The 104,451-nt window shown below is 40.1% G+C and overlaps 1 protein-coding gene across 1 annotated transcript; it reads left to right on the top strand.

Moving 5' to 3' along the window:
* The first annotated feature begins 1,007 nt into the window (after nucleotides 1-1,007).
* On the top strand, nucleotides 1,008-98,017 carry arid2 (AT-rich interactive domain 2). Its single transcript, XM_067999409.1, has 21 exons — nucleotides 1,008-1,739; nucleotides 1,856-1,949; nucleotides 2,603-2,700; nucleotides 38,212-38,345; nucleotides 46,741-46,959; nucleotides 54,677-54,744; nucleotides 59,275-59,344; nucleotides 59,738-59,988; nucleotides 62,459-62,555; nucleotides 62,639-62,848; nucleotides 69,352-69,522; nucleotides 72,997-73,069; nucleotides 78,077-78,211; nucleotides 78,848-79,029; nucleotides 83,023-85,826; nucleotides 90,816-90,964; nucleotides 92,573-92,711; nucleotides 92,815-92,903; nucleotides 95,294-95,417; nucleotides 95,539-95,630; nucleotides 96,529-98,017. The coding sequence occupies exons 1-21, from the start codon at nucleotides 1,636-1,638 to the stop codon at nucleotides 96,659-96,661; spliced, it is 5,436 nt and encodes a 1,811-aa protein (XP_067855510.1). The 5' UTR covers nucleotides 1,008-1,635; the 3' UTR covers nucleotides 96,662-98,017.
* Nucleotides 98,018-104,451: the final 6,434 nt, after the last annotated feature.

Below are 104,451 nucleotides of genomic sequence, written 5' to 3'. Positions count from 1 at the left end.
CTGCCTTCAGCTGCCTAGGTCCTAAGCCCTGGAATTCTCTCTCCTCCTTTAAGACACTCTTTAAAACCTACCTCTTTCACCTGTCCTAGTATTGCCTTGTGTGTCAAATTTTGTTTCATATTGCTCCTGTAAAGTGCCTTGGGACGTTTTACTACGTTAAATCTCCGTTAATTGTATGGAATGAGTAATCAACCCGCTCAAAAATGAAAGTGAATACACCCCACAAAACTATAGAATATTTGCGGACTTCAATTAGGAAAAAAACATAATCTTATATGATAGTAGAAACTGGAGCATCCCGAAGCACAACGATGCAGGTCGTTGCTATTTCAGATCTGTTAACGGTGACAATTACTCATTTTGTCTTAAATATTCAACTATCGATCTATACATAATAAATAAAATCCATTGGAGCTGGGATACCCGTTTGTCAGCAGCATCGACTGGTGATGACAACTGCCTGGGATTCCCTTTCTAGCTCTCAGTTTAGTCACTCGACGCGAACGCAGCGACTAAACTTATCGGAAAGTTTCAACAACTCCTTCTTGCTCACACTTCAAAGCTGTTTTTTTCCCCCACTCTAAACCGAACGATTGAAGAAGGAAAACTGTCTCTTCCACACATAACAAACATACACAGTGTCTCCATCAGGCGTTTCAACCATCTCTGCGTGGCCACCTTTTATATATAAAAAGAATATTCATAAAAAGAATCACAACGCTGCTGCGCGCCTTCCCCAGGCGGGAGCCCGTGTCCTTAAAATAAAATCCCAGGTGGATTAATTTAAAAAGAAGTCGCTCGTCTTCTTGGCCGTCCGATGATGTTTATATTTCGTGAAAACTGAAAGGAGTAAAACCCCTGCAATAACCAAGCTGCAGGATCCTGAGCGCCGCCATTTTGTGTGAGGAGAGTTCGGGTTCGGTTCGGTTCGGCTCGGGCTCGGCTGCCGAGAGGGGGGAGGGGTGTCGTGTAATGGTTGAATAGGGGCACCCCCTCCCGGGGCCCAGGCTGTGGTGGCCGGTTTTGTTGAGACGAGGCGCTATTGTTTCGCTTCTCGGAGGGAGGCTCGAGCCGCTGCTGTTTGGTGCCTCGGCTGCCGCCAGCACCAGCACCGCCGCGCCGCTGGGTTTTTTTTTCCTCTTTCTTTTTCTCTCTCTATTACCCTCTCGCTGCTGTCTCTTGTGGGTTTTTCTAAAAAAAAAATTCCTCCTCCTTTCTGTGTGAGTGTTCACGTTAAGCCGAGTGTCTTGTATGACTGCATGGAGCCGCTTACAACACTGCAGCCTGTGTAACACCGTCAAAAAAACAGCAGCAACACCGATATCACACCAAAATATATACATATAGCGTATTTAAAACCACAACAAAAACATACAATAGAAAACAAGATGTAAGTTTTGTATTTTTTATTATTTTTTTTCTCATTTCGTTAAAGGGAGATCGAAAGAGTGCAGTGAGTGGGGGAAGACCTAAACGAGTCGTTACTCTTTCTTTTTTTCTTCTTCTCCTGCTTAAACTTTCGCACTCGCTTCATCAATGACTGAGCCGCGGCGGAATGGGACACCGGGTCTCTCTTAGATATTGAATAAGTTTGAGAGGTTTATTTTTCTTTTCGTTTTAAAAACAACAACAACAATGAAAAAGATGGCAAATTCGACGGGGAAAATGCAGCCTTCGGACCCGCAGAGAAAAAGACAGGCGTTCTTGGAGGAGCTGCGGCAGTTTCATCAGAACAGAGGGTAAGAAAAGGGGGAATTTAAATCTGAAAGGAGGGGGGGGGGAAGAGGAAAAAACTTTGTCAAGGAAAGCGATGGCACTTTTCCTTGTGTCTTAATTGTTCTCTTTTTCTTTTCAGGACGCCTTTAAAAAAGATCCCAATAGTAAGTGGAAAGGAGCTGGATCTTCACGCTCTCTACACCAGAGTCACCAGTCTAGGTGGATTCGCCAAGGTGAATATTTGGGATATTTTCTCGGTGCAAGAAGTGTCGATCTTCACTCTTTAGAAAACCTGTTGGGAGGGCTGTTGTTTTTCCGAAGAGAAGGGGTCGTGTTGTGTGTGGCAGAGAGATGTAAATGGCAGTTGTTGGATCTATATATATATGTGTGTGTGTGTGTGCGCGGCTGGCCTGGTGTTGTGCTGAGTGGGGCTGAGCTGCTGCTTCACTGCGTGCACTTCAGCGAAGTCAAAATTAGCGGGCATGTTTACCATCGATAATCGTGAGTGTGCCTGGGGTAGGAAATGCTCTTCAGGGGACCGGCTCGCACCATTTGTTTGCCTTTTTACTCGTCGGATCGGGTGAAACGGACTGTCGTCGTCTTTGCTGTGTCAGGCTTCGTGGTTCAGGGGAAAATTGTAGGCCTCATATAGGCCCATAGGAAGGTTAGGACGGAGAAAATATGTAAAATTTTCATCGTTTTGTAGTCCGATGAAACCAGGAAAGTACTGAAGTTTTTTTTATTTCGGTTTAGGAGCTCGCTGGTGTTGCTGGTTTATTTAAAACAGCGCAGATCGTGCTATTTAAAGTGGGTAAATGAACAGATGGTATATTCTGTTATCTGATATGTGTGTGCATATTAATCAGGATTATTGTTTTTGCTGCAGGTAACGGACAAGAACAAATGGTCACAGATAACAGAAGAGTTTAACTTTCCAAAAGGTTGTCCTAATGCAGCGTTTGCCTTAAAACAGTATTACTTACGGTAAGATATATTTATATATTCGTTAAATTTAGTTCTACTATATCTGTTAAGAGTTGGGGCAAGGAACCCAAGAGCTGAAAATATTACTACAATTGCAAACTTTCCTCGTTATTTTGCTCTTAAAAATTACAGTAATTTTTTTTAAAATGACGATGTACCAGTGCTGTTTAGGATTTTGAAATTGTGTGTTGCCTAAGCTGTGGCTTCGCTTTGGTTTTTGTTCAAGTATTTTGGCGAGTTAGTAACATTTATTGAACGTGCAGTTCACATTACTATACAGGTGTGTGACCCACATTTATGATAACAGTTTGCAGTTGAGGCGTTCTACAGCATTTACAGCCAGTACAGAAACGACCTGGAAGGAAGTAGGTAGCATAATTGTTCACATGAAAAATCGCAGGTGTTTTGTGTTGGTCAATTTTGGTGACAAAACTGAATTTTATAAAGTGTCCATGTGATATTACAGCACTGTACTTAAATTATTTTTTTTCATCAAAATAAACTTTTTCAGAAAAGGATTTCCACAACGATGCTTGGTGTAGTAACGCAGTGTGTGGCTTATTAGTTTTTGCTAATTGCAAATTTTACTTTTTAAACTTATTCAAAATAGTGTAGTCAGGGCTTTCTTTGTCCCAATATTTTTATTTCCCTCTTGTATGACCAAGGGGCTATATTGATTGTTTTGTTTTTCAAAATTATAGAAGTGAAATAATTCAACAATAGATACACTGATCTGTCATTGTTTTATGGCCAAATATCTTGGAGATTTTTCATTGGGCATTGATTGGCAGTTTGTGGATGACAATGGAGAAAAGAAGGGAAGTTCTATTTAAGACGCAAGAGGACGATTCATAGGTGTACTTTGGAAGTACTCAGATTCTGATGTAGTCAGATTTGTACACTTCTGGACAGCTTTCATTTAAATATTAGTTCCAGTCAACAGTGCCATACACATTTGCTGGTGCTAAATAAAACTTGGCATTGAGATGTTTTAGACAAGCTGTGCAAAAGATTTTGTGGTGATTGTGCAAGTTACAATGTTTAAAATCACCAGGTTAAGGTACAGTTAAATTATTTTAGTTCATTTATAAGATATTTTATTAAGGCTCTAGCAAAGGTGTATCTGTTGCATTTAAGAAATTAAGTTTGCTTCAACTGGATTTATCTGGCTACTTTTGGGTAACTTGGTATGATAATACTTGTGCCTAATTTTGTAATATTTGAGTAATGCAGCCGGGACTATCATTAAAAGTGAATTTGCGAGCATTCACAATGCAGAAATAATCATTATTAAAATTAAAGATGTGGTGATCATCTGTTGAAGTGCTGTGTTTTTCTATGAATGTGCAGAACATTAGGGCTATGATTTTCTTGTGTATTTAAGCTATGTTTTAAGTCTTGTTCCCAGCTGTTTGGCCTTATTGTAATACTATCTCCAGATGAATTAGGAAGAATGTGTTAAATTAGGTATGCCACTTTTTTCTTGCAGTGGTTACTGCAATATTTTCCTCATTCATATTTTAGTATTTGTGATATTCTATAGGAACATTTTATATTTCGTGCTAAATATTTTTCAACTAAGTGTGTTGTGTTGTGTACTTTATCACACAGTTTATCACATTTAATTTGTAAACTTGGTAGGTGTTCACCATAGACAAGCATTCTTTTAAGAGTACCTGAAAGATACTAAATACTTTACTGTAGATTGGTGAACAGTGTTGCAAAATTGTAATATTTAATCAAAACCTCTTTGCTGGAAGGTCACATTATAAAAAAAAATACAGGTTACACCTATATATGTTTGAGTTACAAATAGAAATATTAATGCTTTTGTTGCAGTGTCAACTTTTATTTCTTGGATGAGGAGTGTGACTTAAAATTGATGGAAAAGGCCAATAAAAATTAGAATGCTGTAGGTTTACAGCAAATGCAAGCAGTAGTGATTAACAATAAACATAATGTGTGCTTAACACAATAAAAGAAGATTGGAACACATTGGTACAATATTAAATCACCCTATTTAATTAAATTTTCACATGACAATCCCATTTACAGTAGTGAGAGAAATCTTAAATACAATCTTTTGTTTGTACTGTCTATATTTCTTTTAGTAAGCAAGGTCTTTTCTCTTATTTTAAAACTGCAGGATGGCTTTTTACCTGACATGAATTGTAATTATCACACTCAAAAGATGCTTAAGCAACATATCTTTTTTTCCTCCTGGTTAAAAGAAGTGCATTTTTACAGAGCTTTTTTTTTTGTAAAGTAAATCTTAACCTTGCAGAGAAAGATGCCAAATATCCCACTATTTATAAAAAAAAATATTTCTGTCACTTAAGACTAACATTTATACAGAATCTAGCATTTGAGAAAGTGAAGTGTATGCTTAGTATGTTTTTCATCACTCTAAAAGCAGCATAAAAGGATGGTAAGGTTTTAAACCAGTTTCTGACAACTACATTTGATGGGAGAATATTAGTAGCTCTTACAGTCTCAGATTTGCATAGTTTATGTTTGGTTTAAACTGTCTTACCCTAGCAAGTGCCTGTGTTTCTGACAAATGTGCTATCTCCTGAACAGTTTGATGGCAGTGATAATATTTCTTTTGCCAAAATGTTACAAAAATATTTCAAATCCTGTCTATATATATATATATATTTTGTAAATACAGTCCCTAGAAAATTAACAAAAATATAGTACAATTGTAGACTTTGTAGCTAATTTTGTTGCACAGTTGGTGTGTTGCATTAACAGCAGCTTTTGGACATTGACAGCCCTTCACCATGTCTCCAGACAGGTGTGTGACAACTCATGAGCAGGGATATTCAAATAGGCGTTGATCCTAATCTAGGGCAGTATGTCGTGCATAACTAATTTCCAAATTGCTCGTATTGGGGTCCCTTACCATACTCTAGCGTTGTAAAGTCACGTGGACGTCATAAAATCAGCACAATATTTATTTTGGGTGTATGCTGCAAACAATGTTAATACTAACAATTTTGCATTTCAGAACTAGAATTGAGCATTGCAAAAAAGTGTTCCAGGATGGGAAGTTTCCAGATCAAAGCAGTTAATTGACCTGCATCAGATGTTGTACACTGGATTATATAATTGTCGCCAAGTATATAATTATCTAAATTTGTCCGACGAGAGGGGGGGGGGTGTGTGTACACGCACACGCACACTCACGCACATACGACCAAAGTTATTTTTTTAGTCAGTTAAGGAGAAAGTATAGTTTTCCGTTGTTTACTATAAATTACAATAAAAACACATAATGTGAAGCACAATGTTTGATGATCTCATGCCCCAAAGGAACGCATTTCAGTCTCTGGTCATGTGCATTGTGTTTTTTCAGGCTCTTGGCTATTACATACATGCCTTGTATATATAAAAATGCATGACTATCATCTGTTATGATTTTTGCAATTTCATCATAAATCTTTTATAAAAAAATATTTATTTACTCATGGTCCTTCCACTGAATTGGTCAGAGTGTAAGATGTTTAGATCATCAGTTGGTTATGACTGAAGAAAGTAGCCATAAACTGACAAATGGTCACTGAAAAAGGTTATTGCAAGTTAGCTGCAACACTTTCCATATTAGAGATTTCATACAAAGACTGACAAAACACTGATTCATACAGCAGTTACTGTTCCAATGAATTTGTAAAGAGGATCAAGTTATGTTTTAGTAATTTTTTTGATGTGTTGGATGAAAATGTGTGGAATGTTGTGATCACTATTGCATTGCCTAAGAATGGAAGCATGCTGTAAAGCTTTAAAAATTATATGCAACAATTGAACTTTGTTTGACATTTTAGGCAATCTTTCAGTGTCAGTGTTGCATGCTGCTTAATATCATAATTTATATGGTGGTTTGACTTTGGTAGGTTATCACTGCAGGTAATTCATAGCTGCAGTATATGCAAATATTCTGCAATTCCATGGTATTGGTATTCAACTTTTGTGTAGTAATTGTTAGAAATTGGAGAATAATACAGATGCACACAGTTAACTGAAACATAGTGAATAATGCTGTGTAAAATTTGACAACACTCTTCCTTCATAAATATTAGAATTGTTTCAGTGAGAAAATGAATGAATGAAAGGATATAGCAGAAAATCCAACTTGTACCTTTGGTCATGGTCAGTTCTTCAGTGTTTACAATAAGCAGTGCAGTGGAGTTATTTATATTCATAGGAACATGGGAACATTCAAAAGGACATGCTCAGATAAAGATAGCTAACTATGGCAAAGAAGCAGCCAATTGAATATATCTACATTTCTAATGAGCCTAAAAGGCTGCAGTGTCCCTGTCAATTTATAGCTAATACTGATTACATCCATAATAATTCACCTACATGCATGAAATTTAATGGATTGTTACAAGAATACAAATCAGAACTTTGAATTTAAAAAAAATGTTTTACACATATATGCAAATAGCAGTTTTCAAATTTGTCATTCACTTATACAAGGTAAATAGGCGGGATAAGCAGTATAATAGGATAACAAATCTAACCTGATATTGATTGCTCTGTACAAGGGAGTGGCTTACCAATACATCCACTTAGCAAAATCCTTCATTATGGTTGGGTGTTCAATTTGTTGTTGTTTGGGGCGGACTTTTAATTTTTCAAATCCTGTGCCACTTACTTCAGATTGATTGGTGTGGGAATTGATCGAGTGATTTGGGCCAACACTGTTTATCCCCGAAAAACCAACTTGCCAGACAGCATTGTAAAGTTGTATCCTCACTGAAAGCAGCCTTAATTATAATCATAATGTTGGTGATCATTTGAGCTTGACAACATTCTCAACAAATTGTTTAGGTGGAACAATTTTCTTGGGTGTTGGAAAAACTGATGGACGAAGTCATTTCATGGAGGTCGACCTCCTATGGCCTAATCATGAAACCCCATTGATGGCAACTGAATAAGTTAATTGCTTAGATTTGTCCCACTGTTTCACCTGAAGGCAGGGACAATGGGAACCAAGTGGATTTGAGAAATTTAAACTGGTTAGGAGGCTCTGAAGCAGCTCGGAATGTGTTAGATTCTAATTTCACGCAGATTTTCTATTGCATTTAACAGAATCAAATCCAAGGGATGCGTAGTATTTATAATAAGGTACTAAAAGAGGTAAGAGATGAGATTTTGCAGGTGTGCCAGTCATTATGATGGAATTATGAAAACAAGGGATGTCTTGCTAGATTAGAAACGGCCTAACATGGTGGCCGTTTCAAAAAGGTCAACAAAACAGACCCTGGCAACTACTGATCTGTAAGCCTTACATTAGTAGTGGGTAAAATAATGGAATCAATTCATATCACTTTTTTTATTCGTTCATGGGATGTGGGCGTCGCTGGCAAGGCCAGCATTTATTGCCCATCCCTAATTACCCTTGAGAAGGTGGTGGTGAACCGCTGCAGTCCGTGTGGTGAAGGTTCTCCCACGGTGCTGTTAGGCAGGGAGTTCCAGGATTTTGACCCAGTGATGATGAAGGAACGGCGATATATTTCCAAGACTGGATGGGATGTGACTTGGAGGGAAACGTGCAGGTGGTGTTGTTCCCATGTGCCTGCTGCCCTTGTCCTTCTAGGTGGTGGAGGTCGTGGGTTTGGGAGGTGCTGTCGAAGAAGCCTTGGCGAGTTGCTGCAGTGCATCCTGTGGATGGTACACACTGCAGCCACTGTGCGCCGATGGTGAAGGGAGTGAATGTTTGTTTAGGGTAGTGGATGGAGTGCCAATCAAGCGGGCTGCTTTGTCCTGGATGGTGTCGAGCTTCTTGAATATTGTTGGAGCTGCACTCATCCAAGCAAGTGGAGAGTATTCCATCACACTCCTGACTTGTGCCTTGTAGATGGTGGAAAGGCTTTGGGGAACGAGGAGGTGAGTCACCGCAGAATACCCAGCCTCTGACCTGCTCTTGTAGCCACAGTATTTATGTGGCTGGTCCAGTTAAGTTTCTGGTCAATGGTGACCCCCAGGATGTTGATGGGGGATTCGGCGATGGTAATGCCATTGAATGTCAAGTGGAGGTGGTTAGATTCTCTCTTGTTAGAGATGGTCATTGCCTGGCACTTATCTGGCGTGACTGTTACTTGCCACTTATCAGCCCAAGCCTGGATGTTGTCCAGATCTTGCTGCATGCGGGCACGGACTGCTTCATTATCTGAGGAATTGCGAATGGAACTGAACACTGTTCAATCATCAGCGAACATCCCCGTTTCTGACCTTATGATGGAGGGAAGGTCATTGATGAAGCAGCTGAAGATGGTTGGGCCTAGGACACTGCCCTGAGGAACTCCTGCAGCAATGTCCTGGGGCTGAGATGATTGGCCTCCAACAACCACTAACATCTTTGTGCTAGGTATGACTCCAGCCACTGGAGAGTTTTCCCCCTGATTCCCATTGACTTCAATTTTACTAGGGCTCTTTGGTACCACACTCAGTCAAATGCTGCCTTGATGTCAAGGGCAGTCACTCTCACCTCACCTCTGGAATTCAGCTGTTTTGTCCATGTTTGGACCCAGGCTGTAATGAGGTCTGGAATTGAGTGGTCCTGGCAGATCCCAAACTGAGCTTCGGTGAGCAGGTTATTGGTGAGTAAGTGCCACTTGATACCACTGTTGACGACACCTTCCATCACTTTGCTGATTGAGAGTAGGCTGATGGGGCGGTAGTTGGCCAGATTGGATTTGTCCCGCTTTTTGTGGCCAGGACTACCTGGGCAATTTTCCACATTATCGAGTATATGCCAGTTGTAGCTGTACCTGGAACAGTTTGGCTAGAGGCGCAGCTAGTTCTGGAGCATAAGTCTTCAGCACTACAACTGGGATGTTGTCGGGGCCCATAGCCTTTGCTGTATCCAGTGCACTCAGCCGTTTCTTGATATCACGTGGAGTGAATCGAATTGGCTGAAGATTGGCTTCTGTGATGGTGGGGATATCGGGAGGAGGCCAAGATGGATCATCTACTCGGCACTTCTGGCTGAAGATGGTTGCAAACGCTTCAGCCTTGTCTTTTGCACTCATTGCTGGACTCAGCCATCATTGAAGATGGGGATGTTTGCAGAGCCTCCTCCTCCCGTTAGTTGCTTAACTGTCCACCACCATTCACGACTGGATGTGGCAGGACTGCAGAGCTTTGATCTGATCCGTTGGTTGTGGAATCGCTTAGCTCTGTCTAGCATTTTGCATCCGTTGTTTAGCATGTATGTAGTCCTGTGTTGTAGCTTCACCAGGTTGGCACCTCATTTTTAGCTGCACCTGGTTCTGCTCCTGGCATGCTCTTCTACACTCCTCATTGAACCAGGGTCAATCCCCTGGATTGTTGGTAATGGTAGAGTGAGGAATATGCCGGGCCATGAGGTTAAAGATTGTGCTGGAATACAAATCTGTTGCTGCTGATGGCCCACTGTGCCTCATGGATGCCCAGTTTTGAGCTGCTGAATCTGTTCTGAATCTATCCTATTTAGCTCGGTGGTAGTGCCACACAACATGTTGGATGGTGTCCTTAGTGCGAAGACGGGACTTCGTCTCCACGAGGTGGTCACTTCTACCAATACTGTCCTGGACAGATGCATCTGCGATAGGTAGATTGGTGAGGACGAGGTCAAGTGGGTTTTTCCCTTGTGTTGGTTCGCTCACCACCTGCCGCAGGCCCAGTCTGGTAGCTATGTCCTTCAGGACTCGGCCAGCTCAGTCAGTTGTCGTGCTACTGAGCCACTCCTGGTGATGGATGTTGAAGTCCCCCACCCGGAGTACATTCAGTGCCCTTGCTACCCTCAGTGCTTCTTCCAAGTGGTGCTCAACATGGAGGAGGACTGACAGCTGAGGGAGTGTGGTAGGTGGTAATCAGCAGGAGGTTTCCTTGCCTATGTTTGACCTGATGCCATGAGATTTCATGGGGTCCGGAGTCAATGTTGAGGACTCCCAGGGCCACTCCCTCCTGACTGTATATCACTGTACTGCCACCTCTGGTGGGTCTGTCCTGCCGGTGGGACAGGACCTACCCAGGAATGGTGATGGAAGAGTCTGGGACTTGTGTGATATTAATCTAGTAAATAATCGCCAAGAGGGGAAGATCATGTCTTGGGCGTTTTTAAGGGAGTGACATCCCAAGTGGACTGTGGAAAGCCTGCCAGTGTGTGTACTTCAACCTCTAAAAAGCCTTTGACAAAGGTCTACATTAAAGGCTATTACTTGAGCTTAAAGTGGTGGGGACTCGAGGCAAAATCTGGGAATGGATAAGAAATTAACTGAAGGGTTGGAAGCAGCAGGTAGTAGTTGAGGGAATAATGTGGTGGGAGAATGCTGAGTGAATGCCCTAGTGTTTTGGTCTTGAGACCCTTACTGTTTCTAATTTTACTTTAATAACTTGGGTTCCAAAGATCCGTGTAAACTTGCCAAATTTGACAAAATAGGATTTAGGAACAGGAGTAGGCCATTCAGCCCCTCAAGCCACCTCTGCCTTTCAACTAGATCACGGCTGATCTGTACCTCAACTCCATTTACCTGCTGTAGCTCCATATTACTTGATACCCTTACCTAACAAAGATCTATCGATCTCCGTCTTACACGCTCCAATTGTCCCAGCATCCACAGCCTTTTTGGGGAGAGAATTCCAGATTTCTACTACCTTTTGTGTGAAAAAGTACTTCCTGATTTTCCTCCTAAATTGCCTGGCTCTAATTTTAAGATGATGTCCCTTCGTTCTTGATTCCCCCACCAGAGGAAATTGTTTCTATGTATCTATCTTATTGAATCCTTTTAACATTTTAAACACCTCGATCAGATTACCCCTCAATCTTCTTTACTCAAGAATACAAGCCAAGTTTATGCAACCTGTCCTCAATTTAGCCCTTTAAGCCCCAGTATCATTCTGATGAATCTACTCTGCACTTGCTCCAAGGCCAATATATCCTTCTTGAGGTGCGGTGCCCAAAACTGAGCACAGTGCTCCTGCTCTGTACTGACTAACATTCTATGCAAGTAGCTATCCAAGTGTTTGAGAAAATTAAATAAAATTAAGGATTGATAATTATAAATGCATTGTGTTTTGCTTTATGTGAAGATCCATTTAAAATGTTACTTTTCCTATTATTACAATGAATCTTCACATAATGCTAATCACACTGCAAATTGTTGAATGCCATCAATTATACAGGAATCAAAGGCATGACACAGATAGTTACAATAGCTTACATCATCCATAAGTGGTTCGGTCAGGAATATGTGTTGCATATCTGTCCGTGACACTTACCTTAAAACTCTTCCCACCTTGCTTTCTTGGTGGGAACAACTCTGTATTTCTGGCACATGCTAGTTTTTATGTTTTAGTCTGGTTAATATTAGGTAATTTATCAATCTTACCATTGCATACAATATCAATTTGCTACTCTTTTTAAGGGTTACATTCAAAAAGGATTAAGTAATCTTGAATGATAAAATTCCCTCAGTCTTGGTCTACGGGTGCTGGTACACCACATTTTTGTTAATGGTCACCATTCAAGATTCTGGTACAGTATGAAAGCTATTGTAAAGAGATTATTTTAAATATTTAGCTTTGTGGTTGCATTTCATTTGAGATTATATTTCCGCATTATGAACGGTATCTATTGACATTGCATAGCAAGCAGAAATGACCAAAAATTGGCAAATTACTGTAAAATATTTCTGAATACATGAAAGAGAAATTATAGCCTGGAGCAGGAAAAGAAATCAGTGCTTTGTTTAGCCTTAATGTATAATCAGACATATTCCAATGCATGAGAAACCTACAGTTGACCATTTGACCTAATAGGGTGCATTATGGAATTTTGAAAAGGTACAATTTTTAAAACACATTGCAAGTAAACAGCAGGAAAGAAAAGTTTTCTGAAATATTTGAGTCAACTAAAACCTGTTTTTCTGTTTGAAGAATGTAAGCCTAAGCTTTGACCTTGAAAGTTATGTATCTTGATTTGCTTGGTTTTCTGACAATTTGTAATTTGTAGATAAAATACCAGGGATAGGGAAACAAGAATATATTTTTTAAATGCTAAAATTCAAGAAGCTACAGAAAATAGCTTTTTTTTCCCCCCTCTTACCTTTCCTGTTACCTCATGAGGGTACTGATTCATGCTGGGGTAAGATTCTGCGGTGTTAGTAGTCTTACGCAGTTTGTTCCATGGCCTTGCTCCGCATTACCTCTGAACTTCCTACTCTAGTCTACTGCATGTCTGTTTTCCCTTTCCCTCTGCTCCACCATCAGTGGTGGAGTGTTAAGCTATCACGCATCCACACTCTGGAATTCTCTTCATACATCCCTCTGCTTTACTGCATCTCTCTCCACCAAAAGACTGCTTAAAATTTGCTTACTGCACCTTCACCATCTCAGCCCTTCAATGTGAAGGGAGGGTGAAATTGAGGTTCAGGACTGAACATAAGAAATAGGAGTAGGCCATATGGCCCCTCGAGCCTGTTCTGCTATTCAATAAGATAATGGCTGATCTTCGACCTCAACTCCACTTTCCCGCCCAATCCCCATATTACGGTAATCTTTTTAGTGGTTGGTTCAAGACTGTTGTCTGTTTGCCCTTTCGGCTGGCATGATATGGATAGATATTAAGGTGGAGAAAGATCAAAGAATAAATATTTAATTTTTTGCACCCATTGTGTTGCCCTCGGGGCATACAAGTCAGCTGTAACACAAGATAAAGTTCCCACTGCAATTCCCAAAAATGCATCCCAGCTCCAGCTGAAGAAGAGCTATAAAAACGTGGTTTAAATTGAATTGGATAGGTCACATGACTTTTTTTGCAATTGACACATTCCCCACGTCGGAGGCTGTCATGTTCTGTTCACTTATCCATTGAGCACTGTGCAAAAAACAGCCCATAACTGCTGGAGAGTGGAGTGTATTATTGAATGAAACACTAAACGGTTAGTTTACTTTCAACATGAGTTCCACTCTAAATGCGCTTTTATTTAAAATTGCAGTTGTAAATGGTTAAATTACTTCAAATTAAAGTATTGCTGGAAACAAAGGATTTTATGACTTTTAAAATGAATTTGTGTTTCAAGTGCCGCTAAGCGGCGTGCATGTTGTTGATTGTATAGTAACCAGCTGGTATTGCATTCAGCTCATGTGCTCTGCCCATTATCACTTCAATTAAGCATTTAGAAGTCAAATGTTAAAGGAGTCTGTTTAAAATGCTGGTGAGTAGTTGCTAACTTAGCTCTCGGGATGCGGGCGACACTGGCAAGGCTGCATTTACTGTCCATCCTTAATTGCATTCAACAATATATTCTGCTCACCTGTACTTCAAAATATAAATCAATTTAAAAGTCTGACAAGTCCTTTGTTTCTAGCAGCAATTTAGTTAAGGCACTTGTAAATTGTGGTGCAGTTTTTGGGGAGAGCAAGTGCTACACACCGGCTTCTCATCGCCACTGTCTCCTTTAACGTGATGTGGAGATGCCGGTGATGGACTGGGGTTGACAATTGTAAACAATTTTACAACACCAAGTTATAGTCCAACAATTTTATTTTTAATCCCACAAGCTTTCGGGGGTTTTCCCCTTCCTCAGGCGGTATCACACCACTGCCTGAGGAAGGGGAAAGCCCCCGAAAGCTTGTGGGATTAAAAATAAAATTGTTGGACTATAACTTGGTGTTGTAAAATTGTTTACAATTCCTTTAACGTGGTCATCAGATGCAATTCTCCATCAGGTACCAGGAAGAAATTTAACCAGCAAATCTGGTGAATGCTCATGAGACCCAGGAGAAATGGGTCTCTGCTGCTGCCAGAGTATGGAATGTTGGACAGTTGATGCATTTAAATGCAGCCAATGGTGAGAAAACGGCTCTTGGCTGCAGTTTGAAACGTAAAAGCACCTTTAGGCCTATCCGCAGAAGTTATACAGCAAACGGATTAGTCATTATGCCACTAACCGATTAGTTGTCTGCATCTCTAGTCACAGCTCATTTGTGAAATTCGTTTTCCTGTGCAGAGCAATAGATTATGATTAGAGGTATAGTACTGCCAATCTGATCAACACAAACAAAATCTATTGATTTATAGGTTGCTTTTAGGTTTTAAATTTGTCGCCAATGGCAAACGAGTAGCTGTCTCGCCATTAGCTGCAATTAGAAATGTAAACTGTCAACCTCCCTTGTTCTAGCTGTTTCTGGATTTCCTTGTGCTTAACAAGAATGATACTGGGTGCATATGTAGATGAGGACCAGCGATACCAATTGGCTAGTAGAGTGCCACCCTCCTGAAATAGGCAACACAATATAAAAATGCCCATAAATGAATGCAATCATACTTATGGGTTGTGTTTTTTTAGCTCTCGGGATGTGGGCGACACTGGCAAGGCTGTATTTACTGTACATCCCTTAACGCCCTGAGAAGGTGGTGGTTGGCCTTCTTGCTTCGTTGTGATCGTTTTTACAACTGACTAAATTGTTTGGCTACTTCAGAAGGCATTAGGTGTTAAACCACATAGTGTGCAACTGGAGTTATATAGGCAGGCCAGACCAGCTTGGTGTGACAGCTTTCCTTCCCTAAAGGACGATAACGAACCAGTTCGATTTTTATCAGTCTGGTAGCTTATGTGGTTATTTTTCAAGTGCTAAATTTAATAAATTCGATTTCACACGGTGGGATTTGAACTTGTGACCTTTAGGGTGCTAGTCCAGTACCATGACCACTACACTACCATGCCTGGACTTTTACCTGAGAATCTTTCAAAATTAATTTCAATTATGAAAAATGAACTCTTAATTAGGATGAGGAAAGATTTGCTTGTATGCTGTTGCATACACGCTTGCTCTGTGGTTGGCAAGTTGTTTCTAACTTGATTTGCCTCTCTACTAAAAATGTAACATTTAATTTAAAATATGAAACTTGACCTGAAAATTCATTCTGCATATTGTTTCCAAATAATTAGGACCGAACTCCAGAGTGTTAATGTTGATTGTGCATCATCCTTAAAAGTACATTTTGAGAAACCTGTTGGATGGATATGTAGTAAATTTCTTGTAATAATTTCTTTACTCGGCTTTTGTAAGGTGGGGTGCTTTGTCAAAGTGACTAGTTGAGGCAGAGACTATTGCATCTTTTTAAGGGAGAATTGGATAAATATTTGAAACAGAAGATGATACAAGGCCATAAGGAAAAAGCAGAGTAGTGGGATTGGTATTGAATTGCAATAGCAAAGATCCAACATGAATATGATCAGCTCAATGACACTCTCTGTTGTAAACTTTCATGGTTCTATGATTCTAAATATCAAAATATGCAGAAGATAGCAAAATATTTGGAACTGGGCTCAAAGAGTACTGTTACAATTATTGATCCACGGTTTGCTGCCGAATCACCTGTACTTTGTGAAATGGCATGAAGGACTTCAATTTTTAATTGGTGGATCAATTATTTGTGGCGAGAGTGATTTACATCCTATCTCAAGTAAGACCCTGAAAAAAGGAAAAACTTTTTTTGCTCACCAAGATGAAATATGTTGGGGAGTGGACCCCTTCCTATTTCAGGTACCCAGTGCCATCATTAAGCACAGCCAGGTACAGAATAACGTTCTCTCAACCCTAACCTCGGAAGAACCCCACTTTGCTGCACCTGTGTGCTGTTTTTTAACATGAATCATCCAATAGCCTTTGAGTGAGATTTCCAATTAATGCTAAATTAAGGACTGTTATGTGCAATGGCCATTAGGAACTGGGTTGTTACTACCGAAACTCCTCTCCCATAGAACCCTGAGAAATATATGATGTATGACTTCTTGGTTCTTTTTCCAGGTAAACATAAATATTTAATAAGTTGTAGGTACTTGTGGTGAATTCTTATCAAAGAAAACATTTTGAAAAATGTATCCAGTGGAAAAATCTAATGAATCACAGAATTTGTCTCATTACTGTTCTGTGTCAAAAGAAGAAATGTAATTATTTGCCATCTGTAAAAAGAAAAAAATATGGTGTCGCAATCATTAAATGGTTAGGTAAAAACTGATCTATATAAGATTGTGGTTGAAGTTTCTAAATGACTAGCAGAGTTTATACCTTGATATGTTGACTAAAGGTTGCTCTGCATTTGTCTAAGAAGTGTTTACATTAATTGTCTTGAAAATAAATTGAGCGTGCATTTGTGATGTGCTTGATCTACAATTGAGCGAGAGCACATTATGTAGTATGATAATTGAAGCCATTTGCATTGGGTCACCAGAGAGCAAATACAGTATTCAATTCCAATCTCCTGACAACTGCAGAAAGTGGTTTTCCATTATCAACTTCTACCATAATGTGAAGATTTGGTGCATAAGGATATGTTTCCTTATTATCTAAAAATAAAAATCAGTTTTTTTGTGGGAATAATAAGGACCATTTTGTGGCCAAAACATCAGGTTGTGAAATTCACTGCTCTATTCAGGACTCTGCTACTGGTTTTCTGCTGATAAATTGTTCTATAAACTGCATGTTCCAGTAATATCTAGTGGCAGAACTTGGGTATTGCAGCACTGCATTGTATTGTATAATAGAAATTGGCTTGTCTTGACGTTTATATTTATAGTCATCAATGTTACACACACTGAGAGTCAAGACCAAGGGCACTATTCAGGCCAAACAGATTTGAGAGTGGAGGGGATAACTGGACCAGGGAATGGGGAGGGGGGGGAAAAGAGGATGAGGTCATGAGATGGGGGAAAAGTAGGTGGAGGATGGGAACAAGAGGGTGGGGAAGGAGAATGTAATGGGAAGGGGGTGAAATGCATACCAGCTGTAGGGGCGGCTAATGTGCATAGAGAGAGGCAGATAGGGGCCACAGCAGGATGCACAATCTGTGGGGACAAAAAAGACAGGAGGACCTGAGATATCGATGGGCACAATGGAAGCCAATGGGGTGGGGGGAAGGGAGTGGTGGCTGCCTCAGGAAGGGGAGGGTTGGGACCAAGATATCGCAACAGGAGAATGAACCAAGAAGTCATACATTATTTAAAAAGTATTTCTTCGTGTCGTATGGAGAGGAGTTTAGGGCAGTATTAAACCAGTTCCTAGTGGTCATTGGCCTACAGCACAAAACTGGCCTTAATTTAGCACTAATTTGAACTCTCACTCAAAGGCCATAGGAGAGAGGGAGAGTGCAGACTGGGACAGCTTAAGCAGGGAGCAACGGCTGCAACGAAAGGCAGTGAGCAGGGCAAGAGCTGCAGGTAATCTGTTGGGCGGCAATATGTTTAAAAATAGATTTAAATTTTCGTGTAATAGTTGCATAGAGTTACATAGAAATTATAACATGGAAACATGGCCCAATCAGTCTGTGTTCATTTATCCTCCACAGGAGCTGTAGCCTTTATCCCTTGTGCCTTCTCTGTTTCCATATCCCTTTATTCTCCTTTCCTTCAACCATCTGTCTAACCTATTCTCAAATGTTACTCTTTCTACTTCAATCACTAACTAGTGCATTCTACAGCCTCTCAACTCTGTTCAAGAAAGCTTCTCCTACTGACTTGTCCTAAATCTCTTGCATTTAGTCTTCTGTACAGCCCCCACCACTTAAAACACCCACATTTATAACAGGCAGTCGCTTATATCAGCCAAAAAGCGATAACTATTAGCTATTTGCATTAACGTCAGTTTCAAAGTTGCTGGTTATAGCGTCTTAAGTGCTTCGTTTATTTCAGGCAGAAACAGCTGTATTTACTGTGATATTGTATGACTGAAGTACGCATTAAAATATTTATATCAATTTCCTCTTTTTATGTATACATAAAAGTCAGGGAGCTACATAGAGGGTAAACACTATGCTTCCTTTGCAGCACCCTATCTGTAATATGCTGGAAAATTAAATAGTGCAATATAAAAAATATTTACTAAAGCTCTGGTTTCTAATCTGACGCCATGCCCGTTGATGATGTAAATCAGTTCGCCTGCCTTGGTGAAGGACCTGTCTGTCACTATTCAGATTATGGAGCATCGCTGTTTAGTATTTGTTGCTATTTAGTACATGCATAGAATTTACAGCACAGAAACGGGTCATTTGGCTCAACGGTTCTATGGCAGTGTTTATGCTCCACACGAGCCTCCTCCCTCTCTACTTCATCTAACCCTATCTGCATATCTTTCTATTTCTTAAATAAAAACAGAAAATGCTGGAAATACTCAACAAGTCAGGCAGCATCTGTGGAGAAAGAAACAGAGTTAACGTTTTAGGTCGATGACCCTTCTATTTCTTTCTCCCTAATGCACTTCCCCTTAAATGCTCCATGCGGTAGCAAGTTCCACATTCCAACCACTCTCTCTGGGTAAAGAAGTTTCTTCTAAATTCCTTATTTGATTTATTAGTGACTATCTTATATTTATGACCCCTAGTTGTGGACTTCCCCACAAATGGAAACATCTTTTCTACGTCTATCCTATCAAATCCCTTCATAATTTTAAAGACCTTTTTTAGGTCACCTCTTTTCTAGAGAAAAGAGCCCCAGCCGGTTCAATCTTTCCTGATAGTTATAACCCCTCAGTTCTGGTATCATCCTTGTAAATCTTTTTTTCACTTTCTCCAGTGCCTTTATATCCTTTTTGTAGTATGGAGACCAGAACTCTGCACAGTACTCCAGGTGTGGTCTAACCAAGGTTCTATATAAGTTTAACATAACTTCTCCACTTTTCAATTCTATTCCTGTAGAAATGAACCCAAGTGCTTTGTTTGCATTTTTTATGGCCTTGTTAACCTGCGTTGCTACTTTTAATGATGTGTAAATGTGTAACCCTAGATCCCTTTGCTGTTCTACCCCATTTAGACCCTTATTTTCCAAGGAGTATGTGACCCCCTTAATCCTCCCACCAAAATGCACCACCTCACTATGAGCTATGCTACCCATGTGAGTCAACAAAAGGATAGTGAAAAGGCAGCCTTAGTCTGATTTTTGTTTGGGGCATTACAGGGACTGAGCGCTGGCAAGTGACAACTCCAGAGAAGAAGGGAGAAAGCTGTAAAGGACTGAAATAAGTAAGTGCTTGGTCAGGTCTAGGGTCCAGCAGTAAGGAGGTCTGTTCAGATAGCTGTGGATCCTGATGTACGGTGACAATGTATGTATAGCGCTACCATGTTATACCGGCCATCGTGTATAATGTGCAGATCGTGTTTGCACAAACGCACCAGCTATAAGTGGTGGGGACTGTATATGTCCCTTTGTTCCTGTTTATCTCCTTCACTTACCTATACCAACCTGGCTAATGGCTTATGCTGTGGAGGCTGTGTCTTGTGCTACTCCATAGCAACACTCTGTGGCCAGAGCCTGTATCTGCATGCAAATTCAACTTTTTTTTAAACCGTAAAGCCTAGACTGTAGCAACTACTGTTTTAACAGTTATGTGACATTTAACATACAAAATCCCAATCACAGTACCAAATACAAGTATAAAGGTACTACAACAACAGCTTGCATTTATATAGTGCCTTTAATGTAGTGAAACGTCCCAAGGCCTTTCACCGGAGCATTATCAAACAAAATTTGACACAGCCATATAAGGAGATATTAGGACAGATGACAAAAAGCTGGGCCAAAGAGGTAAATTTTAAGGAGCGTCTTAAAGAAGGAGAGAGGTTTAGGGAGGGAATTCCAGAGCTTAGTGCATAGGCACCTGAAAGTAAAAGTTGGCATTGTTAAGATGGTTGTTCCCATTGATAAAGCCTAGCATAGAAGGTTTTAATGTATTTTGAAATGGTATGTGACAAACTACTCAGCACTTTTAGTATATAATTAGTGTATTTCCTGTGGCATTGCTCATGGTGAGTCAGAAGTTGGATAAGAATAAGAGTGTTTTGCAAAGTAGTATTTCTGGGGACACTGACTTATCGACATTGGGAGTGGGCCTTCGATCTGATTGGGATGGGGTCTTGAGGCCTAGCATTACTTTGAGGTTGGCTCCCAAAGTCCAAGAAGACTGGTCGGAGGCACCCCAGGTTTCAAGAGCACTGGAAAAGGAGATTCTAAGAACATTTGGCCAGGATCTGGTATTAATAGACAAGTGATCTTGGGGCCTAGGGTATTAGGGAGGAGGAGGGGTTTCAAGGTCCGGGAGCAATGGAGGTGGGTTATGGGATTAGGGAGCACTGGGATTGTAGTCGAGTAATGAGGTGGGGGGGGTGGGGGGTGTCACATGATCTAGTTGTGGTGGGGGAGGAATTCCAAGGAGGGAGATTCTGAGACCCAGTAGGACTTGGAAGGGAGTTTTGGAGCATTGGGGATTGCTGGGATCTGGCGGTATTGGTTGGAGAAAGGGGCTATTGGGCCTTTTCAAATTATCAGGACTGCAGCCCATGTGTTTCCACAAGTCAGGTACCCCCATCACCACTTTTTCCATTGTCAGCTGGTACTCGTCTTTGTTATTTCCTTCAAGCATTTAGGCATATGCTTTGTGCTTATCAGAAAATGTGGGGTAGGGGTATGTGGTTTGTTGATGGTGCATTCCTGGTGCACACCAGGATTGCATATTATTGAGTTGGCCTACTTACATGTTTTTTATTAAGCATAAATACCTGCAAACAAAATTACCACATAAAACACTGTAGAGTTTCCAAAAAGATTAAGCATCAAAAATGGTTCAGAAGAGATTTTTTAACTGAACATATACAACCAAAACTGATTGACATAAAAAAAAATCAGTTTTCTATAAATGATTTGTTTTCTTTCGTCAATCATAAAAGAAAAATCAGAACCATCTGTTGTTCCTACTGTTGTCACTCACATGACAACTTTTTCTTCACACGTGCAGCTTTTGATTTTCTGTGAGGAGTTCATAATAGAAAAGCACAATTGTAATATCTGAATTCATCACTTGCCTGAAATAAAAGCTTTGAAGAGTCAATCTCTTGTTTTCTTTTCATGGTAACCTGATGGCCAGATTGCACAATCTCAGGTAATATACTCTTAACTATAAAATAGCAGCTATTATTTGACATCTTTAACATTGAGAGTACCTATCACAGTGCCACCAACAGGGGTAATGGGTACTTATGAGTTTTCAATGAAACGTACCCCATGTACCGAATTTAATATATAGTAGATAGAGATATATTTTGCTGCTTAAGACATCAGATAATTTGTACTTTGGGACCATGGGGATTTTCAACATCTAAAAAGAAAATTTTAATTGAAGTGCCCGTAAGAGGGAATTCTTAACTTATCTCATTTAGATTTTATAGCTGAATGTACACATCCGATTGTCATTTTTGGTAACTGATAATTAGAAGCTGGTTAATAACTGGGCTAAACTGTACCAAGGAACTCAAGACATTTTGGGCAATGCAGTATCATAATCTTACAGCATAGAAGGAGGCCATTTGGCCCAACGTGCCTGTGCCGGCTCTCTGAAAGAGCTACCAATTAGTTCCACTGCCTTGCTCTTTTCCCAGAGCCCTGCAAATGTTTCTTTTTTAAATAGAGATCTAATTCCCTTTTGAAGTTACTATTGAATCTGCTTCCACCACCCATTTAGGCATTGCATTCCAGATCATAACTCGCTGAGTAAAAAAAATTCTCCTCATCTCCCCCTGGCTTTTTTGCCAATTATTTTTAATCTGTGTCCTCTGGTTACCCTTCTGCCAGTGGGAACAGTTTCTCTCTATCTACTCTCGTAATTTGCTTTACATTCATGGTTTTCAGTGTCAACTGAATAGGTTACTTTGAAACATGTTATAATTGTGTTTGGAAATCAAAAATAATACCTAATTTGTGAGCAACCTCAGCAAATTCTGAATAACCTGAAGGGATTAGAATATTCACCTGCAAGCAAAACTGTCATCTGTTGCGCCTATTTATTTTTCCCAATTGTGAAATGTAAATATTTGTTGCAGCAGCTAAAGGAAAGAATGGTTGAATTTAAAAGAATATCTTCCCTCTTTCTCTCCCTTCAGCCAATGGGATGCACCATTCTCTCCAAAGCAGTGGAGTTACAAAATGCTTTTGGGTTTGAGTTTTTTTTCTTCCAGCAGACTATGCATGATATGCATAATTGGACTCTTTCCAGTTTTTAAAAACTTCCTCAGTGAGGTGAATAACCAAAAGTATAACTTCACAAAAGCTTTTGCGAAAAAAAACCTGCAACTCAATTTTTAATGACTTTTTGTTCATTTCACTGAGGTCTGATATTGCAGGGCAAGGTATAGAGTAAAGTCAGCTTTGTTCTGTCCAGCCATGCGCTTTAAATTCAACATCAGAAGAGCACCCTATCTATCTGCACTAATATGACTTTTCCCTCTTGCGCCCCTCCCCCCCCCCCCCCCCACACCGCACACAACATACTACTTTATAGTTGCTGAGTGAGACTGGCAAATTGTGGGTAACTTTGTGCTGTGTGTCTATGATGAATTTGGTTAAGACTGCCCAAAAGCACCATGTAGAAAAGATCCTTAATGGTTGGCAAGGATGATTTGATAAGCCGAAACACAATGTAATGCTATCTGTTTTGCAAGACATTCTAACACTATTAATAAATGTACATTTTGTGTTAAAAGTAGTAGGCAAATCTATTATATACAAAACCCAGTGAGGGGTCATTACATTCTAATGGAATTGCATCCTATGTGACCTATTTAATAAAGTGGAGCTCCCCCTGATATAGAACAGGCTACTGTATCATCCCTCACTCCTCCAGATATTTGCAAGTGCCATTTATCTTGTTGATTCAGAAGAAACCTTCCTGGAATGACCTCTCAAAATCTCCCCTTAGCTTAAAATTCATCCATCTGACAAAAAAATGGAACTTCTTGATATCCTCAAAAAAAAAATGTTACTTCAAAAACAGCCATTGCAATCGCCAAGAGCTTCCAGCTGCAGACCCACTCTGAAATGACCCCAAGGTGACCCGCATTTAATTGCAAGCGGATTGTTGTGTTCCTGCAGCAGCTTATAAAATATCTTGATCATGTTTCCATTTTCTCAATCTGTACCCCCCAACACCCACCCCAGCCTGAAAAAATTTCTACCCCTTCCCTGTAGAATTGTGTCAAAAGGGAGAATCCTAATGTGAATATATGATGAGGTTTTTTTTTTAAAAAGTCTCTTTCCTTTGCACAATGTCCACCCATCGAAGTGGCCTTTCACCTAAGTATTAAGATTGAAGTAGTCATATATAAACCACCCCCCCTCCATCCAATCAGTTACGTTCTGCATCATGTCATAATCGGAGTCTCCATATAGACATCCATATGAATAGATTTGAGTGGTGCTGCCCCAGTTATATTCGTGACTGTATGTTGTAATAATTGCTGGGGAAATGCATCAACTCTGTGGGATACCTATTTATGGGTAGAATATAATTTATCAACAAAAAGTTTGCAATGTTTTCACAAGATGACATCTGAATTTACTATAAATTCCTAACTTTAGCAATGATCAGTTTCTAAAATGTATACAGTTATGATTGACAAAAGTTTGGATCATTTTTGGAAAAGTACATGAGCTTTGTGTTTTAGTGACTTTTTTAATGTACACATCAAGTTCTGTTCCATTCAATTTTTATTCAAGAAGGTTTTCTTTTATAACTGGGTCAGTTGCAAGAGGTTGATGTGAAATATTTTGTTTGCACCCAAGATAAAACATTCTCTGTAGCAGATGTATTTACAGAAAGGAATAATCCTAAAACTTGATTGTCAAAAATTCGCTAAAAGCTTGTAGCTGTAGCAGTTGTTCAGTTTACTGACTCACGACTCAAGGCCTGACACTTCAAAATGTATTTGAATTCCAGCTTTTCAGATTTAAAATAATTGCATAAGTTGCTCCATATGCGCTACTAATCATATGATAACTATTTTCCTTTCCCCCTTTGATTAAAATACGGTATAAAAACAACTTCTTACCTCTCCTGCCTTCAATCCCCATGACACAGTAAATATATAGTTCACCCCAAGCCAATGATTGTTCTGTGCAACTTATATATGCAAGTGTCTTTTCCTTCCTTGTTTTGTGAAAAATAACTGGTATTATACCAGTATAGTGTTTTGGTAAAGAAGAACAATTGCACGTGATAGCTGAGGTGCATGATCTTAGATGTTTGGTTTCAGTTTGTGTTACATGTTTGGTGTCAATCTGTGCAGTCGTTAGCAAATGAGGAAAGAATGAGCTAATTAAATCAGGAGCTGCTGGCAGGAGAATTTACAGAGTTGTGTCTGCAAACCGCTGATGTTCTTCAAAGGGTCCAGGACTACCAGTCCAATGAGGTGCCAACAAAACTCAGAAGATACTTGGATAAATGGGACCTTGCAACGGAAATCAGAAGGGTTTTGACAACCGAAGACTTTGGGTGAAGATCCTTCGACTTTGGCATGAGGGCACGGTTCCTGTCGCTGGTTGAGTTTGAGCCCCTCTTCTGCAATAAGCCTTTGTTTCTGAGCCTTCATTATGACACCTTCCGTTCCCTAGCCCAATATTTGTCGCCGAATGATTAGGTAGTGTTTCCAGTTTGTTTTTGAAGAGGTTCACATGTATCAGTGTAACGCAGGGTTGTTCAGTGTGCAGGATCCCGTGGCTATCGACAGAGGGATAGAGGAGGTGTTCCAGTTTTCCTCCTTTTGGTGCGCTTCCTTTTTGGTCCAGCTCCATTGCAGAGGCTAGAGAGATGGTCAGTATCTTCAGTGTACCTGACTGCTCTTGTACAAGGTGTACGGTAGCATAATGGTTATGTTACTGGACTAGTAATCCAGAGGCCTGGACTAATAATCCAGAGTCATGAGTTCAAATCCTGCCACGGCAGCTGGGGAATTTAAATTCAATTAATTAAATAAAATCTGGAATTAAAATACTAGTATCAGTAATGGTGGCCATGAAACTACCGGATTGTCGTAAAAACCCATCTGGTTCACTAATGTCCTTTAGGGAAGAAAACCTGCCGTCCTTACCTGGTCTGGCCTATATGTGACTCCAGACCCATATGTGGTTGATTCTTAATTGCCCTCTGAAATGGCCTAGCAAGCCACTCAGTTGTAAAATCTTGCTAAAGAAAGTCATAATAAGAATAAAACCAGACGGACCCCTATGCACCGGACACAACAAAGGCAAACCAAGCCCAGTCGACCCTGCAAAGTCTCCCTCACTAACATCTGGGGACTTGTGCCAAAATTGGGAGAGCTGTCCCACAGACTAATCAAGCAACAGCCTGACATAGCCATACTCACAGAATCATACCTTTTCAGCCAACGTCCCAGACTGTTCCATCACCATCCCTGGGTATGTCCTGTCCCACCGGCAGGACAGACCGACCAGAGGTGGCGGTACAATGATATACAGTCAGGAGGGAGTGGCACTGGGAGTCCTCAACATTGACTCTGGACTCCAAGAAATCTCATGGCATCAGGTCAAACATGGACAAGGAAACCTCCTGCTGATTACCACCTACCGCCCTCCCTCAGCTGATGAATCAGTCCTCCTCCATGTTGAGCACCACTTGGAGGAAGCACTGAGGGTACCAAGGGCACAGAATGTACTCTGGGTGGGGGACTTCAATGTCCATCACCAAGAGTGGCTCGGTAGCACCACTACTGACTGAGCTGGCCGAGTCCTGAAGGACATAGCTACCAGACTGGGCCTGCGGAGGTGGTGAGCGAACCAACACGAGTGGAAAAACTTACTTGACCTCGTCCTCACCAATCTACCTGTCACAAATGCATCTGTCCATGACAGTATTGGTAGGAGTGACCACCGCACAGTCCTCATGGAGACGCAGTCCCGACTTCGCACTGAGGATACCATCCAACGTGTTGTGTGGCACTACCACCGTACTAAATGGGGATAGGTTCAGAACAGATCTAGCAGCTCAAAACTGGGTAACCATGAGGCACTGTGGGCCATCAGCAGCAGCAGCAGAATTGTATTCCAGCACAATCTGTAACCTCATGGCCTGGCATATTCCTCACTCTACCATTACCATTACCAACAAGCCAGAGGATCAACCCTGGTTCAATGAGGATTGTAGAAGAGCATGCCAGGAGCAGCACCAGGCATACCTTAAAAAAAAAGCAGGACAAATCCAATCCGGCCAATTACCGCCCCATCAGTCTACTCTCAATCATCAGCAAAGTGATGGAAGGTGTCGTCAACAGTGCTATCAAGCGGCACTTACTCACTAATAACCTGCTCACCGATGCTCAGTTTGGGTTCCGCCAGGACCACTTTGCTCCAAACCTCATTACAGCCTTGGTCCAAACATGGACAAAAGAGCTGAATTCCTGAGGTGAGAGTGACCGCCCTTGACATCAAGGCAGCATTTGACCGAGTGTGGCACCAAGGAGCCCTAGTAAAATTGAAGTCAATGGGAATCGGGGAAAACTCTCCAGTGGCTGGAGTCATACCTAGCACAAAGGAAGATGTTAGTGGTTGTTAGAGGCCAATCATCTCGGCCCCAGGACATTGCTGCAGGAGTTCCTCAGGGCAGTGTCCTAGGCCCAACCATCTTCAGCTGCTTCATCAATGACCTTCCCTCCATCATAAGGTCAGAAATGGGGATGTTCGCTGATGATTGCACAGTGTTCAGTTCCATTCTCGACCCCTCAAATAATGAAGCAGTCTGAGCCCGCATGCCGCACGACCTGGACAACATCCAGGCTTGGGCTGATATGTGGCAAATAACATTCACGCCAGACAAGTGCCAGGCAATGACCATCTCCAACAAGAGAGAGGCTAATCACCTCCCCTTGACATTCAACGGCATTACCATCGCCGAATCCCCCACAATCAACATCTGGGGGTCACCATTGACCAGAAACTTAACTGGACCAGCTATATAAATACTGTGGCTACAAGAGCAGGTCAGAGGCTGGGTATTCTGCAGCGAGTGATTCACCTCCTGACTCCCCAAAGCCTTTCCACCATCTACAAGGCACAAGTCAGGAGTGTGATGGAATACTCTCCACTTGCTTAGATGAGTGCAGCTCCAACAACACTCAAGAAGCTCGACACCATCCAGGACAAAGCAGCCTCCTTGATTGGCACCCCATCCACCACCCTAAACATTCACTCCCTTCACCACCGGTGCACAGTGGCTGCAGTGTGTACCATCCACAGGATGCACTGCAGCAACTCGCCAAGGCTTCTTCGACAGCACCTCCCAAACCCGCGACCTCTACCACCTAGAAGGACAAGAGCAGCAGGCACATGGGAACAACACCACCTGCACGTTCCCCCCCCCCCAAGTCACACACCATCCCGACTTGGAAATATATCGCCGTTCCTTCATTGTCGCTGGGTCAAAATCCTGGAACTCCCTTCCTAACAGCACTGTGGGAGAACCTTCACCACACGGACTGCAGCGGTTCAAGAAGGCTGCTCACCACCACCTTCTCAAGGGCAATTAGGGATGGGCAATAAATGCTGGCCTCGCCAGCGACGCCCACATCCCATGAACGAATATTTTTTAAAAAGCTGTCCAATCTGTCTGGCAGTTTGCAGCAGGAGGACAAGAAAGCTGGCACGGTGATTGGCAACCAAGCCGGCACAACTAGGCTCCGAGAAAATCCTGACAAAGGTTTGACGGAAACTGTAGCAAGGATCAGGTAGAAATCCGGTGGGGCTGTGGAAACGGGAAGCTGCTGATTCCTCATCAATTCATGGAGTGCCGAGTGTGAAATCAGGCTCCTTTACGAAGATGACACAATCACTGCAACAGCAGAAAAAAATGCTGACATTTATTGACCTTCGAACTGCCATCAAACCCCCCTCCCAGGCTGCAGTATGTTGGATTGTGAAATGGGTTTACAACAGCACACTGCGATTTTCACAAGAGGTAGATGGATTCTCCGACAGGCAGCCTCTTGGTGTGACCTTGGCTTGTGCCAGATTGATGCCAGTGTTATTTGAAGGTCAGCATTTGGCCATTTAACCAAAGCTTCGGCCACTGGTTTGTTCCACCACAAGCGGCCAGGGCTGCAAGCAGCAAATTTAAAATAGTTCACACTACTTCCAGACGGCAACCCCCAACCTATTTCCTCTCGCCCCTTGGCACAGCACGGGTATTCATTGGGGGAGGAGGTCAAGGGAGACATGCTCACCCAGAAAACCTTTAGAATCTAATATCAAAAGTGGTTAATTTCAGAACAGTTTTACTTCATTTGTAAGTAAAAAAAAAACAATAAGGCCATGGTCAATTTCTGAGGTTGGTGACTGCAGTAGCTGAAGTGAGGCCATCCAGGATAAATGGACAGAGAACATTTATTCTGGGAATTCATCATTTTTCACTGTCAGAGTTTCCAGGGTGGCGACATCTCATTTTGTTGGAGCAAAATCCTGAAGGCCTGAAGAAAAAAATCTGTTTTGTCTTTCTATTTTCCTCGCTCACAACCCACATCATCGTGGACAAGAAACGGAAGCAGTGCCAATAGATCTCAAAACTTCCCAACCAAGATAAACATTCTCGGCCTCTCGCACCCTGCAACTAAGGATATGGGTACTGGGGAGTCTGGGGGCGAAACAGTCTTTCTCCTCCATCCCATCTGTGTGTCTCTACTTTGTCTTTTGCTGTCTATCTCCCTGCTCCTTCCCTTCTGTGTGTCTTTCCCACTTCTGTATTTCCCTCATCACCTCATCTGTGTGTGTCTTTTTCCCCTTCTCATCATCTCCTTCCCCTCGTTGTCTCTTTTGCCATCCATTTTTTATCTCTATTGGCTCCTTTCCTTGTGTGACTCTTCCTTCTGTCTCTGTCTACTCTATCCTAATTGTCTGTCTGTCTCTACTCATTTCCTTCTGTCTGTCCTGCCCTGTCTATTTCTCTCAACTATTTCTCTTTTAAGAGAAAGGGGGGAGAAGGGAGGTAAGGAAGTATTTAGTCATGATGCTCCAACTATCACGGTGCGGGGCAGACTTGATGGACCAGCTGATGTTTTCCTGCCCGTCAATTTCATATGTTCGTAGATACAGAATTACAAGGAAAAATCTACACATTATACGTATGGAATAACGTGTCATCAAGTGACTTTCACCAATCCAGTCCCAACTGTTCATTGCTTTGGTTAATGGATAATGATGTGCAGATGTTACAGGTACAACTGTACCTTGCATGTCTGATGCTGAGGATGGTAAATTGTAGTTTTTGAGAAATGCAGTTGAATAAAGAAACTTGTATAACTCAGTAATTCAGTTTATTGAAAATTAATTTCGAATTCCTTTATCTTAAATAGTGTTTACAAGGAGCCCTGGTTGACGTAGCATATACACCAAATACTGTTGAAATATTAATGTTACAAAAATGGGCATAAATTACAGTCATAAAAGGGTCTTTTTAAAAAAAAAAATGAATTTGCATGTATATGATAGCTGTTCAAATATTTAGGTAAAGAGTGCAGATTGAGTCTGATTTTCAAAAGTGAGCATGCTATACTTTGAGCTCAGGCTAGGGAGTTCAGCAGACTGATACTGAAGGAAAATGTGAATATTTTTCTGAATTGCTCTTCATCTGCATGTATACATTTTTCTTCTGTTATTACCTGAAAACCATTTGGTTTAGTTGTAATATGAAAGGCTACAATAGTGAAGCCTATGGTACACCTTGGCCCCTTTACTGATTTAAAGAAAACTGTTGTTTCAAACAAATTGGACTCCTGATGACAATCTACATATATATTACATTGCCAACCATTTTTTTGCTGCTTCTGGTTTTGAGCAAAATGTAGAAGACGTGCATGTAGACTGTATATAACTCGAGTTATATTATCAAACTATAAAATAGGCATCTGTAAGACAAAAAATAAAATAAAAACAGTGTGTACTAATGCTTAAACTCAACTAGCCAGTGAAATGGTTGAGGAATTAAGTTAGTATTTATTACACAAGTAGAATTTTGAAGGGTCAGGTGCATGAGAAACAGTTCAGGTAAAATCTGACCTATGGAATTAATTTAAAATGCCCACTTCTGTTTAATGCAACTAGAAGATCAGGGTGTTCATTCTTAATTGATATGAGGTCACAAGATAGTTATAGAAGAGAAAGGCCAATCAGTCCATCTTGGCTCACACATTCAGGAAAAACACTGCAGATCCCTCATCACTCCATCTAACTACTTCTTCATCAGTATTAAATTTGTCTTTTACTTGTTTGAAGTTATGTTCCCATAGCCTTTCATAGTGTAAGTAGTGTTCTTGATGTACCATTTCTAAACTGCTTATTATCTTAGTGTCAGATTGGCTCAGTTGAGTCAGAAAGTTGTGGGTTCAAGCCCCGCCTGGAACTTAAGCCTATAATGTAGGCAGATGCTTCAGTGTAGTATTGAGGGAGTGCTGCATTTTCACAGGTGCGATCTTTTGGTTGGGACATTGAACCTAGGCCCTAACTGCCTGTTCAGATGGATGTAAAGGATCCCATAGGACTATTCAGACAACGAGAAGGATTTTTCCTAGTGTCCTAGTCAACATTCCTCCCTAAACCAGTGCAACCAACAAATAGATTATTTGGTCATTCATTCATTTGCTGTGTGTGCTACCCTACTTTGTGCAAAATTGGTGCTGCATTGGCCTACATATTAACAGTAACTTTACTTCAAAATGTAATTCATTGATTGTAAAGTGTTTGGGGATTCCTACAAGCATGATGAGCTTTTATATGAATTCTTTTTGCTTTTCTCTTTGATTCATTTTATCTCAATCAAATTGCCTTTTGGTGATCTTTTAAGGTGGAAAAATCCAAGTTTCTACATTATTCCCTGATAACTCAGTCTCTTTGCTCTTCTCTGAGCTGCCTCCAGGGCTTGAATGTCTCCTTGTGTCTTGGTGACTGGCCATTGTACTCAAGTTGCATTACCAGATTACTGTATGATTTGAATCTGACTTCTGCTGTTCTGGCTATATAGCTGAACATTCTTTTTGCTTTGATTGCTGGGCATGTTGAGCTCATTAAGTTGTAGGATGTTAGTTTGAGAGAGTAAATCTCAGCATCAAAAGCTTCAAGGTTAGGTAAAGCATGCTTAGATGCAGAATAAAACTCTCACCCTGTTTTGCCACAACAGTGCGGCAGAGCTCGAACCAGAGAAGTTGCATCAGTGTGACATTTGTTTCCATTTTCAATACCAGCTGCCCTGTTAACTATTTAGTACAATTAGTGGTGACTTAATAGTTTCGTGCTCTGGACCAGAAAATTTCAAATTTTTCTGTGTGGGATCCCTTGTAAATATTGACACATGAATTCTTTCCTAACTTCCTAACAAGAGACTATCCCGCACTAAGTCCCACTCACCTATCACCCCTGTGCTTTCTGACCTACGTTGGCTATCAGCCCTTCAACATCTCTCCCCTTCATGGCCTTACCCCTCCCTATCTCTATAATCTTCTCCAGCTCAACAACCTTCTGAGAACTCAGCCTCCAACTCTGGCCTCCTGTGCATTTCCCCCCACCGCCTCACCCTTGTAGGTAGTGCCTTTAGCCATCTAGGTCCTAAGCTTTGGAATTCCATCCCTAAACTTCACCTCTCCACCTCCCTCTCCTCCTTTAAGCCCCTCCATAAAACTCACCTCTTGGCTTTTAGTCACCCCTCCTAATATCTCTGTCTTTGGCTTGGTGGTGTTTTTTTTTATCCCATCATGTTTCTGTGAAGTGCCATGAAATGTTTTCTCTGTTAAGGGTGCTATATAAATGCAAGCTTTTGTTATTTACTTAAGGAGACACATTCAAAATGTGTTTTAATGATTGCAATTGTCACAGTAGTATATAATCAATTTCTTTACTAGCATACCTTATATTTAGTCATCGACTTACCTGTGATGTGATGGATATCTGTGAAGCGAGATTACTGTTGTGACCCACGTTATCCCAAGTGTATACTATCTGAAGGATTGGTCATGCATAAAATGCATAGACTCCTAAAGGTGGACTTCACCTCATAGTAGCCTGAGAGAGTAAATACATAACCAGGGTTGCTGGAGCATGAAACAATAAACAGAAAATGCTGGGAACACTCAGCAGGTCAGCCAGCATCTGTGGAGAGCATGTATCATTATGCTATAGGAAATTTGAGATTGTTTCTTCAGTAGGCATCCAAATACAATTGGAGTTTTTCTGTGCGCCCAGCAACCACTAAGGTCAAATTTGTGAGACCCATATTCTTGTTACAGTTGCATCTATTTTACCCTACGTTACCACCTAAAATACATCCCCTTGACCCTGAGTTTAAACTGCCTAAAAACGTGAGTAGATGTTAATATCTGTGCTCAATTCACTTGACACTGCTATCTGTCTACTTTCATAAACATTTAATCCAAGCTTAAAAAAGGTACACATTTTCAGCATTATTCTTTGAAAATACTTCTGCCAAATCCAGTAAACATTAAAGGACTGAGACAAGTAGATCTTATGATCTTTTAAAAATAACAACGGTAGTATTAAAGACTTAAGATGGTTCCAGTTCGAAACTAGAATTAAATGATAAATTTGCATTTAAATAGAATGAATAAATGAGTTTGTTTCATAAAAGATGCTGCATCACCTTTGCTCTCTTGTCTCCCCACTCCCAAGCCAAAGCATAAAAAAGTGGTTAGCTTCAGTGCCCCATAGCACATGTTTTGGTACATCATTGTCAACACCTTTTAAGAATACTCTTACATTTCTATTCTTAAGCTTATAAAACCAACCTTGGAGTCCTAAATTTGGAATGCTGAAGTGTCTCTTCTGCACAATCTGTTCTTCCTCTTGCCATTGCATTTTTTTCTGCCAAGAGAGGCAGCATGTCATCATGCAGTCAAGAGTCAGATATGAAAAATGATGAGCAGAAGATAGTAGCACAGGAACAGAAGAATTACTTCACTGCAGAACTCCATAAGTGGCACTGCAGTACATATAGTGCACAGTGGTAGCATTTTGCATGAATGGAAAATTTTACTCACAGAATTGTTGCAACCAGGTGGTCTCCATACCAAAGAAAAGCATGAATAATAAAAAAAAAAATCAGCTGTTACCTGTCCATGATTTTTTTTAAACAGTATTTAAACAAATTTTTAAAAAAGCTGCATGAAGCCAATATTCTTTTATTTATTAAGAATATTTAACAATGGTGTCCTGAGTTTCCTTAATATATTTTGCAGAGTCCAGGGAATGGCATTATAAAAAACATGAATATATATTATATATGCAGAGTTATTACACATTAACTAATTCAACTGGTGTCATTCTTCCTTATTCGTTAATCTTGACTTTTGCTTAACAGAAAGACGAAGCACTACAAACATCAAAAAGCTAACTCTCTTCACAGAGGCAGAGTGCAATTGTAACATCCTGAGGGAATCTGGATTTTAGGCAAAACCTTCAGATCTGGTCTTCTCTAAATACCAAATGAATTAAGGTAGATTAAACACCAAAATATAACTGTAGCTTACTTGGCATACAATGATGAGTCATTAATGTGGTTAATGTAAGATCACACACATCCCTGGTTTAAATGGGTCAGATATGAGCTTATGAAGAACAAGACGTAGGTCCCTGTCAGCTTTAATGGGCAGGTGAGAGGTTTAAACATCCAGATGTTTCTCAAAGCCTGGATAACATTGAATGTTCCCCCACTGAACTTCTCACAAAGGGAGTGTGGTAAGTTTGAAGGAATTTATCATTGAGCTAAAAAATATGCATTTACATTCAGTGTTGTATGCTTTATCATTTTGTATATTAAGTGGCACAGCAGCAGGGTGCAGCTGTAGGCAACTAAAAAGAATCGATGTTTTAGAGAAAAAGACCCTGATGGCTGCTTGGAGAGTTGGAGAAATTTGTACTGGGGCACTAATATTGAAAGCCTAATCCATAAAATAGCTAACTCTACATTTTAACTTCTACACACAATGACCCTATCTGGGAGACAGTTCCACAGATAGGAGAAACTGTACATGAATCAAGATTAAATATCATAACTTCAGATAAGATCATGAATGTACAAAGTATGGAAATAGTTTATTTTTAACACTTTATTAGATTTTCCTACTCGTGTATATAATAGAAATAGAATAGAAAGGTAGGGGGAAGCAAATGTGTAATTAACAGGAAAAGTCTGATCAGGTAGTGGGGACATTGGTGTTCACAGATTTTGCCAGATCCTGTTCCCACCTGTTTGCATCTGATGTTTAGCCAATTATGCTGACTCTGTTAACAGTTTTAAGTTTGAGTGTGCACAACAATGTAGTAATGGTGTGTATATCACATAGAATGTACAATCTAGAAGATGGTGCTCTTTTTAAATGAGGCCTTTAAACATAAAAGCCCTGCCTTTTGTGAAGGGCAAGGGTAGAGAGAGGAAGATGGAGACTTGCATACGAACAGTGACAGACAGGATAACTGGTCCACCCAGCCTGTTCCACACAACTGTGACACCTTGTGCAGCCACCTAGCTTATTCAGTATATACAATCTCCATCATTTAGATCCATTCACAACTCCTCCAATAACGACACAGCCATTCCCAGCCTACCGTAGGACCTAGATAATGTGGGCTGACAAGTGTCAGGTAATGTTCTGAACACGAGGGCAGGCAATGACTGTTTCCAACGAGGAAAATCCTACCCCTGACCTTCAGCAATAGCACAATCACCGAGTCCCCCATCATCAACATCTTGGGAGTCATTACTGACCAGAAGCGTAACCAAGCCAGCCATATCAACAATGTGGCTACAATAGTAGAGCAAAGGCTGGGTATTCTGCAATGAGTGGTTTACCTCCAGACTCCTCAAAAGCCTTTCCACCACTTAGAGGTCAAGTCAGAAGTGTGATGGAATATTCACCACTCACCTGGATAGGTGCAATCACAACAACACTCGAAGCTCAAACCATCCAGAACAGAGCCATTATTTGATCATCGCCCCTGCCACTGGACTCGATATCTATCCACTCAATCATTGGTGCACTGTGGCTGCAGTATGTACTGTCTAAGGGTGCACTGTAGCAACCCCTAAGTTTACTTCAGTAGCACCTCCCATCCTTGCAACCTCTATTGCTGAGAAGGACTGAATAGCAATGTCGTGGGAACACCATCGCCTCCCAGTTCTCCTCAAAGTCACACACACTCCTAATTTGGACTTATATCACCATTCCTTCAAGTCACTGGGTCAGTATCCTCAAATTCCCTACTTAATACTATTGTGGGAGCATCATCTTCTTCATCAGGACTACAGTGGTTCAAGAATGCGGTCCAGCATCACCACCTTGGGTTAAATCTGGATGAGCAGTAAATGTGCCCTTTCCAGTGTCACCCACGTCCTGTGAACTAGTAAAAATAAGTATATTGTAGTAAATATTTTAAAACAAATTGTTGATAATTTCATATAGTCTCTTAATCTGAATTAAGCAACTTTAAATTATTTGATTTTTTTTGCACTAAATACCCACTTTGTATTTATATTACTTATTTCAAATTACTGGATAATTAATTTTGTTTAACACAAAGCAGCATTGAATTATCAGGAGTAGACTATTATATGTTGTAAGGAACTCCGCATACTGAACAACAGTTGAAATTGAAGTATGACTGTAAAACATGTTGGTAATGGGCAAGATTTAAAGCTGCACTTGAAGTTTTTAGAGCAACAAACGTAAAATGGATACTTTTTTTAAACTCCTTTCCCACCCCACAAAAAAACCTACACTGAGTTGTAGAAACAGTTTGAGGTTCAGGGCCAAGAATCTCCTACCTGTTGACCTGTAATATATGATTCCAAACAGATGGGAACAATGTTGCCTGTGAGTAGGTCAGCTACACTTTTTTCATTGAAACAGTGCAACAAAGTCCACTTAAGGGAATAGCTTTGGAACAGAATGTTTAGAATACCTTAAGAAGAATGATCCCCTGTACCTGAGAAAATATTTAAAATAAACTTTGTAACTATCTAGTACAGAAACTAAATATAAAGTCCTGGAAGATATCCATTGTCGGCAGGGATGAACACACATCTTCCTTTCCAAATGCTTAACAACCAAATGCACCTGCACTGATTTTTTTTTCCAAGGCCAGCTTCAGCCATGATAGCAAAGGTTTGCAGGTGGGATGAGAGTACTGAGGTTATTGAGAATAAGAAAGGAGCTTAATTGATTCTTTACTTTAATCCTCTCCATAGGACTTGGAAAATTGCCAAGAAACGCTGAGGTTTCCTCACACAAGGAGAGCCCAGAGAAATTGCAACCCTCATCCCCAAGCCAAAATTGGGAATCAGATGCAAGCATCCCTTACCCCACTGATCTGTGGCATAAAGAATGCTACTAAGCACAGGAAAGCACTGTGTCCTGTGCTTAGTAGCATCCTTTATGCCACAGATCAGTGGGGTAAGGGATGCTTGCATCTGATTCCCAATTTTGGCTTGGGGATGTGGGTTGCAATTTCTCTGGGCTCTCCTTGTGTGAGGAAACCTCAGCATTTTTTGGCAATTTTCCAAGTCCTGTGGAGAGGATTAAAATAAAGAATCAATTAAGCTCCTTTCTTATTCTCAATCAGTCACGATGAAGTCCCTTCCTTACATCACAGTAAATAATGCAATTGATTCATTAGGTTTGACTGATTCTCTTACAGCCTATTGGAATGTATTTGATTTTTTGTTTTGATTGTGATAACCAGATTGATTCTCCTGATCAGTTATTCCCTTAAACTTCCTACTTTTAACATGTAGGATTGTGTTGAATTAAAATGACAACTATCATTTAAGAAGGACATTAAGGAAAGAATCCAACAATTGTGTATGGGGTTAAATAGAATCACTACTGTATGGAACCATTCTAAAATATGAGATGCCAAGTCCTTGCTTGATTTACAATGTCACTTTTATTAAGTGCATGAAAGGAATGGATGTATTCTGTTTATACTCTTCATCTTGGTTGTAGCTGTGAAAACTAATTATGATCTTCACACATCAATGACCACTTACAGAAAATGATTGTTAACTTTTTTTTAAAAGGGACATTTAACTGCTTAACTTCATAGGTAATAGATATGTTGAGATTTAAAAGTACAAATATAGTGAACTTTGTTTCCTCTCCCTCCTTCCATATTCTAGGCTATTGCTTAAAACATAAATATAAGGTTTTCAAATATACTTCACAAATAATTCACCACCTCCTCATAAATATTATGGTCTAATGTTTCTTGAGCAATTTATTTTGAAAGCTAAACATCTACAGTAACAGTTTTTCTGAGCTTTTTATAATGCTGTTATTTTCAGGCACTGATGAACTTTTAGAACAAGAGACTTATGATGCCAGTTCTGCTGAGAATCACATCATACTTTTGCTGTATGTTTTACTGAGCAATTATAAAACATGTTATTCTGTTGGCTCAACACCAAAGGAGAATAATTTGTAGTAAATGATGAGGTACTTGTTCACTATATGTTTGTTATTCAGATTAATTTAAAGGTGCAATCTTTACAGCAAAAGATAACATTGATTTTGTTCAGTTTTTATAGCTGGGAAATGTATTACTTAGTCTTGAATTGGAAGCTCAATATCCTTCATTGCTGATAACCATGTTGTTTGCTGCTGCTGATTGATAATACCTTGATTTATTCCAGTTACCTTGAAGCTTATGAAAAGGTACATCACTTTGGGGAGGATGATGACGAGCTTAGTTCAGGTGGTCAACGGGGACCAGTTCCTGTTGGTGGGGTACCTTCGTCATACAGTTACCAGCAACACATATTGTCAGGTAAATGATCATTAAATCATATGACTGATCTAGTGGTTCTGTACCAAAATCAGTAATGTACTAGCCTTGCAGCTTTTATTAATTATTCTGTGGCATTCTATGTTCCAATTTATAACACCCAACATTAGAAATTTTCAGAACATCATTTTTGCGGAAGTGTGAAAAGATGGGCATTTTGAAAGTTGTTACTTCCAGTACTTAAAGGATTATAATAAAGGCAAAGAAAATGCAGGCTATATGGAATATTTCAGATCAAACTTAATGAAATTAATTTGTCCTTTTGTGGAGTTCAGCATATAAGTTACGAAATGTCAAGAATATATGTTTAAGCAGCAACAACAAAATGTTTTTATGAACCCAAACTTTATCTTCTAAATGAAGGAAAGTGCTGGAATAAATCTTTGTGTGGCAAATGATGTATTCATTACTTTGTGCATCATTATTTTGAGATCCACTGCTCTCACTCTAGACCATAAAGGTTTGGAGAAGCAACGAGAAAATGTAACTGTATTATCTGCCTTACTGAGCAGTTGTTTTGCTGTATAATTAACCTAAATACTTCATAAGGAAGTTTGACCCAATACACTTTTTTAAAAAAAAAATAATTGCGGTAGGAAAGATATCTGAATATGCAGCGGTGCATCTTCCATGTTATGGGTGGAATGGCACTTATGGTGGTTTTTCAGTTGATTCTGAGGAAATGATTTGCCTGCCATGATACACCAAATCAGCAACCACAATGACTCAGCAATTTCCTTTGGAGGATTAGACTTCCAAGTGGTATAATAACACCAGTAATTACAATTAAGTATCATAGCAAACATGCAATTAAGGCTTTGTTCCTATATATATATATATATATATATATATATATAAAAAGTGCAGAAATTCTCCACCAATGATCTTGTAGGAAAATTGTTAAACAATCACCAAACCATGCAAAAATCCAAGTTTTCAGAAAAGGAGTTGGAATTGGGTGAGAAAGTGATGGCCAGAAATATTTGGCGCCAGCAGAGTGCCTCTGAATTCAAGGTTTAGAAAGGTCATGTGGTGCCTATTGCCTGGCAATTAAGCATTAAGTTTTACCCCTAAAAAGCTGTAAATGGTTCAGTAATATTAAATGGGTAGATGAGCACAGGTTGGGCTTCAACAAATGAATCATAAGTAGAACTGATGGAAGCATTATAGAATATTATAGCATAGAAACAGGCCATTTGGCACAACAAATCTATATTGGTGTTTCTCTCCTAAGCAACTTAGTCTAATTTCACTCTCCTGCTTGCTTCCCATACTCTTTCATATTCCTCTTTTCAAGCAGCCATCTATTCCCTTTAAAAAAATAAATGGACTCTGCTTCAATAATGGCTTGTGACACAAAATTCCACTTTCTAACTTCTACTTTAATCCTTTTTATGATTGTTTTAAATTTTTGCTGAACAGTGGAAATAATCTGTTGTTTACCTTATCTTGGCTTTCAGCTCCAGTGGAAAAAGTTCTAACTTTTTGACTCTTCATAAGTGTAACCCCTCATCCCTGATAACATCCTAGTGAATCTATACTGCACCGTTTCCATTGCTTTTATATCCTCCTTGTACAGTATTGGGCACCCAGTTACATCATTTTCCATATGTGGCTTAACTAAGGCTTTGTGGAAGTTTAATGATACTTCCTTGCTTTTGTATTCTGTGCTTCTAGATATAAAATAAAGGATTTCATTTGCCATTTCTATGGCTTTATCTGCTTTTGCTGCCACTTTTAGCGATCTATATATCTGCACACCAAGGTCCCTTTGCTCTTCTAGTGAATATGAAAACCTTGCGTTTTAGATTTTTTTTTGTATTCACTTCTAAAATTAATTACTTCGGACTTTCGACATTGAACTGCATCTTCCACCTATCGGCCCATCCTGTGGCCTTCTGCATTTTTTCAGTTCTTCTCACAAATAGGATATAATCACAAATTACAATGTTGTTTTCTAAGTGCAGGTCATACATATATATCAAATAGTGGTCCAAATATAGAGCCATGTGGAATACAAGAAACTTCTTTTTATTCCTTATCTTTCCATTCTGCCATCCAACCATCTCTCTATCCATGTGGTCCTATACAACCAAATTAAATGCATATACATTCACTTAATATTTTTTTTTATTCATTCATGGGATGTGGGCGTCGCTAGTGAGGCCGACATTTATTGCCCATCCCTAATTGCCCTTGAGAAGGTGGTGGTCAGCTGCCTTCTTGAACCGCTGCAGTCCGTGTGGTGACAGTTCCACCACAGTGCTGTTAGGAAGGGAGTTCCAGGATTTTGACCCAGCGACGATGAAGGAATGGCGATATATTTCCAAGTCGGGATGGTGTGTGACTTGGAGGGGAACGTGCAGGTGGCGTTGTTCCCATGTGCCTGCTGCTCTTGTCCTTCTAGGTGGTAGAGGTCGCGGGTTTGGGAGGTGCTGTCGAAGAAGCCTTGGCGAGTTGCTGCAGTGCATCCTGTGGATGGTACACACTGCAGCCACAGTGCGCCGGTGGTGAAGGGAGTGAATGTTTAGGGTGGTGGATGGGGTGCCAATCAAGCGGGCTGCTTTGTCCTGGATGGTGTCGAGCTTCTTGAGTGTTGTTGGAGCTGCATTCATCCAGGCAAATGGAGAGTATTCCATCACACTCCTGACTTGTGCCTTGTAGATGGTGGAAAGGCTTTGGGGAGTCAGGAGGTGAGTCACTCGCCGCAGAATACCCAGTCTCTGACCTGCTCTTGTAGCCACGGTATTTATATGGCTGGTCCAGTTAAGTTTCTGGTCAATGGTGACCCCCAGGATGTTGATGGTGGGAGATTCGGTGATGGTAATGCCATTGAATGTCAAGGGGAGGTGGTTAGACACACTCTTTTTTGTTGGAGATGGTCATTGCCTGGCACTTGTCTGGCACAAATGTTACTTGCCACTTATGAGCCCAAGCCTGGATGTTATCCAGGTCTTGCTGCATGCGGGCTGCCTCTTTATTTGAGGGGTTGCGAATGGAACTGAACACTGTGTAATCATCAGCGAACATCCCCATTTCTGACCTTATAATGGAGGGAAGGTCATTGATGAAGCAGCTGAAGATGGTTGGGCCTAGGACACTGCCCTGAGGAACTCCTGCAGCAGTGTCCTGGGGCTGAGATGATTGGCCTCCAACAACCACTGCCATCTTCCTTTGTGCTAGGTATGACTTCAGCCACTGGAGAGTTTTCCCCATGATTACCATTGACTTTAATTTTACTCGGGCTTCTTGGTGCCACACTCGGTCAAATGCTGCCCTGATGTCAAGGGCAGTCACTCTCACCTCAACTCTGGAATTCAGCTCTTTGTCCATGTTTGGACCAAGGCTGTAATGAGGTCTGGAGTCGAGTGGTCCTGGCGGAACCCAAACTGAGCATCGGTGAGCAGGTTATTGGTGAGTAAGTGCCGGTTGATAGCACTGTCGACAACACCTTCCATCACTTTGCTGATGATTGAGAGTAGACTGATGGGGCGGTAATTGGCCGGATTGGATTTGTCCTGCTTTTTGTGGACAGGACATACCTGGGCAATTTTCCACATTGTCGGGTAGATGTCAGTGTTGTAGCTGTACTGGAACAGCTTGGCTAGAGGCGCAGCTAGTTCTGAAGCACAAGTCTTCAGCACTACAGCCGGGATGTTGTCGGGACCCATAGCCTTTGCTGTATCCAGTGCACTCAGCCGTTTCTTGATATCACGTGGAGTGAATCGAATTGGCTGAAGGCTGGCTTCTGTGATGGTGGGGATATCGGGAGGAGGCCGAGATGGATCATCTACTCGGCACTTCTGGCTGAAGATGGTTGCAAACGCTTCAGCCTTGTCTTTTGCACTCACGTGCTGGACTCCGCCATCATTGAGGGTGGGGATGTTTGCAGAGCCTCCTCCTCCCGTTAGTTGTTTAATTGTCCACCACCATTCACGACTGGATGTGGCAGGCCTGCAGAGCTTTGATCTGATCCGTTGGTTGTGGAATCGCTTAGCTCTGTCTGTGGCATGTTGCTTCCCATTCAGGAGTTCATAATTGTGATTATCTGTGAAGAAGACAGATTCTGAAGGAAGAGTTATTTCATTATTTTCATTTCTCCACAACTGCAAGTTGACCTATGGTTCAACTAAAATTCAGCAGTTTCTTCAGCAACATCTGCCATTTACAACTCTTAAATGCATTCACCAGCATATTTGCTATTTCATCTACTTTACAAACATTGGTTAATCTACACATGAACATATTAGTGGTCCAGGGAAAATTAGCAGTTAAGGCGATCAGTTAGTTGGACTAGTGGTTCTCAAATTTCCCAGACAAATCCCACCAAAAAAATTCTCATAACTTCTTGTGCCCCATTTAAAGGTGGATTTAGAAACTTCTGAAGGAGGTGAGTGTGTCGAAGATGTATGATTCAACTTCAAGGGGGTGGGGGTTTCAGGAGACCTAAAATTTGGATTTTTTTTCATCTCACATTTTATATTGTACTTTTATAGTATTTTCATGTACATTTTGTAGATTAGATGCTTAAATATTTTATTACTGTTCCTGTGATATTTGTTCATTTCTCTCCCACCTGTTTGCCCAATCTTCACCAATTATCCTTTGCCTTTTCTCTTTCGTTGTTTCCAGCCCCATCAGGTCATCCTATTATGCATGTGAGTTTAATTCACACAGGATATATATGTGATGCAACCTAAAGAATTAATTTTGGTGACAAGAAGAGTAAACAGGCATGTTTGTGGACTGGAAAGAAAGGCCACGCAACGATATTGAACTGATAAGTACAAAGCAGAGCTTTAAGCAACACCTGACATTGTAACTCACGACCGATGGTTCATTCTCTATACCATTGCAGCTGAAAAACTACAGGATTATTTTATTAGGATCCTCTAAGCCGATTCTATTTATTTGACCATCCTGCAATTTGGAGGATTCCTATGTAAAAAGTGCAGTTCTGTCAGGGCTGAAATGCAACATTGTTAATTACAGTGCAGGCTGTTGCTTATAGCTCTGATATTTGCTTCTCTAATCCTTCCCATATAGAATCATAGAAAGGTTACAGCACGGAAGGAGGCCATTCGGCCCATCGAATCCGCGCTGGCTCTATGCAAGAGCAATCCAGCTAGTCCCGTAGCCCTGCAATTTTTTTTTCCTTTCATGTACTTATCCAGTTCCCTTTTGAAGGCCGTGATTGAATCTGCCTCCACCACCCCCGCAGGCAGTGCATTCCAGATCCTAACCACTTGCTGTGTAAAAAAGTTTTTCCTCATGTCACCTTTGGTTCTTTTGCCAATCACCGTAAATCTAAGCCCCCTGGTTCTTGACCAAGCAGAGCAGAGCTGATTATTATTTGATCTGTTGCTAGTCTGAACTTTTTTTTTCTTGTAAAAGTTTTAAAATCAATTTGGAACTGAATTTAAATTCTGGACTCAACACATTTATCAGTGTATGATTACAAGATTTTGATAGGTACAGTATTTGGATTTTGTTTCCCTTTCCACTGAAGATTTATTGTGCCATACCTGGACAATGTTATTGTTCAGTTTGAGAATCACTGGGATATACCAATTACAGATCACAGACATCACAAATACATTACCAACTAGGAGAATGTAAAATTGCATGTTGGGCAGGCCTACAAAGCAAGAGTATTAGAGCATCAACAGGATATTTACCAGACAGTGGACTAGTTGTACAAATCCACAGAACCAAGATGGGAAGAAATTTAAGGACTTCTTTTAAATCCAAATGTACTGCAATATTCAAAAAGGGGTATGATACAGGCAGTTATGGTGAATAATGCAAACCATCATATTGGAAACAATGGAATTCACTATGACCATTCTCTAATCTCCACTTTGGAAGTGACATGGGGCATGATTTTAGCCCCAGGATTGGGTGGGGGGAGGGAGGGGCAGAGAAAATTGATGTTTTTGAGAGCAGGCAGGCACCCTGCCTTCTACCCAACCATTTTTGGGTTTAACCCGGGCAGATCTGTGTGCGTGTGCACAGCAGTCACCAAGAAGTCCCACCACCACTTAAATCTGGCGGGCCGATACTTAAAGTGGCAATGTATCTCATTGAGATACATACGGTGCTTTATATTTTGTGTTTTGGACATTTTAAATGATTTTAACCGTAGCTGTTTGGGTTTCCCATCGCTTCCGATTCACACCAGGTGAAAGCAGGTGGGAAGGGCTGGATCCATGAGGTCAGTGCCTTTATTGCACTGCTTGTGGGCCCGGAGGAGCAGGAGTGCTTCGTCCAGGCCCAACAACCTAACTGGTATGATTGGACCCCCGCGTATGTCCGAGCCCAAATGTCCACCAACGCTCCGCCATCCACCAACGCTCCGCCGTCCACCTTCCCGATTTGCAGTTCTTTTCACTGCCGAGAGGCAGCCAGCCTTTCAATCTGGCTGCCTGTCCTGTGGGAAACCCGGAAGCCACATTAAGGGCCTCCAGTTAAGTCGTGATCGTGTGGAGAGAGGCAAGAATTTTTTCCTCTGGTTTCCCACGTGCCCATTGACCTCCCCCAGGAAATGAGATCCCACCGCTACCCATGATGTCAATTAAGGGAAGAGCTGACCTACCCAATGCATTCAGTTATTAGGGTAGGTTTCTTAGATTCTAGGATGGCACGCAGATGGGATTCAAACTGGAACAAATCGTCGGACAGGAGAGAGAGGATGGTGGCACTAAAGCCATTATTTGACTTTGATGTCTAGCTCAATCGGTTATTATTGCATCAGTTTTAGGCCTATAAAACGGGCACGACAGTGTTAAATGTAGACCTAATTAACTCTGCTTTTAGTTGACTAGGATCAATTCATTTAGCCTGTAGAGGGCAACATCCATCCATAAAAGGCAGCTCTGCAAAATAGCGTGGTATAACATTTTTTGTTCAGTTTTTCTGTCATAAAATAGTTCTCTTTTCTGGCTTTTAATTATTTGAAAAGGGTGGAAATTTTGATATTTTCCCTGGATTTCTAATCTACCATTATCAGCTTTCCCAAGCTTCAATGACTCTTGTGCTTGCTCACGTCATATACATAGAATTTCCTTTTAGTTTTCAGGTGATGGGCGACACTTGCAATGCCGCATTTGTTGCCCGTCCCTAGTTGGCTTGTTAGGCCACTTCAGATGGCATTAAGAGTCAATCACGTAATGTGGATTAGAGTAACCCCGTAGGAGTGGCAGGTTCCTTACTGTGAAGAATATATTAAAATGGGATCACTTTTTTTTTCTGGTGTTGCTCCATAGATCACCAGATTTATTGAATTATGCTTCACAACTTGTCATGGTGGGATTTAAGCTCACGACCTTTGGGTCATACTGTTACACTACCAGTTGTTGTTCTGACTTCATCCTTCCAAACCTTGTGAAGTAAGGACTCTGGCATGGAGCTGGCCATCCTTATCCATCCACTGGTCTATATATGGGTTTTCCCTGCAAGCTGCCATACAGGACAGGATATGGACAGTGCATACAACAATGAAACCTGCTTCAATTTTAAGTCGCCCATTAAGTTCACACCCCGTAAAATGCTGCATGGTTGATTAAAGTGCAGCCTTTTATTCTCAATGGACAAATGTGCGACTGGTCAGAGTACAGTACTGGTTTGCTGGTTCAGTGTATGGTTGAGTTCTTTTGCATTTGAACTGACAATAGCCCATACTTATGAATTACAGTGATGTGATGTTACATGTGATGTTCCAAGCTCCCAGTTTTGCACACAATCTGAAAATGTATTTTCATTAAATATAACACTCTTTGACAGAATTATCTGTTGCTGCATCTCTGTTGGAAAGTATTTGAAAAACTAACAAGTCTCTGCTAAACAATTAAATGTTAAGAAATTATAGAAGTAATGTACTTTCATCTCATAGCAAGTGTAGAGCACTTATATGTTGTGTAAAGATTACAGAGTACTGTTTACATCAGCATTTTTAATGTTAAAAGAAATAGTAATCACTAAGGTCAGCAAATGTTTTTTGTTTGGCTCTTCCCTCAATCCTCTTTTTAATGTCATAAAGCTCTGTAGAAGTACAGAAATGGTGGTGCAGAGTAGAATTTACTTGTGCATATAGCAGTTGGAATGGTAATTACTAACCTAAATATGTTGCTAATTGAAAATTTTGCCAGCAATTTCTTCACAAACCATTGCATGTAGTTCAGGAGAAAGTTTCCATTGCTTTTTTCCCTCTCCAGTGTAAAATTCATGGAAGGAATTTATTTAAAAAGGGTTTTAACATATCAATTTATTTGTGTTGAGAAAATAATATCGAACTTTTAAAATCCGTTCATTCTAAATTTTGCTCTGATAACTTTAAACTTAATGTGTATTTGTGTTAAATCACTTCTTTTTCTTTTAGAATATATTCGACAAAGCTATGGACTTAATACAGAGTTTGTCACACTTAGTGACTACAATAAACTGGTGCTTTCCCTTATGTCTGGACTCCCTAATGAAGTGGATTTTGCAATTAATGTTTGCACTCTTCTCTCAAATGAGAGTAAGCATGTCATGCAACTTGAAAAGGACCCCAGAATCACGACTATACTGCTCGCACATGCTGGAGTTTTTGATGACAGTAAGTTATACTACTTAATGCTAACGTGTGTTGACAATATTTGCAATGTTACTGGTTGTTTCACTTCCAAATACGGAATTGTTAAATGTTAGGAATATGAGTGAAATGTTTTTAATGACTTTCTAAAAAAAAATCTGAGCTCAATATGTAAATTCAACATTTGTTCAACTTCGATATGCAGCTGAATTAGTTATCATCCAAATGAAAAAGATCAGCAGAAACATTCATAACCATGGTATTTAAACAGTCTTAATGTTCTATCTTTATTATCATATCTATTTCTAAAGTTTTGACACAATTTGGGCTGTTTTTATTTATTTTTTAAACATGTTTTCCAACTTCGCAAAGCTTTCGGTTTCTGTTCCCAGAACTCATTTTCTTTCTGGATTCCAACTCACTTGTTTGAGGCTTGCATCGTTATAGTTGATGCTGGCACAAAGCTTCAAGATCTACAATATCGGCTGTGCCATATTTGGCAGCTGGGCATGTCACGATTGGAAAATATGGTGCAAACGAATGATCTAGTCTGATGGTTTCCTTGGTCAGTGAGTTCTAGTTTGGAGGATAGTAGCTACAGATTGATAATATGTATGAGATTGTTCTAAGGAAGGGGCAAAATCACTGGTTAAATCTCAATCCACCTCTTGTCAGAAGGCTGGAAGGAGACGTTGGAATCTTCCAATGTTTTCACATGCCGAATTGGCTTAAGCCATTTTCAGCCTCTGAAATTTAGAGCACCATTTAAGGTTGCTGAAGTGCTAAAGTTGGTGCAGTCTGCCTTAGTGGGACCATCATCTGATGCTTATACAAAATTAGTTTTGATGACGGCAATGGCACTGAATGCTACTGGTATCAGTGTAGCATTAACCATTAAACTGCCACAGATGAACTCCAAACCGGAAGTAGAAATGGCTTCTACACCAGAGCCACAAGAGTAAACTTCATATAACGATGACTCCACTAAATCTGCTTCCACAAGTGCAGCTCGTCCCAACTGTGAATTAATCTCTGAAATTTTTTAAAGGTAGCTTCAATTCCACTCTGCCATGCACGTGACAAGATTTGAGTAGACTCCATTCATAGCAGCACAGGACTCTTATTGACTCAATCCATAGCAGCAACCAGTTTGTCAACAAAGGCATCAGTACCAATACAGTTTTATTTGATTGTAATATAAGTATATCCCATTAGACCTTGATTACTGTTGGTAGTTTCTTCTGGATTTGTTGGAGCTTCCTTATTCACCTAAGTTTTCAGGTTTCTCCTCCCACCACCAGTGCAGAATTTAAGTCAGTTAATCACCATCCCTTCCAGGCATGGTGATCTATAGAGTCCTAGCAGCAACAGAGGTGACATGAGGGAAGGAAACCTGCTGTCCTTACCAGATCTGGCCCTCATGTGACTCCAGTCCCACACCAATGTTGTTGACTCTTAGCTGCCCTCCAGAAGTGGCCTAGCAAGCCACTCAGTTATATCAAACTGCTATAATGCAGCGGTTCAAGAAGAAGGCCCACCTCCACCCTTTCAGGGCAACTAAGGATGGGCAATAAATGCCTGCATTGTCAGTGATTTCAGATCCTGAGAATCAGTAAAAATAATTATTCACTACATCTGCTGTGGATTTGTCAGTGGTATTCCATGTACAAAAATTTAAAAAAATCTCTAAAGGTCAGATTACTGAAGCCCCCAGAAAACCAATCCAAAAAGGTGGGTAGCTGAGAGAAGAAACTATATGCCCAGGGCACACTTCAGATGAAGTTTGCTTCCTACCAGTCCATTGCGTTAAATTTGATCACAAGCAAATAACCCAAATTGGTAACCCCAGCCCTTTGTGCCTTTGGTGACAAAAGAAAATGTTAAATTACTACAACAAACAATAGCCAATGCCCTAGAGAGAGGAGTATGATCTACAGTTAAAGGAATCCTACTTTGCAGACATACCAAGCTGAAATTTTTATGTTTTCTCTAAAAATCAAATACTTAGAAATTCACTCTTTCAGTAAAGATCTTTTAGGGAAAAGGATAAAGACCATACTGGAAAGTTTCATGAAATGCCACCAAATTTTGAAAGCAGTTCTTGGCATGAGATCAAAGATAACCTACACCAGCCAGGCACATACTTTCAGGCAACCATTTTTTTCAAGGAAGGCATGCTTCCTTTCCAGGAGGAGGAGCTTTATGCCCAGGTTCAAAAGAACAAAGCAGTCTATCTCCCAATGGCTCATCTGGTTACGGCAGTGAGCAGCTGAGTCATGCTGAAGAACAAAGGCATGACACAATTTGTTTTTCAAGCTTGTGCACTACTTCACATTTATCAGTATTAAATTTCATTTGTTATTCATCATCCCAGTTGCATAACTAATTCAAATATTTATGCAAATTTTTAGCTGCAGCCATTATTTGTGCTGCTCTCTCTTTTAGTGCCATAAGAACATAATAGGAGCAGGAGTCGACCACCCGACCTCTCGAGCCTGCTCTGCCATTCAATGCCATTTTCCTGCACTATCCTCATATCCCTTGATGCCTTTAATATCTAGAAATCTATCGATCTCTGTTTTGAATGCACTCAATGACTGAGCCTCTGCAGTCCTCTGGGATAGAGAATTCCAAAGATTCACCACCCATTGAGTGAAAAAATTTCTCCTCATCTCAGTCCTACATGGCCTACCCCTTATTCTGGAGACTGTGATCCTTGGTTCTAGACTCCCCAGCCAGGGGAAACATCTACCCTGTCGAGCCCTATAAGAATTTTGTATGTTTCAATGAGATCACCTCTCATTCTTCTAAACTCTAGTGAATACATGCCTAGTCTACTCAATCTCTCCTCATATGACAATCCTGTCATCCCAGAAATCAGTCTGGTGAACCTTTGTTGCACTCCCTCTATGGCAAGTATATCCTTTCTTAGGTAAGGAGACCAAAATTGTACACAGTACTCCTGGTGAGGTCTCACCAAGGCCCTATATAATTGCAATAAGACATCTTTACTCCTGTACTCAAATCCTCTTGTAATAAAGGCCAACATACCATTTGCCTTCCTGCATGTTAGCTTTCAGTGACTCATGTACAAGGACACCCAGGTCCCTTTGAACATCAACATTTCCCAATCTCTCACCATTCAAATAAAATACTGAATTTGGTTTAGTGAGATGTAAAGACCCAATTTGTATGCTATACAAGTATTACAATCAAATATAATTATTGGTACTATTGTGCTTATTGCCACTCATTTGAGCATTAGTTGTTTCCAGTATCCAAGTTATTTCTGTAGATTAGAAATAAGAGTCCGAACACTGATTGCTGTGGAACCCCACTCTGCCTTTCCAAGCCTGATGTTACTCATTTGAAGTACTCTGGGCTTTTTTTCAAAACCACCTTCTTATCCAGTCCTTGTTCTACCCTGTAGTCCTGGGGTTTTAGGTTAATTAAAAGTCTTTCATGTGGAACTCTGTCAAAAGCATTGAGTTTTCAAATAAAGTATGTCACAAGAAGTTACACTTTACCTTTAACCTTCTCAAGGCAGCTGGTTTATAAGCTATGATTTTCTTTATCCAGCTGTTCATTATTAAATTGCTTTACAGATGCTCCTATAGCCTACCCTTTAGCATAGAACAGTATCCCTGAGGCTTCCTTTCTCCCTTCCCTGCCCATTTTGAAGATTGGCATATTCATTTACATGTGGAAAGTTGAATTGATTTTGAAAAATGAGGCAGTTCCAAATGTACGTTAGTTCATTTTATTATTTCTGGAATAGCAGCAGTATTAACTAATGATTCAAGCATTCACTCTGTTTCTGTTAGAATTATGAAGTTCACTTTTTGGAACCGCTTTCATTCCTCATTTCTTGTATTCATTGTTTTTTGTGTGTGAAAAGTGAATCAGCAGCAACAAGGAGACTTGAAATAAAAATTACAAGTTTCCTGATTCTCCAGTTTCAAGAAGTGACTGCTAGTTTCCAGATGATGCTGAAATGAACACTAATATTACAATAATAAACCTATTCAAATGTTAAAAATAAATCTTAGAATGAATATAAATGTTTAAGATTTATTTTTATTTTCTATTTCCCCTCATTTCCTTCTCTTCCCCATTCTTTCTCCCCTTTTATTAATTTTAATTTTACAGAACAGTTTTGTCTCAGTGGGGAAGAATACATGGCACATTGGGATTGTTGGTATGGTTGAGCATGTACTGGAAGTTACACAGCTTTGGGGCTCAAGATAGTTTTGTGGCATCTCTGGGGTCCAGCTAGGTTGGGGAGATACCCAGGATTGTGCCTACATAAAGAAATATCTGGGAGGATTGGAGTGTTGTCTTATTTAGAGTTTGAGGAGCCCAGTCAAATGGAACAAAATCCTTATCTTATGATTCACTTTGCTTGTTCTCACCATCTTCAGGGGAACCCTGGATTGTATGTGAGGGGTGTCTGTCTAATGTAGAATTCTTTAGACTGTACCAGGCCATCAGGTGAAGTCTGTCTATTACTTATTCTAACTGTTCACTCTTGCATATTTGTTATAGGGAGAGTTCCTTTTCACCATAGGGATAAAAATGCATCTTGCAGCAGTAACAGATGCACCAGGTTGTGTATTGCCAAAAGGGTTGTGGGTAGGTGCAATAGGCATATGTCCAGATCTGTAAAATTAAGTCCCATCATGTTCTTTGTGTCTCCTGGCTGCTGTAGAGAATGACTGAATGTAGGGACAGGGCAAGAACTTAGCTAGTAGTGTGCCTTTCTGACCATTGGCACTACGACAGTTATCTCCCAGATAGGTTTGGAATATATGCAGCATTGATGGGGTGCAGTATACTTGATGTATTTCCTTGAGCTGGCCCTCTCTCATACTGCTGCAGTTGATAGTTATAAAGGTCTGCTTCCATACCTCCCTCCCATTCCTTCTCTGCTGCCTGGCAGCTCAGTCTCACTTCCAGGCCCTGTCAGGTTTTCTGTATTGCCTTTTGATGTAGAAACAACCATGAATACAGGATGGAAATGGGGATTTAAAATACAGTTCCAGGGAGATTGGAACCTTTGCAGTGTGGCTGGGTCTTGACTAAATGTTTAATTTGGAAGTAATGCTATAGGTTATGCTGGGTGAGGAAAAAATGATCTCTCTGCTTTTGGAAAGGAAAAATCTGACCCCTGTCATGGAGTTGACCTTGCCTGGTGATGCATTTCTTGTGCCAGGTTCAGAATTGGCCTGTGATGAATGCACCTGGGAGTTTTCCATTGCAGCAGTTTGGGAGATAATCTCTAGGCCCTGGAGGAGTTTTTGGAAAGATTCAGATGTCTTTCAAAATTGATAGTATTGTTACGATGAGGTATTTATTGGCCTCTTCTCCACTTTCTCTGAAGGGCAGGATGTCGAGGGGGGTTTTTGCAGGCAGCTCTCCATGCCCAGCCATGGGTTCTATGGGCAAAGCAGTTTCTATGGACAGGGCAGGCTCCAGTCCTTAATTCTATTGAGTTGGGACACTCATTAATAATGCCTGAAATTGGGAAGTTTGAGTCCTGTCTTGCGTCTGAGTTCCTGCTGATCTATCTGTTCAAAAATGTGCGTCGTTTTTTTATGTGTCTCCTTGGCTTGAGCTTCATTTTGGGACAAAGGAACAACGGTTTTAAAAAAAAATTGTCCTCCGCTTCAAAACTGGCTCCAAAGTTTTTTTTTCCCCAGCCAGTTGAGGCCTCGAACTCTGAAGATTAACATGATCGTATCCTAACTATAACCAGGTCACTCTTTGACAAAATGTTCTTGTACTGCTGGGCCCTTACCAGTCTGATTGTGTTGAATTGAGATAACTTGGTCACAGCACAACAGGGGTTAATGGGCATGTCATCTTACAATTCAAAGCATGTTAGCAAAAAGTGCAACATGCATATAAAAATAATAGACTGTTTGAGAAATGCATTGCTTGTAATTGACTTTAACCGTTGAATGTCCCTTAAATAAACCAAACTGACTGCTAAAGCAAGATGGTAAGGCATTCAAGGAATAAATAAGTAAGAAATAAAAAGACTGCAAATGTTGAAAATCTGAATTAAAAGCAGAAAATGCTTTAGATGCTGATGAGTTTGATTAGGATTTAAAAGAGAAAAATAAGTTGGCATTTTAGAATTTAAGAGTATATACCTGAAACAGATTAAAATCTCAGTTAATCCTTTCTCAATTTTGTGTGTTGAGGTGCACATAAATATCCCTATTATTTGAAGAGCTAATGAGTTCTCCTTGTGTCCTGCTGAACATTTGTCTCTCAAACACCATCAGCAGAACAGATTAACTGATCATTTATCTCGTGCTGTTTGTGACTGTCTCCTAGTCCTTATTCCCTATACAACTGAAGCTTTCTACCCTTCCAAGCTGCAGGCCGTACTATTGCTTTTCCCTCCCCCTGTCATATTAGTTTAATCCCTCTCCCCCACTGATCTAGTAAACAGATTCACAATGACAGCTCTGTTGAGGTGTAGGCCATCCTGTTGGTCCTTACAGTTGAAATCTTTGTTTGCTGTTGAGGAGCGAAGTGTGTTTGCTATCAGCATATTGCCTGAATTGTCATTGTGATGATACAAATATAACTACCAGTTATAGTGCACAAATAAGTTCTCATTAAATTTCTTGATCAGTCTCATAATGAAGTATTATTTGTTATATTGTGTTAAATAATACACTGTTGGTTTCAGCCATAGGAGAGTGAAAGGACGAACAACCAGTCTTACAAGTGTATCATCTATTGTCTTTCAATTTGGTAGCAATTATGCAGGTTCAAACTTTAAAGAGCTGTGTGAAATTGATTTTGAGAAATCTATAAACTCGGAGCTTTGGAGGAAAGTAGGAATAAGGGGAATTAAAGTAATTAAGTGGAAGGTTTTGAGAATGTGTCAAAAGATATTGCAAGAAGGTAAAGGCTAATAGGAAGACGGCAAATCAGAAAAGGCATATCGAAGAAAGAAATAATGTTTTGATTTTCTTCTGCCTTTTATTTTTCATTCCATTTTTCACTTTTTCTGTTTCATTTGTGTTTGACACTTTAACTTCTATTGTTTTATTTTCTTCTTGTTCTAATTCACTCGATTTAATTAGAAATTCAAATTGTTCTTGTGTAATTATTTTAGCCATCACTTGGTACGTGAAGAAAATTAGAAGCAATTTCAGCTGTTCTGTTTTGGGAATTGAATTTGGCACCTATGGCTCAGTTGGTTTTTAAAAGAACTTTCAGGTTCTTTCACACACATGTAAAACCACATGATAACCTGTAAGAAAACTCAACCACCTATACATCTGTGGTAATCAGCATTGCACACTCGGATTGTTTTAAATGTTTTAGGTACACTTTAGAAATATGCATTATGGATTTTTTTGGTTACCTGTTGTAAGAAACTCTTTGGACAAGTACCGAGCTTATTTTTCATTCACTTGCAATCATTGACCAGCAGAAAAAAACCAAATTGCTGGTGGTTACAGTATCATCATTGTTCTGTTAATATAAATTTTATATCCACTTTTGGAAAAAAATGCACTACTAGCAGTGTATGCATGCAAAGTGTTGCCTTGATAGTTAACTCAAAGAGCATAGGCCTTTTTGGAAAAACAAAGCTCTTGCGTGTTTACTGTTGATATGCTATAAACTACAAGTAATTAATCAGAGTCTTTGAAGCTAGCTTTAAACGTTATGACTGGACTAGCTGTATTTTGTACTTATCCTGATATTATGTTTACAGCTTTGGGTACCTTGTCTTCTGTATTTGGAACAGAATGGAAAGAAAAAACAGGCAGGGATTTTGTTAAGGTAAAAAAAATGATGCTTAATGGATTATACTGCAATTTATTGTTTAATCAAATTGTATAAGGCTTATAATACCAAATAAAATCTGCTTAATTATGATAGGTTGATTATTACTATGCACCTGTCAGCTGAAACTGTGAAACGCAACACTTAACTATTATTTCTAAAATCAGCATCATCAAGGAGTGATGACAATTGTTTTTGCTAATTTTCCTACATTCATTGTAAAGTAATGTCCTCTTTAGATTTAAGGAAATACTTATGAGTGTGTGTATATAATAGTGACAATTGTGGATGGTAGAATGAGTGGTAAAATAAATGAATGTATAATTTTTTTTAACTGCCTTTGTGGTGCTTTGGAAGAAGAATTCGGAATGCTGTGGAGTAACAGAAAAGAATAGGCTGATTTTTGCTTTCCTGATGAATGCATAGGACAAGTTGTGGCATTGTACAAGATCATGGATCATTGTAAGGCTTGGGGGAACCCCACTTGCATTGATCTTGGCAATTTTAGTAAGGCTTTCAACCTAGTCCCTCATGCAGCCAGCATGAAATAGCTGGAAGCTATAGAAATATATGGCTAAATTTTGGATTTTATCCAGCTTGTATACTCCAGCTCCAAGATCTGTGTAAGCATAGATAAGAGACTCACTTGACCTCTCAAAAGAGTGAGGTAAAGTTATTCACAGTCACCTATCTTATTCAATGGGAGTCTTTTTAACCCTACCCACTGGGTGGGAGGGGGACAGTTAAAATTGCTCAGGTTGCTTACCCGCTGGAAAGCTGCCAGGATCCCGCCGCCTGGGATTTTATCTTGCTCCCCTGAGTAGACAGCAAGGGCACCGGCCCAAAGTTGGTGGGAGTTCATCTTTACATATGCTGTCAGATCCCAATGACGTCATCAGGACCTAACTGCAATTTCAACTCCTAACGGATGTGCTCCTAGGCTCCACAAGGAAAGCTTAGACCGCCCCTGCCCCGGACTCCCCTCCATCCCCATCCCCGAATTCAAGACACCCCCAGAACACAATCCTGCCATCTATCTTGTGTTGGTGGCCGATTTTCCGCCACGTCACGCCGACTTCCGGCCTGTTTCGGGATCTGTCCTGGTAAACTGTGTGGTTTTAGCTGCTTAAGCTCCAGTATCCGTAAAAAAAAACACGCTGGGGCCCTAAGCCTTTGCTTTGCCAACCTGTACCTGAACTGTTGGACTTAGATAAGTGGTATGTGACCCTAAAGGGAGCGTGCTGTCCATACTAAGCAAACAGCACCCCTATAGGTGGGTTTAGAATACTCAGTAGCATGAATAGGAGACTTAAAAAATTTTGCGTGTCCCTGTGTGTCAGGCACCTGTGATCAAAAACTAATTGACTAAAATGCTGTTTAAAGCATTTAGGAAAGCTGATTTTGGAACTACTAGTTTATTTCAAATGTCTTCAATTTAATTTTGTATTTGTTCATTACTTCAACCACTTGTTCTACTGTTAGTTTCCTTAGTGCGTTACATTATTCAATAAATATGATATTGATGTGCTGTTCAATCACTCAACCATACTTTTTAAATGTTAAAACTAAACATGTTTGTCTGAATCTGTTGAGCACAGAATTTTGTTATAAGTATTCAAAATATGCAATTTGCTTTTGTAGATTTGCAGTTCCAAGTAAATTTTTCAAAGTTTTTGTAAAGGAAATGTAAAGAACTATAGAATTAGTAGAATATTTTTCTTCTGCTTCTGAATTTATTTAAATAATAGTAAGGGCAAGGAAGCTTGAGTTTACATTATTATTAATTTTAACATACTGCCAATTTTCTGTGACCTTCATCGCAACTAAGGGCAGATATTAAGTGCATGAGTGGGAAAAAAAGTGAGGCAGATGTCTAAGTCACATGCCTGCTATCTGTGAAGGTTTGCGAGCTAACAGAACTTACTTTGATCATACTGCATTTAAGTTAGTCAAATTATATTTGGTTTGTGCTATTCAAGTAGTTTCCCATAAAGTGCAATTTGTCACGAGGAATTTTCTCCTTCAGTTAAGTGTTAATTCTTTGATTTATAGCAATGAGTGTTAATTGTATTCAGGTGGTGGGTATCAATTGGGAACTCTCGTATCCTTTTTATAGGAAAGCTTATCTGGGGTGTGGGGTGAGTAAGGGAATGTGAATAAAGGCTTGGAAACAACTAAAGACCAGGCTCCAGTATTCTATCCATCACCACATGGCTATCCAATTATAACATTATGGGCATCCATGCAGTGCTGGTTATGGGTTATATGTACACCAGTAGATTAGAATATTGAAACACTTGTATTTCACCTGAAAAATATTTCCCTACATAGTGGACATCATTACTGGGTGGTAGGTACTTTGTGTAAACCTGCCTCTGAGTTAACTTCAGCCACACTGCAGAGGTTGGGAATATTCTCTGAAAATTTCATTAGACTTCTTCATTGTATATATTAACTCTTAATATGGTTGGAAAATGTTTTTCTCTATCGTTTTACTAGTTTTGCATTTTCCTTTTCACAATTGTTATGTTGTATCATCTTATCCTCATTTGAATTTAGTTGAAGGATTGATGAGCTGCCATTTATTTTAACTCCTGCCCCTGAAAAACAATTGATAAAGATTTACATGTATTTATAATGATGTACAGGTGCATATAAAATACTGATGTTTTAAAAATAGAGGCTGAGCTGAATTTGAATCTGTTTCAGGACCAGTATCAGTCATAGTTTATCAATCATTGTCTACTGCTTCTGATGACAAACAGCAGAAGTTAGGTGTAAGCTTTCACTGCCACTCCATTTAACAGGACATGGATAGCATTTGTCATTGAGAGGTATCTTTCAGTACTCAAGGATCTCTTCCCCTTCACATGCACAGATACCAAAATCCTAAGGAACTTGCTATATAACAGTTATGCCCTCAATCTTTCTGAAATAGTTATTTTTACTTATGTTGAGCTAAGCGTTCAGAGCGGGCATCTACATTTGTTTCCATTATGCTGGGCTATTGTTCTATGACAGAGCAATGTCTGGTGGGAGATTCAGCATACAGACCCTGGATAAAGAGTGATGGTAATACCTAGAGCTATTATTTTAGAAAAAATCATGAATTAATCAAGGAAATTTTAGTAAACATTGTGACCATCATGATGTTTTGCATAGCCAAATTTCCTATCCTTTGTTTTCTTTCTCTCTGTATCTCCATTTCAATAGAAATAGTTAAATTCATTTAACTGGCAGGAGTCAGTTTTGATGTACATCAAAACACCATAATATCCACTGGTTCTACTCTATTTGGTGAAATATAAGCAATTTTCTTCTAATACCTGCCATCCTGTTGGACCAATAAATGGCCAACTATCCATGTCCTGTTAAATGGAGTGGCAGTGAAAGCTTACACCTATTGGATGGGAAGAATGGTGAGTTTATACTATTGCCTCTTCCAGTGAATTAAACTGCAGGATCCAAATGTGGGGGTCTGTTATAATGTCACCCAATGCCTGCTGTGTGTATACCTAGGTGGCACAGTAACAGAAGGCACTATTTGAAATGTGAACTAATTCATTGAGAAAAATTGAAAATAGACAGTGGTGCCCACCTCTTCATTCCGAGCAATAGGATGAACATTCGGGCTTGTAAAATTAGTTGGGTGAGCCATGAAGACTGCTCATTTTACTTTAACTCTTTCCATAATCCCTCAAAAATGCATCAGAAAGACTTTCAGTTATGACTTAAAGCTGTGTAAAGTGTTCATTGGCATAATGGTAGGAGTGATAGACAAATTAGGGGAGCTAATGAGATTAAAAATTCTTGGCACAGACTCTTGTGCACGGCATTGGACAGAAAAGTTCTGTAATGGATAAAAAGGAATATTATATATTTTTGAAAAGAACAAACTGATAAAATCTGCAACACATTTAAGGAGTTATTTGTAATCTGCTTGAGCTTTGTCATTTGCCATACTTTTCAAATATAATATAGCCTGTTAAACCCAATTATTTTTTCCTCTAGCATTAAACAGTTTCTAGGCTGCAAGGGATTTAAAAAGAAACTCACCTTAAAAGCTCCTGATGACATTAGAAATTTAAAGCTTTCAGCAATAACAGATGAGCATTGGATAAATTGGGGAGTGGTAAAGTTCTGCAGTTATTCAGAATTTAATTAGTGTTGGTTTTACGATGTGTGCATTATGTTTAGCTTTCTATGTTCAACACTTGTATCTTAAATGTACATGTGTCTGTGTGCGTGTGTGCATATATGTACGTGTGTACACTCTAATATATACTCTGTCACCTGATATTATTTGTCATTCCTTCACTTCTGTGAAACAAAGTTTCCAAAATGACCGTTGTTATAGTGCTTTTTATAACACTCCTAAAGGTGACATTTTGAAGAACTATTGTGTACATTTGTCTTTGCGGCTTAGATTTCATATGCAATTTCATTGTACATACTATTTAATAAAATTTCAATAAGAAATTTGTTATGCATAGTATAATTAAAAATGGTCTCTGCTTTGACTTTTAGTTCTGGAAAGACAATGTTGAAGATAATGAAATACGGGAGCTCATTATTTTTAGGAACAATGGATCACAAGGTTGGTGAAGTAATAAATTGATGTACAAATATTTAACTGAAAAGTTGATATTTACTTTTAATTGTGGAGTGATTGTTTAATTGCACTTTTTTTTTGATGGCTGTGAGGTAACAATTCAGTATGTGAATACTCAATATGCTGTATGATAGAATGGTTTTTTAAAAAAAACAGATTGTCACCCTTGGTTTTCATATGGTGAGTTCCCAATTGTTGATGGAGATACTGAGCAGAGGTCAGTGACTTTTCCCAACAGGAACAGAAGGAACATTGAGAAACTTTCTGTTCTGTTTTAATGCTTTGTTGCTGCGTTTTCTATATGAATGTGTATTTTTGTTTATGTACCCAGATTTTCTTATGTCTTTATATAAAATTGACTTTTTTTCATTAATTTAGGTACGAATATAGAAATGGATAGGGAGACCTCTTTATTCCACCCCTCTCATAAACTTGGCATCAATGATGTCGAGGGGCAAAGGGTGCTTCAGATAGCAGTAATCCTTCGCAATTTGTCCTTTGAGGAAGGAAATGTGAAGCTATTGGCAGCTCATCGTACATGTCTCCGTTTCTTGTTGTTGTGTTCCCATTGTCAATATGCTTCTCTCAAGCAACTGGGGCTGGACACATTGGGTAACGTAGCAGCTGAGGTATGAAACTACTCTTGACTAATCGTGCATTTCAGTTACTAAAATTGTATATATCCTACGCTCTTACAAACCGTAATTTAAATGGGATGATATCATAATGCTTTATCCTTCATAACGGGTATTTATGGACTTAACTTCAGAGGAAAGATTGTTTTGTAATTGTATGTATAAATGTTACCTAATTAGCATAATGTTTTTTTGTGTAACCTGCAAATTTTATAAAGGTAATGCTTTTTGAGTTGAGGGAAAAATCAACTTGCATGTGGCACAAGTGAGATTTCCTTACTTTCATAAATGCTTTGGTACCTTCTGGACACATTTTGAGTGAAAGCTAAAATGATCTTGTCTCTAAATGTTAAAGCAGGTTTTTTTTCATGAAGTGCTGAATACCTTATGATGATAAGGGAATACTGTGGTTTCACTGTTTAAAATTTTTTTTTTAATCAAACAAAATGTTTACATATGATATGGCCAACCTTTTGAAAGCTCAAGAGCCAGAACAAAAATTGAATTTATCAAAGAATCACAATCTTTTTAATCTCTCCTTGATTAAATCCAGGCCAAGTGCTCAATTAAGAAAGATGTTCAAATTTGCGCCAACGATTACATACTCATTTGGACCTTGCACTTGGCATGCTACACAAAAATTATCTGTTTTCATTATGTCTCCTTCAATCAGCCCCTTTGTTGATTTCTCCTTTAGTCAATAAAAATTTTTAAAAATGCATTTGCCTCCAGTAAAAGTGCAATATTTGCCACTAAACAGTTTTTTCTTGCATTTGAACCACCAGTTTCGTTCTCTCTTGATCATGTGCCTGCTGCTCCTCCACCTCCTAACGCTCCTCCTTTCTCCTCACCTTTTCCCATTCCTCCACTCTCAAAGACAGTTCTCAGTGCAGCGCAAATGTGTGGCTGCCCAATCAACATCAGTCAAATGTAGGTCTTGGTAGCGTTAGTTAGAGAGAAAATAAAGATAAGGCTGCACTATAGCCACAAATCTATGCACCTACATATTCTAAATAAAACATACCTGACAGCTAGGACCATGTAACAATTACTTGCATTTATATAGTGCATTTAACACAGAAAAACATTGCTAGGCATTTTACAGGCATAGTTGACCTTACCAAAGGTGGCAGAGAGGCCTAATTCACCATGGTCACAATTATAGAGGATGCCATTTGTGACTTTGGATAGAGCTGTTTCAGTGATGTGGCAAGGGTGGAAAACTGACTGGAGAACTTCAAACATGGAGTTGCAGGAAAATTGGCACAGGTCTGGGAAATGACAACACGTTCAAGGCTTTGGAGAGGAAATGGTGTTTGGAGATGGGAAGCTACCTTGCAAGCACAGAGGGGTAGAGGGTGGGTTTTTTTGAGGAGGGAATAATTATGGCAGTTTTGAAAGGGAGGGAGATAATACATAATGAGGGAACTAGTTACAATGTTAGCTAGCATGATGGGCAGTTGGAGAGCCTGAGGGAAGTTTGGCTTGGTGGGAAAGGGGAAGTGGGGGAAGCAGCAGAGGCAACTGAATAGATGGTCTCAACCTTAGTGACATACAAGTCCATGATCTCCTCGGACATGTTGGAAGTGAGAGTGCAGGGTGCAAGGGAAAGGGGCTTAAGGAGATGGTAGTGAAGAAAAGAAGAGGTTATCTTCGCTCCCCAAAAACAGCTTGGCCTTTCCCATAGGTCATGATGTCAAACTGGAGACACCTAAGGTCAAGAGAGAAAGGGCCTGTATAAACAGGTGATGTATTAGAAATCTGCAGAAACTTTTTCTGCCGATTTCTAATATATCATCTATCCCAAAACATATGGGCTGGGATGTCTACCTCTACTACAGCACAACATAACCTACTAGCAGAAATGTCCATCCTGTTTTGTTTATTATAAGGTAATATAATGTGAATGCTAAAGCTGCAATCTAATATTGCGCTTTGCCCAATTTATAATAGTCATATCTCCCTAATACTAAACACTTTTTGGACTGCTTCACATTCCCAGTGAAAATTTGCTTTGTTCCCCAATATAAATTACCATTGAATATTCCACATTGTCTCTATTTGTTCATACCAAATGTTTTGTTCATTCCATTACAGTTTTTCCTTTTATAAAGTGGTGTCAGATGATTTCAGGGTTGAATCCTTATCAGTTTATAATTTAAAACAGCATATGACTGCTGTTTTCTTTCTAGCATCAATTGGCAACAAGCTCCATCACAAATATGAAAGCTTTTTTTACACGTTAACTTCACACTGAATTTGGACATTGCATGCTACGCTAATACGTGTTACTTGTGGTGGTCCTATAATTTTAGCTTTTTAATTTGCTTCCAGGTCTGCTTTTTTTCTCTTCATGCTGTTGCTTAGTATGAATCATGGGCCAACAGTGAGCCAGAAAATAGATGTTAGTGTGAGATCAAGGCATGCAGTAATGTGACTTCCCTTTTTGTTTTTAATCTTACAGCTTCAGTTGGATCCTATTGATTTTAAAAGTACCCATCTAATTTTTCATACTGTAACTAAATGTCTACTTTCCTGTGACAAGTGTTTGAAGATGAGAGGTGAGCAATTGCAATAATAGTGTCATTGATACTTTTTAGTTTTGCACATTGTTTTCAAATTTAATTTTTGTATAATTCTATAGGCATGGAAATACTAGGAAACCTGTGTAGAGCTGAAGATAATGCGGACTTGATATGTGAATATGTCGATCAGGAGTCCTACAGGGAGATCATATGCCATCTAACTTTACCCGATATGCTGCTGGTAATCTCTGCATTAGAGGTGTTATACAAGCTTACTGAACTAGGAGAAGTACCCTGCACAAAGATAGTTAGCGTGGAAAGAAGTGTAGGTAAGTTTAAAAAATGTTTCAGGTAAAGATGTGAATGTCATTATTTAGACATCCTTATCAAAGTGGAACTTGATCTTGCATCCTGAATATAGCAAAGTCACTTGCAGTGTGTTCATTTGAACTGAATTAAGGAATCGATCTGTTCATGAGGCATCTTCTCCCTGGAGAAAACAACTGTGACATGGTATCAAATTATGGAATTGTGTTTGTACCATTCTGTACAACATGTAAGTTGCAAATTCAGATTTTATAGAAGCCTAATTCAGAATGTTTAGGGCATCTAATTTGTGAAAAACTTGCTTTCCAAATACTTGAGCTCTTCCCAGCCCCTATACTCCAGAAAACACATTCGCTGCTAAAATAAAAAAAACTTTTATGCATTTAAAATAGGGAGAGAAGAGCCAATCTGAACACTCCATAGCTTTCTAACGTGCACTTAAGAGAAAAAAAATGCTTCTTATACCAAAGTATACTGCAACCTTTGGTAGTTTAGGGAAAAAAAATGTCAGGCTGTGCAAGTTGCATAGTTAAATGTTACCAATATTATAGTTGATTATTGCAATGTTTTACCTAAAATCAACAACAACAACTTGCATTTATATAGCGCCTTTTAATATAATAAGACGTCCCAAGGCACTTCACAGGAACGATCAAACAAAATTTGACACAGAGTCACCATAAGGAGATATTAGGACAGGTGACCAAAAGCTTGGTCAAAGAGGTAGGTTTTAAGAAGCGTTTTAAAGGAGGGTAGAGAGGCTTGGGAAGGGAATTCCAGAGCTTAGTGCCTAGGCAGCTGAAGCACGGCCGCCAATGGTGGAGCAATTCAAAATCAGGGATGCGCAAGAGGCTAGAATTGGAGGAGCGCAGAGATCACAGAACGTTGTAGGGCTGGAGGAGGTTAGAGATGGGGAGGGCTGTGGCAATAGAGGGATTTAAAAACAAGGATGAGAATTTTAACATCGAGGCGTTGCCAGACCGGCAGCCAATGTAGGTCAGTGAGCACGGGTGATGGGCATACGGGACTTGGTGCGAGTTAGGATATGGGCAGTAGAGTTTGGATCAGCTCTAGTTTATGGAGGGTGGAAGATGGGAGGCCGGCCAGGAGAGCATTGGAATAGTCAAGTCTAGAGGCAACAAAGGCATGGATGAGGGTTTCAGCAGTAGACGAGTTGAGGCAGGGGCGGCAACGGCCGACGTTATGGAGGTGGAAGTAGGCGGTCTTGGTGATGGTGCGGATGTGTGGTCAGAAGCTTATCTCAGGGTCAGATAAGACATCAAGATTGCGAACAGTCTGGTTCAGCCTCAGACAGTGGCCAGGGAGAGGGATGGAGTCGGTGGCTAAGGAATGGAATCTGTGGTGGGGACTGAAGATGATGACTTCAGTCTTCCCAATATTTAGATGGAGAAAATTTCTGCTCATCCAGTAGAGGATGTTGGACAAGCAATGTGACAAATCAGAGACAGTGGAGGTGTCGAGGGAGGTGGTGGTGTGGTAGAGCTGGGCGGCGTCAGTGTACTTGTGGAACCTGACATAGTGTTATTGGATGATGTTGCTGAGGGGCAGCGTGTAGATGAGAAATGGGAGCGGGCCAAGGATAGATCCTTGGGGGACTCCAGAGGAACATGCGGGAGCAGGAAGAGAAGCCACTGCAGTTGATTCTCTGGTTACAACTGGATAAATAAGAATGGAACCAGGCGAGGGCAGTCCCACCCAGCTAGATGATGGAGGCGAGGCGTTGGAGGAGGATGGTGTGGTCATCCATGTCAAAAGCTGCAGACAGGTCGAGAAGGATGAGGAGGAATAGTTTACCACAGCCGCAGTCATGTAGGATGCCACTTGTGACTTTGATAAGGGCTGTTTCAGTACTGTGGCAGGGGCAGAAACCTGATTGGAGGGATTCAAACACGGAGTTGCGGGAAAGATGGGCATGGATTTGGGAGGCGACAACACATTCAAGGACTTTGAAGAGGAAAGGGAGGTTGGAGATGGGGACAGTAGTTTGCAAGGACAGAGGAGGGTGGCGATGACTGCAGATTTGAAGGAGCGAGACAGTACCTGAGAAGAGGGAACGTTAACAATATCAGCTAACATGGGGGCCAGGAAAGAAAGTTGGGTGGTCAGCAGTTTGGTGGGAATAGGGTTGAAGGAGCAGGAGGTGGGTCTCGTGGTCAAGATGAGCTCAGAGAGGGCATGAGGGGAGATAGGAGAGAAACTAGAGAAAGATGCGAGTTCAGGACTACGGCAGGGGGGAATCACAGGAGAAGTATGGTTTGGTGGGCTAGAGGAAGGGAGGGAAGCGGCAGAGGCACCTGAATGGATGGTCTCAATCTTAGTGACAAAGTAGTCCATGAGCTTCTCGCACTTGTTGGAGGTGAGGGTGGAGGAGGTAGGGGAGATGGGTTTAAGAAGATGGTTTGTGGTTAAGAGAAGGCTGGCGTTATCTTTGCATTCAACTTGTTGAAGTTGTACAAGACATTAGTTAGGCTACACTTGGAATACTGTGTACAGTTCTGGTCACCCTATTATAGAAAGGATATTATTAAACTAGAAAGAGTGCAGAAAAGATTTACTAGGATGCTGCCGGGACTTGATGGTTTGACTTATAGGGAGAGGTTAGATAGACTGGGACTTTTTTCCCTGGAGAGTAGGAGGTTGAGGGGTGATCTTATACAAGTCTATAAAATAATGAGGGGCATAGATAAGGTAATAGTCAAAATTTTTTCCCAAAGGTAGGGGAGTCTATAACGAGGGGACATAGATTTAAGGTGAGAGGGGAGAGATACAAAAGGGTCCAGAGGGGCAATTTTTTCACTCAGAGGGTGGTGAGTGTTTGGAATGAGCTGCCAGAGGCAGTAGTAGAGGTGGGTACAATTTTGTCTTTTAAAAAGCATTTGGACAGTTACATGGGTAAGATGGGTATAGAGGGATATGGGCCAAGTGCAGGCAATTGGGACTAGCTTAGTGGTATAAACTGGGCGACATGGACATGTTGGGCCGAAGGGCCTGTTTCCATGTTGTAAACTTCTATGATTCTATTCCAGGATGATCCTGGAATAGTGAGCAATTTTGGCAGAGGAGAGCAGGACCTGAGTGCTTTACGTGTCCAGCCAGATCTAGCAATGAATGGCTAAACCAGTTGTCTGCCATAAACGTTCAAGTCTGCATCCTTGGACTTAAGGGAGTGGAGATGAGGGCCGCACCGGGGAAGGATCCGGATGAGAGAGAATAATGGTTTTAACTGGGAGAAGGGCACCAAAGATGGTGATGAGGATATGATTGAGCAGATCAGTAGCTCCAGAAATGGAGGGGCAATGGCTAGACAGTTGAGAATTTGAAAGTGTCGTTGTAAGTGACTTGGGAGAGTTGTTTCCAGAGGCGAGCACAGAGGAAGTGGGATTGGGAGGGGGAAGAGGGATGTGGATAGAGAAGGATACAAGGAAGTGATCAGAGATGGCCTTATCCATGATTGACACGATAGGAGTAGAGAGGCCACGTGAAATGGCAAGGTTAAGGGCCATGAATATGGGTAGGGAGTTTATATGGAAGGAGAGATTAAGGGAGGATAGGAGGGCAGTGAACTTAGAAGAGAGAGCATGATGAGTTGAGATGGAGGTTGAAATCACCGAGGCTGAGAAGTCACTCAGTGCAGAGGGAGGAAAGCAGTGAAGATATCTCTGAGAAACTTGGCGTGTTACTTGGGTGGGCAGTAGAGAACGAGGATTTTAAAGAAGAGGTGAGGGGTGGAACAAGGTGAGATGCTCAAAGGAGGAGAAGGTGCCAGGGGAGTTGGGGGACAGACCAAGGTGTGATTTGGTGATACAATCAATGCATTTCAGAACATTATGTATTTTTGTATGAAGTGTTGTTAATTTGAATTTCTGAATAAAGCACTGGTTTGTGGTATAAATATATTTAAGTTAGCTATTTTTTGTCTGTGTTGTGCTTCAGCAAAGTTATGCATTTTTGAGGAATTACAGCTACTGTTTTTTTAAGAGACCAGTTCACACCGCAGATTTTTTAATTTTGTGCATTACTAATGTTCTATAGGCTTTTCCCATGGCCTTGCCCCTCCCTATCTCTGTAACCTCCTCCAGCCCTACAACCCTCCGAGATCTCTGCGCTCCTCCAATTCTTGTTGTCTAATTTTGAAAATATTCATTTAGGTAATGGAGAATAAGTTGGGAAAGTGAAAAAAGTTAAATGGAGAGGGGAGAAAAAGATCACGACACAGTGAAAGAATGAAGAATGGGCCCGGAGAGACGCAGTAGAAAAGTTTGGGCATGCCAGGTTTGGGAAATGAATACAAATACTGGAGGAGGATGCTAGGAATGATAGAAAATAGCAGAATAAGGGAGTGGACCAATCGAGGTCTTGTGTGGTGCGATGAAAGGAAGTATCGGGGGCCTAACAACTGAGAACTGACCAGGAAATAGATCAAGATCAAGTTAGAAAATGGATCTGCAGCAATTTGCATTTATTTAGTGCCTTCAATGTAGCAAAATACTTCAAGGTGCTTCACTGGGAAGAAAAAGGGCAGATGCTAGTCTTTGACCAAGCTTTGGATCACATATCCTAATCCTCCTCCAAAGAGACTAGACACCTTAAGATGTTATAAAAAATAAAGTAGTAGATTAAAGTTTGAAGCTTTTTGAAAAATGACATGCATTGAGGGAGAGAGAAAAATAGTTTGCACAGAATTAGCTGAGGTTCTGCATGTGAGGATTTAAAACAAAATTAAGGCTCATGGAATTGAGGACATTTGCTTGATACATTCAACCTAACCTGACAATATAAATTAATAGACAATAATAGTCAGAGTGACTGGGGGAAGGGAAAGTGGATTCCTCTTACTCTTGTGCAAATTCATAACATGGAAAGAACAACCATCAAGAGGAGAAATTGTTCAGCCAGAAAGAAGGATTAGGTTGAGTGTTGTCAGGGAAATACAAATTCACATTGGGATTCTAGTTTTAAATAATTTTTCTAACACAACAGTTTTACTTGTGATTATTTGCCTGCTTCTGAAGATTCAATGGGTTAGGCGGGGTAGGGCAAATTGTACATGATTTGTTGATTAGCCTTTTCTTATTTGACTACATTGTGGTAAGACTTATGAAGAATAAACAAGAAAGGCCTTTCATGAGAGCCGTCAGAAATTAGCCTCACCAGAAATCATCATGCATGATATAACAAATGATAGTGTTCATACAAGTGCTGGAACAAGCAGCAGCAAGTTTTTTCCCCCAAAAAGCAAAATGTTGCAACAAAATCTCCCATAACTCAAATCTGGTGTAGCAAGTTAAAACAGCGAGAGCATCACCAGTAAACAATGCATTCTTCATTCCATTTACCCCAGCAGTAAACAATGCATTCTTCATTCCATATACCCCAGCAGTGTAGCGTTGTTTGATAGGTTCTGGAGAAACCACCTGCTGAAGGTGTATATGAAAATTTTGTCTTCAAGTTAGATAGGCGGTGCCACACATGGTCTCCTGGCCTTGTTATTCGGTTAGTTAATTTTCCTGAGCTGAAGGTTCTCTGTTCCCAAAATAGACCAAATGTGGAAGGTCCACTAAGACACGGTGGATCCTGTCAGGTGCACCAGACTTGATGGTTGTACTTCAGGTCCTTTCCCAACATGGGAAAATCACCACACAGAAGTGGAATTTTGAGTCTCCTGCTGCGATTCCAAGTGGATAGCAGCATTCAGCTGATGAATTTACCAGCAAGAGTCCAAGCAGGCCAGAATGACATGCCACCATACCTTTGGGCAGTTCACCAAAGACCACACTTTGGGAAGTTGTTAAAATGAATCTGGCAATTTTCCAAAGTCAATTGTTTTCCTGATTTTTTTTTTACTAAATGCCAGCTGTTCTGCAGAAAGAAGCAGGGGTTGATGCCCTGAACCTTTGTGAGTTGCTTCACAGACTGGCATGGCTGATTTGAGCATTGCTGCCATGTGGGTCACAGGAGCACCAATTCCAACTATCCTTTTACAAAAAATATATTTTTGGGGGACAGGTAAAGGAATTGCTGGAATCTTTGAAGAAAATCCAGCAGGACCTGAATACTATGATCAGAATGGCTTTTAAGATTCTCCTCTTCCCCCCCCCCCCCCCCCCCCCCCAATCACCACCACCTGATGGGCTTTGGCAAATCCAAGCACAGCTGCAGGCTTTTCATGTCTCCTGTCAAGATTTTTAGGAATGATGCTTTAGGGTAATATCTATGATAAATATCATTGGGTTTCACCCCTTCAAGAAAATGTTCACTTTTTAAATTAAAAAAAAATGTATTCTTTATAATCCTATTCCCTTTGTCTTCATATTAATTTAACATGGTGAGGGAGCCTTATCTTTATTGAGCAACTGACTTAATGAATACTTCACATTAATTCAACGTGACAATTTAAAATTGGAAAATATTTGCTAAAATTATATTCTAATAGTTAAAAATAGTTTTGGATATCTTTGGTAAACAATTTATTTTTTCATATCAGATATGTTAGTGTGTCTTGTGTCGGTGGATATGCAGTCATTTGGGTCTGATACACCTACTGCAGTGAAACTAATTGAATATCAAAGTTACAACCACCAAGTAATCTCTGAGATCAGACCACAAGCAATGGAGCACTTGCAACAACTACCAACCCACATCACACCAGCTTCAGGTATGTGACTGGAAATCATAAAAACATTTTAAATGCTAGAAATCTGAAATCCAGAACCCTCTTAAAAATCAAACCATATGGACGAACATTCTATTGTTTTATCGATCATCTTGATTTTTTTGGGGAATTGTGCAGTAATGGATATCAGATGAGGACAGTACCAGGTTTCCCATGATGCCTCCTTACAGCCAAATAATCTGCCAACTCACACATGGAGAATGGCCTCTTGCAGCCTACCAGCACCTGTAGAACCTTTATCGCAGCATTCCTTAAAGAGGGGAGAAAATTGGTGGAAGTTTAAAATGCAGTGGTTTGAATTGACTGTTGATAATATTGGAGGCATAGAACAGAAGTAACTTTAGTGAACATAGTCATAATCCTAGGGATGATACAGAAGTTAATTCAGCTCCCTCAAGTTGTAGGACTCAGTAAGCTTTTCTGTGCTAATACCTAGTATTGTCAGCGTTCACTTTTTAAACAAAAACTTCCAAAAAGATTGGCAAACCTTAAAAAAACAGTCAAACAAACTAAAGCTTGTTAGCCAAAGTGCTTTGCATCGGTTTGATTATTAAAAGGGATCTTGATGGTGAGATTTTCTTTAAATAAGGACAAATGATGAGGATTAAAATGAATGTTCAAATCTTTGTAACCATTCAATGTTTTAAAGCATCGTGAGTAAATAATTTAAGTGCTGCAATGGGGAAAAGAGTCAGATATAGAGTCTCCCCTCTCTTGGCTATATGGATCTTGCAAGAGTTAAGTTTGGACTGTGGCTGCAGGCCCAAAGCACAGAACTGCTTTTAGTTCAGCACAAATTGACAGACCATACTTTGTGCTTGATACTGACAGTGGATGCCCAAAAAGTAAAAGTGTTTAATTCCAGCACTGATCTGACATGTTTGTAGACTGTCTCCGCAAGCCAGGTCAATGGATTAGCTTCAAATCCAATTGACCTACATGGGAGAGAAAATATCTGACCGAATTCATGATATTCTGATGGGTAGGAGAAGTCTTCAATTTAAAAAAAATAGTAAATGTGGAAGTACTTCGTACTCATGAGCCTTTCCCTTCACTTAATAAAATCACACGAATTTTGCCTATGTGACGTTTGTAAATCTCGTGTGAACTATTTTGTTTCCATGCTTTTTTATTTAAAAGTTTTCTTTTTCAGATTATATCTTCCACATACAAACACTTGGGTCTCCCTAACTGTACATGTACAACGTTGAGTCATTTGAAAGTTGCATTTATTCTTCCTCACAGGACCCCTGCATGGTATGGGTTGTTTCCTCACTATTGGCTTAGATCTTGAACCCATATTGCCCATTTTCTTCTTTCTAACATTTCATCCTTCTCTGCTTAAGAATTCTGCCTTTCCTTTATAGTCATAACTTTGTGCTGCTGGATGGTTCCAAATAGACTTGATCATTTCACTTGTTACAAGCCACGTAAACAGCAGGATCTTCAAATCATCCCATGTCCTTGCCGGATTGTTTTGCCTCGAGTGCTTGTAGTAAAGTTCTGGACATATCTGCTATGGGTTCAGCCTAAGGAGATGAAAGTAATGCCTCAGACAAGCTAAGTTTAAAATAATCCATGTAGGCAAAGACATCAAAGCTATCCAGTTACTGGCTAGTCTTTGTAGATTTACCTGATAGGTATTTCTATACTTCTTTGCACTACTAGCACCTCTTTATCATAAAACTGTTAGTCGTACAAAGTTGATGGCTGTTGGCCAAAATTATGTTCACAAAATACCACTGATATCAGGCCATCTTAGGTAGTAGCTAGTAAATGTAATTTGGGCATCTAGTTAATGAAGGTTGAGTCCCTAGATGTTCTCTCAACTTGTTTGTCAACCTTCTTTGCAATTTGGAGTTTTTAATCTTCCAACAAATCATTTGGCTCCATCCCAAGCCAGTCATTTGGCCTTTATTCCTAACCAACGTGAGCATGGTACGGCTGCTGGAAAATGACTGCCATCTTTCTTTGTTCAACAGCAGAGACCAGGCATATTCCCACAGAGAGGAAGGAAAATTTGGAGGGATGTTTTCCCCGGGGCCATGTTCATGCACTTCTTCGTGACTTGGAGAGTGGTCTGTGGCGTGGGGAGACCTGAAAAAGTGTAAGGGGAGAAAATATAAACTTATGAAAAAAAAATTTAGAATCATTGTAGCCTTAACCTAGGCAGTAGGGATTTATTCACTGTGGTTGCTGTATACTTTGATATTTAGATGTGCACTTCTTCTCTGTCCCTGTTGATCTACCTTTTGAAGCTTCCATGGATGGAAGACCTGCTTTTGAAGGAGAAATTGGAAGACCTGCTTTTGAAGGAGAAATGGAAGTTGCCCACTGTAATTTCTGTTCTCCAAAGAATGGTTTTCTGGCACAAACTCAGACCAGCCTATTGATCCTCTCTTGGCAAAACTATTTGACATTGTTGGGGGGTGGGTGGCTGGTGGCAGAGGCAAAAGAAATGGAGTCAGGTATTGCTTTAACAGGTGATCAAGCTTAAAAAAAACAGTTGCCAGCTATGATGGAGCAAGTTGCTTTCTATCTTTGGCAAGCTGAAAAGCAAAGCACTGGACAGTTTACAAGTAACATCATTGTCTATCCCTTCATCTCCAATCTTTGTTTCTTTCTCTGCTTTCTCACTGATTGTTTTGTGGCTTGTTTCAGCTCTTCCCTCACCACCAACTAGCTACCAAAAGTATTTTATTCCCTTTTAGAATTATGTTTTATTTATTTCATTTTAGTTAATGTTCAAGCAATAGTTTTTGGCAAGTGAAATACTAATTTTCCGTGGCCCGGGGCAAATAACCTCTTTTTTGAGGCCATGAAATCCTTCTTGTTCTCTCTGGGCCAAGTATCAACTGTAGCTAAAAAGAGTGATGGCTGACCCGATCCCAGTGCTTTGCCAGTGCTATTCTGAGCAAGTAGCAATGAGTTGTGTGAGCGACCAGAGGACCGGTTCTGTTTTTTTATCGCTTCTGGTCCCTGTATCTCACCTTCCCACATTAGCCAGATCGCCTCAGAAACTGAGAATTTGTATCCCCCTAGCTTGTGGCACCACCTGCTGGTGCTGAGACTCTACATCACCTCGATGAGTAACTTCAAACCCTTTTCCAGCATTGATAGGAGGGAACGCCACTTACTATGCAGAAGGTCACGTAGGAGTATGTGGGTACATTTGAAAATTTCTACCAGCATGCATACAATCAGGTAAACCCAAGTGTTTATATGCAAAGTTGTGTTTGGAGAACAGAACTTACAATGAGGACTAATTTCCCTTTATATTGTAGTTTGAAAGTATATGAATAAAATAAATGCAAGGGTAAATAGCTATTTATAAAAAAAAAGTTCAAATTATTCTTTAAAAGAAAAACAAACTGCCCCACATGGCTTCATTATATATTATGATATCACCCCCCTTCCCCAATGTTATTGATCTTTTGTTCTCACTTACTTGTACAGCAGCTAGAGTTGGCCCTGCAGTGGTACCCCCACTAGGAATAGAAGTTGACAGTGAAAAGTTCGGTTGCCAGTGGTAAGTATAAGTACTCAAGACAAATGCAGTATAATTATTATGGTGTGTTTTAACTTTAGTGATTGGAAACATGTCCAAAACTTCTGTACGCTATACAGTCTAAATAGAAAGTGTTTCAGTACTGCTTTTTAGCTAGTAGCAGTCCCAACAACACTTTGTAAATATTATACTCTAGAGTAATGTCCAGGAATCCAGGAAATGCATAGTAGCAGTTAAAATATACTCTATAATTTTTAAAAACCAGTAGTTGTGTAGCTGTTTTTATTGCACAACTCTTCAGCTGATCCATATAACATTAAGAAAATATTAGCCAGCATATTTGGCTCTTTGCTGCAGGTGTTCACATTGGCTGGAGGCATGGAAGACTTGATATGATTAAAGCAACTGCAGCACTGGAAGTTAATTTTGAATGAAATCAGACTGTAATGCTACACAACCTAAATAATCTTGGCTTATGAAATGTTAGTATCACTTTAAGAGCCCATGGTGATCTAAATTGTGTATGGTATTTTTTTTTTAAATTATGAATAAAAAATGTATTCTATCACTTGTTTAAGCTATATTTGGACTTTAGGTAATTTTGAAGTCCCATTTAGAAAATGGGTCAGCATTAAGGTATCTTCAGGATTATTCATAGCAATTCATATATTCCGCATAGACTTAACACAGTGGAACATATTGTAGTGGTGGACTAAAACCACTGGTTGAGCAAATTTTTTTTTTTATTATTCGTTCACGGGATGTGGGCGTCGCTGGCGAGGCCAGCATTTATTGCCCATCCCTAATTGCCCTCGAGAAGGTGGTGGTGAGCCGCCTTCTTGAACCGCTGCAGTCCGTGTGAGGACAAATCCAATTAAATGTTGTGCAGCATATTCTATATAGTCAAATAGTTTACTCAGGTTTGGAAGAAGTCTTAACAATACTAAAAAAAAAATGTGAGACTGGCATAGTGCACTATTCTCTCTTTGGGACCTAAGTTTGAATCCACCGTAGACTGATGGGATGAAAGTGTATTCTTTCTGCAGACTGTAAAGTTACTATATGTGAAATACATTCTGGGCACACTCAACTCAGCCCAAAAGTGCCCATGATGTGGCATTGCTTAGCACTAAATGGTTTCCATATTAGAAAAGAATATAAAAGCACTGAAGACAGTGCAAAAAAGATTTACAAGGATGATACCAGAACTGAGCGGGTACAACTATCAGGAAAGACTGAATCGGCTGGAGGTCTTTTCTCTAGAAAACTGAGAGGTGATCTAGTAGAGGTCTTTAAAATTATGACTGGGTTCGATAAGGTAGCCATAGAGGAGATGATTCCACTTGTGGGAGAGTCCAAAAATAAGCGCCACAAATATAAGATAGGCACAGATAAATCCAATAAGGAATTAAGGAGAAACTTTTTTACTCGAGTACTGAGAATGTGGAACTTGCTTACCACGTGGAGTGGTTGAGGCGACTAGCATAAATGCATTTATAGAATCATAAAATCCTTACAGCGCAGAAGGAGGCCGTTTGGCCCATCGAGCCTGTGCCAGCTCTCTGTAAGAGCAATCCATTTAGTCCCATTTCCCTGCTCTTTCCACATAGCCCTGTAAATTTTTTCCCTTCAAATATTTATCCAATTCCTTTTAAAAGCCATGATTGAATCTGCATTTGCAATGCATTCCAGATCATAACTACTCACTGCGTAGAAAAGTTTCCCCTCACGTCATCTTTGGTTCTTTTGCCAATCAATTTAAATCTGTGTCCTCTGGTTCTCGACCCTTCCATCAATGGGAACAGTTTCTCTTTATTTACTTTATCTAAATCCGTCATGATTTTGAACGCTTCCATCAAATCTCCTCTCAACTTTCTCTGCTGTAAGGAGAACAACCCCAGCTTCTCCAGTCTATCCACATAATTGAAGGCCCTCATCCCTGGAACCATTCTAGTAAATCTTTTCTGCACCCTCTCTTAGGCCTTCACATCCTTCCTAAAATATAGTGCCCAGAATTGGACACAATACTCCAGTTGTGGCTGAACCAGTGTTTTATAAAGGTTCAAATGAAGCTAGATAAGTACATGAGGGAGATAAGAATAGAAGGATATGTTGATAGGGGGAGATGAAGTAAATAGAGTTGGTGGAGGCTTTTGTGAAGCATAAATACTGGCCTGTTTCTGTGCTGTAAATTCTATTTAATTCTATGCAAGTTGCCAATCTCATTGAAAGCTCATACAGCTGACTGTTTGTTTTGTGCCTGACCTTGAAGTGCTTCATGCGGACATTGGGTGCTAGAAATGGGAAGATGGTCAAGATATAATGGCCATTTCAATTTTCTGGCTTTCAATGGACTGAAAAGCTGGTCTTTTAGACCATTCTTTAACCCATCCAACCCAAGTTTTTTTTTTAAAAGTTGCTCACATCTCCAAAAATGAAGGGTGGAGCCAGAAGGAAGCAGAAAGTTTGTTTGTTTTTCAAATAAATATGATGTAGAGAAATTAGACCAAGTCAGATTAGGTAGACAAAAAGTACAATTAAAGTTAAAATAAAAATAGGACAGATGACGTGAGAAAGGAGAGGGAAATGGATGATGGAATAAGCAGAATTTGTATTTGAGGTTTTTTTTTGGTTACTTAGATATTTCAAATGTGTAGGCATAATGTATTACAGTAATAAAGCAATTATGATTTTTGAGTAATGTTATTAATATTGTTTGTTTTCACATTGCCATTGAAAAATTACCAAACATCAAGCTCAGGAGTATTGCAGTTTCTCTCAATCTGCCGCCAGTTTAAAAATTATTAATGATTATTTTCTCCCACGCTGTTGAAACAAACCATCTTTGCTTCACTTTTTGTATATATGCATTATTCTGACTAGACACAATCATAATTGATAGTGCAATATTTACATGGAGGTAATGAATCTGGGTTGCTCAAGTGCAACTCTTTGCACCTACCCAAGCATTGAATCCCATTGTGTGAGATGGAGAATAACATGAAGGATAAAATTAGCCCAAATAAAATTGGAAGCCTCCTTTCCTTCTTCATTTGCATTCTCCATACATCGCAAGAATTTTCCCCTTCTCCTGTCACATGACCGACTTAAAGAATGCAATATTATAAAGTTATTATTGACATGATTAACTATTTGCATCTTCAGTAAAAAGGCAGTCTGTATACGTGATTGTCAGTTCATTTTACCCTAGTTCTAGTATTATGTTCTTGTATTATGTGATGTCATACACATTACCTCACCAAACTGCTGGCCCTCGCTCTAGATAGATATGATTTTCTTCCTCACGGGATTCATTCTGTAAACCACTATTGTTCTTTTCAGAACAAAGGGAGTTTTTTAAAAAAAAATGAAAATCTTCAAGAATATCAAGTATGGTTACTTTACTTAAAGGTTATTGCCTGTAAACTAATTATTATGACTTTGTCAACACCTATGAACAGGTTTAAGCATTGCAAAGGGTACCGCAGCCCATTCTTTGTGACCAACCAGCGTTATTTATATATAAGGTACCTGCCTACAGATCACAATGTAAATGACTGTTGTCGTTGCCGAGGATTCTTGAGGTGCACCCAGAAAAATAGCACTCTTTGCATTTCAGAAATCTAAAGAAACAGATTTTTTTTTTAAAAAGGCCATCGAATGATGCTCTTAGATTGCAGAAAATACACACCAGCCAAAAAGAACACCTCTGGGACTATAAGTAGAGTTTGAAAAATGCCTTTAACAGTTAAATAGAAACCAATCCCTATGCCTCTTTTTAGAAAAAATAAATACTTCAATAGACAGTGTGCTAGCACAAAGCTGAAAATGATGTCTTTCGTGCTAACACCATCTTATCCTAAGGTTGCATCATTTAATTCAGGGGTACGGTAGCATAGTGATTATGATACTGGACTAATAATCCTGAGAATGTGAATTTGTGGCAGATTGAGAATTTGAGTTCAGTTTTTAAAAATCTGGCAATAAAAACCTGATATCAGTAAAATTGACCATGAAGCTCATTCAGGCAAGGGCAACAGTCATTTGCACTGTGATCTGTAGACAGGTATCTTGTACAGAAGGAAGGCATATGCAATGGCATTGCAGCACAGACTGAGGGGGCAGAACTGTCAAAGGGCACGATCCTGGGAAGCTGTCAAATCCAATGACTAATTCCAAATACTTTGCAAATGAGAGTTTCTCTACATAGCCTGCAATATAAGTACAGTGGGAACATGATGAGTAAGATCCAGGATGAGGCCGCAGAACATGTTGAGTGAGCCTTCACAATACCCTTTGGCTCACTATGTTATAGCGGTGGAGAATAAATTCCACCATCCACTGAGCTATTTGCTTTTTGCTTAATGGCTTACCTACTGTTTTTACACTGTAGGATACAAAAGTACCATGCGATGACCATCTCCAACAAGAGAGAGCCTAACGATTTCCCTTTTAAATTACACTGAGTCCCCCACCAATAATATCCTGGTGATCAACATCGACCACAAACCTAGTTCATTTCCACTCGTTATTTCAATTAACATTTGATTTTGTGTCTTAATTTATCGTTGACAGTAGGTTAAGATGTGTATTGGAATATAAGTGCTCACTCAATACGTTTCCTTACTACGTTCGAACTCTCTAAAGTGCCTCATCACCCAATAGTTCAAAAATAGCCCTCCTAAAAGTGGATAAAATATGGAATATTAATTTTTAGTAGTGAATTGTTTAAACTGCTTGAACATCGTAAGGTTTATTTTCTGGTTCCTAATTGGTAGGTCAAGCTTTTGTGTCAACATTGCCAAAGTTATGGAGCTTAAATGAAATGGCTTTTTTTGCTACCTAAATTTGGTATGTAACACTGATGAAGCTGTGGCAAGTTAAGAAAATAATTACTATTGCATTCAATTATTTCAGAGCTAGATTCACTGCCACAGTTAGAATGTGGTGCCTTGCATAATTCTAATCTGTAAAAAAAATTTAAAAAAAAAATTTTTTTTGCTGATATTTGGCCTCTTGCTTATTCAGGTTGAATGCACATTTTGAGACCTACTTAGATGGCTCCATCTCGCGAGTGGATCTGTACTCTGAGTATCTTTCTATGTGTAGTAAATTGGCTCGTGGTGGAATTCTGACATCAACAGGATTTAACAAATGTGTCCGGTAAGTCAGAATAATTGAACAAGGAGAAAATTGATCTCTTTCCCCTCTTTCCCCCCCCCCCCCCCCTGACAATGACCTGTTTAACAAGGTAGCATGTCCTTTTTTTGGGAGGGTATAGAAAGAAGGCCCACCACCGACTTCTCAAGGGCAACTAGGGATGGACAATAAAATGTCAGCCTTGTCAGCAGCACTCACATCCTGAGAATTTTTTTTTTAATTGTTTTTTGTTCCTGTTATTTACCAGCTGTATCTCCATGCATTTTCAGGTAGCTTGGTGCCTGGCTTCTGCCAGTGTCAGTCCTAAAATGACAGTGAACAAGTGCATAATAGCTTAGAGATAGCTCTCTCCCTCTTGCTTTTCTATTTTTCCCTCCTGGAAAACTGGCCTTTCCTGCTCATTATTGAGCTTATATCGAAACCCCTGCCAGTCCCTTGCTATAGTTCCCTAATTTTTGCCTTTAATACTTCCCCTTGCAAAAATGGATCTGAAAGAAATCTATGTTATAGTATCCCAAAATGCATAATTGCCAATCCATAGTACGATAGTTACATCATTCAGTCTGACTAGTTTTGGTTAAAACACTGAATTGGTTGCTTAATGGAACTTGACATGTTTTCATTTGTCTTGTATGCAAGGTCTCTATTTCCAACCCATACAGTAAAACGAATAGAAGATCCCAATAATAATGGGCAAGCGCAAATACACATTGTAGGGATCCAAAGAAGGACTACACCACTTCCCATGCCGACACACTACCAGCAGTCACCAACTGTTCACTCCATTACTCCAGAGCTAACACACAGCCCACCTCCCTCAGGTAAGAAGTTGTTTATTCATGAAACTAAATGTGCTAATACTTAATAGATCAATCAGAAAAAAAGAGGGACTGTACAATGCTACATTGAAGCATTCCTACAGACACAAACATTTTTATTATATAGATTTGTAATACTTTCTTGACCAGTATGTTTCTGGCCCAACGAAGAAGGAGGCATTGCTGGATCTGGTTCTGGGGAATGAGGTGGGCCAAGTGGAGCAAATGTCACTGGGGGAGCATTTAGGGAACAGCGATTGTAGTATCATAAGGTTTAGATTAGCTATGGAAAAGGACATGGAGCAATCTAGAGTAACGATACTCAATTGGAGGAGGGCCAATTTCAGTGGGATAACAACGGATCCGGCCTGGGTAAATTGGAATCAAAGATTGGCAGGCAAAACTCTACTTGAACAATGGACGGCCTTTAAAGAAGAGATGGTTCAGGTACAGTCTAGGTACATTCCCACGCGGGGGAAAGGTAGGGCAACTAAAATCACAGCTCCCTGGATGACGAAAGAGATAGAGAGTAAGATGAAGCAGAAAAAAGGGGCGTATGACAGATGTCAGGTTGACAATACGAGTGAGAACCAGGCTGAATATAGAAAGTTCAGATGAGAAGTGAAAAAGGAAATAAGAGGGACAAAGAGAGAATATGAGAATAGATTGGCGGCAAACATAAAAAGGAATCTAAAAGTCTTTAGGCACATAAATAGTAAACAGGTAATAAGAGGAGAGGTGGGACCGATTAGGGACCAAAAAGGCGATCTACACATGGAGGAAGAGGGCATGGCCGAGGAACTAAATGAGTACTCTGTCTTTACCAAGGAAGAAGAGGTAGTTGAGATGGGCTCAAAATTAATAAAGAGGAGGTATTAGAAAGGCTATCTGTACTTGCAGTAGATAAGTCACCCGGTCTGGATGGGATGCATCCTAGGTTGCTGAGGGAAGTAAGGGTGGAAATTGCGGAGGTACTTACCACAATCTTCCAATCATCCTTAGATAAAGAGGTGGTGCCAGAGGACTGGAGAATTGCAAACGTTACACCCTTGTCCAAAAAAGGGTGTAAGGATAAACCCAGCAACTATAGGCCAGTCAGTTTAACTTCGGTGGTGGGGAAACTTTTAGAAACAATAATCGGGAACAAAGTTAATAGTCACTTGGACAAGTGTGGATTAATTAAGGAAAGCCAGCACGGATTTGTTAAAGGCAAATCGTGTTTAACTAATTTGATTGAGTTTTTTGATGAGGTAACAGAGAGGGTTGATGCAGGAACTGCAGTTGATGTGGTGTTTGATAAAGTGCCACATAATAGGCTTGTCAACAAAGTTATTCCATGGGCTTCAAAAGGGGCAATGGCAGCACGGATATGAAATTGGCTAAGTGACCGGAAAGAGAGAGTAGTGGTGAATGGATGTTTTTCGGACTGGAGGGAGGTATACAGTGGTGTTCCCCAGGGCTCGGTACTAGGACCACTGTTTTTTATATGTATATTGATGACTTGGACTTGGGTGTACAGGGCACAATTTCCAAGTTTTCAGATGACACAAAACTTGGAAGTATAGTGAACAGTGAGGAGGATAGTGATAGACTTCAAGAGGAGATAGATAGACTGGTGGCATGGGCGGACACGTGGCAGATGAAATTTAACGCAGAAAAGCGCGAAGTGATATATTTTTGGTAGGAATGAGGAGAGGCAATATAAACTAAATGGTACAATTCTAAAAGGATTGCAGGAACAGAGAGATCTGGGAGTATATGTGCACAAATCTTTGAAGGTGGCAAGGCAGGTTGAGAAAGCGGTTAAAAAAGCAGATGGGATCCTGGGCTTTATAAATAGAGGCATAGAGTACAAAAGCAAGGAAGTTACGATGAACCTTCATAAAACACTGGTTCAGTCGCAACTGGAGTATTGTGTGCAGCTCTGGGCACTGCACTTTAGGAAGGATGTGAAGGCCTTAAGAGAGGAGAAGAAAGGCAGAAGAGATTTACTAGAATGGTTCCAGGGGAGAAGGACTTCAGTTATGTGGATAGACGGGAGAAGCTGGGCTTGTTCTCCTTAGAGCAGAGAAGGTTGCGAGGAGATTTGATAGAGGTATTCAAAATCATGAAGGGTCTAGACAGAATAGATAGAGAGAAACTGTTCCCCAAATAGCTACCAGAAGAAAGTGACAAGACTTAGCTGCCAATTTTGCTTCTTGCGTAACTTCATGGATTTCATCTCAATGGCCGCATTCAGACGTATTGCTCTCCTCTCATTGACATTGAGATTTCAAAACCTTACTGACATGGAGTTAGAGGAACTGTTTCATGAGGAGATGGGTTTTTCTATTTTTACCAGTTTTCTTCTCTCTTCTGAAAGCATTGACTCTTGCTGGGTGATGGATTCACAGCCAGTAGTCACCTTCCAGAATGTCACCCTAGTGTTTGTGTGCTTCATGTATGAGCCTTAGCAGGCTATTGGACTGTGGAGGACATCACGACCGAGCATGATTCTCACCTAGCATTCACACATGCAATTCCAGCAGATTTCACTGGGTAGTGATCAGGGGTGGGATGATTTTTTCCCCCCTTAATCCAGAGATTGTAGTAATTGGAGCACCCACCGTGCTACCTGAGGAAATGAGGGTTTCTGACTAGAAGCCTGAGACAATGGGCATTCCCTTGCAGGCAAACTCATTTTGGACACTGAGCCTGGATATTTACTTTCAATGGCAGTTTCACCCAGATTCCAAATGCCTCAACCGCTAAAGCATTGAGCCTTCTGTAGTTTTTCCAGGGACCATTTTCTTGACTTATTTACCTTGCCATTGCCCTAGTGGGCCACCATGAGGGATATAGAACACAATTTTAGTCAACAGTATCTGTGACATACAGAATAGATTGGTTGGCCAGGTTGTGTTGTAGGTGCAAAGTGCTTCTCCCAGGTGAAATCCCTGCAATCTTGGACAAGGAGTGCCAGTGTCTGCATTTTTGGTTCATAGATTCCGCTCACAGATGATTGTGCAGATGACAATATGCCACCACTCACAACAGGTAACCTGGCCTGCTACCATCATAGCTGGCTACATATTCTGGATGTTGCTGCAAACCAAAATCTGGAGGAGTCCATTGATGTAAAATGACTTTAGCAACCAGATAGAAGATCCATTTAATGCCTGTAAGTCTACAAGCTATCTTTAGAATACCTTAAATGGACAAGCAACATTCTGTGGTTTTATTCACTCTGTGCGCAAATCAATACAGGGTTCATTGTTGCAGATCTTTCAAGCTTCCTTTTAGCAGAAAAAGTGCTATTCCAAAGATTCAGGTCCTCACAGCCAATACAGTTAATACTAGTCAATACAGTGCATACTTGGGGGAGCGGGGGAAACAATTCCAAGTTAGTGAGCTGGTGGGCGGGGGGCAACATATACATTTTATGGCTGAGTGGAGGTGCTTGAATGTCTAAGTTAGAAAGCCCATGTTGTAAATTGAGATTTCCTGTTCAGGGAAAAAAAAAATTTTTTGATCTTGCCTCTATCATAGGGTGTTAACAAAATGTTTATTTATGGCTGCAGCAATTTTTGTATACTACAACTAGCTGATTAGGTCATCAGTGCACCTCATTAAAAGATTTATTTACCTGCACTGTGGTCATTTTTGGAATGCAATTTATTCTTTACATAGATCATACTCTCTTGTACTATTCATACAGGAACTAGTCAATGGGGAGGAACCTCTTGCAGTATATAACTGGGTGAAGATCAGATGATTCATATGTAACTTTAGAGAATATAAAACTTCTGAAGGAAGACCTTATGAATCTCATCTCTCTGGTGCTGGATGTTCGGTCTATCCTGAAGATAATGGAGTAGCTGTATTAGTCTCTGAATAAACTAATCTGAATTATGAAAGGATAGTAATCTGTAAAGGTTTTGTTGACAGTTGAGACTCTTCTAGAAGAACCAGAATTGTATCCATTGTGATTTTTAAAAAATCTTTTTCTGTTTTCAGCACAGACAGTGGTAAACCACTTTCAAAGGATGCATGTAGCTAACCTTTCTACTGGTCAGCCAGGATCTCAAATGATCTACACATTTCAACAAAGTGTTCCAGCTCAGAATATTGCCAAGATACCACAAGACCAAACTGGCCAGGCACAACCACACCAAAATACTGCAGTGACACTCATACAAAGCAGAACTCCAATTACTAGTGAAGCAGTGAAGTGTACAGTTGTCCAGTCTCCAACTTTTAACTCTCATCCCGCAGTTTCCGTTCCATATTCATTAACTGGAGCCAGCATACCCCAGGGAACATTGATCCAAAACCATGCCACAACAACATCACAATCATCAGTTACAATGAACACTTCTCAGCAAGTGCTTCATCATCCACAGTTCTTTCAACAGCAGCTTCCTGGTCACCAGCTCTCCATACCGACGGTATCTTCTAATCAGGTCAATACCTCTGCAACAACAACTGTAACTGTGATACAGCAGGCTGTCTCTCACAGCCATGCAGCAATTGGTAGAGTTCAAAATATGCCAGCCAACACTGTCACTGTTTCCCAAGGACAGCTGTTATCCCACTCTGTACAGCCATCACGTCAACAGCCAAAAACAAATAACCAGCAAGACACTGTTCTGTTGGCACCTCAGCACTATTCCTCCACCCCCAGTCACACTGTTGTATCAGGTGCTGCAGTGCAAAATTTCCAAGTCTCAACAGGTCAAGTGGTTGCAATTGCTGGTGTTCAAAGCCCTCCAGCTCCCAGGATGAGTTTCCAGAATATAGCACCAAAACCAGTAGGAATGCCTCAACAACAAGTTCAGTCTACCATAATGCAACAGCAACCCCAGCAGAGTGTACATGTGATTGTTAGTCAGCCAGCTCAACAGGGACAGAGTTTTGCCCCTGCTATTCATCAGATATTGTTGACAAATCCAGCCACTATTCAAGCTGGCCAAACTATTCATTTGGCTGGGAAGGCAAATGTTACCCCTTCATCCTCGCCATCTCCTGTACCTGTCAACAGCACACAGGTACAAGTGGGGTTGGTTACTCAACCTTCCACCCCTCAAATGCAGGGGCCTCAAACTGTGAGTAAGATGCTATCTGTGAAACGACAGCAACAGCAGCAACAACATCCCCAAAAGCAGTTCCAGATGCAGCTTCAGTCACAGCAGACAGGTACTGGATCTAGTCAACCTACCCCTGGGGAGTCCAGCTTAATAAAACAATTACTTCTTCCAAAAAGAGGAGCCCCTACTCCAGGTGGTAAACTTATATTGCCTGCTCCTCAAATGCCTCCCCCCTCTAATGCTAGAGCTCCTAGTCCTCAGGTAGTCTACCAAGTGACTCACAATCAGGCAACCAATTTTGGAGTTCAAGCCCAAGGTCAGCAATTAGTAGTTGGCCAGCAAAATGTGCAGCTTGTTCAAGGTCCCATTCATTCACAGGGGTCAATGCAGACAGTGCCCATTCCTCATATGCAGATTTTACCAGGTCAGTTGATCTCTGCTAGTAACACTGCTGCTCTTCTCCAGGGAACAACTGGCAACCAGGTAACCATTACTGTTGTGCCAAATACCACCTTTGCTGCTCCAGCCGTGAGTCATGGCAGTGGAGCGCAGATCATTGCCCCTGCAGGAATTGCTGTTAGTGGGTCACAAACAGGAGTTGGCCTCCAAGTACAAACCCCTCCACCTATCTTGACACCACAGGGTGGACAGGTTATAAGCTCTGAATCTGGAACAGCATTCACAGGTGACAAAATTATTTGCCAGAAGGAGGAAGAGGCAAAAGATGCAACAGATTTACATCTACATGAACGTAAAATTGAAATTATGGAGAACCCTTCCTGTACAGAGGGAGCTACTGGTACAACCAATGGTGGCTTAAAGGAAAGCGAAATACAAGCAGCAAAACTTGTAAATGGGAAAAAACACGATAATTCACGTCTACCTCCATCAAACTCAGGGATTGCTCAGTCTGAGCCCATCCAGTGCACACTGGCCTCAAATGGAGGAGTAAGTCAAAATGTAACGAATGGGAAGCTGAATGTCGAGCATACAGGGACGCAGGAAATTAAAAAAGATCTTTTGAAGGTGCCCATGGTTAATGGGATCTGTGATTTTGAAAAAGGAGATGGTTCACACTTAAGCAAAAACATTCCAAATCATAGAGCTTCCAACCATGTGGAAAATGGTGATATAGCTGTACAGGAGCAATGGGGCAATATGGACTGTAATCAGCAAAATACTGCCAAAAGTAGTCAGTCGACCAAAATGCATAATGGACCTGTTTCAATAGGAAATTCTAGTGCTAGCTGTACAGTGGTTTCAAGCTCTGTTGACCAGCAGATCAGTGGTACAAACTCAGGATTATCCAATGGACCTATAACAGCTGGCGTAAGTTCAGTGGTGCCTCAGCTTCAGCAATGTCCAAGTGCAGTTGTATCTGTGCAGTCTTCGGTTTCTAACTCTCCCCAGGTGCATTACTCTCCAGTTCCACACCAATCTGGACCTGTAGCTGTACATTCAGTCCAACTTTATCAGACTCCAACAACCAATGGTTCAACTGATTGTCAACCTTTAAAAAGGTCAGCTGAGTGCAAAGATAATATATCAGGAATTCCAAATAAAGTGGGAGTAAGGATTGTTACCATCAGTGACCCTAATAATGCTGGCTGCACTTCAACAATGGTGGCTGTGCCAGTAGGAGCAGATTCCAGTACAATAGCCAAAGTAGCTATGGACAGTGTAACACAGCAAAAACAGCATCTGCCTGTTCTTTCACAGGGCATAGTTAATCAGGTAAGCAAGTTATCAAATAAACATTATAGTTCATTTATGTTTAATTTACCACTGACACAAAATTGTAGATTAAATTTGATTGAAGTCCCTTGTCAAATTCCTGTTTGATATGTACTGATATTTCACTTCAGAATCAGCCTCCTATGTGTACTTTGCAGAAAGATGACAGTGGTTTTACACTAACTTTAATCTACATTTACAGCTTACTGAAGAAGTGGAAAACTGCTATATACTGTAAAGTTTAAAAAGAATATAGGTTGTTTGAGATAACCCTGTAGATGTAAAGATTCCAGATAATATTTACTTCGTACCATTTTATATTGAATAACTTCCAAGCAAAAAAAAAGGATATTATGTTCACGAAATAACATCACAGCAGAGTTTTCCACTCTATATCCTTAAGACCTTGTTTCTTTTTATCAGTATCTCTCACCTGATTTAAATGGTGTACTGAAACCATTACTGTGTTGGTCCACTTGTAAAACAGTTCATATACTATAATTTATCGCTTTAATAACTCAAAACATTAGATTGCATTTTTACCAAACATGAGGCGGAACTATCTTTTAAGACTTTGAGGGGAGTTTTAATGAGCCCCGTCCAGCAGAAACCTGGTCAGACTATTGAAGAGGCCCTGTAAAGTAAGTTTAAAACTTTCCTTTGTGGGGCCAGAAGGTGCAGGAGTACTCCGTCAGGCCCCGCAAGGGAAGTGTCGGCTTCCTGTGCCTGGAACCTTCATTTCTCCCCTTCCCCCAATCCCTGTCCCCATACTTGCATTAGGCCCAACGAGCGGCCTCTGGACTACTCGACTTGCAGTGACTTCCCAGCCAGCTGTTAATGAATCCCAGCCGTTAAAATCGCTGGGGCTGCCGCTCCTGGACGTGCGGGCTGCTCACTAGGCTGCTTTCCTGCCTAGGAGTTAAAATTTCCACCTTTGTCTTTTAGAATATAGACCTGGAACATGTGTGCGGTCTTTTTTTTTAAAAAAAATTAAAATAAAAGTTCTATTTTTATCAAAAAAAAAATGTGCACGTGAATTTGGGCATTCATTGCATTTTCATTGTACTTTCCTCCAACTACTCTGCACTGAGCAGTTCCTACGGCAAAAACCATATGTTCACATCATACGATTCTTATGTCTGTTTGGTTCAATTCTGCACTTGGTTGTTTTTTTTAGTTCAGTGGAATGTTCATTTTGTCTCTTTCTAGAGGTTTATAGATTTCACAAACAAACATGGCTTGACTGCAGCAGCCACTTCAATTTCCAGGATAGCTCTGTTTTCTAATTTTTTAAAGCTCCAAAGACCTTGTAGTGTGAGTTGATGTCTAGGAATTGTGATGCTTTCTCATTAATGAATGAAAGCACTGATATTTAATGTCAATTGTGGGAAAGTTATTACTGGAATCTATCACCGTGAGCACTTGAACAAGTCTGAGCTGATCAACGAGAGTCAGCATGGATTTGTGCAAGGTAGGTCATGTCTGATTGATCTAGTTGAATTTTTGAGAAGGCCAGTAACATGATGGACAGAGGAGTGTCTATGAATGTTGTCTATTTGGAGTTCCAGAAGGCATTTGATAAGATAAAGTTCCGCACAAGAGATTATTAGCAAAAAATGAGAGTGCATGAAATTGCACTCTCATTTTGTGACATGGGTTGGTAATTGGTTGGGAGGTAGGAGTCAGATAGTAGGGATAAAGGAAATGCACTCTGGCAGGATGTGACAAGTGATGTTCCCGGGGATATATACTGGGATTCCCTGCTTTTCATCATATATATTAACGACTTGGATGAAGGAATAGAGTTGTATATCCAAGTTTGCAGATGATACTAAGTAAGCTGTGCCATAAGAACATAAGAAATAGGACTAGGAGTAGGCCATACGGCCCCTCGAGCTTGCTCTGCCATTTAATAAGAGCATGGCTGATCTACCTCAACTCCACTTTCCTGCCCTATATCCCTTGATTCCCTTAATGTCCAAAAATCTACCTATCTCAATCTTGAATATACTCAGCTACTGAGCATCCACAGCCTTCTGGGGGAGAATTCCAAAGATTCACAACCCTCTGAGTGAAGAAATTTTTCCTCATCTCTATCTAAATAGCCGATCTCTTATGTTGAGACTATGACCCCTAGTTCTAGACTCTCCAGCCAGGAGAAACAGCCTCTCAGCATCTACCATGTCAAGCCCTCTAAGAATTTTATACGTTTCAATGAGATCACCTCTCATTCTTCTAAACTCCAGAGAATATAGGCCAATTTTACTCTATCTCTCTTTATAGGACAACCCTCTCATCCCAGGAATCAATCTAGTGAACCTTCCTTGCATCCCCTCTAAGGCAAGTGTATCCTTCCTTGGGTAAAGAGACAAAAACTGTACACCGTACTGCAGGTGTGGTCTCACCAGAGCCCTATATAATTGCAGCAAGACCTCCTTACTCTTATGCTCCAACCTCCTTGCAATAAAGGCTAATGTTCCATTTGCCTTCCTAATTGCTTGCTGTACCTGCTGTTGTATTTCTGTGATTCATGTACAAGGACACCCAAATCCCTTTGAATACCAACATTTCTTAGTCTCTCTCCTTTTAAAAAATATTCTGCTTTTCTATTCTTCCTACCAAAGTGGATAATTTCATATTTCCCCAAGTTATATTCCATTTGCCACCTTCTTGCCTACTCACTTAACCTATCTATATCGCTTTGCAGACTCTTTGCATCCTCCTCAAAGCTTACTTTCCCACCTAGCTTTGTATCGTCAGCAAACTTGGATACGTTACCTGCGGTCCCCTCATCTAAGTCATTGATATATATTGTAAACAGTTGAGGCCCAAGCACTGATCCTTGCGGTACCCCACTAGTTAGAATCTGCCAACCCAAAAATGACCCATTTATTTCTACTCTCTGTTTTCTGTCTGTTAACCAATCTCAATCCATGCTAATATATTACCCCCAATCCCGTGAGCCCTAATCTTGTGTAACAATCTCTCCTGTGGCACCTTATCGAATGCCTTTTGAAAATCCGAATATACTACATCCACTGGTTTTCCCCCTTATCTACCCTGCTAGTTACACCCTCAAAAAAAACTCTAATAGATTTGTCAAACGCTATTTCCCTTTCATACAGTGTTGACTCTGCCTGATCATATTATGATTATCTAAGTGCCCTGTTACTGCATCCTTAATAGAAGGGAACAGAAAGTCACAAAGGGAGATAGACAGTGGGCAAAACTCTGGCAAATGGAGTTCAATGTGGCGAATTGTGAGGTTATGCACTTTGGATCCAAGAAAGCCAAATCAGAATATTTTCTTAATGGTGAAAGAAAGGAACCGTGGAGGAGCAAAGGGATCTTGGTGTACAGATACATAAATGACTAAAAGCTAGTACACAGGTACAAAAATAATCAAAATAGTAATGGAATGGGTTTTTTTTAATTATCAAAGGGGCTGGAATACAAAAGTGAGGATGTTATGCTTCCAGATGTTATGTTGTACAGAGCCTTGGTCAAACTCCATCTGGAGGTACTGATTTCAGTTTTGGGCACCACACCGCAGGAAAGACATACTGGCTTTGGAGGGGGTCCAGTGCAGATTCATCAGAATGATACCAGGGCTTAAATGGTCAAATTATGAGGACAGGTTGCATAAACTTGGCTAATATTCCCTTGAGTTTAGAAAGTTGAGGGGTAATCTAATTGAGGCCTTTAAAATAATAGAAAGATTTGATAGGGTAAATTCAGAAAAATTCTTTCTTCAGCTAAGCTCGTTCACTGTAATTTACATAAGACAAGTGATGCTGCAGCAGAATCAACACGACCAGTAAAGACCCAGCGGATCAATTCTCAACCTCTTCAGCATCAAGTTCTATCACCGCACTTCCAACAGGGGTCACTGAACAGTTATAAGGAATGGGACATCTGGTCCATTTTCGTCTCCCTGATTGAGACGTGCTGAGACCAATTTTAGCATTCCTACCATGATCACTGCTGAGACCAGCTAACTCAGCAAATACTGGCGCTTTTTTGATCTGTATTGCTCAGCTACTTACTGAATAACTTTGCTCAGTCAATGGGGGTGAACGTTATATTTTTGTATTTAAATTTGCACTTAGTTGAACTTAGCTGTATTTTGTATAATGTGAATGAATGGGAAGATGACATTAATGGTGAAAAATGGAATTTGCTGCAGCGTTTTATGATTATGTTAATCATGTTTTATGGCTATATGTTTGATCATGTTCTCCAAAGGATCCAGTAAACGTGACAAGATATTTAAATTTACAAATGGTCGGTAATGTTAGGATTAAACTTATCGAACACAACATTTAATTTTTCTTCAATTTAACTAACCTTGCTAAGCCCAATTTCATATTAAATATAGTGTTACATTCAAATCTCTGACCTTCAGTATCTTGAAATGTGGCAACCAGCATGAGCGAAATGGCATTTCTGGCAATACTTAAAAGTGTTAAATTACTTTGCGGATAGTGTATATGATTGGGCAAGATATGGTGAATAAAATATATACACTGCATCCTACCACACCTTATTTTTAATTGGTCTTAATAATCTTCACATTTGTACTAAGAACATAAATTAGGTGATGATGGGCCAGATTTTGCTGAAAAAATAATGACATCTGAACGACACACGCCATTATTAATGTGCACTTCCATAACTTTGTGGGCAAAAGAATTTTATAACCTAAATGTGCAATTGTAAGTCTAACCAACTGGGCACGCAAGATGCCCCGCTCCAGCAAAATCTAGCCTGATGTCTTCAAACAAATGGCACGTTTTAATCTTCTATTTCATCAAATCGCCATGGTGCAAAAAATAATCTTTGTTTTTCTTCTTAGTTCAGAATGTATTAATTGAAGCTGGTAGTTCTGCATATTTCAGTAGTATTAATGCACAAAGATATGAATATTTTTCAGTTATTTTGCCTACAAGAATGTTTGTATTGATTAACATATGACAAATATTCCTGCAGTCTGCTCCTTTATCAACAACACCACCAGTAGCAACCCAGCAGATCAATTCTCAACCTCTTCAGCATCAAGTTCTATCACCGCATCAACATGGAGAGCTAACAAGAAAACCAGGACAGAATTTCATGTGCCTGTGGCAAGCATGCAGAAGGTGAATCACTTTCTTTTTGCTGATTTAAAAGATTATTCTGTTAAAAGCTACATATTATTGGGGTGTTTTTTCAGAGATCTCCCATTGTTTTTTCTGTATCCCTTTTTTAAAAAAAACTTTTGAGCCACTTCCTGTTCAATGCACTATTACAAACTGAGGTGGCTAGGCAATCTGCTTCTGAGGTTCTACAGCTCTATAATCTGAGGTGACATGCCACTTGATTTTGCTTCCTTTCTGGACAACTTGACTGAGTGTAGAAATTTAATTGGGGTGTCATAGGAAAAAAATCTGTGTCCTGCTATTTAATGTTGGTTTCCCAAAGTAGCTCAAAGGTTTACCCTAAGAATGAATTTTATGTTCAAAGAAGATTCTGCATATACTTACACTTGGAGAGGTTCTGATCACTCCAGTAAAGTGGTCCAAGTGTCTCCCGCTCAGGCATGTACCCAAATTGCCCAAAGTCTAATCAAATGAACCTGGGGCTTTAACAATAGGATCCTCTTGTGAACTAAACTGGATATTGTGTCTTTCGCACATGCTGTCATTTGCGCTGCTCCAATCTTTCAGTAGACGAACTGAGAACGCTTTAGCGAGATGAGGCCAGGTACAAATGGTTACACTGCTTTATTTTTATGACAGCAAGTAAAACTATTTTATAATTAAACATCAGTTTGTTAGAAATATAAAACAACTTAATTAAAATGGTGGGAAATCTATATTATTCATGTTGATATTGCCATCTTTCAAATATGTAAATGTAGTGTTAAACTATATACATTTATATAATGCAGGTGAACAGAAAATTATGTGAATTTAAAAAGATACCAATTTCTGTCTATAGTAGTTCTATATCAAACTCTGAACTAGTCAGATATTTTGAGATAACTTTGGACAAAACTGAATTAGCATATTTTGTATGCTAATTCTAGTCATCATCCTATTAGAAATTTATATAGTAATTTTTGCAGATGTAATCTATCAGAAAATCTAGTGTTTTGAAAGCTGAAAATGCCTTTCAGAAAGGATTTAGTCATACATTTAAATTTGGGGGCCATAGCACTAAACTTAGGGTCCTTGGTCAGAGCAGAGAATATATTTAATCTATAGATACATTTCCTCTTTGAGTTGGGGAAATGCATTCAATTTTTTGTATTGTAATTTTGTCTTCTTGGTTCATTTATTTTTATTTTTTAGTGTTCTTACATTTTATTTTATAATTCTTCCAATTGTTGTTCCATTTCCATTTAACAAAAAAGGACATGCTTTTTTGATTAAGGAACAAAGAGAAGAAAGACATTTTTGTGCAAAACTACTACACACACTGCGTTCTAATGTTGACCTCAAATAGGTGAAAAGAATAAGCAACATAAAATCTGGAGGGGATGGGAAAGTAAAAAAAAAAAGCAAAATGAAGAGATACTGAGAGCAGTGGTGCTTTAGCAAGAGACCATTGGAGGAGCGCTTTGCTGGGGCAGGATTGGTGGTTCTTGTCTTCTGCTGAATACTGGAGGACTCAACTGGCCTAACTAAGAACTAGCAGCTAGCGACAAATAAGCAACTTCGGAATTGAGTTAAGGGAGACTAAAATATCTTTCTTTCAAATTTCAGATGGTTTGATTCTCCATCTCAGGTGTACTACCATGCAGCAACTGAGCATGGAGGGAAAGATGTGTATCCAGGGGCATGTATGTGGGAGGCCTGTGAACATTACCCACGGCAGAGATTCTCCTTTATTACTCACTTACAGGTACGTAACTACAGAGATTTGTGAAATGGTCATTTTTTTCCCATTTGTTTTGGTTATAAAGGTGTGGTAATACTGTGGTGTTTCAATTTTATTTTATAAATAGGATAAGCACTGCACAAAAGAAGCGCTCCTTACAGGACTGAAGAAGCTTGAAGAGCAAGCACAAAGTGGAAACCAGCAAACTTCCAATAAGTAAGGAAAAAAGCACTAATATTTAAATATGGGCAATTTGTAGAGTTTGGTATACTAGTACATATGTTACACTACTGGAACCAGGTAATTGAGGATACTACATTATTTAATTTTAGCCACTCCACTTCATTTTGAAGTTAGTTCTGGCCTAGCAATATTTTACAATTGAGTGGCTTAAGAGCCAACCACATATTGTGGAGGTAGTCACTTATAGGTCAGACTAAGTAGTGGTGCAAGTTCCCTTTAATGAAGGACATTAGTGAACCAGTTGGATTTTGATGACCATCTGGCAGCTTCGATCATTTTTCCTGGTGCTAGCCCATAAATTACCAGATTTATTCATTTTTACAACTTACCATGGTGTGGTTAGAGCTCACAACCTCTGGGCTGCTAGTCCAAAAGCATAAAAACTACACTGGATAAGTTGAAGTACAGATGAAGTTCATAGAATCTTACAGCATAGAAAAAGGCCATTTGGCCCATCATGCCTGTGCCGGCTCTTTGACAGAGCTATCCAATTGGTCCCACTCCCCTGCTCTTTCCCCATAGCCCTACAATTTTCTCCCCTTCAAGTATTTATCCAATTCCCTTTTGAAAGTTACTATTGAACCTGCTTCCACCACTCTTTCAGGCAGTGCATTCAAGATCATCGTAACTCGCTGTGTTTTTTTAAAAAATATTCTCCTCATCTCACCTCTGGCTCTTTTGCCAATTACCTTAAATCTGATTACTGACCCTTCAGCCAGTGGAAACAGTTTCTCCTTATTTACTTTATCAAAACCCTTCATGATTTTGAACACCTCTATTAAATCTCCCCTTAACCTTTTCTACTCTAAGAAGAACAATCCCAGCTTCTCTAATTTCTTCCCATAACTGAAATCCCTCATCCCTGGTACCATTCTAGTAAATCTCCTCTGCATGCTCTCCAAGGCCTTGACATCCTTCCTAAAGTGTGGTGCCCACAATTGGACACACTACTTCAGCTGAGGCCTAATCAGTGATTTATAAAAATTTAGCATAACTTCCTTGATTTTGTACTCCGTATGCCTCTATTTATAAAGCCAAGCATCCCACCTGCCTTTTTAACAGCTTTACCAATTTCTCCTGCCACCTTCAAAGATTTCTATATGCATATCGCCAGGTCCCTTTAAAATTGTATGATTTAGTTTTTATTGCCTCTCCTCATTCTTCCTTCCAAAATGCATCACTTCACATTTCCCTGCGTTAAATTTCATCTGCTATGTATCTGCCCATTTCACCAGCCTGTCTATGTCCTGCTGAAGTCTGCTACTCTCCTCCTCGCTGTTTACTACTTTTCAGTTTTGTATCGTCAAAGTTCCTGTTTAAAATAATATAAAAATTATCAACTATTTAAAAAATACTTTTTGTATATATCTGAGGCATGAAAAGCTTAATTCTGTGCTAACGAACTATGAATAAAGAATTTGCATGATTATGCAAATGTTTTTAAAATCATGATTGGCAAATTGATGTTGTACGCAAGTGGATTTGGTTGCACAAATAAGAACGTCATAGCAATCGGTGCAATTTCTTATTTGTCTACAAACCACCTCCTTAAACCCTTCTACCCTGCCCCTCCACCCTCACTTCCAACAAGTGTGAGGAGCTCATGAGTTTCTTTATCACTAAGATTGAGACCATCTGTATATCTGCCGCTGCTGCTTCCCCACCTTCCTTTTGCCTGTCAAGCCACCCACCCACCCCAGGCTCCACCTGTCGAAGCCCTGATCACATGTCTTCAATTTCTCTCCTATCTCTCTTCATGCCCTCTCTGAGCTCATCTTTTCCATGAGACCAACCTCTTGTTCCCTTGACCCCATGTCTACTAAACTGCTGAACACTCCACTTCCCTTCCTGGCCCGTATACTAGCTAACATTGTAACTGGTCCCATGTTCTCAGGTACTGTCCCACCCCTTGCTCAAAAAGCATCACCCACGACCCCTCTGCCCTTGCAAAGTACTGCCCCATCTCGACCCTCAGTTTTCTCTCCAAAGTCCTTGAATGTGTAGTCGTCTCCCAAATCCCTATCCATCTTTCCTGCAACTCCATGTTTGAAGTGCTCTGATCAGGTTTCCACCCCTGCCACTGTACAGAAATGACCCTAACAAAAGTCTCATTACATCCTCTGTGACTGTGATCAAGCATTTGGTCACCCCTCCTAATATCTCCTCCTTTGTCACAGTGCCCATTTTTGCCTTATTATGCCACTGTGAAACGCCTTTGGATGATTTTCTGTAAAAGGTGCTATATAAATGCAAGTTGCTTTAACCTGATTTTTAAAAGAAAAGCTTTCCTATTTTTTCCATGAGCATATAAAGTTTATGGGAGGGGGAATGCAGATATTTGATACTGAATTTAATCTCTACAGACAGACACCTGCTGGAGCTACTACTTCCACTCCTAGAGCACAGAAGACTATTGTGAATCATCCCAGTGCTGCTCTAGTGGCATTGCGGAGAGGATCAAGGAACCTTGCATTTAGAGACTATATGGTGAGTTAAATAAACTAGGTTTGATTTAAGTGTTATTTAAGCTGTTAAAGCAACTTGCTTCCTATGGTCTTGCATATTTTCATTGCTTACACCAACCTACGTTTCTCAATTTTTTTTCCAGGATGAAAAGGAGGGGCCAATAACAAAACACATCCGGCTAACAGCTGCCTTAATTTTAAAAAATGTTGCTAAGTATTCAGATTGTGGTCGCAGGTAACAACATCTTTTGTATCTTTACTTATAAGTGGAATTCTATAATAGGCAATGGTCAAGATAGGCAGCGTTATGTAAGGCAGTGGAGATCCAGCCATTTGGTCTCATGAACTTGGAAAAGTCACAGTTACAATAACACCCACCATAACACCCACCATGTGAGGGGATCAAACGCAGTACTCCAAATGCCGTCTAACCAGCGACCTCTGCAATGACAGAATGGTGTCCTTTGACCTGGTGTGGGACACAATGCTGGCAGCTTATTTCTCGGCAGTTTAGAGTTTGTAGAGGGAGGAGCCGAGGATGCTGGGAAGAAGACCATTCAACAAGTTGTAGTTTGTGTCACGGCCAATATTCTGACACGTGATATTGTGGTGCTAACTAATCTTTCTGCACATTGATTCATTCCTCTCTGATTTCATGGGAGGTGGTTACCTGGGTGGGAGAGCACCATGTTAATTCCCCTGGTGTATCAGAAGACTGGAAACATGAACAATATGATTGACGCACAGTATTTTCAGGTCCAGTAACAAGCTGGAAAATGTGGGCAGAGAACATCAGTAGTCTGTAAACAGTTAAGACAGTACTTGATGCAAGGGTGGACTGGAGATGGGTACTTTCATCAGTGTTCAGCACTTAATGAAGGACTTGGTTGTGGATATAATTTTTCCAGTATCGGAGTGCAACCTCAATGGTTAAATATTCAACACCGAGCCGGAGCTTTCTGTGGGAACATTAAAATAGTCTGGTTGCTTAATTCAAAGGATTTCAGGACAGCACAATCGTGCATCTTCTGATAAGTACGACAGCATTGCATTATATTGATGTTTGAATAAGCATAGCCAAAACGATGAAAAGTGTATAAAACCTGTTGATTTGTGCTTTGTTTTTCCTGCAGACTACTAAAAAGGCATGAGAACCAATTGTCTGTACTAGCCCTTAGTAACATGGAAGCTTCCAGCACACTTGCCAAATGCCTTTTCGAGCTTGTCCGTCTAGAGCAATTGCAACAACCAGAAAATAAACTCTGAAATGGTGCATTGAGATGTTGTATGTTCGTGTGGCCAGTGTGTACAGTATTCTAAAATACCCTGTATACCATTTCTGAAGAAAGCAACAAGTCTTAATGCGAAAAGACCATTGAGGACATAGTTTTTATCTTTTTTTCATGATGCACAGAAGCTTTTCATTCTGATCACAAACTGAGTCCATTGTTGACTAGCTTTTAATAGGAGTACCAACAGTGTGATCAGATTCCAGTACCAATTTTTTTTTAAAGTTTGGAAATAGTAAATACTAAAACTGAGCGGCTACACAGTTAGAATAATAGCATTAAATATTTTTACCCTACACCCCATATGAGCACATTTTTATATTTCAGAATTAGCGATTAAGCTGGGTTTAATAGAACAGAAATTGACACACTGGATGTAATCCCTCCCATCCGAGAGGTTGCAGCTTACTTCTAGTGCTGTGCTTTCTTGTTTAGAAATCAGTAGCTTGTTTTTCATACTTGAGCCAATATATTTTCACTTATTTATTATCACATGATCAATTGTAAATATTTGTGAATAAAATGAACCAACTTTCATGCCACTGCAATCACTGGAAACACAACTTGTGGTGTCACATTAGCATTATTGTTAGGATATAGGACTTTTTTTTTCTAGTGTTTCCTGTCAATTGTAAGTAATTGTGATATATTCTCTGCAGTGGATGAATGTTCTTTAAGTCTGTGTAAATAATTCTGCAATGGTACCGATGCTGTAAAGTCAAAAGCAGTTTTGTGGAACTGATTTTTTTGTATTATACACCTTGTAGAACTCATTTGCTGGTTGAAAGAGTATGGAATAATATATCTCACGTCATTTTGTAGAAGAAAACTATTGAAGGTATTTTTGGTTTACCCTAACTCGGACCCGCTGAAAGGTATCACTTAGTACAAGCTCGGTGCTTGTACAGGATTTTTTGTATTTGTAAATTGGTTTAAATACAAGGAATTTTATACAGGTTTTTCTCCCTGTTATATTTACATTAGGTGCAGATATGGTATTTTCTTCACTATTCATAACGGTTTTTTTTCCAATCCAATTATAGTGCAGTATTTTAGTGTTTGTTCTTCCATCTTTAATATTGTACCATACCACATTCCTGTTCAGAACCTGTTCATGTCTCTAGGTTATGTCCTGAATGGTGTGTTATGTGATCTTTCATAACTGCCTATATTGCCTGATGTATTAGCATCCAAAGGAGGGAACACTCTCCTTTCCCATTTCCTGCTGTGTCTGTAGAATGTGCAGTAAAAACATACAACAGTTTTACATTAGATGACTTTAATTACTTTGGTGACTGTTTATAGTTTTAAATAAAAGAGACTGGACATTTTTGTTCTTGTTTCCACTCATTTATTTCGAATGTTTTGCTGCGTACATTAGTTTACAGAAATACAGTGCAAAACAAAAAAATGACCTGAAAAAGAACAGAAGCAACATTCATGGCCGATGATAATATAGCTGATGACTGAATCGTTTTAATTACTTTAGCACTGGCTGTCTAAAGAGTTAATTGCTGGAACCGGTGAACGTGTTCAGTGAATTAAATAAGATTCTATAGTAGCCCTACCATGGAAAGTTAAATCTGATGTAGAAAAGTAGATTGAGGCTTTTGATCAAAGATGCTTCTGTGGACTTTGTGTCAATGCAAAGTTGTTTTTCGACACTCATTGACTGGAAAGTGGCAGTATAATTCGGTCTCAGGTTGGTGATCTGACACCTAATTGCACTTATTTAAAGAACTGGAGTTCACCTCCAGAAAGGTACTCGTACAGTTTTTGGCCTTCATACTGGGTGCATTTTAACTTTATTCTGTGCGAAACCTTGGTTTGCAAAATGCCCGGTCAGCCAAAGAACTTTCTAAATTATGTCTGAATGTTAGGGGAATTCTTGTCTCCTAATAGAAGTGTGATTGGCATGCAGAATACTGTGGTTAGATTGGCATGCATTGCATGGCTGAAACATAACTTACTGTGGTTTGTGCATTCATCAGAACCTGCACCATGTTTTTTTCTATTTGTCTGGCAGGTGGGCTGTGCCTGTTAATGTGAGATTGCATACATGTGGAGGTCCATCATTATTGGCAGAATGTGACACACAGCAGGTAGCGTTGGCCTGCAAGCTGCTCATTGAACTCCTGCTGAAACCAGTACCTGTAGTATACTACAGTTAAGTCCAATAGTAGTGAGAGAAAATTTAAAACTTCCCTCATGAAGCATGTCAATGAGCAAGTGGTACTTCATAATTCAAAAATTTTAATGTTTTCTCATGTCAATCAATAAAGACATCAGATTATCTCATTTATATAACTGTCTTGGAATACCTTTTAAAATCCAAAGAAGGGGACCTCTGCATGTATACAAACATACAAAAGTTTTGGACAGGAAAAGACCAATTGGTCCATCTAGCCAGTTCCATACAGTCGTGATGCCTTTTGCATCATGATTGAGACACTCCCTACCCACCTGAAGCCAGGTAAGCTCCTAGAAGTGAAAAAAACATATAATATCCAAACAAATTAGAGTAAAAAATGTGGAAATTTTCCACATTTATACTGGTTATATTCTAGTGGATTTCACAATGAAAATAGCTGGCTTACATTGTTTCCATAATTTTACAGCACAAAAGGAGGTCATTTGGCACATTTTGTCTATGCCAGCTCTCTGAAAGAGCTATCCACATAGTCTTATTCCTGTGCCCTTTCCCCAAAACACTTCCAAATTTCTGTCTTTCAAATACTTACCCACTTCCCCTGTAAAAGTTATTAATTCTACTCCTAGCACTATTTCTGATGGGGCATTCAATGTCCTAATGACCCTCTGCATAATTAAAAAAATTCTCCTAACTGCCTCCTTTGATTATCATAACTTTATGCCTGCTTGTTACCAGCTCACTATCCAGTCTAAATACTTTTTCCTAGAAAGTTGGACGTTAGTGTGAAATTATACTTGAGATGGTTCTTCCAGGAAATAATGAGTAGACTATAAACAATGTAATTCAGCCCCGAACAGCAGGTCTACCCTTCTAGGTTCTATTAGTGAGGCAGGCAGGTTGGTCAGTCAGCAGAAGTGCCCTGGAGTACTGAGGACCTACCTGTTGCTGATTACAGAATCTGCTAGAAGGTTGACTGTTCTGGTCTTCCAACACAAGATATGTAATCTTGTAGCCACCTCTATCCCAAAGACACCCTGCTTACCTTCCCAACCCAAGAAGCATAGTCACTAGTTGGTCATCAAATAACTCACAATTGCAGGCTTGAGCTCTCTCTAGACAGACAGCATATACCAGGCATGCCTTGTGAATGGCATAGTGAGCAACATAACTTGCTATAAGGTATGTGAATGTTGTGCCATCATCCTTCAGGCCACAGTATGCACCAGTTGGCGGTGTGATGCTTTAGTAGCATCTGAGTGTCTCTCTGTAACCCAATGAGGATCGACACTGAACCAGACTTGCATAAGCTTATCTCATATCTGGGCTACAACTACACCTTCCAACTGTTTGTAGCATACCAGCCATCTTCATGTTCTCAATGTCCACATCCAAATTCGGAGGGATGTCCCAGAGCTTAGACAGCAAGATGGGTTTTGACTGGGTACAGAGACAGAGGGACTTTGAGAGTTCCAGAGAGTGAAGGTGAGGTAGCTGACGTCTCTACCTCCCACCTTCCCCCTTTCACCCCACCATTGGTGGTAATCAGAAGGCCAGAGTCAGAGGACCAAATGGTACAAGAGCATTGGAGGCCAGGAGAAATTTAGTTATAGGGCAGGGTAAGGCTGTGGCGGGCTTTAAGACAAAGATGAGGATTTAAAATTTAATGTAGGTTTGCAAGGATGGGGGTGTGAGACAGGATACAGACAGCAGAGCTTTGGATAAGTTGGAATTTCTGGAGGATGGGAAGCTAGCAAGGAGGTCATGGAATAATCAAGTGACAAAATCATCAATAGGAGGTTCAGGCGTAGAGGCCTGCAGTGGTGGAGAAAGGTAATGGTGCAGAAGTGGAAAGAAGCAGGCTTCTTGATGGATAGGATGTGGGATATGAAACTCAGCTCTTGAGTCATTCAGAATTCCAAGGTTTTGCACAGCTAAGTTCAGTCTGAATGTATGGTTGAGTAGGAGGATGGAGTCGGTGGCAAAGCAGTGGAATTTATGGGAAGGACTAAAAGTTATGGGCTTTGTTTTTCTCTACATACAGTTGAAGGAAATTGTGACATCCATAACAATAGCAGACAGGCAAGCTAACAATACAGATGTGATTGTGGTGTTGAGAGGTAGAGCTGGGAGTTAACATACATATAAAAGCTGACCGTGTAACTGCAGATGTTATTACTGTCATCACGTAAATGAAGAGGAGGGGGCTAAGGATAGATGCTTGGGTAGGGGGGGCACAGTTATTGTTTTTCATATCTTTGAGAATAGTGTGAAGTTGGATTTGCAGGCTGATAGGTGGCGACGTGAACACTCCTTCCCTAGCCGTAACTATTATTATACCAGCCGATAGGATGGTTAGTGCTATACCGCGGGAGGGTTTTATGGGCTCCCACTACCTATACAATGAGGTTGGGGGGTCCACCATCACCCACAAGATGTCAGTATGCCACTGGATGTAAAGCTAGAATTCAGAGCTGTGATCTCTACTCACCAGGACTGTCTAGAGCAGGGTTTGAACCCTACTCCTAATTTGGAGACAGAAATGTGACCACTCAACCAAAGGTTCGAGAAGCCATTATTGGCAACTGATAGTCCCACAGATCTAGACACGAGACGATGGAGGACGATGATGTGGTTGACTGTAGCACTGGAGAGGTTGAGAAAGATAAAGGTACGAGAATACACCAGTCACAGACGATGCCATTTGTGATTTTGGGCAGGGCTATCTCAGTGTTGCGAGGTGGGTGGAAGTTGGACTGATGGGATTTGAACAGAGAGTTTTGAGAGATGGCCACAGAGCTGAGAGGTCATAATGCATTTGCGGACCTGAGAAACGGGATGTTACAGATGGGGCAATAGTAGGCCATACTAGATGCTCAGGTACATCCACTATAAATTCAACTGCCTTTAGATCAGCATTGTCCAATAAAAATTGCTGACTAGCCACAGGTGTGGTTATGGTGACAGCCTTTTAGCCTAATTTTGGTAGAAAATGCCTTACATACAATACAGGTTAAGCCTGTATATTTACTTAACAAACATCTACCAACATTGTGAAATTTTGTAGTCTTTCTCTTTCACTAAAGTTTGGAATTCTGGCATGAATTTTTCAGACACAGCACCTCTTAGTGCCACTTCTAGGTTTTCATTCAGCCCGATTGGTTGAGCTGATCACAATGACAGCTCCCCATTCCGTACCATGTCACTGATGTTTCCATGGTGCTTGGTCCAGTATTTTCACCCATTACACACCATCATAGCAGATAATCAATAAGCAGCAATCAAGGAATTAAAGTACACACAACAATCAAAAAACACTTGCACAATCTGCTTTTCATCTTACCGTTTTACCAACAAATGTACAAAAAAAGATTAAAGTGAATATGCATATTAAGATCGCATGTCCAACAATGGTGTCTATTACTAATTATTTTATTTACTAATCAAAAATGCAATTAGCTAATTAATTCCCAGTTAGCCACATGCAGCTAGTGGTTAACATTAGGCAACACTGTTTTAGAACATGTCCTTATGACTCACAAACAGGTCAATGTTGGTCAAGGCATGTGTCACTGGAAAGTGCACCTTCTCCACACAAAACAGCAACAGCAGGACATACTAAATTCCTCTTTAAAAGATCATTGCTGAATATAGTACAAAAGAGCTTACAAAACTCAGGGTGCAGATAACCACTTCAGCTTATTCCTAGTTTGTGAAATTGGATTGCGCTGTCCTGTCAGCATGAACTGGGCGCAGGGAACGATCGCTGTGCCGGAACATGTGGTCCCGAGGCACACCCGACATAGAGCTGCGGGCGCCTGCTGCGTATCTCCAGGCACCACACTGGCAAAACAGATTTAAATTTCGGGCCGCTGTGCCACTGGAAGCGGCCCTCAGGTATGTCCCGGGAGTGGGGGCGTGGGGAGGAGGAGAGGGTATGATTTGGACGGTGCCAAGCAGGGGCTGGTAATGACCTTCGGGACTGCTGTGGAGCCAGGAACACTCCTGCTGAGTATTTTTCCAAAAATCCTACCTTTTTGGTGGCAGTGTCCAGCAGCCTCTTTAAGGACTGCTGGTTAAGCTTCATGTACAGTTGGTTATTCTGAACACAGCCGGCAGCCTAAATTTGGGAAGGGGGGCCTGAAACAGGCGTGTGGACCCTTATTTGCACGTGCAAATAGCCTAATGCCTGTTTCAGCCAAAGGCCCTGGACGCCTATACTTCAGCCTTTACCAATCCAACTCAAAACATACCACAAAAATTTCACAGCTCAAACTAGCCAGTCAAAAGATCCTGATTTAATCTGCACTCAGATTAAGTCTATGCTGCAGGGTGCCATATTCCATCCAAGGCTAAACATTACCTGCAGGGCCCACACCTTTTTGGCTTCAAGACTCTCCTGGCTTTCAACTTATCCAATTCCCTTTTAAATTGTTATATTCGGCTTCATTAGCCACATGTGGTAAAGGATTCCATGTTCTAATAACCCTCTGAATTGTTTTAACTTATCCCATTGCTCTTCAAGTTGTCAAATTTCTCCCCCGTTTTGTCTGATTTGCCACAGAGCAGAAATATCTTTCACTGTTTACCACACCCAAAACTTCATAATTTTGAAAGTCTTATATATTCCCCCTCTCCCTTACTATGCTGTGAAAAATCCCTAATTGCAAAGCCTTTAACTATAATCGCATTCCTGAGACATTCTAATAAAACTTCACCATACACTTCCCATGGGGTAATATCTTATAATGGCAGTACCTGCTCTGCACACCATCCTCCAACTGTGGCCTAATTGATTATTATATTCTGGCTGGGCTTTCAACCTTATTTTACCATCCAAACTTGTGTATCACCTCATCAATCCCGGTTGTCTGCAGTAATCCCGGGGCGAGGGGGAATAGTTTGCTAGTGATGGGCGATGGATTCCATTTCCTGGACCATTGGGTAGAGATTAAAAGATCTGGTGATACATCATTATTTTTAGTTCTAGCTGGTATTTTTGAATGCTATGAGCCACTGGGTTCTTGTAGAAACTAGGCCTGCACATGGCTATCTCTTCTGGAATCCAGGCTAGTCAAAATCAAATTAAGTCCATTGAACATGGAGGGGGAGGGAGGAGTCTGTTCTTTTGCCTTTCACTTGACATCATTCATCAATCAACTCCATACACATTTCACCTTTCTCCTCTACATTTTGGCAAAGTCATGTGGCTCTATGAGATTGAAGGTACATACCCTTACTGAGTAAAAGCTTTGGTAATTGTTGAAGCAAAGAATTGTTTGTTTAGTAGGCCAAGTTGTTTTATTGTTTGTGTTTTGATTTGTTAGGGATACAACAATCTTCAAGCAAGGTGAATACATCTGTCTATATTCTTTAGTCTTTTAATTGAGCCAAAGAACCTGCTCATCATGTTACTTCAAGGGAATAACTTGGATAAATTAATGTTCTTGCCTTGTCATCCAACTGAGCCCTTCTGTCCTGTTTCTTTCATAAAACTTCTTTTTAAGAGGATCACATGATTTTAAGGATGAAAGCAGGAGGCAATTTTTGTTCCATATGAGCTTTCCTCCTAATTGCTGCACTTGCTCCAGTTCAGGTAGGAACTCAAAACTGTAATC

The sequence above is a fragment of the Heptranchias perlo genome, chromosome 18 (assembly GCF_035084215.1).
Source record: "Heptranchias perlo isolate sHepPer1 chromosome 18, sHepPer1.hap1, whole genome shotgun sequence".
Taxonomy (NCBI): domain Eukaryota; kingdom Metazoa; phylum Chordata; class Chondrichthyes; order Hexanchiformes; family Hexanchidae; genus Heptranchias; species Heptranchias perlo.
Note: the sequence above shows the minus strand (reverse complement) of the source record. Positions and strands in the feature narration are given on the sequence as shown.

Excerpts from the sequence above, each read along its gene's own strand:
- arid2 (XM_067999409.1), top strand. The coding sequence starts at position 1,636 with ATGAAAAAGATGGCAAATTCGACGGGGAAAATGCAGCCTTCGGACCCG. Across the intron at positions 59,345-59,737 it reads TAGGAACAATGGATCACAAG|GTACGAATATAGAAATGGAT; the intron begins GTTGGTGAAGTA and ends TCATTAATTTAG. Across the intron at positions 90,965-92,572 it reads CTGTGGCAAGCATGCAGAAG|ATGGTTTGATTCTCCATCTC; the intron begins GTGAATCACTTT and ends TTCAAATTTCAG.